The sequence below is a fragment of the Thermobia domestica genome, chromosome 7, assembly GCF_964235325.1.
Source record: "Thermobia domestica chromosome 7, izTheDome1.hap1.1, whole genome shotgun sequence".
Lineage (NCBI taxonomy): Eukaryota > Metazoa > Arthropoda > Insecta > Zygentoma > Lepismatidae > Thermobia > Thermobia domestica.
This window is the reverse complement of record NC_137460.1, coordinates 263,905,780-264,049,958: the sequence shown is the minus strand read 5'-3', so window position 1 is coordinate 264,049,958 and position 144,179 is coordinate 263,905,780. Positions and strand designations below refer to the sequence as shown.

The 144,179-nt window shown below is 35.6% G+C and overlaps 1 protein-coding gene across 4 annotated transcripts; it reads right to left on the bottom strand.

Annotated features, from left to right (window-relative positions):
* Nucleotides 1–39,333: 39,333 nt before the first annotated feature.
* LOC145690881 (uncharacterized) lies at nt 39,334–132,384 on the bottom strand. 4 transcript variants are annotated; one of them, XM_081766284.1, is made up of 2 exons: nt 74,431–75,339; nt 39,334–45,525 (listed from the first exon to the last, which is right to left on the bottom strand). In XM_081766284.1, exons 1-2 carry the CDS (start codon nt 74,757–74,759, stop codon nt 44,457–44,459), a joined length of 1,398 nt encoding a protein of 465 aa, XP_081622410.1. In that variant the 5' UTR covers nt 74,760–75,339; the 3' UTR covers nt 39,334–44,456. The 4 variants fall into 4 exon arrangements, with proteins under 4 accessions (XP_081622410.1, XP_081622408.1, XP_081622411.1 ...); XM_081766282.1 differs by lacking the exon at nt 74,431–75,339 and adding an exon at nt 131,825–132,384 and having other exon boundaries at nt 39,337–45,525; XM_081766285.1 differs by lacking the exons at nt 39,334–45,525; nt 74,431–75,339 and adding exons at nt 88,742–90,940; nt 131,825–132,381.
* Nucleotides 132,385–144,179: the final 11,795 nt, after the last annotated feature.

Here is a 144,179-nt window from a genome sequence, read left to right as displayed (position 1 = left end):
AGTGATTAAGTGAAATAAGCGTAGTATTAACATTGGGTTAAAAGACTGACGCAAATATGGGCATCTATTTAAGTGACATTAGCAAATCGATTTACAACAAATTTTTATTATGTTCATGAAGAACAAATCTAAACATGAATGGAATGGAAGATATGTAAATACATAGTTCATAGTAGATCACGTAGCAGATCAACCTTATGATGTCATTTACAAAGGTGAGGAGTGGATAATCACAAATTAGTCACCCCAAGTGAGTAGTTATTAACATCAACAATTAATGGTTTAAATAGAGATATCTGTGGTTACATATAGACTCGAGATAACTAAGAGGGCTATTATTGATTGCCATTGATTTGTTAATTTATTATAATAAAATTCCAATATTTAAGTTCATGAAGAATCAAGGTGGACTACCGACACACTGTCGTCTGGATTTTGCAAACCTTTAATACTACAATTTGGAAATCTAAGTTACTACGTTATTGTAGGTTATATTAATTTATGCATGACAAAAAATAAACAAAACGAACAGAAGTTTAATATTGTGTTGATCTGTAGTCGCTGCCTTGAGTCTACATGACATGAAGTTAAAATTACTTTGGAACCCTTTTTCGTCTTAAGTAATCCTCCAAAATAATGAGTAATCCTCTCTCTTTTCTCCAATTATTTGCTTTGTGTACCCAATGGAGCGAAGAAAGAGGATTTGAGATTATTGGCCTGTAACCAAAGGGAATTGAACCGGCGATTACTTGCATTCGAGAATCTGACCGTATTCGTAATACAGATTTTGAATCAACGTATCGAGTGGTTCGCAAATTCACTAGGGTCACGGCGGCTGAACAGGTACATGAAATCTTGGGAAAGAAAAAAAGCAATGCAGTTTTCATTGTGATATTTTTGTATAGCTGGTTTATAGCAGAGAAAAGATTAGTTTAACTAGTAATCGCGTCTTGGATAGACCGCAGTGAGTTGATATAGGCTTCCTGTTTACGCATTAAAATGATATTACAGGAAACTCGTGTTAATGCAACGAAGAAGGCAGAACAATACTTCCATCCGTAAGTGTGAATTTTAAACCAAGGGAGGGTGTTAAGTAAATCTACAACTTATATTCCTCCAATCCTTTTATGTGTGTTGTCGGTATACTAGAGGAAAAATGCTGAGGTGGAAATTCTTAATTCTGACGAATGTTAGCAAGTGAAACCATTTCGCCTAATATGGACTGAAAATGTATTATCTGTCATTCTATTGGTTGGTGCAATTTGTGGAATGTATTAGTGGAAACCCGGACGGGCGTTGTCTGGATGGGCGTTTGATTTTTATAGAAATATAATATTGTTCTTCAAGTATTCCAACAGTGGCCATCATGAAGTACACCACGTATGTATTGAGCAGCGTAAAGTTTGGGCAGTGTTACAAGGATAATTCGGATGCATACTGAAATTAGGAGTGAATTTTGGAGTGAATTAGGAGTGCATACTGAAATTGGGAGGAATACCATGATTATTGACGGGTGAAATTATCCTCGTGAAGACAAAGTCATCCAGATTTCTAATAACGGTTCAGAGTATCTGAGATTTTAATCATTTTAGACGTATCTCCTTCCAGTGCGTTTTGTTGTTTTTAAACGATGCAACTCACATGCAGTAGGCAAAGCTAATCATGAAAAAGACAATTGTAAAATGAATATTAATTCATAATCTTGTAAGCTCTAAATAACAACTAATAAGGTCTAAATAACAAATCGGATGATTAATAACTATTAATCACCATTAATGATATTTAATAATTAATAATGAATGACAGCACAATGCTAATACAAGGTTAGAAAGATAATAAAGAAGGACAATTATTTTATTATTGTATGAGTATAAGAACGTTAGTATTGCATATCTAAATAATTGCAATTTGTGTGTGTCCTTGCGCAGCTGATAGTTGGAACTTGTGATGATAATGCCTTCCGGTCTTTCAACTCTGCATGATAAATTGTTACATAGAATTATATAATAGTTGAGGTTGAAGAAAACAGTGTCTCTAGGTCACTCTATATTAGAATGTTTGCATGTAGTAACCAAATATTATCCTAATGGTACAGTGGTACAGCGTATACATATAGTAGTATTTAATTCTGCATATTCCGTCTTAGGCTTAATAGTAGACCTTAAGTTTTCCTTATATATATATATACACTTGTGTTTTATATAGCATACACTTGTGTTTGCTTTACTTATGCTTTTTCCTTATCCTTTACCGTTCCTTGGGTGTGGATCTGTTCCAGTCGCAACATTAACAGGGAAGTAATAGCCAGATTAGTCTCTTTTGCGATAAAGGATCTTCGCTCTGGTACCTGGTATGCAACGCACCGCTTTGGCGGCTTATGCTTATTTGTTTGTTACATGTATTCCCTACCTATACTATTGTTCTCAAACGGGTCGGGTTACGGGTCGGGTCGGGTCAGGTCAACTCGGGTCGGGTTGTCAGGTCAGTCGGATCAGCTCGGGTCGGGTTGTCGGGTCAGGCTACTCGGGTCGGGTTGTCAGGTCGGGTCAGTCGGGTCAGCTCGGGTCGGGTTATTCGGGTCGGGTCAATCGGGTCAGCTCGGGTCGGGTCAATCGGGTCGAGTTGTCGGGTCGGGTTATCAGGTCGGGTCACTCGGGTCAGCTCACTTTGGTCAACTGAGTTGGAGTCGAAACCTGCTGTTTTTCACTAGCTGCCTATTAAAAAATAGCAATTTTCAATTGATTTTATAGAAGCCATAAATCTATTTTGAACACTTCCAGCTAGTGTTTTTATGGTAAATGCTTATTTTTGTACTTGTGTGTACTTTAATTTGTAAATGTGGAAGATTGATTTTACCAATCGACTGTAATATTAATATCTACGCCAATATGGAATCTGGATTTAGAACAAAACTAGAAGTTGTTTAACACGTTAGCTACCAAGGGTGAATTTTGTTGTTCACCGGTAGAGTGCCAAGCGTACTTACTTACATTATTCTTGTTTTGTTCATATTTTTTAAACATAATATTAATATTGAAACATAATCTAAGGCATGGTAGTGAATCCGCGTGCATAAAAGTTGGGGGTCCGATCGGACCTACGTGTGTATATTTTGTTTATGGGCAAGGGGATAAATTACAGTTGAACTGGCAACTCTGTTAGAAAGTTATTTGTTTATTACTACATGTGCAGAAGTGAGAAATGTGGATATATTCATCTTGCTTTTAGTGCTAATAAGTAATATCTTTGTGCAATGAAAAACGAAGAAATATGCGCAGAACTCGATTTTATTAGTAATAGCAGTGTAGTGATCTAGACTTTTCTGAAAATTCAGCAAATGACAAGGACACTGATATCTTGTGAAAATAAATTAGAATAAATAATGAATCCATTGTTAAACTTTTTAACATGTCACTGAAAAAGCAAAACATAGCTCCGATCGGGTCTACAAAAGCAACAAATGCTTGTTACTTGATATTTAGCGCCCCTAGCGGCGTTAATAATCAATATCAAAGACCAAAACCTACATGTGTAATGAAAACACTACAGTTCAATAACAATAGAGACAGGATTTATCAATACAAGTACTCTAGCGTCAATTCGACGAATTAGAAATTGTGGGTCCGATCGGAAATACAAGAACATTTTCTTAGATCACTCCAGTAGGTCCGATCGGACCCACATGGCAGATAACGTGTTAAGCAAGGCTAAAATAATGATTGGATATGGACGACCAAGCCCAAGCAGGGCTGCGGTGGCTCAGTGGTAGAGAGTTCATCTCTGGTGCATGGTGTCCATTGTTCGATCCCAGCTTGTGCTAAGTAGGCTTTGTGGTGAAGAAACGCCGTGTAGTGGGTTTTCTTGGGGTTCTGTTTCCTCCCACTTCATTCCACCATTTCATTCATTTCTCATGGTCACCGTATCCCTTAGCCTCGGTGCAGAATCAAGGGACCTTAAACTGAATATTTCATTTTATTTTACCAAGCCCAAGGACATCGATACAAGAACAAGATAAAGATTGGATATGCAATACGAAGTGCATAGTAATCTTGCTCTTGGCCTTGTTTTCGTAATCACCAAATAGCGATGAGCATATTTTCTTGCTTTCCGTATAGTATGAAAGACCATAATCAAAATCACACTTGGTCTTCATTTGTACCGATGAGGCGAGCATTCTTGGCTCTTGTATAGCATGAAAGACCACCAAAACTACGAAATACAGGACCAAGACTTGACTGCAAGACAAAGTATAAGACGCAGTATTGATGACCAAGACCCAGGGAGCGAATTGTTTGAATTTCATTTGTTGGGCTGAAAGTGATGAAATAAAATTAGTACTTTGTAATTAAATATCATACTGTATTTTAAATTTTAAATTACAAAATTCATATTATGTATCTTCTTACGTACAACTATATATACTGTAAAATACGTTTTAATTACCAAGAAAGAAAAATCAAAGTGGCACGGGTCCCGGAATCATAAGAACCTATTTTGGAATGAAAGTTGAAGGCTTGGAAAAAATCACAGGTGTTTTTCTGTTTCCTCAACCCTTATCATTGTAGTTAAACGATTTCCTTTTGTCTCCGCCAAGAGACTCTTGCTATTACCTTCCGAGAAGACCCCCTGCCGTCCAAGTAGTCGAGAACACTGACCTTGAATAAAAATTTCGTCACATAGAACTAAAGCAAGAAAAAAAAATAAACTTCTCCCACGTCGGACATTGGTATCAGTTATAAAAGGAAATAACCAAACCTCAAAAGTGCCAAATATTCATTAAGATGCATATACAAATCTACCGCTTGATCTAGCTAGTGGTTAACGTGTAAGACTTCGGTGCACGTGGTCCGGGTTTAATTCCCAACAGGAGTGCATTTTGGCGTTCACCCAGTGTCGTGGCCATAGTGCTCTCAAACGGATCGGGTTGACCCGACCCGACTCGAATCGGGTCAGCTCGGGTCGGATCGGTTCAACTCGGGTCGGGTTGTCGGGTCAGGTCAATGAGGTCGGATCACGGTTCCGGTCAGTCGGGTCGGGTCGGGTCATCGGGTCGGGTCAGTCAATTCGGGTCGGGTCGGTCTTCAACCCGACCCGACCCGACCCGTTGAGAGCACTAACCTATACCATTCCTTGGGCGTTAATCTGTCCCAGTCGGAAAATAGCAGGGAAGTAATAGCCCGATTAGTCTATTTTGCGATAAAGGATTTTCGCTCTGGTATGCGGTAAGCAATGCAATACCTAAGAACATTAAGCTATGATTATCTAATTGACCGCTTATGCACAGAGACGTGTAGAATTAAAAAAAAATAATTTTACAAATTAGTTTTAATCTTCGTAGTATTTAGTTATATATGGTATTATATTATTACATGTGTACAAGTACATAGCATACTTATCAATTCACATTATGCAAGGTCTGCATGGATGGTTTACTACCAGAGTGTCGCGGCTTTATTTGTGCCTTTAGTCATAAAAATGGTATTAAGAAATAATAGGGAATTTTCATCTGCTGGAAGTGAGAATAACATATTAGATAAAATTTATTATACTTATAAACTATGGCAAAATAATGATTTTATCTGCAAGCAAAAGAATTAGATTAGAACGAAACCATTTCATTTTACAAAAAAAATACTTTTCCATATAATAAGAATTAATGTAATAAAATTATTAAGATAAGAACACTAATAGGTAAGATCTCAGTACGCAAAATTAGAATGAAACAACAGCAACTTAGAAAAGGAAAAATGCATTCACAAACTGTCATTGGCATTAAAGAGGACACAAGAATGTTTGAACTTCTGACCACTCCAGACACTGGTGGTACAAGTAGGAATAGTAACACCGACTTGAACACGAGTGTCGGTAGCGGAAGGTATGAAACTTCATCACATAGATGCAGCATGAGCTAAAGGACTGCTTGGTTTGTGGAACCTGACAATTTGCATATTTACTAGTGACCTCCGTTAGGCACTACCCTGACCCAAACAAGATTTTTCATTCACACCGCTTGGCAGCGAAGTCCTTAGGAGAATGTTATTGATTAATCTCGCATGCAAGTGGATGAAGAGAGAGTTGAAGATTTTCACCGATTAACACCTACACAACACGGGAGCATGACTTAAATGCATGGAGCATGTATAGGGTATATGTAAAATTAGTAATTAGAGGGAAATCGAGCATGAAGTAATGACATGTAACATGTAGTATAGACATGATGATTCTATTATCAAATTTCCTTTCACTATTATTATTATCAAATATGTTTTATTATCAGTTATATATGATGTAACGTAAAAGGTTTATGCATGATGCATATACAAGGTGCATGTGGTATTGAGTTTTGTTTTGTTTTTCATAAACTTATATTCCTAACTAGTATATTTACCATTCAAAGAAACTATATCAATATAGGTGCTATATATATAATACGAATTAAATAGTAAGCTTCTATAGAATATTAAATCTAGTGTTTCTATATGAATATGTCAATGTAAATGAATACTTTATATTGCACATAAGTAATAATAATGACTGAACTTTACTAAGGAAATCATAAGGTAATTAATATGAATTGTGTAAGAATATATAGCAAGAATTCTAACAATGGCAATGCCACTAAAACTACTACGTAAGTTTTCTAATAATAATAGGATGTACGGAAACATTCTAGCAATTATGCAACTTCATGAAAACTTATTCAAGACTATATGAATCTAATGATGACTAGTTACTAAACTATTGCATATATATAATATAATATACTCAAACAATTCTAGCGATAATACAACTTGGTATATTAATGCAAAAATATATGAAGCTAATATTGAGGATGTTATAATGACAATAAACAAGTTACTGCAAGCCTAGATATAGATTAGGATATACACAAACAATTCTGATTCTAGAATTCTAATAATATCTAATATCTAAAATACTAAAATTAAGGTAACATTAACCTGAACATAGCTATTTTATTCATTCAAGAGGAATACGCATATATGTACTTACTAATAAAATTCATTATAACTACACTATCATCTATAATCAAAGCATTACTAATATAACGTTCTTAATATTTACATTAATAAAGAGTATTAAAACGAGTATAAAAGCGAGTAGATAGTTTGATAGATGCAAATAAACAGAACTTAGCATGGTAATAGTCAATCCTTATGAGAAAGGAAGTCGCTTGCTAGGGCTGACGCTTCACCCAGTTCAAAGCACTCGTACGCAGAATTGCTTTCTTGGGAGAAGCTACAATGAGGGCACGTTGGTCATAAAATTTCAGACTGTACAGCACATGGTCCTTATTAGCTAGTGGAATAAAATGTTTTAGTGCCAATTTTCTCCTAAGGTGATTAAGACGGTACTGAAATTCATCATAATTAAATTCACTAAAAACAACAAAAGCCAATTTATAGGATAAGGTTTTACTGAAAATAAGATAACAAATGAAGGTCATGAATAAAAGGGAACATTTAAACAGAGTTGTAATCCGAGATAGAGAAACCTGTCTGAGTTCAAAAATAAAGAGATCATGTTTGTCTACCTGTAAATGTTTAAGCTCAAAGAAAAAGCAGAATTTGGAGGAAGATGTGATATCCTTGGTTTGAGAAAAGTCGGTTGAGCTATAACAAGGTATTTCGGGTAATAACTTACAATGTTCAGCATAAAATACATACTTAAAATGATTGTCCAATGAAATGGCCATTTCCGAGAGTTGTAAAGAGTCAACTTCTGATCGTTTTCTTCGCTGTACGGCCTCGCTACGTCGCTGATCACGTCTTTCACTCATTTTATGTCTGGAGATATGTAAACAGTAACAATTAATGTCTGAATTTAACGAATAACGAATAATAGTACAATTTCGTTCCAATATATTCTTCTACATCCTGTTAAAGGATGTCTACATATAATACAATGATTCACCGAGGCAGCGCAAGAGGTACACAATGCGAGGTGATTACAAGGCAATGCCAACACATTGAGGTCATTTTGGTAACATACCTTGCATTTAAACTTATATAAAAGATCATTAAACGAATTTTGATTTGTGTTGTTCCTATATGGATCCCTTCTTTCACTAGTTAACACGTTGGTTGCTGAGCTTGGTCTCATAGGTCGTGGGATATGCTAAAAAATGTTATTGTTGGATATTGTTGCTTTTGCATTGTTTTACAAGAATATAACAGTTTTACTTCAAATATATATGTTTCTTGCGCAATTATTGTAAGGACGCCAAAGGGCGTCCTCAGCATATGCCATCAACTTTCCATCCCATGTGCTGCGGACGCCGATAGGCGTTCTTCATCATTTTCAATTTTATAACCTGAAAGAAATATAATATATAAGAATTTTCACATATATAGTTCACAACAGCTTCTACAATTCTTATTTAGTAATGGTAATCATTAAAGCACAGCTTCAAACACAATCCAGGCAGACCAGGACACTACGCGCAGTGGTAGATGCTATCTTATCTAATGTTCTTCTCTTTGCAGTTCCTGCATTTCTCAATCTTCGTCCTTTTGATCCAACAGGGCATTCTCATTCGTCTTCGTTGGCAGGTGACTCTCTTCCATTCGTCTTTTCTTTGGTACATCCAATGGCGGCGTTACTTGTGCTTTTGGTTTCACTTCCCAAAGGTCGCGAATAATTTCTAGACGAAAATCATAGGGCTACATTTCGTTCATCGAATTGTATTTGTTGTAAAGGAACCTAGAATTCAAATACAGCAACTATAAAAAGCGTAAAAATAATTTCTTGTATCATTTGATGGGTTTACGTTCGCATGGATAATAGGCAAAAATTTGGTCTTGCCGATCAGCACCATTCATGTGAGTTTTTTATTGTGGAACTGGCAGAATTTTTGTTTTGGTTTGTCGCTTTTTGTTGTCGAAAGAGACAATGTCGTTTGGAAATTCGGTCGAAATATAGAAATTCAGTCGATCCTCCAGAAAAGAATCATCCAATAACAATTGCAAGTAATCATGTGGTTCGTTGTTACCTGGTAGAGGCAATAAAAGTGGATTTATTTTATCGAAAGAAAACGATTTCAGAAGCTAAGAATTATCTTGCGAGGTAGGCTGCTAAACATCATGTGTATCGCTTTCTGAATTGCGGTCAGATTCTGATTCTTCAGCTGAGCTAATATATATATATATATATATATATATATATATATATATATTTTAGTTTTCAGAGAGTTCTCTTTCATCACTTGAATTTGAACTGCAAGATATGTTGTCTAATTCGCTCACTGTCAATGTATCAGCGTTAATATAATGTGGATTTGGCTTTCCGTTCGATACCCCACTCATGGTGTAGGCATAAAGAACGAAATACTGAATAAAAAATCAGTACAATATATATTTCACTGGCACAAACACATAAATCAGTATTAAAAAGTTGAAGAACAGATATTATTTTGTTCAGCAATGCCTATATAAACATAGAGCTGTAGACCGAAACGAAGCACATTGCAAGGTACCTTCACTCCTTGGTTGTCACTGTACAAAGTGTGAGTGCACTAGTGTGCACATGCAGGTATTGGCGGGAAAGTGAATCAGCTGCAGTGACAAGCGCTGATGCAAAATACAGTAGTGGACGCCAATGGGCGTCCTGAGCAGCCAACGTGTTAATTCCTTTGGACAAGTTTTAATTGGAGGGTATGACAGCACCTGTTTATGAGCCAAAATAATTAGACCTTGGGTGAGAATCCAATTCCTGATGGACCTGTGGAACAAACTCGGCTCCTTTGAGTAGCAATAAGTAATAACAGGTAGGGGAGTATTTCGAATGTTCGACACAGGAATTATCCATAGATTTCCAGTTAAGGTGGATTACCACCCGGAAGTCAATTCATATTTTAGCTCATTATCTTAACTACTGCGCAATGAAACGTTATATACTATAAATATTGTACTATAAGATAGAGTAATGTTTCAGCTACAGCACAAGAAACTGGTTCATTTGGTTGTGTCTCCTAATATCGAAAAATGGAACAAATAAGAGAAAATATTTGATTCGTTTTACAATGAGCACACAAGATGGCACTTGCTGTAAAATCTTACTAGAAGTGCTCAGTTTTGCGAAATATTTCTTTGTATGTGTAAAGTATTTTAAAGTAACAATCTTATTACGAAATAGATATATTGTTTGACCGATTTTCGTGTTATGTTTCATATTTTAATTAAACATTAATTTACGTTTAAGGAAATAGATTTTGTGACGAAACTTGCGCAGAACGCCATAATACGTTGTTGCCAAATTTGTACCTTTACTGTAGTAGTCACAATAAGAAAATTCCTGGGTTCTAGCGTTGCAGTTCGAGAAGCGGAATTGCGTTAAGGGTCGAAAACTAATTTCTCTAATATGTATCCAAGCAGAATTCCATGATTACTTCCTTTATTATCTGGCATCAGTAAACACTCGACACTATCTGGCAACGCCACATTATTCAAGCAACGTTTAGCATAGCACTGGGAACACCTAGTGATCCACCTTAAATAATCCCAGTCCACAGTAACAACATAAGACCAAATCATGATTTCCGGTATACTATTATCCAGCTCGATCGAGTTCTTTAGGAATTTTGTCCAGTTTCCTTAGGCCATGTAGCGAATGTTTCCAATCGTGATCCTGCTATTACATATTTGGGAAGTAAAGGGGAGTTACATAAATAACTCTGTGTATTATGCAAGTCAATAACATACAAAGGATCTAAATGAACTGTAGGAGGAATAGGTTAGGACCTATTTGGAATGGCGCAGTGGTCGAACAAGGATCATCCTCTATGGGAATATTCTGGGTGTTGAGACGTAATATCAAAGGGCAATTTGGGTGGCATGTAGTATAATCGGCAGTAAGAATTCACCGGGACGGAAGTTGCCGATTATTACCTGACAAAATATACATCTTACAAAATCCGGGGATGAGAAAAATAAAAGCCGTATTTTGCCAGAAAATTAGAATTTAGAGAAACATGAGGCCAATTACAAAAGGTTTTCCTCCTATCCGCTTCCTTGCGGAGATTTAAAGAAGGCTGCATATAGTAGGGAGAGCCTCCGGGTTTGGATTCCTTAATTTTCTGAAAAAAATTAGTTCACTGTATAATGAAATTGTAAGTGTACCTTTTTTAAAACACATTTCCTACATCTTAGCATAAATGAGGTATATTTAGACCTAGCTTTCAAATAAATTCGAACTTTATGTAGACCTAGCTTTACGTTCGAATGTTGCACTAAATCACTTATTCCACCAGTCAAAATATATTGGGTTTATCTATTCCCAATCATGTGAGGGAGTTATTTCCATAACAAACCACTCAGTAGATGTTCTCTCAGAGAGGCGGTTTCACTTTTCTGTTCACTTTCTAATTTTTGATGAGCATACCAATCACACAAAGCTTTGCTTTGGATTAAAGCACATCGAGAGGAGTTTACTCGTACATGAGAATTACAATATTTGCGTGAGCGAGGAAGGCTTTCTAAACTAGGGCATCCTAAATTTTCAAAATCTTCAGCTTTGAGATTGAATAGCTGTAGAAGCCATTTAATTTTGTTGTTTCCTTTGCAGAATAAGTTGCTGTTTGGCGTGATTAAGGTGGAAACCATTTCCTAACTGCTGAAATAGAGATTCCATCAGATCGGGACCATTCCAGACTATGAATATGCTTGGTCTGAAAATGGAAACGTTTTCGTTCGGTTTCTGGTAGCGTTTCTAAGGGATAAGGTAAGTTAATCAGACAATGAAATAAAAAGGTGTTATTTGGGGTGGCTGTCCAAAATTCTCGCACATAGTATGATTTTCCCAACAGAAATCCTTGTATATCTATTATAAATATTGGATGATTTGGAGAGATTCTCAGAGGAAAAGAAAGTGATGACAGAGAAGCGAGTAAGGGGCGATCCTTATGGATCCCTTGATATGTAGTCAGCAAAAAGGAAGATGTAAAAGCGTGAGAGTGTCGGTTTAAAAATACTTCCTTCCATTTATTGAATACGTCCCTGTTCTGTAGATTTTCATCTAACTGCTGTGCTATAGGGTACTGGGGACACACTCCGACCTCAGTAAGACATTCTTTACTTGAGGCATATACACATGTGTCCTTTATATAACCTTCATGACATATCATGCAGTTTTCCTTCCCAGCCATGTTTTTTTTGTTTATGGTAAGTATCGTTAAGAAATAAAAAAAAAGTATTTATAGAACTACTGCTTTTTATGTAGCAATGATGAATTAACTACGCCTATTAATTAATGTAATTAATGCAATGATCTAATTATTATTATATTTCAGTTCACGGAATACTTACACTTATTTATTTGTTCTAATGTTACTAAGAGTACCCATGTATGCTTACAGAGTTTATATTATTATTATTATTATTATTATTATTATTATTATTACGGCGGCAATATCTCGCTATACTCAGGTCTCGCCTGAAGAGTAAGAGGTATTCATATCCGTCGGCTACATTTTGAGGTCGAGGGAGAGTTTTAGGGGGTCGAGGGAGTTTTCTCAATTTTCGATAATATATGGCAGATACAATTAAAAGACAACCTAATATAATATTAATGATCAATCCCACGACTAATGTTATGATGCATCCCAAGCTTTCATTATTCATATCGCTGCAACCGCTATCCTTTCTGATTCTTCAGATACTTCATAATTTGTTATTAGGGTTGGAACTTTATTCGGTTTATACTTTAACCAGGATGATGAAACTATATGCGACAGTTTAGCCATTAATGTTTGCAAGGAGAGACACGGAAATTTAGAAGTCAGGGTTGTGTTTTTAAACATTAATTTGCAATCACAGCCTAAGTGTAGAAATACTGCGCCTACCTTAGGGGTGGAATGCAATGGGATATCCACCGTTGGACATGAAATGGTAAAATCTTGTTCTTCAACTATCAATAGAGATATTGTGGTAAAGTTTATATATGATATATATGAAATTGACATATCCTTTGAATGATTAAAGCAGTTCCTTTTACAAAATTGATCAATATCTTTAGTTCTTCCACTTAATTGGGCTTTAATACACTCCATATATTGTAACATATGAACAGATAGAGTGGTTAGGAGACATAATAAGTCAGTATGGACATTGCAAGGAGTATTAAGGATTTGATTAGTTAACTGTCGATAAACTATGAACAATGGCGGTACATCTAAATGACAAATTTGATAATGTCGCCTGAAAGCAAGAGGGGAAATGATGTATGCACTGTCGTTAGCACATAAGTCAGTAACCGGGAGCTTTATTCCTAACATAGCATACTGAGGTGATATAAGACATTCAGCCAATGGGTAGTTATAATTACAAGACGGGACTGATTGTATTATCTTTAGTGTTTTTCCTTTTTGTTGTAAACGAAATTGAATATCCTTTACTACATAAGACAATTCGGTTACCTTAATCAATTGCGGATGGATCATTCTTCGCTGACAGCCAATCAATAATTTCTCAAATTCAATTTCAGATTTCAACTGCCGATAGGGTAATTGAAAAAAACCATGGTTAATCCGAATATTGGAATATCCTGTTATAAATATAATCCAAATTATCCTTTGTCAAAAGCAGTCGCTTAGTGTGCAATCTTGTAATTGTATGAAAGAATGATCCCGTATTGGGGTCATCGGCTGATATAGTTTCAGATAAGATATTTTGATCAAAATTTTCAAGTTCATATTGTTCCGTGATGGCTGGTGGATAGGTACATTTTGTGAGAATTACTACCGCTGATTCATAGAGGATAGGTAAATCAAATGGAACAATAGACAATCTGCCATGCGCTAACGTGGGAATAGATAATGATTGTATAGAATGATTAAGAACACGAAGCACCGTTACTAGTCATATCACTGTTGTAGCCATACTGGCTGATGGGTTAATTCCTCGCCTCCCAGTTCTAGGGGTAGCTAATGGTCTTACTGAAAATGTGTCTCCTACGTTTTCTAATTCTTTATTATTTTATGACTTCATTTGAGCAAGGGGGAACACAGATGTTTACAATAACAATTATACAGTACATAAAGGCATAGTGCAAATATGACGACTGACAAAAGAGTATATGAAACTACTTCTGCTATGTCGTGCAACAATGTTGCTTCTGTCGGGGTTGGTACCAAAACGAGGGTGGCTATACCCAAATGATTCCTTAGCTTATACCCAATCCATAAGAGTAGCAAAGATATTGTGACATTCCATACATACAATATTGTTAAAGTATGGTCTAGTAGATTGAATTTTTCAAAGGGTATGATTTAAGCATTCAGAGGCTTAACTGAAGATAAGGTTGTTGAAATTTTGAAATGTGGCACCCTTGCTGTCCAGTTTGTATCTAAACACTGATCTAGATGTGTGAATTCAGAATTTTCAAAAGTTGATCCTTTCAATTTCAAGGTTGAGACGAGTCCAAGAAGCGGGTATTATGATTTTCATTTCTAAGTCCTTGTCGTTAATTTCTGGACAGGGGAAAGATGTAGATATTACATGGGTCTCTGTAATAATTGCCTTACATTAACAGGGTAATGGTAATTGATAAGCTCCAGGCATAGTAGAATCGAGTTGCATTGTTCGTTTAAATTTGGGGCATTCTATATAAATTTCAGTAGGGGGGTTGGTTAAAGCAAATAATCCAGGTCTTACTTCAGTGATCAATAACCCATTTGTCTCTTCACATCGAAAGACACAATATTTACTGATCTCTGCTACGGAGGCAGAATGAAAAAGTGTTCTTGCACAACATGGTGAAAGCAAATTATCCGCGGGATAACTCGGAATATAACATAATTTACTACTCTTAGGATCACATGCAGATAATCGATCTGTTGCAAACAATGAAATATCATTAGCTCGTTTTACAACAATTGATGGTTGATGCGAAATTAAACAAGTAGCATTCCCGAACTTATAGGGTACTGTTATCAATTCGTATACTTCGATATTGCCTGGGTTTCGAGTAATAGGCACTTTAATTATTACACTTAAATCATTATTCCTATGGTGGCAAGAGGCAATAGGTAATGTGTAATACTTCATCAGATCTGTTAAAGGTACAACTAATATGTACGAGTAGCGTCTCAATTTAACTTGCAATTTTGTCAAATTTGCTTTTAATTGATCAGGGGCTAATATTGCTTGATCTTCACTTCCCTTAATGACTCGTATTAAGGATCTATGTAAGCCAGCAACTTGCAAAGTTAACAACAATTGTTTTTCTGGAATACCTTCTTCTAACTCACAATTTAATGCTCTCTGAGTCAACTTAATTTGAGTTTCTAATTTAGATATCGTAGCCTTTAACTGCGAATTGAAATTTTGACCCGTTTTACGAACTATACTATGTTTCTATGTTCTTGATATATCTCGGTCTTAATTCCTTCAATAACTTGTTCCATTTCAGTGGTACGAATAGCCACTTTGTCTACCAACGACACTGTAGCTACTGAACACCACTACGAAAGAGCAGATCTTATAAAATCAATCCCACGTTTCACTCTTTGTCCTAAAATGTTGTAATCAAGATGCATTGCATCATGTTCATCAATTAGCAGAGCAAGTTCATTTATGTGTTGAACTACGGAACAATAGGAGAATGTTACATTTTCTGATTGGGAGCATACTTCCTGAGTTAACCCATGTATTAGAGCCAATTGACCTTCATCAGTTGGTATAGTGGTTACCTGCTGATGGTAAATTAAGGGAACTGTAGCCTCTTAGGGAATTACCTTTGACATTCTATTCCAATATGCACCAGTTGTAATGGAGACAGTAAATTGGTTACCTGATTATGGTGATGAAACATCTAGTAAAAACCCTAAGATGATCAGTATACACCCTATTACAAGAAATCCCATCTGCAAAGAACAGAGTTAGTTGGCAATTAAAAATTCATGCCATGTTATTTTTCGTGGCACTACTAACAACATTACTTGCTGAGTTTTTCTATCCACTCTGAATATTAATTTGAAGGCAATTCCATACCTTTTCCGAAGTTTACGAACTATGGAAACTAATCGTCTTTTTGATTTATATAGCCAAAATCTAAATAAACACCCGGAACGTAGTGTGTATATCTTAAATGAGCTTCGGTGGCTAATACTGTTGAGAATTCAAGGGGTATTCTGAGTTTAAAATACCTTTCAGGGATATTTTCAAAACATAACCTTAAGATTTTCTTTACCTAATGCTCGACCAACGATCTTATTGAATTTGGAAACGTACGCAATTCTGCTATACGAGGATGAATCATATAGTAGTTCACAGTTGGTTATCCTACAATATAAGGGTATATAAATTATTGTATTATACTCTAATCAGTGTAATTTTATTTCCTTAGTTAACTCTTCTAATTACTTGTGCATTATAAAATTTTAATGATAAAAGAAAGAAAAAGAAAACAAATAAAAAGGAATTACAAATACATGCTAATTTTTGAGTGTTATTCGAGGTTTCTACAGTTTGAGTTCTATCATTGTTAATCTGTCTTCCTCTATTTGGGCGTCTTCCAAAAGATTGTCCTCTATTAATTGGCTGACCTCTGTTTGAGTACTGATTTCCGTGGCGGGATCTATTTGATTGATTCCAATACTGATTTTGATTTTGTCGAGTTCGGCACTCGCGGGCAAAGTGCCCATATTTACCACAAGCGTAGTATTGTATATCATTAATATTTATATTCTGAAACCTTCGAATCAGATTAGGCGTGGGCCTCTTCTACCACGAACTCTATTATTATAAAATCGTTGTTCTCCCCGATTTATTGATGCTCTCTGTCGATTTGACTCTAGCTTCGGTTGACTAAATTCTACATTGGGGAGCTCCAGGGGAGCATCAGAGAGGGCACGTAAACCTGATTGAACCATAGCAGATTGATACAATTTAAACAGTCTATCGACTTCGTCCACACTATCCGGCTCACGAGTAATGACAAATTCCAATGCAGGGGGTCCCATCCTTTTAATATGTGTCGTTTGCGTTCAGTTTCACTCATGTTAGGATCTACTTTGTTACACAGTCTCAAAACTGCATAAATGTATTCGGAAAAACTTTCATGAGGGATTTTACTCGGTCTTGCCAATAATGCGAATAGTTCACCAAGCTCAGCTGAGGCTGCGAAGGCCTTTCTTAATTGGCCCTCTAAATCTTCAAATTTTGCCAGAGGCACTAATGGTTCTTTTTCCATATGGTACCAGTCAGAAGCACTCCCTTGCAAGTACGCAGGTAAATACTTCCGTTGCTCGGTGTCTGACTGGTAATATAGATTTAAGCATGTTTAGTACGCATCAAGAATTTGAGATATGTCCTCATTTAATTTTCCAAAAAAGGGAGGAATTGTGATGGAAGGTAATTTATTATTTACAGTTATACCAGCCATTTTGTAAGTGTTTCTACTTTTGTTTCTAATGCGCTTTCTTTCACGGGAGAACTAGAAGGAAATTGAGTTTCTACACACTTGTTACCACACTTACTTCTCGTCCTGATTGGACTTCTAACGAATGAAGAATCCTTCTTTGACATCCGTATTGGAGTAGCCGGATGTTAATATTGACTCTAACTGGACCTACAAAATACGAAAGGCGTATGCTATTTTAAGTGTATTCTTTCATTATATTCTTTTATCGTTGATTTTATTTCATAAACATAGTTTTAATCTCTCTAACGGATGGAGTTAAATCCGAGGCTATATGAAAGTCATGTATTTAGTGCTTTTTGGATGCAATTTTATCTGAAAATACGATTGCGAAATGTCCAAGGTTAAAATTAGGTTTTTCCCTTTTTAAAACCTGCAAAACGACCTCTGTATTTTGAAACGGTATGCTTAAATATTTGGTATAGCTATTACATGCCTGTAGATTCAACACAAGCCTGAAATCTGTACTGTTTGGTTTCTTGATCGCAATTAAAGGCGACGAGAAATTACTAGTCTGTGTCTTCGTTATGATTTTGGCATCTAACAGCTGTTGTATCTGCTTATCAATTTGATCTCTTATCCCTAATGGAATTGGTGGGGAACGGTGATGGAATGACGCACTTTTATCTATACGAATTTTGTGTTCTTATCCTCTAAAATAACCTATATCCTCTGGGCTGTATGAAAACACATCCCTGTATTTGTACAATAAGTTGGTTACAGCTATTCGCTGGTATTCCGGTAAATCCGGATTTATATCAAAAAGGTTAATGTTAAAAGTTTTAGCGGTTTGTCTGAATCTTTCCTTTATCTCTTCTTGAGTACGAAATTGATGAGTTTTCTTTTCGTCTTCTTCTATCCTAAATGAAATTTCTTCCACGTCCTCCTCCGTATACGAGACTGGTGTACCTTTATTTAGCGTTATTATTCGTGCCGTAGGATTGGAAATTAGTAACATAAGGCCGTTACTCGGTACTCTCATGGTCATTGCCTGTAAGCCGTATCGGTCTAATAGTGATTGTAGTCGAGTAATATAAAATGCAGCGTCATGAATTGTTTCTCTTTGAATCGATAGAGGGAAGTAGAAATGTGATTTCGCCGGAATCGTAACTTTACTTGCTATGATGACGTTTGCATTCCTTTGCAAGTGCAAACAGTGAGTAATGTTTCGAATATTTCTTCCGATTCTTGTTTCTCCACTGGAAACGTAGGTTTTCTAGGTTTTCTATATAATGGTATGAATTTATTCTCCAAGTCTATTTGAGAGAAAAGTCTTGTGAGAATGTCATTTCCAAAAATTGGATTAAAGTCAGCATCTATGATGCGGATGTAATGTGGGAAGGTGGTGTTGCCAATTTTAAATTTAATTAAAGCTATTTCTTTTAAAGTTAGAACTTTGTTGGCAATGCCCTTGATACGAGTTTGAAATGGTATTAGCGTACATTTCGGGGGTACGTCCCGTCTTGACCATAGACTAAGACTAGAACCCGTATCTATTATAGCTGGTAGATTGCTTGAATTTACATTCATATTGAGCAATAATTTATTATTTTCTATTCCCAGCTTAACATGTTCTCGGTGTTCATTATAGGTCGTCTGGGTGAAAAAATTGGCGTCCGTGTCCTTAAAAGTTTCCGCTGTTGCCTGCTCTTCTTGAATGGCATTCCATTTTAATTGTGGTGGTGTGTGTGTGGCCCGCGCCGACTTTTCTGAAAGGGCCCGCGAGGCTTGACTTTGGCTTGCGAGCCCTATATGCGTTTCCCTGGTTGGAATTTTTTGGATAAATTCCAACACGTTGATGTTTCTTGGTTCTTGTAACAAATTGAGCAGAGTGATATTTTATCGCCTTTTACAAAATTGTTCTTTTTCTACCACCGTTATTTCCTTTATTGGTATTCTTCGCATCCACTTTTTGTCCGTTTTCTTTACGATTTTGTTGCGCCTATAATTGTCTTCATGGCGTTCTGTGCCAGCATTAACGATAACTCGGCCATTTGATTAGCTAATTGGGTAACGTCCGTGTGAGGAGTGAGAAGGTTGTGAGGGCGCGTTTTGACTTCGGTAGGGGCGTGGATTCGAAACTTCAGGGACAGAGGAAGTTGTCTGTGGAGGGGAATATTCTGTAATGGAGGTGCGGAAGGCAACGATTGGGAAGTTGCCTGTTGCATATAGGTTGGCAAGTTTGAATTAGGATTCGTTTGGCTATAATGGTCGTACAAAGGGTGTGATGAGGGGCGGTTAGGTTGGCCAATTGAAGGATGAATTGCCTTTGACAATTCTACATAACTCTTCTTTTGCACGAGATCCTGAGCTTTGTCCAATTCATGAAGTCGATCCTGCATTTGCTGGATTGTTGGAAAGGATTCTAACACTATCTTTTGCACCAAATTTCTTTGTAGTCCAAATGAAAGAAAATGAGTTTTCTGTTCCTCTGAAGCTTTTGGCATTAGCTGTCTGATGGCCGTTAATTTCCTTAAGAAATATTCCTTGAGAAATATTAATTTCGACCGATTCATTTTCGTTTTGATGAATTTGGAAAATTTCAAATTCCGCCTTATACGCTGGTAAATTTGGGCGGGAAAGAGAAATTAATTTGGTTTTCAGTTGTTCGTAACCTAGTGTGTCGAATTGGTTCTGATTTTGCAATTGTAAAACAAAGTCGAGAGCTACGTTTTGCAGACACATTGGAAGAATTTCTTTCTTCTTTTCGGGGGTCCAAGCCTGAAGTAAAGCTAAATGATCAAACAGCATGAAAAATCGATCCGGGTCGTCTGTACTATAACCAGAATATCTAGTTAAATGAAGAATATTAACAGGTATACGGGAACCTGATTCTGCCATATTGTTATCACCTTCTTTATATGTATTTTTTCCCGATCTAGTTATCGGCATAAATACCTGCCAGCCTAAAGCAAATCAATCTACCGTTAAGGGTAATGAAAGTATTTTATGACATTTCGGATACTATTTGCTTTTAATAACACACTGTATTGTGAAAACGTTTTTAAGTCCGTTTCTTCGTTAAGAAAGATAGCCCCCTAGGAAAGTGCTTTGAATGTCTGTAAATAGAATCCGACGCATCTACCATGTAAAATTTCTTGGGTAGAGCAATAAAATGTACTCGGGATTGGAACTTTTCCATTCACTTTTTTATTAAAAAAGTTTATGTACACAAATTATAATAAGAAATTCCACTAATATTTAGGTAAGATTAGATAGGAGCCCGGTGGCCAAGCGTCGTGGGCTTTGAGGTGAGGTACTCTCGGTGACCAAGTGTCGTGAGAGGGATGTTGATAGGTATCACTCTCTCGGTGATAGTGCGTCGTGAGAAAGAGGAAAGGAACCCGGTGACCAAGCGTCGTGGGTATAAGGATGGATACCTCTCGGTGACGAAGCGTCGTGAGAGGGGTTTAAGGTGTTTCGATCAATCCGGGAAGATTGATGTTAGTCGAGGCGTGCAGGTCCCTTTTATCCTGTATTGTCGTCTTCCTTCGTTGATTCTCGTCTTTCCGACTGCTGGCGATGGTGATCGACTCCTCTTCGGGACCGTCGTCTTTTTGTTTTTATTTATTACTAACACATGTAGTTCACACGTGGTTATTCCATGACGTGTAGACAATATAGAGACAAGGACATTATTATCAAATTACATAGAGTATGTAAGCTTGTCATTGAATCCCACTCACTAGTAAGTTTTTGTGACAGAAAGTGGCAAAAGGCTAAGAATGAGCCTTTTTTCTCATTCGATAGAAATATATGGAAATCTGCTGAGCGTCCTACAAATATCACCTCAAGAATATTTAGGAAAAAAAATCGTCCAGGAATAGGGATAGTGTCGTCCATTCAAAGGCTCCGGAGATGAGAGGAATGCTTGCACGTTTGATAACGCATTCTGTAAGTACTGCAGAAAATACTTACAGATTGGCAGCACAAGCAGAAGAATGCGCAAGATCTTCTATTGCGCTCACGGACTTACTGAGAGAACGAAGTAATAGTAGGGATGAAATAATGGAAACGTCTACATCCTGTTTAGTTAACGCTGTACCGGTAACGACCTTTACTGGTAACACAATACAAGAAGTTTGCGGAAGAAAATGCAGGTCTTCCTTCACTGATAGTGAAAGGGAAGTGCTATCAGAGATATTTCATGTTTTCCTAGAGAAAGAAATAACGACTAAAATAATTGATGTGAAGACTTATGTTGATAAAATGAAAGATTAAAGAAATTAGGACAAGATATATGCAGTTGACAACTAGTATGTTTCAAAGGAAAGTGTGGGCCATTGTCGTGGGACTAGTCGGAAAACAGAAAAGACAAAGAAAACCCTAAGGATTGTTTAGTTGATAAGCTAAACAATAAGCTATTAGTAGGGAAAATACATGCATATAACGGTACGATTAAAACAAAAGATGAATTAAATCATTTTTATAATATTATTTCACTGCATATGATTCTTTGTAAACAGTATCTATTTCACATGTGATTATATTTGCAACATTTGTCTTATGTTAATATTGTAAAAACTGAGCAATAAGAAGTGTTTTATCTGGAAATATTAAATCGAAAGTGAATTAAAAGGAATAAACTTAAAATTGATAATAAGTAAGAAACACAAACCGATTATTTACTTTTAAAGTTTTATGTGAATGGATGATGCACTTTTTGTAAAAAAAAAAAAAAAAAAAAAAAAACTTTGTTCTTTTTATGTATCAGTTATTTATATCTTGACATTTCTGATGTAATGTTTCTAAGTAGCTCTATATGGTTCCAGTATTACAGTGCATAAAATAACACAACGAAACAAAGTACCATAAGACTTTTATTGACGGACGTAATTGAAAAACAAATAAGTAAACAAAAGGTTAAGTTCAATGGTGTATGTGCCAAACACCGTGTGCGTGGGTTTCCTCGTGGTACTCCCATTTTCTCGCACTTTCTTTATTCCACCATTTCATTCATTATTCATCATCACCGTCTTCTTTAGCCTAACCGGCATAACCGTGAGACATAAAACTCAAAGATTTCATTTCATTTTTCAATGGTGTAAGTATTTTTCCTAATTTCCTGGTGCAGTTCAATGTAGCTGTTGGTAACATTGGAAGAAAATTACATTAAGAATGAATTTGATGTTACAACTTGTAATTAAGAATATGAAAAATATAATACACATACATTGTAACGTATTTTTATATCTTATTTGTCTATTGTATACATTTTATTTTTTGTTTATTTCATATTGTGGAATATACCTAGGAAGTTTACGCAAAAGTGATTTTTTCTTGAATGTACTTAATACCAAATTGAAATATAATCAATAAAATTTATTAGTATTATTCGGAGTATAAGTTCATAATAATTTATGGCTTACACATGTACATTTTAAGAAATGAACCTAAAGTTAAAGTAGTTTATTATGTTTCATTACGTTTCATAACTAATCATTCATCCATTATCTGTATTACAACTCCTGTTATAAATATAAAAAAAATGTTACATACCTATTTGTCAGACTTTTTGTTTACTTTGTGTATATATTATGCATTTTATTTCGGTTATTTCATTTTATTTAATGTAACTTGCGCAAAAATGTTTTTTTTTTTTAATTTTCAAGTTTTTAGTTGTGAAAGTGAAATATCACCAAAAATAAGTTATTAGAATTCCCCAAATAATTCACAAGAATTTATCACTTACACACTTACATCATAAGAAATAAAGCTATAGTTACTGAAATCTATGTTTAATTGAGTTTCACAACTATCTATTCCATTAACTATAACTAATTCTTTATTATTTATTAATCTATTTATTTTTTTGTGAATTGTATAAGTTATTTACAGACAAATAACTGATCTGTAGACACAACGGATTCTGGTAGATTTCTATATTTGTAAAACGTCGTCACTGCTTCAGCTACCATGGCATAAACGTCGGACATTACTCAAACAAGCAAGCGAAAAAATCGTATATGGAGTTCATATAAATGTTTATTTCGTTATTAACATTTATTTGAATTCCATATACGATTTATTTTAATGTTTACGTTGGTGGCACTAATACTTTAAACGGATGATATGTTTATTATTAAAACCTCAGTGCCACCAAGTGAACTCCGGGATAGTAACTTCTGTAAGACCAGGGCCGCTGCCTTTCCTCATCCTTACTCCTCCGCTATCACGATATGGGCTTTAGGTGTCCAAAAGCCTAAATAAATTAAATTCCATTCATAACAGAACAACCTTTAGGCGCCAGTCCATGCACTGTGGTCTTCCATGCGGTTTTTGTGGGACTACGTGGTCAGGGCACCGCTGTTCTCTGCCGATTTGAGTAGAATTCCCGACCAGGTTTACTCCCGGTCTCATCTCAGAGGGCGAGTCGACCTCTGGCACTTTTGGCATAGCTTTACCTACTGGCAATCGAACCCGATCATTGGATTGTCAGTCGGTCACTACTGACTGTACTACAGGCCAACTCTACATTCAATTCATATTTCTTGTTACAATAACATATCCGAACTAGTGATGGGTAAATTCTCGGGAAGATATTTTTCGGGAATATTCCCTGGGAATATTCCCGGGAAGATTCCCGAAATGGGGATTTATCCTTGAATTTATGTACAATAAGAAAGAAAATTGCATTCTATTATGATTTCAAAGTTGAATTAGTTTTTATATCACAGCATATTATTACTGTTGTCCACAGAGGATTCTTTAAAATGTATATTCTGAACAGTACTATGTTACTTTATTAACACTTTATGATATTTAGAGAGTACGCATAAATGTATATTTATTTACAATATGTTCTATCAATTAAATATGTGTGAAAAAATTATATACTAACAGTTTAAATTTATATGTAAGTGGATTTGCTCAACTTGACTCTATTACTGATATTATAAACACATTAAATTTATAAATGTTATAAAAAAATTAGATTGGATAAATGCTAGAAGATACTTGTCTCAACAATTTATCAACATTTGCGCATACATATTTATGTTCACAAAATTTGCCAAATACTTACTTATCTTTATATTTTAGCACGTAACATTGCCATACAGGACCTTTCATTCTACCTATTTCTCGAAATTCTATACGTTATTTCACATGTAAAAGAAGTCCAAGTACGTCTTCAGAAATTCGAGTCAGAGAAAGGAGGCAGAGCGAAGGCTATTACTAATTGTGGTTCAGGTTTTTTTTAAATAGCATTTCATCTCTATTTCTACATAATTCTAAATTACTTTACAAAATGGTTCCTTTTCATCATTTGTAAATTAGTACTTTGCTAGTTTTGGCTGTTCTTTAGCATTGAAGGCCAGTTTTTGCACCTACATTTTGCGATATTCTATTCCGGTGCGGTTGTTTTATGGTTTCATACGTTAAATTACGTTACAAATATTAAATTCAGATAGCATTGCAGAGCGAGCGTTAGCGAATGAAGGCGGGTTAGAGCCCACCATGGCACGTTGTTTTTTATCTTCGTTACCAACAATTCACTTTCTTTTCTCACATAAATAACAGCCACTTACCTTTCCGTTTTGTATAAATCTCCTACTGCCCTAAAAAAATGTGTTCGATACTTTCTCGACTACTTGAACATCACTATCAACTCATTTCTTCCATAAATCATCCTACTTTTTGCTAGTTTTGGTCCTCCAATACTAAACAATTACCTTACTTTTTAGTGCAAATGGAAATGGAACTATAAAAATCATATTATTAGCTATATAAAGTACCGTCAAATAATTTTAAATTTTTTAATCACCAAATTCTTTAAAAGCTACAAGTAAATCATAATATATTAAAATAAAGTAATTAGTCATATGTATCTTATAATTTGGAAGATAAAGTAAAGAAATTTATTTATTTTTTACTTATTTATTTAGAAAACAACACAACAGGCTTAATGCCTAATTAAAGTGTCGTATAATACATAGGGGTCTACATATACATATATACTTTTACCCGTACAATTAATCAATGCACTTCGAGTGTCAGGTACTCGGTAATAATCCTGTTTTTAAATACATATTCTGACATACTGAATATATCTAATACATCAGTTTTATGACTTAATTCATTGTAGGAGTCACACATTCTCCACAGCGGAGATTTACTGAGAATATTTGTTCGTGCCCTTTCACAGAAAAATATAGCAGTATTCCCTGGTCTTGTTCTGCCTGTTGGAACGCTCAGATATATTTTCGTGAGTAGCTCTGGACAGTCAATTTTATTATTCAATACTTTATATAAAAATAGTAAATCAAACATCTTTCGTCGATTCGTCAACGTTAGGAAATTCAAACTTCTTACTAAGTCCACGTAGGGAATCTGTTTGGGATAGAAAGCTGTTTTCTTGTACGTAAGCATTTTTAGAAATTTAAATTGTATGTTTTCTATTGCTTGTAAGTATTTCTTTACATTCGGTGTCCAAATAACGCACGCATATTCTAATCGGGACCTTACGTATACATTATAAAGTTTAATGAATGTTGACTCGTTTCAAAAACTCTTTACCCATTCTATAGATAAAACCGAGGTTTCTGAATGCAGCGTTAGAGATTGCATCGATGGGACGAGAGAAGATCAATTTTGAATTAAAAATTACTCCTAAATCTTTAACTGAATTTGGTTTATACAGAGATATGCCATTAATTATATACAGATGATTGATGGGATTTTCTTTCCTTGAGAAAGATAAAGACTTGCATTTAGAGATATTCAATGAAAGTTTGTTTTTGTCACACCATTGCCCAACACCCTGTAAATCCTGCTCGAGTTGTGTGCAGTCATCTATTGTGCTTATTTTTGAATATAATTTGAGATCATCGGCAAACAACAGAAAGTGAGACTTTTTAACATAGGTTGAAATATCATTAATTGAAATATCAAGAAGAAATAATAGCGGACCTAAATGGGATCCTTGAGGAACACCTGATAATGTGGCAAATTTCGTGGTAATATATCCCTTGTAAGAGACAGCTTGCTCTCGACTGCACAAGTAGGAAGCGAAGTACTCTATTGCTCGTTTAGAAAAATTAAAAACACCAATTTCTGTAGTAGCACGTCATGGTCAACTCTGTCGAAAGCCTTACTGAAATCCGTATAAATGACGTCCACTTGACCGCCTTTGTCTAACTCTCTTGCTATGTAATCCGTTATTATTGCTAGATTGGTTGTTGTAGATTTATTCCTTAAAAATCGGTGTTGATGTTCAGATGTGACAGGCTTTACATGGTTTAAAATTCTGTTGTATAATATGGTTTCAAGAACTTTTGCAATGGGAGATAGGATGGCTACGGGTCTAAAGTTCTCTATCTCATTCCTGTTTCCAGATTTAGGAATAGGGCAAATGAGACTTTCTTTCCATTTATTCGGAAATATATTGGTTTTAATGGACATATTAAAGATAATGTGGAGTAGATGCTTGAATATATCCAAACAGCCCTTCACCACATACGGTGGAATGTCATCTATACTACAAGACGTTTTGGGTTTCAGCGCTTTAATAGCCTGCTGAATTTCTTCTTATTCTATTTCCTTTATATGAAAGGTGTCTAATATACTACATTCCGAATTATTTATTATTAGATAATCCGTGTAGTATTTAGCGGGTGCACAACTATATACTGACTGAAAATAATGCGCGAATGCCTGAGAAATTTCTTTGTTATGTTTTAGCTCGTTACCATTATATGTTAGAGAATCTGACGAAAGATGGTTGGTTTTACTTTTAATAAAATACCAGGACTGCCGTGGGTCTTTTTCTACAGTAAATTCAGAATGTGAGATAAATGCCTTGTACGCTCTCGAAATTTCTGATTTAATTTCTTTTCGTAGTTCCAGGAACTGTTCACGATGGTATGCAATATTATTTAACCCCTCTTTCCACTTTTTACGATGGTAAGATTTCCGTTTGATTTTTTTGATTATATACCTTTGATTTTTTTTTATTATATCATAGGTAAACCAGCACGGTTAACTGGCATTGACGTGCTTTTTAGGAGGGACGCATCAGCTGAATACGTTATAAATCATTTCGTAGAATTTTGAAACTGCAAAATTAACATCATCATTTTGAGAAAGGCAATCCCAAGATAAGTTTGACAATTCTATATATATTTTGTGAAATCAGCCCTTTTAATGTTGAAACCAGTTACTTTAGGAACTTGCCTTAATTTAGTAATATGATTAAGCGTTAAAGACACTAGAATTGCTGGGTGATGTCTATCCTCTTGAACAAGTGGATACTCTTTAGAAACAACTACATCTTTGATATTAGAAAGTACTAGGTCTAGTGTGCGGCCATTTGTGTTTTGTATGTCGTTGAATGATGATAAATTGTATAAGGACATAAAGTTATACACATCTTTACACTTGGTTGTTGAGGACATAAGATCAAAACAAGAATATAGGCCAGGGAAAGAGGAGGAAAGAGATGGAAATAAATTCCTTCCCGGGAATCTATAGGCCAGGGAAAAAACCGGGAATATTCCAATTTTTAAATTCCTTCCCATCGGGAATATTCCCACTGCCCATCACTAATCCAAACATTCAATTAACCGGAGTAAAATAAGTAAACTCAAGGACCCAATCTCTCACGCAGATTCTGGAACTGGTATGGGTATAAGAATTACATTGAAATGCGAGTAAGAAACGAAAACTCGACATTCTTTGGTTTCTGATAGTATTTGTGCCAGCCAAAATATTTAGTTGTCTATCTTGCAGGCTGTCCGATTTTTTTTTCTCATTTTGCACAAAGAAGTAGTGCGGATATCAAACCATGTTTAACCAGTGACGACGCCAGCTTTAATTTTCTAGGGGGCAAAGAAGGGGCAGGGAGTTTTTTGGGCGCGGCTATTTTTTGCACATAAAAATGATACTTTTATGATGTTCTTGTACTTATATTACAGTACGTGTATTACGTCGTTGTTTTCATATTATAAAATTATAAATTAAATTAATTGCAAGTCAAATTTGCAACTAACAAATAAGGTAACACAGAAGGGGGAATGTTGATATTTGAACCTGTTACAGTAGTTTAAATTCCACGTTAAATTGTATGTCTGGAATTCATATAGCCCGGGTGCTGATAAAGACACTAAACTCTTATCTAACTAACCAAAATTAAGATATCTTAATGAAACTAGAGTTAACAGATTACATCACTACCAAAAAGGTTCTAAAAATGTTTCGAATAAAATTTTCATGTTTCCCCCTAGAAACCGATCTGCAATTAAACTGACGGGGTTCCCATATACTATTTTTCAGTATTCCCCATCGCACCCCTAAATAAGGAACGGGGATTCTAATTTTAGCATAGATAAAAATCTCTCTTTTAAGCATTAACTTTTTTGTTTCCTACATTTTTCCGTTCGATGCTTGTTTCTCAAGATATTTTGCAGTATGTAGTAAGAAAATTCACCCTATCCATAAAGTTATACTCTCATCACTCCTATAAGCGTATTTCTAAGTCGGATAAAAAAAGCGCAAGAGAGGTCAAATGTATTCGATTGTCCGTAAGTCCCTGCAGTAGTGTAGCAACCACTGCAAAAGGCTGCAGAGGCTAATACTTTCAATTACATTCCGAGAGAAGATTGAATAATACAGTACATGCACTTTTAATCAAGCACAATAGGTCAAGCTATGAGGTGGTATTTTCTTCAGGAAGAAATTCTTGAACCGTACTCTCGAATATAGAAAAACTGGAGGAACGCTATTCCTAACTGCCTAGAAGGTACATAGCACTGTCATTTGTTCAGCACGGTCCGCTCAAGTTACCAGTACCTCGTGAAGCTATCACACGTGGCGTTGTGTGTACGGTACTAAATCCAGTTGGATCAGTTAAAAGTACGCTTCAGAGTGAACTTACATTTCTCATATGCTAACTTCAAATTGTTCAAAAAGTCGTTCACGTTATGTTTATTGAAGCTGGTACTTCTTGATAAACTTTTGATTCCAGAGATCGCAGTGATAACTGAAAAGGATGCTCCTTAAAACCATTAAGCCAGCCATATCCCGCACTTTTGTGCACAGTTTAAGATTCCGGCATATTCTTCTTCAAGGCATTTTCATATGCGCAAGCCAAAGTTCGTCCGTGCCTCGTTCTAAGCACATAGATCATCTTACTTGTGCTAAGGAGAGCTTACCACAAAAAAGATTTCCTTCATATATTACAGTATCTCTATTTGAGTCCTCCTCGTACTTTTTGATATGTCTAGCAAATGCTGATTTTGATACGTAGTTTTCTCTTGCTACCTTTCGTATACTCTTCTTTTTCTCTCTTACTATGTTTACGGCTTGCAGAATATTACTGTTTGCTGCTTGTATGCAGTCTAGGTTTATCTTCTTCCACTTTGTCACAATTATCGCTATCACACTTTACTAGAACCATAATTCGCAATAAAGCAAAAAAGATTTTCTTTGGTCGGATTATTTAAAGTGCGAGTGACTTCAGTCGAAGCAGTACCTCTCACCTGTACCTGTAAACCCCCACAAAAATAAACTTTTTCACCTCTTCCAATTAACATTACCCGCTTCAATTAAACTGATTGAATTATTCAGGTAGAAATAAAATTTAATTTTCAATTCAAGACTTTCAATAATTATTGTGACTTCTATATACAAAAATCAAAATTAACTAAATGTATCTCTTGAATTTAATAATTTAAGGTAATGAGCACAGATTAAAAAAATGAAAAATGGTCGTAACTCTGGATTAAAGCAAGCTTAATCTCACCAAATCTTTAATTATAGTAGCTCCTTGAGAAACAATACAGACCTGTCTAGAAGGAATAAAGTATAATTATTTCGAGTCTAATTTTAATTCTTCCGTAATCTATAATTCAAATCACCCGGAATAAGTTTGATAATTTTACTTTAATCGGTTTTATTTTAATTTATTTTTTACTTGTTTAAATCTATTACATTAATGCAATTTATTACATTTAGTTTTACGAATACTATTAACGCAATTGGGTAATGAGTGAGATGAAATTCTACCAGTACTTACTCTACCACTACTCTACTCAACCGTAACCAGTAATATTAAATACTCTGCAATACTCACCAGAATCAAGTATCTACTATAGTAACATTCTTACGCTTTTATCCAGAGACTCCACATCACCACCATTGATTGGAATTTGACTTTCTCCACTTAAATACCAATTGCCATGCAAAAATGAATGAGTCCCAATTTTCTCCAACAGAATATTAATTGCAAAATTTCACGATTTAATTTCAAGTTCATTCTAGAGACAAGAAGTTAATTGGATTTTATATATATATATATATATATATATATATATATATATATATATATATATATATATATGTGTGTGTGAAATTTTAAGCAAGGAAGTATAACTACAGTTCAAAGCTCTGCCTTTATAATTTCCTTCAAACTTCTGGATTTTAATTACCGAATTTTACTGCAATAGAATATTAGACACTTTAAAAATAGTTATTAATTCTAACCATTTTATCACGATCAATTACTTCTTGAAATTGTAAGTTTTATATTCGGCATAAATTTTTAAAAAAATATGTGAACAATTAGATTGGGTATTACTACAATAGTTCAACGCAATAACTTTATCGATTCTAAACAAAATTACCACTGTTTTAAGTTAAATTTATGATAGTCAAACAGGTTACTTACTGTAATTATTTAAATGACAAAGCGACGTAACTATCTGCTTTAACCGAATTTTACAAACTAGCTTTAGTTTGGTCAAAGGGTCTGGACTCCTTTTCCGAGAGTACTCCAATTAGGCACAATTCACATACAAAAATTAACATACCCAGCTAATTTTAGTGTGTTTATTTCATATATTAAACGGATATTCACCACTAAATATTAATTCCTATTCATTTTTTTTATCCCGACTAATGTAGTAACAACATTGAATCACAGCCTTTTTTATATACCTTGTCACGAATTATTTAACCTTGGATTATTTAACCCATCTGATTTAAACATATTAAAGAAAAACAATTAAGCTCCCATTTACTCTCAAAATTAACAAAATTTTACTTTCGGTCTCACAGCGACTTCGGTGTTAAGATAAAGGTATAAAACAAAGAACTCTACGTTGCTTCAAAACAAATTACCTATGAAACAACCAAAGAAATAACATCATAAGTGAAATTTTAACGTAAAGGTATGGCGCGTGTTTGTTTTAGTTAACCACCCGCTCGAGGGTTATGCCCTCCATGGGGGAAAGAGAAGTCAATGGTACTGCAAGAAAGGAGTTATACATGGTCTAAGGGATTTTCAACGTTTTATAATAACTTTATGTCATAAACAACGTAAGTAAATAGGACATTACGGTTTTTACAATCGTAATCATAATGACGGTGGAGAAAGGAAACTGTACAATGAATTATAGACATCATGATGAAAGTATTTGGATTTACATTTCATCATATTGCGTTGATGAGTGAAATATCTGAGATGAAGTGCATTTATACGAGACAAACTAAAAGATATTGTAAAATGACGGATATAGGTTATACTTCTGCCTTGGGGGCTGCTTGAATCATTAATCAAACGGAATGGGAAACTCTGTTAGTGACCAAGGAATTATTGTATAGAATACGAGTGTATGATATTGTGCGGAGGGTGATAGAGAAGAAAGTTTCTGATGAGCGGAAGAACTTGATGATTCGGTGGTAAGGAATAATGATACATTGTAAAGAGGAGAAGAGGTAGAATGGCTGATGCTGTGAACGATTAGAAAATAGATATGGGCGTTGATGGAATTGGAGAGGAGTGAATGAGGATTGAGCGTTCCAGAAGTATTTGAGGCGAAGTTTTTCTACATGGAACCAAAGGTATGGAAAAGTCACGCGAGCATAGAGCTCTGGAGCAGAGCTCGGGAGTTTGATGTGGAATAGAATTCTGAGTGTGTGATGTTCGAGAACCTTAAGTTTTTGATAAAAGGGGGTTAATGCCGAGACCTAACGGTATGGCCGTAACTAATCACAGGTCGAAGGAAGACTATAAAAGTGTTTAATAGTAGCTTTGCAGAAATACTCCAGGTTGTGCCAGAATGTCGTTTCAATAGATTGAGTCGATTATACGCCTTTTTGTTGATGTCCTGGACATAAGTCTTCCATCTGAGGTATCTGTCTATGGTGAGTCTTAAGTATTAACGGTTTTGGAGATTCTAAAACGGTTGTCGTTAACAGTAATGGAAGTAATTTGAATTACTGTGAAATCTGAAACGTTTGTTAGGAGGCAGAAATACTGTACTTTGGATTTTTGCAGCATTGGATTTCAGTCGCTGTTTATTGCACCACAAAACAAAAGTGTGTATTATTGGTTGTAAGGCGTTGTTTACTTAGTGTATAATACGGCAAGTTGCAAGAAAAGCTGTATCATCAGTGTATGGAAATAACTAAATATTTTGTGCAAGAAGAGGCATGTCAACAACATAAAGTATATATAATAAGGGTGAAAGTGAAGAGCCTTAGATACGACTGAGTACATAAATATGGTTTGATATGACTGCTGATTAATGTATTCGTAAGTACGGTGGCCAAACAAGAATTTGTAAATAAAACGAATATATATGCGATAAGAAGGCGAAAATGTAGCAGTTTTGAAAGCAAACCCTAACGCTACCCCTCATTAAATGCCTTCTCTAAATTAAAGAGTACCAGAAAGGATGACTTGATTGTATTATACTGCTTATGGATGCAGCTGGGGAGACTCAGAAGCTGAAAGTTGATGCTAATTTGTGGGCGGGAGTCTGCTTGATAGTGTGGTAAAGATGGTAATGAGAAAGATGAACATGAAATCATTTTACGATATTTTTTTTTCCTAGGATTTTGGTGAAGATTGTGTTGAGCTGTATCGGACGGTATTCTTGATTAAAAAAAAAAAGAGAAAGCTGGATGATTTCTAAGATTGAGCAGTATTGGTAGACTTTGTCTTACATGTCGATAGATGTTATTGATTTCAGGGTCATTATAACATTTCTGATAGATGACATTAGTGATTTGAGTGACAGAAACGAATGTAGTGAGTGCTTTGTAAGTAGATATGTTGGGTTGAAGATGAATATGTATTGAATTGAAGTTGAAATGGTCTACAAGATGATAATTAAAATGCTAAATGAATTATAGAGGTGTGAAAATCTCCTATAATTAGGAAGCAAATGTTTAGGTTTTTTTGGTCTCTGTGCAATTCCTGATCATGATGTAAGAGAGGATAAGCGATGTGGGTAAATTTACCAGCTAATGCGTTGAAACACATCTCATATTGTGTTTCAGATTTTAATCCACTGTCGTAATTTGTATACTTTAAAATAATTAAACACTGTTCGGTGGAGGACTCTATGATGCTGAAGAGCTTCGTGGTTGCCAGTGCAAACATATTCTGTATAGATTTGACGTGAGTGTTTAACTGGACGAAAGCAGCGCGGGGGAATTATAGGATGATGAGGTGATATATATGCGGTTTGAGGGATGAACTCCTCAATTGCGAGTTCAATAATTGGTGGTAAAAGTTAGAGTGGATTAAATTCATTTTCAGTAAAAGGATAGGTCGCTGATGGTGCATGAGTTTAGTAAGTTTAGTAGCGAAGTATTAGCGGAATGGGTGCTGAGACGGATAAGGAAGTAGAGGAAACTTTTTGAGTGAGTGTAATGGGCACACTTCATTACCCAGATCTAGAATGCAGATGAAAATTCTGTGGGCGAATGATGAAGTGACCACTATGTCAGGAGTAGTGTTAGATCAGGAACGGATTGGTATTGGTAATGGTTGAATGAAGCCTGTAGTCTAGGCAGTGATAAAATTGTTACAAGCTGTTTCTCTCAGTCTGAGTAGCTATGGATGTTAATATTGGAAGAGATCAAGCAATGTCGGAAATTATGAGAAATATAGGGGAATAGGATGACCTGGTCGAACATAGATGACTGTGAAACATAAAATTTGTAATAGTTATAATTAGATATTCTGGAATGTTAGATGCACGGTCAATGCTATACCATGTGTAGGGATAAATTACTATTGTCACGCCGGAAGCTTCTTATCGTGTCGAATGAGTTGATAGCCGGTAAGTTTGCAATTAAGTTTGGGACTGAGACGCGTTTTACTGATAGCTAATGTGTGAAATTTTTCTTCGTGTAATAGTTGTTCAAATATGAGTATATGAGTTAAGTACAAGAGAATGTTGAGAAATAGTAATAAAAGTCATAGTCTAATGCCTAGGTACATGATCACAATGAAGTTAAATAGTTGTTTCGAGTGGAAATACGTGAAAGTGCACGTACGAAATATTGTAAGTGGCATAAAATTTGAGGTTAAGAAAGTTGCGAGCTGCGTGCTGAACGTGTTGTAATATTAATGGTTGTGCAAAAGATGAACGTTTTAAAGAGTGCAGGTGACAAATGCTAATAATTTATGAATATAAAGAAATGGATTAGTCTCTCGTGAAGTCTTACCTTTTCGATTTTGAACATAATGAGTCAATAGTGGTACTACAAGTTTCGGCTTCATTCCCTCTGGAGCAAGCCGACACTTACATTTCTAGCTGTATGTCGGAGGCGGGAATTGATACCAAGTATTGTAGATTGGAACTTGCTGCACATTCGGGCAGCGTTTCACAGGAAGAGGAAAAGTATGCACCTCTTTGTAGGATAACAGGTTCATAGGATGCACCTGTTAAAACCGCATCCGTATTCGGAACAATCAGGGACCAACGTACATAGTTCGAATTCTGAAAACATCACAGGATACTATCAACGACCTTTTGCATAAACAAATCTTCATTTTCAAGAAAAGACCCCGATTTGAACAATCCTACTCATTACGACCAATTCCTCTCCAAGGTAAACGCTGTCAAGAATACAAAGAACATCCTATTAAAACTGTATCCCACTTCAGGAAGTTCAGCTTATGTATCAAGTGTTATAGATGGAGGGACACCTCGTACTAATATTGACATGGTATGTGGTTGAGGTTGCTAGTGTCGAATGTTGTTGAGAGAAGTTAAAGTTGCTGTTTTCCTGAACATTTCAAAACTGGATTGTCACGAATTATTTTGCGAAGTTAGCCGACTGTGATTTAATGATGATTCCATTTTTTTTTGTTTCTACCAGTTGCGAAATATCTTTGCGTTGCCGATACTGTAGAAGTTACAGAAGTAAAACCTTCGAACTAAAGTACTTTGGATTGTAGTTTTGCTGTAGCAAGCTGTAGACAGGCGGCAGAGGAGGATAAGCCGGCTGGAGTCTGAGTCGGAGCTCGAGATGCTATGTGCATTTGTATACTTTTTAAATGGTGGTGAACTCGTTGACGATGCTTGAGATGAGATGAGATCAGGATAAGAGTGAAAATGATCATAATGATGATAAAAAATTATACTACTTGTGTACTTCAGCCAGCTTTCGCTCGTGAAAACTCTCAATTTCTTGCAACCAGTCGCCTGTTAATGAATTAGATCACTGTGCGCCCACACGAGTGCTATAAACACAGCCTAGTCTTGGCAGCTACGCCTCACTTCATGTGCGCCAGCTGGGAAAGTATGGAAATGCACTTTTTCCGGCCAGCCAAAGTGGCTAGCAACTTATGAGAAGGTTACGCCCTCTGTAACGTGAGTGATGGAAAGGAATTTACGTACAAAATGTAAGAGATGATCTGTGCTCTACCGAAATTTTACAATTATACGGTATAACAACTAACAAAAAATCAAAAAGAAAAAGAAAAAATGGGCGTATGGAACTTTGATCCTTAGCATTATGAAGCAAGTAAATATATATAACACACAACTTAATAGAGACAGATTAATTCAATATAAATACAATACAATTAGAGAAAATGAAAAATTTGTAAAGTTACATCGAGGATGGAGAATGAAGGAAGGTGCGAAGCACAAGTTAACGCATGGGTATTGTTAATCAGACAAATGATTGCGTATTCTGCGTAGGGTCATCTCTATGTGATGATGGGAACCGGGGAAGCCAAACCGAGCAGAAAGTGATTACTGTCTGGATATGGTAGATGAAAGAGTGGAAGATGCTAATGAATAACATAATCAGATATAACCTTCAGCCCCAGATTAGCCCCAATTCGTAACTTCTTTGAATTATTTGTAAACAACTGCAACAAGAATTTTCTTAATTGGTATGTTAGCAACTTTGGATGAGACACTTGTGGGTTTCCGGGGAAGATGTGGATTTCGTATTTATATGCCTGAAAGACCTCCAAAATATGGAATTAAAATTTTTAGTCTTGTTGGTGAAATATTATATTACACAACAAATATGGACGCACAACCAGAAAGTCCGTTCCAGATAGATAACAAATATGGAAGTAGTGAAGAGATTGTGTCAACCAATTTACGGTTCATCTCGCAAAGTGAACTTTGATAATAATCGGTTTACAAGCTGCAATTTGGTTAAATCAATGGAATAGGACAATAAGTTAAGAATTATAAGGACAATTCGTAAAAACAAGAAACAGTAGCCCACTCGTTTGTGAATGCCAAAAGGAGGAAAGAATAAATTAGTGTATTTTGTTTTCATTAGAACTGCTGCATTGCCTCCTACACATTTAAGAAAAATCGGTGTTTAGTGCTGATCTCAAGTATGCATAATCACATCAAATTAGATGAGAGTACCGGAGATAACAGGAAGCCAGAAATCGTCACATTTTACAATGATACTAAAGGTGGTGTGGACACAGTAGACCAGATACGTACTGAATATGACAAAGACAGAAACACAACACGATGGCCAATGGCGTTACTTTATCACTTCTAAAATGTAAAACGGATCAATGGTAATGTTATACATTCAGCAAACACAGGGACTAAATTCCAACAGCGAAACTACATAAAGCAACTGGGAAAAGTTTAATTGAAACAGAGAGCACTGAATAAACTAGATCCCACAGAGCTTCGAAAACCGGAGGCAAAGTTGTTCGGATTGACTCTAGAAGAAGATGCTCCTGTACCTCCTCAGCTAGGAAAACGAGGACGATGTTACATGTGTAAACACAATAAGAGCAGATACTTTTGCCAGAAGTGCTGTAAGTGGATTTTCCAAATTCACGCAAAAATGATGTGTGGAGACTGCTACAGAATTGAAACGTGAAATTCCCTATGTGTAATATACCGCTATTAAGAGAAATACTTGTTTACTTCTTTCTAGTTATTAAATATTTTATTTTGAGTGCCGGTATTTAAGCAATAAAATAGTCACACAGGTATCGAACTTAATTATAACAAGAAAGAGATTGCTTCTATAAAAATGAATGTACAGTTTCTTTTAAAGCGTATCCACTATCTGGTGTTTGTATTTAATATTGTAAATATAATAAAAATTTAAATCCTGGTTCACATCTTATCAGTGAAAAATCTTCCTGGGTCCAGGAGGCAAAATTTTACCATTCATGAAATTTTCTTTCACGTTACCATTGTAGGGTTCAGAACGATGAATCTCACGAGGGTAAAGTGTGCTGACAGAGCGTAAACAATAGGCACAAAGGGTATGCTGATAGCGATTTGGTGTGGGGTCTAAAGTGAGGTACTATTTATTGCATTAATAAAGAGTGCTGAGTTTGGAAGCGTTTGTTGATATAGGTGAGATTTAGTTTTTCGATATAGTACTGTAATATGGGGAAAGTTAAGCGTTGGTATAGATCCACATTAGGCTAGGTAACCTGACAATGAAAGCTATGTGGAAATCTTTTGGTTAGAGGATCGAAAGTTTTTGATAGATTTTGGATGATGCGGCTATCCAAATCTGTATGTTAAGTTTGGCAATAAGCAATCTTTGTATGTACTTAGGATCGTTTTTGCATAAAGTTCAAAAAGATGGCATCAAACCGTAGAAAAGTTAAAGTTTGTGCTCCTGCTTCGGGAAAAATAATTGTGCTATCTCTGTGCTTTATCATTTCCATTGTGAACCCAGTTGTAAGGTTACGGCTAGAGTCTGCGTTCGACAGTATCTACAGTTGGAAATGCAGTGAAAAATCGTTATCATTTATTGCTAGAGAACACTAAATTAATATAATTTACAATGTTCTACACAGATGGCAAGAAAAGAGTGAGAGTGACTTGGACAACGTGATCCCACGCTAGAGAAGTGTGCAAAATCAGGTGCTCCATATTCTGCATTTAATGCAGTGACGTACAGAAGAATGCTGCTCAAAAGTACAGTAAACAGAAAACCACCTTTAAAGTATACTATCAAAATATACAAAGCATTAAAAACAATTTTATGGACTGTGCCGTAAGTATGGATGTTTAGTTGTGAGTGAAACATGTCCGAAAGTATCGGTAAGGAACAGCGGATTGCCGTTTCTTAAGCAATTCTCTACATAAAATAAACGACCGAAAGACCATAGAGGCGAATTGTTTGTAGTATAAAAATAAATGGGGCAGGAGAGCACAGAATGATCTCGTACGTGAGTTTGAAACTATTTGAGCAGAGGTAAGTCTGTCCAAAAACAAGCTTCGTTGGGTGTTTCTGCAGATCATATAGGAACATTCCTCAAAGTTTACTTGAAACATGCCACGAATCATTTCCAGATGTTGTCACAAGGTGACCAATTGCTCATTTTGGTGACTATAACTTGGACTGAAATATGGATCTACAGTAAACATGGGATAACATCAGACAGAAATGACATCCGTTAGTCGACTATTCTACTCAAGCACTCGATTTGGGTTAGTACAATTTTCATAATGCGCGTAAAAATAATAGCCTAGATTATGTCATCTCTATTTTTTTGAGTGTGGTGGACAAACACCGTGTGCGTGGGTTTTCTCGGGGTTCTCCCGTTTCCTCCCACTTTCTTCATTCCACCATTTCCTTCATTACTCATCATCACCGTCTCCTTTAGCCTAACCGGCATGACCGTGGGACGTAAAACTCAAAGATTTCATTTCATTTTTTCTATTTTTTTGAGAGAATGTGTCATCTCATATAAAGAGTTCCTTCTCCCAGGCAGCGAGTTCCGCGTTCCTCATCTTACTCCCAACCCTAGAAGCCAGCAATGCAACTCAAAAAGGAAGTTTGTACCTGACTGAAGGAAGTCCCCTTTGGGTAAAATTTGTAAAGTACAACAGGTGTTACAGTGGACACCTTTACTAGATGGAAAAGTAAACGAGGCACTAGATTCTTTCGCTCATGTTTTTAATGGAACAATAAATACTTTGTGCTGTTCAAAAAAGTAAAATCAATGACATTTCCAACAAGGCACGGCGAACAGTCTCCACACATTACGAAATAAAAAAAGAAAATTGGGAACTGTGGTGTGGATTTCCAAATTAATATATATCTTAAAAAGAATTTCTGATATAGGACTTAATATAAAAATGCTATTGAGGTGCAGCAAATGCCTAGATTATATTTCAAAAAAATCAGACACCAGCATCAACAAAAATAAACGATTTTGCAATCTTATCAAATCTAGGTCCAAAACTTCTAGCATACCTCTTGTAAAGTACAATGATGTATCAGGTACATAAGTTGAGGGAAGAACAGAAAATTTTAATGATTTTTTTAATAAAATCTCAACTACATAATCAACGTACTTCCCTGTTCAATCCGTTTACTCGCCCACTTTATCTCATTTATCTGTCACTCCTCCAAAGGATGAGTTAGTCTTATTTTCTCTCAGCCTCTCGTCAGGACAATATAAGCTAGACTTTTCTGCGTTCGACATAATCTATTATTTCTCTTCCACTTTCGCTCATTTTTAATAGATGTTTCAGGAAAACCTGTTTTCCCTAGTCTTGGAAAAGAGCCCGTTTCTCTCCCAGTTATAAATGTGGATTAGAAAGTTCTGTGTCATCCAATATCTCGCTACTATGAAAGATATCAATCCTCTGCTTCAAAATATCAAAGACATTACTTCCCGTTCAGTACAATCCCAAAGTTGGTAGTGGAGGGTGGACGGCCAATTTGCCGACACACGGAGCCAAAACGTGATTTTTTTTTGTTTCGCCTTTACATAAAAATATAAATAAAAATTTCATTATTTTTCAGCCGCTGTTTCATTTTTAGCAGCCCTAACATCAAAAATAATACAAGAAGACCATATCTGTATGAGTTAGCATTAGAACTAATAAATGAAATCCTAAAAGCTCGTTCTGAAAACTCAACTTTGCAAGAAAAAAAAAAGTTGCTTGTTGTTTTTGGCACAATACAGAAAACAAACTAGCCATGATCAACCAGTCTAACCAATCCAAGGAGATATATGCTACATCTGCGGGTCAAGGGAAAACAACAGAACTCGCCTTGAATGTAATGATTGTGTGAAAAACATGTTCAGAAGGCAGTCAACAATTACTACTGCTTGCAATACATGCCAGCAATCCCAGAAAGAAGGCAGTGACGTGGATGTTGACTAACTTTGAACTCGCCTTGAATCTACATATTGTGGAAAGACATGTGCGAAAAGCACTCAATCATTACTGGTCCCTGCAATAAATATCAGCATTATCACAACAAGCTCAGTGACATGGATGTTGATTAGTTTAGATGCTGTTCTTTTGTGTTTTGTTCAGTGTGTTCACTCATATTTAGCAGTGTTGTAAATTAATTTAAACGCATACTTTTGGTCAACAATGATTTGTCTTAATTTACTAAACCTAAATGCTCCAAAACATACACTTTGCATCATGCACAATACAGAAAAATGTGAATAATCGATCACGGGAAAATTGCCGTCATCGTGAGCGGAAACGTGAGATTGATAGAACATATTGAACGAATTATATCGCACTTTTCACAAGTAAGATGTTTAGCATTTGTATATTTTATTACGAGTGTTACTTGAATATAAGTTTTGATGTACAAACATGATTTTTCAGTAACTAGTTCATATATATTACGTCTTTCCACTAACAAAATATGGACTTCATGTAAACTCTTTTCACAATTATGCACAGCCATCTTTTACCTGTGTGAGATAGCATGTTTCCCCAAATTGAACTTCGATGCCTTTCTTCATAGTCTTGACACGAGCACTTCCTCCGCATGTGTATTAGTATATCTGTTGCGAAATATAAACTTTAATTAAGTCCTTTCTACACACTTAGAACGCTATAGTTTATTCCTTAGTATTTAATAATATATTTTCTCCTATGTTTTTTAACATGTGCATTGTAAAATGTGGGCTGCATATAAATCTTCCTTTCACCTGTGTGTTGTCATGTGTGTGAGAGTTTCATCTGTGTATTGAAATGTCCTGCCAAACTTGAATATAGACCAAATACTTTTCCACACTCGTCATATGTGTGAAGTTATGCATTTGTGTATATTTAAATTTGTCTTGCCAAGCTTGAACGCGTATCAAAACAAGACGCATTAGAACCAGAAGTTGCTAACTCATCATTCCTAGATTTTACAGGATCGCGCTTTAAATTTTTTTTAGAAATGTGTTGAAATACCGATATATTAATGCAATGGTCTAAAATTTTGAATGCTGGTTCGTTACAACAGATGTGACGTTGTCTTAGAGTATCTTATAACGTAAAGAGAACGTTTTTGAATAAAACTTAAAACCTGATTTTACAACTTTTCTTATAAAACGAGTGAAAAGTTGGTAAGTCAGTATATTCAAGAACTTCTGAGTTCACAATAAAGAATAGGTAAGGAATAAGAAACATAAGTACTAACTTTATTTTTAACCCACATGCATATTCCCTTTACATCATGATCTCGCGCTTCAGAAACGACTGTGAACGAAAAAGAATAGAAGATACTGTGTGACGAACTTTTGGTACACACCCTCTTTCCGAACATACTGCACGAATTCCGGTAAAGTCAGTAAAACTTTGGATAAGAGTGCCATTAATGTCGCTTTGAAATCAAAGACATCAACAACTGGAGTGCAATAAAGTTCTCTTTTATCAGTGAGTCATTTTCTGACACACAACCTTAATACAAATTTATCTGATCAGTTTAACAGATTTGGAAGGGACGAGGACTTAATTTTTTGACAGCTTCTTATCTTCAATTTGTCCACTTTCTGTCAATGAGCATGAAGAAATGTGCTGGAAACGGAAAATATACATATATACGGTGAAAAAGGAACTGCGCAACTATATATCGGCCAGCATGAGGCAGCCAAAACGCCGATGGTCCAGAAAGTCCTAGTTTTGCAATAGACATGGAACAAGTATTTCCGCTGGATTTACACTTGTAGCTGATGAGGAAGGTGCACTGTCATTATCGGTGTCCCTAACTCCCTTACATATAAGAAGTCTCAAGAAGAGGTTTATTTGAATTCTTATCTTTAGATAAACATTCACTTGTGAAATCATCACTCGAATCTTCCTGGGCGTGAGCCATGTTTTCACTATGCAGCAAACCCTGTTGCGGCAAAGCAGAAGCGCCGTTCGTAAAGTAGATGCGGAACCAAATTTCCCGTAACATCTGCCCCCAAACTTGTATCCAAAGCCCATATTCCATTACAAAAGGCAGGTAGGACGTTTCAAGGGTTTAAAGTGGTCTGGTTCCTTTAATATCTAATTTGATTGTAGACCTCTTCAGCACGGTATTTATCGTGCACTTAACATTTCTTCCAAAAATTGAATTAACAATATAAGAGTGCGTCAATTTTTTTTTCTATATGCTATGTCAAGTTAGGTGTCTTGGCAGGTAAGCTAAGCTGGTTGAAAACTAAATCCTATCGAACACCTTTCGCTTGTGTTTGGTTACTGAACTGTGCGATTTAACATGCGGTTTGCCAAATGTGAACTGCCAATAAATGTTTTTCTACACTCTCCGCGCGTGTGAGATTTTTGTCTTGTGAAGATTAACATTTAATTTGCTATATGTGAACCTTCAGTAAATGTCGTGCAACGCTCTTTACATCTCTTTGGTTTCTCACTTGTATATTGAAATGCCTTGCGAAATTTGAGCGTAGATTATATCCTTTTCCATATATTTCACGTGTGAGGTTTTGGTCCTGTGTGGCTGATCACGTATGAACGTTGAACAAATCCTATTCCGGGATCTTAAGCACGAGTGAGCTTTTACCCCTGTGTGGATTAACATGTGTGTAGCCAAATGTAAACGCTGAATAACTGCCTGACCATATTCTCTGCAAACGTGAGCTTTTTCTCCTGTGTGAATTAACGTGTTTAGCCAATCTAGAACGCTGATTAAATGCCTTACCACATTCTTGGCGTATGTGATCTTTTTCTTCTTTGTGAATTAACAAGTGTAGCCAAAATTGACCGTTGATTAAATGCCTTAAAACACTCTTGGCATGTGTGAATATTTTCTTGTGTGGATTAACATGTGTCTAGCCAAATAACAACGTAGACTAAATCCTTTACCACATACTTGGCAAATCTAGGGTTTCTCTCCAGAGTGAATTAAGATGTGTGTAGTCAAACTTGAACGTTGATTAAATGCCTTACCACACTCTTGGCATGTGTGAGGTTTCTCTCCTGAGTGGATTAACATGTGTCTAGTCAAAATTGAACGTTGACTAAACGCCTTACCACACTCGTGGCATGTGTGAGGTTTCTCTTCTGAGTGGATTAACATGTGTCTAGCCAAATTTGAACGTCGATTAAATGCCTTACCACACTCCTGGCATGTTTGATTATTTTCTCCTGTGTGGATTAACATGTGTTTACTCAAATAACGACGTAGACTAAATCCTTTACCACACTCTTGGCATGTGTGAGCTTTTTCTCTTGTGTGGATTAACATATGCGTAGCCAAATTTGAACGTCGATTAAATACCCTACCACAGTGATGGCATAAGTAAGCTTCTTCTCCTGTGTGGACTAACATGTGTGTAGCCAAATTTGAACGTCGATTAAAAACCTTACCACATTCTTGGCATGTGTGATTATTTTCTCCTCTGTGGATTAACATGTGTGTAGCCAAATAACGAGGAAGATTAAATCCTTTACCACACTCTTGGCATTTGTGAGGTGTTTCTCTTGTGTGGATTAACATATGCGTAGCCAAAGTTGAACGTCGATTAAATACCCTACCACAGTGTTGGCATAAGTGAGCTCCTTCTCCTGTGTGGATTAACATGTGTGTAGCCAAATTTGAGCGTCGATTAAATGAATTACCACACTCTTGGCATGTGTGTTTTTTTCTCCTAAGTGGACTAACATGTGTGCAGCCAAATACCGACGAAGACTAAATTCTTTGCCACACTCTTGGCATGTGTAAGCTTTTTCTCCTGTGTGGGTTAACATGTGCGTAGCCAAGGTTGAACGTTGATTAAATACCCTACCACAGTGTTGGCATAAGTGAGCTCCTTCTCCTGTGTGGGTTAGCATGTGTGTAGCCAAATTTGAGCGTCGATTAAATGCCTTACCACACTCTTGGCATGTATGAAAATTTTTTTCTGTGTGGATTATCATGTGTCTAGCCAAATAACAACGCATACTAAATCCTTTACCACATACTTGGCAAATGTAGGGTTTTTCGCCAGAGTGAATTAAGATGTGTGTAGTCAAACTTGAACGTTGATTAAATGCCTTACCACACTCTTGGCATGTGTGAGGTTTCTCTCCTGAGTGGATTAACATGTGTCTAGTCAAAATTGAACGTTGACTAAACGCCTTACCACACTCGTGGCATGTGTGAGGTTTCTCTTCTGAGTGGATTAACATGTGTCTAGCCAAATTTGAACGTCGATTAAATGCCTTACCACACTCCTGGCATGTTTGATTATTTTCTCCTGTGTGGATTAACATGTGTAGCGCCAAGTAACGACGTAGACTAAATCCTTTACCACACTCTTTGCATGTGTGAGGTTTTTCTAATTTATGAATTAACATGTGCGTAGCCAAACTTGTACATACACTAAATTCCATTCCACATACTCCGCAGATGTGGGACTTTTCACCTGTATCCACTAACTTACCGCTTGACAAAGTTGAAAATTGACTAAACCGTTTATCACTCTTTTGGTACTTATCACGCTTTTCACTTTCCTGTGTCAGCATATGTCTTGACAAACGTGATCGATGAAAACTTTCGCCAAACTGCAGGGAAGTATGCGATTTCTCACAAGAATGAGAAATGGCTTCCTCTAACGTAGTAAACGCATCCTCTTCTCCCTGGAAAGCTAATACGTTATCGCTCCTGTAATAAATTCAACAAACAAGCAACTGTGAATGGAGATACTGATTAAGTAGCAACAAAAAAAAAATGTAATCATTCGCTATATTTCATGAAAAAATTACACTTTATTTGATTTGTTACCTGAAATATTGTACAAATATTAAGTGGAGTATCAAAAGGAAATCTCCATATCTCTCTGTTCTCAAAATAAGAGGCTGTAGTTTGTTTCACTATATCAAATTGAACCATCGTTTATATCGTGGCGGTCTTTGACCAGGTAATGGCAGCTGCTTTGAAACAAATGCACAGTATGAGAATTAAACCTGTCTTATCTGTAGTTTCGTGTGGAGAAAAAAAAAAACTTGCGATCCAAAGGTTTAAGAACGACTCAATTTATTAATATAAACTGTACCGAAAATCATTCACGTATATCATCATAAGAGGAACACGAAAAGCTTTTTGAAAAAAAAAAAAAAAAATAACATACAACTTTGCAAGCTGAGGCAGAGAAACTTCACATAACCAGACTAAACACGAATCATTTACAGCGTACTGATCGTGGTTTAGTGGTCTAGGCGCTTGACTAGTGATCTGGAGGTTCATTGATCGAACACACGTCGAGCATTTTTTTTTTTTTACTTTAGGAATTTTGATGGCGATTCATCGGCGATAACACACGGTTTAATCATTCAAATATTTGATACTCGTTTGTTTCAACACTTGAACAATCAATAATACTAGTAATAATAACAATTATCTCGAAGAATATATAAAAATTAAAAAAAAAACTAATTATCGATCAGGGCATACCATTACAAGCAGAAACGTGATATTAGGCTACAAATATTTCGGTTTTGTATAATGTTGCCCATGAAAAGACTATTTCCTCATCTCGATTCTAGAACAAATCAAACAAAATCGGTATGAGACTTAACATTATAATGCTAAACGGGACATGGTTAACTCACACTATCGTCATGTTTGGATATGAGGATCGAGACGAGACGAAAGGTATCGTAAACATTTCTCGTCTTATATCGTTTTTCGAAATAGTGTATGAAACTCTTTAAGCAACAAGTGCTCTGTAGAATGAATCTTACACATTATTTTGTTACTTTGTATTTCACAGCTCACTGAATTATGGTCTGTCTATATATTTTAGTAGCAAATTTTATAATTACATCTGCAAACTCCACAAGTTAGTTTATTACAAGCTTTAGTGTTCAATTATATTCAGTTCTTTTTATTACAGTTATTTTCCTGAAAACGTAAAGTAGAATATTTTCTACACAAAATATTAGCGGAAAGTTTTCGTTTAAATTTGAGTACCTGTAGAGGTGTCTCACGAAAGTACGGAAGCCCTTACTCGAAACCGTTATTACTGGTATGTTGTAAATTTAATGAAACAACCTGTTCCAACCACGTCCCGCGTAGTAGGCATTGTGCTGAACAAACGTGTTCATAGGTTTTCTCCGTGTTCTGCCTCCTCCCACTTTCTTTATTCCAATATTTTTATCACTCTCATCATTGACGTCTTCTGTAGCTTAGCCGGCATAACCATTACTTAAAAACAAATTTTCTTACGGCTCCCTTGAGTTCAGAATAACTACTTTTCACACGAAATTTGCTTCGAAGCTTTCCGTTATAACATTTAACTAGTTGTAGGGAAACTTTTCGTAATAACATTTAGCTAGTTGTAGGGAAACTTTCCTTTATAAGATTTAGCTAGTTGTAGGAACGTATGGAGAGAGTATGTCGTGTTGGTACTGACACTACTCTCCAATCCCGACTATTTTGTAACTTCTCTCCTACGCTACGGGCGATTTTACAGGCTTTAATACAATATGTCCTCATACGGAATTTGTTATCTATATTATTATTATTATTATTATTATTATTATTATTATTATTATTATTATTATTATTATTATCGCTGAATATTTGAGACTTCAATATTACATTCTACTGCAATGCCAATAAACATACTAATGTTACGAAAATGAAAATAAATTCTTTGGACCCTATATAAGGAAGAATTGAGTAATGAGAGATACTTTGCAAAGAAAAGATAGGAAAAGGTGTCAGCTAGTGGATAATGTGAAAAATGAACCTTCGGATGCCTTAACAGAAGCTAAGTAGGATTTTTCGTCATCACAATACCTTTCCGAAGTAACACCCTTTCTTTGGGTAAAACACATTGGACTACGTATGCGTTATATTGATATATTATCAAAATATACAAAATGTAGTTATTATTTATCAATTTTTCTTGAACGAATATATGGAACTTGTTGTAAACGCCGAACCAAAGCACTATTATTATTTCTAGTAAGACTGGAAGAACACTTAGTAACAATTACACTATGACGTTTCAGTCAAATTTATGACTTATATTAGGCCTGAAGAATGACCCGTTTGTATTTATGAATTGCCTGCGAAACAAGCGAAGTTATGAGACGTTAATAATCGAGATTGTAGACTGTGTAGTCATGTAATTACTTTTTGAAGTCGTTAAAACTCTAACTAGTACGAACGAGAGAAATTGACATTTATCATTTTATTGTGCATCAGAAATATGAAAATTCTAAATTATAAATTTTGTTCTTAATATCCTCGGAGAATCGAACCGCGGATCAATAACACACAAAGAGAATGTTCAAGCCACTACCCTAAGACCACTCTGTAAAATAAGAGTTAAGAATCACTCGTATATATAGGAAATTGCAAACGTTTAAGATTCCAATGCCTTATTAATCATTAATCACTGATTTTGGTCATGATAAAATAGTGCAGTCCAGAAAATTCAATATTAAATTTTAAAAGACGGAAATTTGTAACTGTACCAAATTTTTGCTTGATATATATTTTGCTTAAACGCAAATTCTGCGTTATTGCATTATGTGACAGTCATCTGAATTCGTACACTTTGTGTGGTGTATGCTTCCCGTTAATTGTGCTACCACCTGGTGGTACTGAAAGAAAGAGAGTAGAGGAAGAGGAAGAAGAAAACGAAAAGAACTGTTGACTTGTAAACCCTTGATGGTGTAAGTGTGTGTGTGGAGCATGATTCAGCAAGTTTCGCTGATCATAATATTATCTTAACGCCAAAATTCTTTTTAATGATTTAAATTACGTTATGTCTTAGAAAAACTAGAACTGTCTTCGAAATTCCATAAATGATCTCTGAGAATAGTAATGCTGATACTAGTGTTCTTCGCAAGTGTTGTGTAAGTCGTTATTAAAGTAAATCAGCCCCAAGTAGTACTTTATAACAAAAGGGGGTTGTGAACAAGACAATAAGAAAAAAAAGGACTTGGCAAGAGGTACCTGAAGGAAATGGACATCTAATTACCGACTAACACGAAAAATGTCTGAATAAGTCATTTTCTTAAATAGAAATTGCACATTATGCGGTCATCACGTTCACCAGGGAAGTCAGTTTAGTAAATTCTTTAAATTGGAAGAATGGACAATTTCTGCAAGAAGATTCGCCGGATTCATCGTGTATTGACTTAGAAATGTGATCACGAACAAAAGCGCGCCATCATGGACTAAGACTGTTATTGTGAGTAATTTTAAAGCATATCTTCGAACTTGCTACGTAATTGGGGCAATAAAATGTAAAATACTTACTATGTTACAGGTACGTTCATCTATTTATAATAAACGGTACTGAAACATTTAGTTCTGTTTGTTCTCTCTATTTTCAGATTGCATAACGAGGTGAGAACGTGGTTATTATATTACTTGTGATCAATCTATGAAAGTAGGTGATGCTCTCATCTATTTTCTATAACGCGCCTTAGGTCTCCTCTCAGGTGATTCCGTCCGAATCTGGACAATTACGGTAAGGTGTATTGTGCCTTCCTTGGACGATTGTCGCGGGGACGAACTTTCTGAACCCACAAGTAATATAGTGCAAAGCTATATTATTTGGGGGCAAAGAATAGAGAGTTCTCTACGGTAGCCGACTAAGGATGGTGCGTACCGAGCTGCGCAAATCTGTACCGTAATAGAATGGCGCCCGAACAGGGACAGGAATTCTTCACCGTAATAGAATGGCGCCCGAACAGGGACAAATCAATTAATAATAATTCACGTTTTTATTAACTGATTTGTAACGGATGTAGCATCTGGGAGAGGACCTAGGTGTTGTAATATTCGACAGGTTTCATTTCTCATGATATACTATATGCGCTAACGTGATGGTGTTTACTGTGTTTGTGTATTTGTAACGTGTAGTCATGGTAGAAAGTGAAAATTTAAGTTTGCAAACTTTGATTGAAGCTATTAATAAACTTAACGATGTTGTCAGTGACACTAAGGGACAAATGCAATCACTTAATGGTGCTGTTAACAGTACTAAAAATGAAATGCAATCACTTAATGGTACTGTTAATGATACTAAGCAACAACTCAATGATGTTATTAACGAGTCGAAAACTGAAACACAAGATCGGATAAAAAAATTTTCTAACGAACTTACAGGCAAATTAGAAACGTTAGAACGTAAGATGGATGGGAAAATTCAGACACTGTCGACCGAGTTAGTACAAATGAGAAATGAAATAGACAGGGTTAGTGGTACTTGCACGGATAACTTTGAAAAACTGTCAGCAGTTTCAAGAGAGATTAAATGTACAAGAAACAAAAGTTGATGTGGTTAAGCTCGCCGTGAAATACAACGAAGACAAAATACGTCTAACTAATGCTAAAGCTAATAAGTTAGGAGATCAAGTTAGGGACACCGAGGAACGTACTATAATGATTGGAAATAAAGTTAAGGATTTAAGTTTCGATGTATATTTAGTTAATGATAAAGTTGAGCGAGCGCAGGAGAAAGTAAAAGAACACCAAAACAAAATCATGAAATTAGATCGAAATGTTCGCGAGGTTTATGAAGTTAGTATAGCAACCCGTGAAATAGCTCACCATACTCAAACAATGATAGATGATGTAAAGGGTGACGTGGAAAGTAAGTTCGATATAGTAAATCAAGAGGTCAGAAACTTGCGAGTAAGAATGATTGAAAGCCAAATTAGGTCATCAACGTTTGTGGGAAATGTAAAACCCGAGGTAGAAATTAAAGAAGAAAAAGTTGAATCCAGTGTACGCAAAAACACCAACCCTTTTCTTGACTATGATGTTAGTTCTGTGTTGAGTGAAAATTATTCTTCGGATTCTCATAGTGATAATAGCTTCGTTGGGGTAAAAACAACCAAACGGAGGAAAAAACGAGAAAGAAAGGTAGCTATAAAGTTACGAGATTTAGAATCTTTTGAGAAATTCTCTGGTCACGAAAATGAATTGACTGCCACTGCATTCTTACATAAGCTTCAAGCTTCGCTTATGTCAATTTCTAGTAGTCAGTATTTAGATATTATCAAATTTTTGTTGACTGGTTCTGCGCAAAATTGGTACATAAACAATTGTGTTTTTTTCACTTTTTACGATCGTTTAGCCGAATTGTTCAAATTAGAGTTTGAGAACGAACAGGTAAGTGCTAATAAATTAATAGTACTGCAGTACAAACCATATGATGCAAAAGTCGACGGAAGTGTATATAATTTCGTGTCATATAGATGTAATAAGATTCAAGAAATCAATCCCGACATCAAACAATCGTCAGCTATCAGTATGATTCTCAACTTGATTCCACCTTACTACCGACGTCAATTAACAACTTTGTCCACCATGAATCTGTCTTCTGTACTGTCTGTCATACAAAGATTAGAAGCAATTCCCAGGTCTGATAACCGTAACAACAGTAACAATCATAGGTTTCCGAAAGTTAATCAGGTGTCTGTTAACAAGAACGGTAAGCACAAAAATAATCAGAATGGTGTTAATGATTGTGATGAGTCAGATCAGGTACAATCGAACGAAAATTCACACAACAGAGGTAATAGGAAAAGAAAAAATTCCTTTCGTAGAAACGAAAAGAAAAAATGGAACAATAATGGTAGTTCTGAAAGACACGAAGAAAGTGTATGTTTTTGTAATCATGATTCAGTTGTAGATAATAATAACTCTAACGTAAATCAAGGTGAAGTCACTAGTGGTGTGACTAATAGGCCAGCGAATGGTAATTCTCAAACGAGGAATTCACCTCAGACCGGTTACAGTAATGGAAATTTTCTAAATCCTTCGAATATTGGTAATCCTACTGGGTTTAGGCCACCGAGACCGAATTTTATGAATGTCACTGCAGGTAATTTTGGGTTTCAAAATAGATTTCCTCCCCCAAACTAGAAACGCCCTGCCTGAAGAGTGCTCATAGCAGGAAATTAATTCAAACGTGTAGTAATGAGTTAAATAATGCATTCCTTCCAAATGGTCAGACTGTTTTTGTAAAGCTCGATAAAAATTTAATAAATTTAGTACAGTGGGATGATGTTTTCTCATCTGACGAAGAGGAAACTAAAGAGTCTTGTAAAAGTAATGTAATTTTATATGCCACTGCTGAAATTCTTGTCAAAATTATGAACGAAAATCTTCATGCTCTGTGCGACTCAGATGCTTCGGCTAGCTTGTTAAGTTACAATACGTGGAAGAAAATATCTAACATAGTGTCAAACGCTGTATTACAGCCCGCTCCCCAAATTGTTCTAGTAGATTATAGTGGAAAAAGAACAAAATCTGTTAAGGATGAGGTTACCCTCTGTGTAGAAATTGGACCTGTAACTTATGATGTTTGATTTATTGTTGTCAGTGATCTTAATTGTAATTGTCTGCTAGGCAGAGATTTCTTATCGCTAGCTAATGCGAAATTAGACTTTGGCGAGAAATCTGTTACTGTAGGTTACGACCCTAACACTTATAAGGTACCAATGAAAGAGTATGAGCACAGATCTGGCTGTGACCGCCTTTTAAGTAACGAAAATAAAGGTAAAGTGAAAATACTTACTAGAGAGAGTGTTAATAAGGTTAGTTTTCACGTAAAGATGTGAATTGTGTTGACACTGATTCTGCTATTGAAAGCGAGAACGAAGATGTAGTCGAACCTGTGCTAGAGTGTCCAATAGTTAAAAATTTAAAAATTCATAAGAAACAGCTGACGCAGGAATGGATGGATAGTTTGTTAGAAAACAGTAAAGCATTTGAACATGTAAAAAAGTATACTATCAATAATGATTTGAATGTAGAGCAAATAAAACAAGCACGTTTGAACGAAGGTGCTGAAGTAAATTTTTTGTATCATTTCTACGGGGAACAAATTCATAAATTGGATGAGGAAACTCAGAAATCTCATAATAATGTAAAAGTATATCAGGATATTTGTAATTTAAGTAAAACTACTTGTAGTACCAAAAGTCATTTTCCTCCTGTTAATGAAATCAGAACAAAAGTTCTTGAAATTGAAAATGTATATAATGTTCAAAAACAGCAATTATATGATTTGTTATTGAAACACAGATGGGTCTTTAGCGATTTGCCAGGTAAATGTAATAAATTTAAATATGCTACTGAAGTTGAAACTGACCAACGAATTGTAAAACGCCAGTACCCATTACCCTTTAAGTATAAAGAAAATATTGAACAACAAATAGCTGAATGGCTAGAATGTGGCGTAGTTAAAGAATCTGTCTCCGTGCATTGTCATCCTTTGTTGTGTGTAGCCAAGGAAAATACTAGTAAGCTTCGTAGTGTTGTAGATTTAAGTCAGTTGAATAAATTTGTCAAATTAAAGCAGTTAAAAGTCAATAAGATTGATGATCTCCTCATCAAATTCCAAGGAATTAAATTCGTATATTGTCTAGATTTTGTAGGAAGTTATTTGCAAGTATGTTTCAGTGAAGAAAGTAAACAATACACAGCCTTTTGTTGGAATGGTAAAATGTATCAATATACTCGAGTTCCGTTTGGTTATATAAATGGAGGAGCTGCTTTTATGTTGTCTTTGCAAACTGTCCTTGGGGAAGTTTCCATGACTTTGGAAGAACAGTTACAATTTTTGGATTAAATATTTCAGAAAGTTTACCAGGCTGGTATGATTTTAAATCTACAAAAGTGTACTTTTTGTAACACGAAATTTAGCTTTTTAGGGTTTGACATTTAGTCCGCAAGGCATTACAAAGAATTCCTCTTATGTACAATATATCAAAGACCTTCCAAGACCTAGAAATTTGAAATAATTACAAAGAGTTTTAGGTTTATTCCAGTGGCGTGCTAAATTTGAAGAAAGTTTCGCTCAAAAATCTGAACCTTTATTTGGTTTACTTAAGAAAAATAAAAAGTGGATTTGGGATCCATCTTGTGAAGATAGTTTCAATCAATTGAAAAATGATTTAGTTCAAGAGGTGATGCTTGCACATCCTTTGTTAGATCACGATTTTTTTTAATTACTGACTGCAGTTCAGTTGCTTTGGGAAATATTATTTTTCATGAAGTAGATGGTAAAAAACATATTTTAGGGTTTTATAGTAGAACGTTAAAGCCTGCAGAGAAAAATTACACAGTGACTGAACGTGAATGTCTTTAAATTGTACTCGCGCTTAAACGTTGGTCTCAATTGTTGTATGGAAGACATGTAAAATTTTATACGGATCACAATTCGTTGGTACATTTACACAAAATGAGACAGTGGAATTCTAGGCTTGCTCGTTGGAGCATGCAAATTCAGGGATTTGATGTACAAATTGTGTATATTAAAGGCCGAGATAATCAAGCTAGCGATGCGTTGTCACGTATCATTTTGTTTCCTGAGGTTGAAAAGTATGAAGTTAATAACTACGAAGTATTGCCTTCTTGTTTTAAACTTTTGTCTGTTCAAGATTTAATCAGTAAAAAAAGAGTATGAAAATATCATGAAGTATTTAGAGAATCCCAATGATCCTTATGTTAAAGTTAAGAATCATAATATTGGTGAGTTTTAAAAAATTGAAAATGGAATTTTGTTGAGACGCAGTTACCATTTTAATAATCAATGGAAAATTTGTATTCCTTTTTCACTTGTGAAAGATGTAATTCAAAATTATCATGAACAAGGGCATTTTGCTTTCGAAAAGGTTTTAGGTTTTATAAGTGAATGTTGTTATTGGAAATCTATGCGTATGGATATTAGCAATTATTTGCGTGACTGTGTTGTGTGTAAACGTGCGAAAATTGAAACTTCGTCACCAGCTAGACCTTTACAAACTGTAGCCGTAAAGAATGTAAGAGACATGGTCTCAATTGATTTGTTAGGACATTATCCACCTTCTCATACTGGAAATAAATTTGCATTATCAATTTTAGATGTATTTAGCAGATATTACACAATGTTCCCAATCAGAAACGCAACGACCAAATGAGTTTTAAGATGTTTAGAATATTGCTATTTTGTAACCATGGGAATTCCAAAATCCATATTTGTGGATAATGGTGGATGTTTTGTATCGGCAAAATTTAAATCTAAAATGGAAGAATATGGTATTAAAGTTCACTATTTAACTCCATAACATTATAAGAGCTCAATTGTAGAAAGAATCCATAGGTAGACAAATAGGTTGTTCAAATTACTGTGTAACGAAGAACATACTTCTTGGGAGAGATACATCCCTCGAATTGTCATTTTGTTGAATTATTCTGTGCGTAGTAGTTTAGGTGTCAGCCCTGCTAGCCTTCATTTAAATGTAAAACCAAATTATTCTGTGTTGAAGCATTTTGGCATTGTAACAAACGAAAGCTACTATGAAAATGAACCTGTAAATTAGGAAAATCAACTCATAATGGCTGACTATCGCAGAAGTGAAAAAGTTAGAAAAAAAGAGAAATATAATGCATCCCAAGAAAGAAAATATAAAATAAAAAAAACGATTTGATATTCTTGTTGCAATCACATTTACTTCAGCAGTAGACAAAAAGATTCGTAAGTTTTTCATGCTTTACAAAGGTACCCTGTTTTGTAAAAGTAAAATTTCAGACAAGGTATTTGAACTTGTAGATCCTTTAACCGGAGAATCTTGTGGTGTACATTCTATCGATCGTAAGAGTGTGGATACCCACTCAGGAAACTAGAAACATCTGGTTAGAATTAGCTAAGAAACATATTCATGAAAAATAATTTGATTCTGTAAATGAAAGTAGTGAAAAAATTGATTCTTGTGAACCTGAAACTTTAGTTAATGTGAATTCCTTAAATGTAACGAAAGCTATCTTGTCTGTTTGCAACACGAGTGAAAGTAATAAGTTCAATGTTCAGTCGTTGTTGAAAAAGCTATTAAAATGTGACACATATTTGCAGTACTTAAATGATAAGCTAGATTGTCGGTATCGTACTCTTATATTAGCTTTAAATCAGTTGCTCAATCCTAAGCTAAACAGACGTGACGATTTAAAAAAAAAAAATTCACGGACATGACTGTTTTACGAATATTAGTATGTATGAAAATGTTAAAAAAAAAACTCTCGTTTATGTGAATTATCGTATTGTTTTATTGATGCTATGCGACAAGTTATCGAAACTAACAATAAGATCTTAAACCACCAATTGTAAAAGGTGAGTTGTTTAGCATTCATGTACTATTATTGATGTAAACGATAATAAACTCTAATTCTATTAGAGTGAGAGTAAGTTTTTGTGTGTCAATGGAATACTGTAACAAGAGTATTGAATTATGAATGGCAACTCCCCCCCCCCCTCTCATTATTTTTAACCTTTGAGTTCATTTTTCTATGTTGTTTTATATTCCTATCTCACTAGAAGGTCTTGTTGCCATTCCAAAGGGGTGGGATGAAACTATGAATGTATAATGTGGATGGGAGACTTATAAATTTAAGTGGATACGCGCTAATTAGCGTAAAAGTGTGGCAGAATTACTTCTATCCGGCCTCACTTTTATTGTAACAGTACAAAAGAGTAGTAATAAATTTATTTCATATATTTATTATATTTAAATGATGTGTAATCTTTATATTTGTGAATAACGATTTTGCTTTCCCTAACTTCTTTGTTAAAATAGCGTTAGAAGTGTAAGTATGCTTCGTCATTTATGCAATTTTATGTATAATATGTGTAGAATAAATTTGTTTATTTCCTTTTGTGGAATATTAAAAATATGATTCTAATTAATATCTGATAAGCGAAGTAATTTATAATGATTATTTGTTCATGTCTTGTAATTTTTGCATAGTATCGTAAAGTCAGCAATGTAAAAATTTTATGCTTAAATAATGCCACAATTTCGTATAATGTTTGAGTTATTTTTAATAATAAGAGCGCATATAGCATTATTGTAGGTTTAATATCAAAAGTATATCATTAGAATTATTTGTATATCAATTGAGAGTCATGCATGTATAACTTAGTGACAGTACCGAATGTAAAAAAGGAGACTACATATAAAAGCTCTATAAACTTTTATGTATGCGTATAAATGCCCCATGAGTTCGTCATTTTTCTACGTTAAAATAAGACATTTTTATCTGATGAAGTGTAACCCAACGAAAGTTCTTATAAAATTCCCAGTGAACTAATATTCATATTGACATTGGAAGGGTGATGATTATTGAAGTGAAACTACAGTCCAGAGTTCTTGAACGTTTACCATTATTCAATGGTGCACGTACATTCTTTCGACCGCCAATGTAACTGTACCAAATTTTTGCTTGATATATTTTTCGCTTAAACGCAAATTCTGCGTTACTGTATTATGTGACGTTCATCTGAATTCGTACACTTTGTGTGGTGTATGCTTCCCGTTGATTGTGCTACCACCTGGTGGTACTGAAAGAAAGAGAGTAGAGGAAGAGGAAGAAGAAAACGAAAAGACCTGTTGACTTGTAACCCATGTTGGTGTAAGTGTGTGTGTGGAGCATGATTCAGCAAGTTTCGCTGATCATAATATTATCTTAACGCCAAAATTCTTTTTAATGATTTAAATTACGTTATGTCTTAGAAAAACTAGAACTGTCTTCGAAATTCCATAAATGATCTCTGAGAATAGTAATGCAGATACTAGTGTTTTTCGCAAGTGTTGTGTAAGTCGTTATTAAAGTAAATCAGCCCCAAGTAGTACTTTATAACAAAAGGGGGTTGTGAACAAGACAATAAGAAAAAAAAGGACTTGGCAAGAGGTACCTGAAGGAAATGGACATCTAATTACCGACTAACACGAAAAATGTCTGAATAAGTCATTTTCTTAAATAGAAATTGCACATTATGCGGTCATCACGTTCACCAGGGAAGTCAGTTTAGTAAATTCTTTAAATTGGAAGAAGGGACAATTTCTGCAAGAAGAATCGCCGGATTCATCGTGTATTGACTTAGAAATGTGATCACGAACAAAAGCGCGCCATCATGGACTAAGACTGTTCTTGTGAGTAATTTTAAAGCATATCTTCGAACTTGCTACGTAATTGGGGCAATAAAATGTAAAATACTTACTATGTTACAGGTACGTTCATCTATTTATAATGAACGGCACTGAAGCATTTAGTTCTGTTTGTTCTCTCTATTTTCAGATTGCATAACGAGGTGAGAACGTGGTTATTATATTACTTGTGATCAATCTATGAAAGTAGGTGATGCTCTCATCTATTTTCTATAACGCGCCTTAGGTCTCCTCTCAGTTGATTCCGTCCGAATCTGGACCATTACAGTAAGGTGTATCGTGCCTTTCTTGGACGATTGTCGCGGGGACGAACTTTCTGAACCCACAAGTTTTATAGTGCAAAGCTATATTATTTGGGGGCAAAGAATAGAGAGTTCTCTACGGTAGTCGACTAAGGATGGTGCGTACCGGGCTGCGCAAAGCTGTACCGTAATAAAGTGTCTCTGTAACTTATCTCTATTATATTCGGTTATTCTTGTTTTACAGGTAATTTCAACAACCTCGAACAACAGGGGCACGGACACAGATACATCGAGGGCATTTTATATTTCAAAGGCATTCCCATATGGAATCGAAAGTGAGATCCGCCTACTAAACAATCAGATGGGTGGGGTACCTGTTTCGTTACCATGGAAAGTAAGGTTGAGATGGACAACATAGTGCTCGTGGGTTTTCTCGGGACACTCCCAATTCCTCGTTCCACCAATTCGTCCATCATAACTCACTTGCTTGAAAATAGAGACCGACTTTTTGTGTCAGAGAATTTAAAAATCGGAAGAGATTTTTCCAATTGCAGCTACAAGAAACTGTCACTATGATTACAAAGAAACAAAGGAACGATATAATAACTTTTAAAATTTTGTACAAGATACGTGATTTAATTAAGTATACCAATTTCTAGTTGCGTTTTATATAGTCTGATACCTTGAGATAGTAAAATTTGCGTATATTGGTATGTAGCTACGCAGTTACAGCTCATATACTCTAATAAAATAAATACTTTTGAGAAGCATAGAGTTTTCAATTTCTTGTAATCTTTATGTACTTATTTAAAATACATGATATAATGATTCCGGAATTTCACGTTAAGGTAATATGGACAACCATTAGCACCTTACTTTTGGATTATTACTAGTGCTTTTATGTTTGTGCTCTCAACATAGAATTTATCATAACCTGCTGTAATGCTATTCGCAGAAATCGAAATATATACTAGGTTTGGAATCCTGCTATTACAGGATTTTTGCAAACAATGCCTCTCGAGTTTTATTACCATCATGAAACAATCTAGGCATTATGGTTTTTACCCTAAAAGTAAAAAAGGGCGTGCGAAATTAAATGCTACACTCTGAAAACCGAAAAACTGAAGAAATATGTTATGCATCATATTATAAAATACAGGGAGCTGAACTGTTTGAAATATATAACTGAATATGTTGAGCGTGTTCATTTAATTGGCATTTTGTTACGTTATGCTCATTCAAATGGGTACCATAAAGACGGGAAGAGGATTAAAATTGTACGTCAAATATTATGTGAGTGGTCTCTCTTGTTAGAGAAAGGGAACTGGACTAGCTTTTTAACTTTAAAAAAAGTGTCGCGTGAACAATTTTCGGAAATAAACATTCAAGAGAAAGAATTAGCCAGACATGTATCTCATTAAGAAAACTTTTTATTTTTTCTTACGTTACTGTCACTAGAATGAAGATCCTACGAGTAAGAGAATAGATTTAAATTTAAAGCTAAAGGTTGTGAGTGGATTATTCTTAGGAGGTTTCTTTACGCTATACCAATGACCAAGTGATCTACTACTTACGAGATGAAAACGGGCAATTTCCGCAGATTTCATAATACATAAATTTAAAATATGATATAAAATTAATATCCAATGTTTGGCTGATGCACACAAGTGACCACAATTTTGCTAGCATAAAAAGAGTTATAGAAAACTACGTTTTCAAGGGGATATAGTGAAATTCAGCTGTAAACTTCAAATCAACTTATAGATTTCTTTAGATGTTTTAACAAGAGCTACGTCATAAACAGCAAAAAAGCTTGTAGTATAAGACTTAAAAAATTATTTACTGGGAAACAAAATATTTTCATCATTTCTCTTTCAAACAACGCCTTTATCCTTCCTGAACGTGCTTTTTTAATTATATGGAGAAGTATATCTCTGTACTTCTTTGGAAAAAATACCGAAGAATCACTATTTCTTCCTCCGTAATTCACATTAATATTACCTGTTTCTTTCCCGCGTTACTACAGTACAATACTCACGGAAGAACACTTACGGACACTCTTCACTATGTATATCTACGTACCTTTAACGGCGTCATACATAATATACCATCTTTAAACACAAACTCGGAGGAATAAAATAACGTAATACTATGCCTAATGTTGTAATGAACACGAGACGCTTATGAACACTTACAACATAAAAAATACATAATAATAATAATAATAATAACATTTTAAATAAATTTTCAAGACAATTTTTTTCCTATTTAACCATAGCATTTCGAAGAAAATATAAATTTTATTTATACTATTTCAGACAAACAGTATTTTCTTCGCATAAATGCGTCTTGAAATTAGTCCACATTTCATTAAAGTACGATCAAGATCCTGCACAAATCCTGAACCAGGAACAATAAGCATAAGCTTGGTCCTGGTTGTATTTACTGTACCATCTGTGAAATTTAAATGTTGAAGTTAAGCATTGGTTTTCTGCACATTCATTTGCAGAGGTAGCACATTCCTGATCAGATGTTTGTTTGATCAGACAACATACTGTGCATACGTTCGCGAAATTGTGAATGGAGGCCGAAAGAGTCAATTAATTGCAAGAAACCTGACCTTCATTTGTAGTTTTCAAAGTAATTTTCACTGTGTAATTTTAGCACCAAATATTAAATGCTTAAAAAGTAAAACATATATACTTCACCTAAACTTTAGTATACATTCAAGAATATACCGAATTCATTCATCCAGTGATTAACCAAACCAGAAGTCCCACACCTTATAAATTTAACTTCTGAACTGGATATCATCCTACACTAAACGATGCAAACTTGGATTATTATAGCGCATTCTTATAGTATCGTATTGTACAATATTATCTTATCGCTTTTGACACACCAACATTTCACAAAAGTTTTACAGTTCACGTGCATATTACTGACGCAAGCGACGTGACCCGCCTATTTTAGATATATCGATTTCATTATTAGTGTAAAAATATGTGATGTCTTCCTACTGTAAATGTTAACTATATATATAACACGTAAACTTTCTTTCGTTCATCTCACGGCAAGTAAGTTATTCAAAATTTATCGTATTTTTGCTGATTATTAATAAGCATTTTGAACGCTTTCAGCCGTGACCTATAAAATTGTGCAGGTAGATAGCATCACCAATATATATAAAGCCGGCCGAACATGCACAACTGTGCAGGTTAATTTTTCCGAAAGCTAATAGTTAAAAAAATAGATCATGTTTTTGAAGATTAGTCGATCAAACTAGATTATGGAAACCACCATTCTTTCTTTCTATTTTTTGAGATAAAAGAGAGGAACCATCATATCGCTCTACAATCAGGTACGTTCACTTAGATGTCATGTTTTATGGTCTTCTTACAGCTTTTGGAGATAAAAGATGAATGTGGAAAGCAGAGGAAGGACAGCATTGGAAATTTTAAACAGGTAATTTATTTAGAAAGCGATTTCGGACTTTGAAATTGTAATAATATAACAACACTTTTAAAAAGTATGGCTATACCGTTTTGGATGCGAAGTTTCAGTATCGAGATCTTGTCAGGATGATCAAGTTCTGTATGTTTTTTTTTTTTTTTTTTCAGGTGTTTCCAGTTTTGGGAACCAGACTTCATAATAGAATTTTATTATCAAATCTTGAAATGAAATTAAATGAAATCTTTCAGTTTTACGTCCCGCGGATATGCCGGTTAGGCTAAAGGAGACGGAGATGGTGAGTAATGAATGAAATGGTGGAATCAAAAAAGTGCGAGGAAACGGAAGCACGACGAGAAAACCCACGCACACGGTGTTTGTCTACCACAAAGTTCAATTGGCAGGGCTGGGATCGAACCCGGGACCCCAAGCACCAGAGGTAAACACTACCACTGAGCCACCGCGGCCCCTTATCAAATCTTGTTTTGAGTTTTTATTCATTCTTTTTCTTATGTTTATATTAACATCTACCTGTCCCTATACAATTAAGCATTTAGAGAAACGTTAGGCAATTACAGATATTTACAAACAAATTAAAGAAGCACTAGCAATAACTACAATTAATCATACAGTTAAAATTTTGGGTAATTAAAAAACTGTGCTCTTCAGATAATGAATTTTTTTCATTTGACGTTGTGATTCTATAATGTGAAAATATGCCAAATTTGTAATGTAAGATTAAGTCGCTGTCAAAATTCTGTAAATTAAACACAATTTAGTATAATATTGAAAGTAATTGACAATAACGTTGAATTCGATAAAGCTGTTTGTTGATTTGTTCGTCGTTCGATATATATATATGACGTATATTATGAAAAGTGAATGTGCATCCATTGTGACTAAAGAGACCTGAAGTTAATTGAGTTCGGAGAAAGCGATATTAAAAGCTAAGAAGAGTTGAAAGTTAAATATAATCCATCACTACTTTCGTTACAAAATTAAAGTGAGGAAACCAATGCGGCGCCTGGTTGGGTTACAGCTAATGTGTAGATTCGGCAATTGCCTACACATTTCAAAATTTTGTTCTAACTTTTAATGTTTGGCATATGGAGAGAAAAGTATAATAGTAATAAAGTTGGTGTTCGGATTCTAGATTTTGATATAATACTTAGTTTTGGTTTGGATTTAGAGAAAGTAAATTAGATGTTATTCTTTTTAATTTTTTAAAATAACTCTTTGTTTTCTTGTGCCGGGAATCATAAACCGATCTGGAGAAAAAGAAAAAGGGACATCCGCTTACGATTCCACGGTACACTTTAATACGATAAACACCGGATATTACGATTCATCGATAGTACGGTGTGCCTACGTCAGGTAGGCAGTATATTGTAAAATTAAGCGTTATGTTATGAGAACATATTAAGATTGCTACGTACGAGTAGGCCCTCAACAACATTAATGTTTAATGAAAAATTTAATATTACTGTTATCTTGTATTTCACGACAGTGACAAATGTTCTCGGATGTGACTTTATTCTCGATAAACATAAATTCAATTGCTAGTATGACACACATAAGTATTGGCTAGCACTCTTTAAAAGGTTACGTTTGTAAACCTAACAATCTTGTAGGTAGGAGCGGGCCTGAAGTAATACTAATGATTAAATGATTTATGGATTGAAATGCGGAGCTGTAGCATTAAATCTTCTCCCAGGGTATATCCCTGAATGTTAACAGCCCAATTAAGGCTGGGAAATTAATCCGGAGGTGTCATGATTTGAATGCAGAAGGCATGCAACCAGGGTGGTATGTAAGGTCTTAGTGTAGAAGCGATTCATTCCAATCGTCAGGGGCACTGCGAGCTTCAAGTGTAGGAGACTAAGAAAGCGCCATTGGCTTTAGGAACCAATTCATTAACCTATCTCTTTTTATGAACGACTTACAACCTGAGTTGTCAATTAATGGCGCTCCGTAGGCTTAACCGAGGTTTAACTCATTTATTGTTTTAAAATATTCAAACGCTTATTAGCTACGTTGTATAATGTAAGTATATAGATAGATATTTTAATTATTTTGTAGTGATATGTATATAGATTTTCTTTAGTTTTGAATTCTACTAATTCCATGAATAGATTTTATAGATTTAGTGATGAAAACATAATTAGTATCTAATTTTTGCTTGTATATTACTTTTAAATATACGTATTTACGTATTATGTTAGAACATTTTAATTATTTTTTAAAAAAATGAATGTTGAAAACGAAACTAGTAATTTTAGTGCGGAAAACGTATTAAAAATGTTGTTTTCGTTATTTTCTTGGATTTATCTATTGCTCAACGACTCACCCAAAGGAAAGAATATTTAAATTTTTTGTTTCCTTCTGTGTTAAGTATTTATATAGTTGGAATAATTTGGTTAATTCACTTTACTGAAGTTTTTATTCAGTTCAAAACAAATGAAGCAATATATAAAACTTTCGCTATAAGATTAATATGAATACAATAGTCATAGCTAACGAATTATTTTAATGTTTAACTGATTGTTTTTGTGTTAATTAGTTTAAAGAAGTGAAAATATTGCTTTAAACTAGCACTTGTCAATAAACTCACACAATAGTAATACTATGTAACGAAATTTAAATTGAATTTGAGTATTATGGTGTTAAAAAAAACGATATAAGAATTTTTTTTGATTCGTTGCGTAATCTAGCGATGGGTAGGTCCCATTGTTCATGGTGTGTTAAGGGAGTAAGGCATGAGCCAACTAGGCACGTGAAAATTGATGACGTTCATAAAGCGAACAAAATGATTGCGTATCAAGTATTTTGGAGCTGTGTACGTTTGAGTTCAACTAAATGGCAATTGAGCATTATAAATGATTTAGGGCTATTTTTAAGATGCCGAAAGGCTGTTGTAGAGTTGCATCCTTACATGAATTTACTGTTATAATGTATGCGTATTTTAACGTGATGCCAAAGGCTGTCAGAGGGCGGCTTACTCCGTAATAGTTAGTCCTTCTTGCTTCGCGAATGCGTAGTTTGTGCATGCTAGATGAGTAGGAAGCATTTGTTGTGCATCTTTAATATTTTGAAGGTGTATAGAACATCCCTCTTGTGATGCATGTTTGTGAAGAATGCCCATAAATGTGTTATTAGAGTTTTATTTTGCCATTGCCAGTGAAATGTTTGTTGAAAATAAGATTAAGTAATGATTGTATCAGCCAAAAATCGCGTGTTCTCTAATATTGTAAAGATCCGTGCATTAGTGTTGATGCCCATGTACCTGTTATAGTTGATGGTTTGGTAAAACAAAGTTTGTTTGCGAGTACTACTGATAATTAAAAAAAAGTAAGTTTTGGTATACTGGTTTAAATAACAGCAAGACAAGAGAGATCGTTTCGTGAGTTGGCCTGTGATTCCCAATTTATTTGAAACATTTTAATGAAACTTTCGTTTCGTCGTATGAGCATTATTATTATTGAAACTTGAGACTTTAAATGATTTTGTATTCCTTTAGAATTTTTGATATTTAGTAAGATGTAATACAATATTTTAAATAATCAGTATACAAGTAATGTTATAACTATTTTACGAAATGCTTGTTTTGAAAATTACCTTGTTTTATTAATGTTTTTGCAAAATGTTTGTTTTTAAAATTTTCTTGCTTTATTAATGTTTCTATGTGTATGAATATATATATATATATATATATATATATATATATATATAACTTATATAATAGTTTTAATGCAACATTGTATGTTGCATTAAAATTAGTAATTGAATATTACAAAATATTTTTGAATAAATAGGTTTGGGTATTGAATAAGTTTGTTGTAAAAAAAAGTTGCATATACAAAGATTACACTACACTAGATACACATATTAGGAATTTCGGCTTTACCGTTCACACCGTCAATTAGGCAACATTCCAAAAATTTACACATTTTCTATTATTGTTTAGTAATTAAGTATTTTTGTGTTAATGTCTACCTGTATATTCATTTAGTTTCAACTGTTTACTATGATTCCACATATGTTATATGTTCAGTGAAAAGGATTGGAAAATCAATTGAGACATCCATTCACGGTAAGAAACTCATAGTTGAAAGAAAAATAAATAAATAAGTGAATGAAAGAAAAGGACTTATAAACTGCAAATTTAATTGAATGAAAAAATAGGAACATTTTTATTAATGGTGGCTTAAATGAGGGATTATATATATAGCAGGTGGCTTTAACAACAGGTGGGATATCGTCATACAGGTTGATAACCTTATAGCTAACAAGTGAGAAGTGATTTATTATGTACAATGAAGTCCCAATATACATTTTTTCCATGTTGAACTTCCAGTGAATTGAACCTATATACAGGATGTTTCAAAATATAGTGTTTTCTTTAGTGATACATAACAGAAACCATTAACCCTCTGATGCCCACGGTAATCCTCACAATTGAATCAATTTGTTCACTCCCTTGTTCGGAAACAATAGGATATCACCGACCAGAGGCTCACTTTTTAGAATTTTAAAGAAATAAAACAATGTTAATTTTTAAACTTTATAAACCATATCTCGTATATAAAGAACCAATCTTGAATCTTTTTCCAGCAGTCTGCTATTTTGTACGTTTGTGTTAGTAACACTAGCTCCGGTCTTACGGCCATATATGGTCAAGAAACAGGAACCCTAATCATGTGAGCACGTGCTAACCGAACAAACGTCAATTTCATTTGAAACGTAAAATCAAACTCTAATTTTTAAGGCTTAACTCGTGAACTTCCTGATTTTATTTGGAATACCTCAGCGTTTACAGCTTCAAGTACAAAACTATGGACTTGTCCGAAAAGGTAGTATGAAGTGTGGTAAAAGCTATCAATACACACAAGTACTGACAAAATGATACAAAACTCATATGTTGGTGGAATTCAATCGAAAATAGTGTTAAAAAATATAAAAAAATGAGAAAAGGTGCAAATGAAATAAAGGAAAAAATACATAGAAACACAAAATATATCAAAAAACTGATACACAAGTAAAATATAAACCATTAGCTCTATAACCTTCTCGCCAGTCTTGGTTCCTTGTACTCTCACGTTCCTGCACTTTCGATTGGATCATAGAACATATTCCCCCGTGTAAGAAATATAATAAAAATGGACAATAGTTTTCGTTAAAGCAGTTTATATCTTTCTCTGCTAAAACCTTGGATTCATAGTCATCAACATGCTTTCCTAATGGAAACCTGCATTCAAGAATGAAATGCAGCTTAGACGGTATAGTTTTCCATGCTACTAACAAATTTTGTTCGAAAGGCGGGATGTACTTAATAGTATCGTATTTACGATAATATTCTTAATCTGGACTGTACAGGGCTAATTTATAAATAGCTAAATAACGCTATAAATATAGAAATAAATAATTAACCCACAAAGAAATTTGACTTAACATCGCTCTGAAATGAACTTAATTAATAATGATGATGTCAGCCTACAGGAGTTGTATATCATCATCATCATAGGTATTCTGCCTTAATTGGCAGGTCACTTGCCGCAGCTGAGAAGCTTCCATGCTCCACGGTCCTCCGCTAACCTTTTCGTCTTCACGTATGATCTTTCTGTTTTTATATCATCCATTAATTGTAGTCTCCTTCGCCCCCTCCCTCTTTTTCCCGCCACCATACCCTCGAGGACGTCCCTCATGATACAATCTCTTCTTAGGCAATGTCCCAACCAGTTTCTCTTCCTCTTCCTAATAATATCTAAAAGTGTTTTTTTCTCACCCACCATTTCTAACACTCACTCATTCGTTTTCCGCTCGACCCAACTAACTCTTTCCATTCTTCTCCACACCCACATTTCGAAGGCTTCCAGTCGATTTTCGTCACCCTTACGCAATGTCCACGTTTCCGCCCCATACAGCACAACACTCCACACGAAGCATTTTATGAGTCTTTTTCTCAACTGTTTGTTCAAGGTCCCACAAAACAGACTTTTCTTTCTTTTAAAGGCTTCTTTCGCCATTCCTATCCTTGCTTTTATTTCACGTTCACATTTCATGTCATTACTAAGAGTATATAGAGTATAGGAGTTGTATATAGAAGAACGAGAAACGTTTATAAAATACCCTTTTCAAAGGTACAACGAGAATATTATCTGATAAAATGCTGCTGCCCCATAACAAAAATTGAAAGTAACGTTACTTAGAAATCGATTCGTAGTCATAATGACCAACCTAATTTAAAGGAAACCGAAAAAGAAGAAACCGACGTCGGGCACATTTTTGAAAATATTAAGATTCTAATTTGTAAAAAAAAAAAAAAAAAAAAAAGATATTTTGCATAGTTCTTTTGTATTGATAAATCTATTCTTAATCTTCAAATCCAAAGTTTTTCTTAAATAAAAATACAAAATCCTGCGGGACTTGAATCTATGGCTGTCCTCACTTCTGTCTAAAATCTAAAAGCAGAGTAACAAAATTTATTTCAGTCACGTAATAAGAAAGACGTGATCTCATATTACATTCTCTGCAGTTAAAAGCAAAATAACTGGCGATAGCTCTTAAAATTCCAAACATGTTTCAAATAGAATGGTTGGGAATTTTTTTTATGGTTTGTACCTGGGATATTCTTGTATTCCTTTATATTCTCAAATAACATCTCAATTCATTTCACTCGCCTAAAGAAATGAAACGATCTCAAATTATGCCATCCGCAGAGTTAGTGCCGTTCTGATCACCAAGTTTGAAACAAGCTTAATGCTACGATCAAAATTTCTTTTATTGCTTGTCAGAATAAATTACATCTCACCAAGAGAATGGAACCACCAGCAGCAAAACAAATACTTTGCCGATACTAAAAGGCAAAGCAAATCAAGAATAAAAATAATATCAATTAAAAATGGAAAGCACTCACCGTTTCGCTATACTAGAACACTCGTGAATAATGAACTCATAATTGATGATTCACAGAAAAATAAGATAGCAAGAAGACATGTGCAATACTCAAGTTCACATTACTGAAAAATATTCCTTTCCGCAAAGGCGTCGATTTATTATAGCGAGCAAACTTTTGGTTATAATATACGTAAAGCTGCATCAGTTCCCGAAGGAGCTAGACGCTCATACTTTTAGGGATTATGCATTGAGTATCTACGAACTTAAAAAGGGGGTAACAAAGCAACTTTCATTTACTTACCGACTGATACGAAAATAAAAAAGAACGTAGTTGTCTTACACTTTGTTGTTCTTCCTCAGTCGTGTTTACCTTCACGACTGCTGATGTGCAAATGTCTTGACGTAAGCAGCGGTACCTTTTCTTCCGGTAGGTGGCAGTAGGGTACGAGAAAGGACTGATCAAGATGGCTGGAGGGATTGTGATAATTATGCCATGCTGCGATAATTGCTCGTTAACGGAATATGAAGTAGTAGAGATAACGATAAAGAAGAATAGTGAGGAAGCAGTTCGTGAACTACAGGAACACGGGTTACTGCCAGTGGGTAAGTTATGTTCTACATGTGGTAGTGATGCTGTTTTTTTGTAGGGAAAGGAACGTGTTTCGCTGTCGGAAAACACGTTTCATTGGAAATTCGAGGAGGAAGACGAGGTACAGTTTTTCCTCCTCCTTTTCAATGGAACGTTCTTTTCTAGAGCTAAACTCCATTTTTTAACGGTGATGCGCCTTATGGGTTACTGGTGTTTGAATAGTCGTCCAAACGTCAGTAATGCTATTATGAATCTGAAGATCAGCAGAAAAACATGTGTCGATTGGTTTAGTTTCTGCCGTGAGGTTTGCGTGTGCTGGGCTATGGATTCTTCTACTAAACTTGGGGGTCCAGGAATAACAGTTCAGATAGATGAATCCAAGCTCGGGAGACGGAAAAATCACTGCGGTCGTGTGATCGATAGCACCTGGGTTTTTAAAGGTTATGATGTTGGTTCAGGCAATGTATTCGTGTGTGTCGTGAAGAACAGAAGTGCTGAAGAGTTGTTGAGTGTTCTTCAGCAGTGGGTGAAACCTGGTACAATCATTCATAGCGACTGCTGGAAGTCATATGATAGGTTGTCTGAGGTGGGATTTCAGCACTTCAGTGTGAATCATAACCTGAATTTCGTACATCCCGTTACTGGTTGTGGCGAGACGCGAAGGACAGCATTCCGAGATATTGAAACAAAACACACCATTTCGTCGGACACTGGCCTCCTTTCTCTTCAGGAAAAAGTATCCCCTAGAAACGCGGTTTCACAACTTTCTCCTGGAAGTAGCCCGAATATATCCCTCCACTATTTAATGGTGAGTCGAAATTAATGCTTTGTTATTTTTGGCCCTTGTACTCTATATCTGCATGTGTAGTGGCCTTGTACTTTATCTATAGCCCTTGTACTCTATATCTGCATGTGTAGTGCCCTTGTACTTTATCTATAGCCCTTGTACTCTAAATCTGCATGTGTAGTGCCCTTGTACTCTATATCTGCATGTGTAGTGCCCTTGTACTTTATCTATGCTACATGTGTGTGCGGGGGGGGATTATCGCATGTTTTGTGCACATGGATACTTCTTACTGTTGCACTACGTAGAAAATTGATGGTATTTCATGTTGAAGTGGTAATAGAACACAGAAAAACTCGGATCAGACTGTATTCACACTTTATACTGGAGTGTGAATACAACATGATCTGGGTTTCCTCTGTGTTCTATTACCACTTCAACATGAAATAACATCATTTCCCTACGTAGTGCAACAGTAAGAAGTATCCTCGGGCACGGAACACAAGGAGGTTCTGATGTAAACTATTACCAACTTTTTATTATTACAAACAAGACTAACCAATAAACGCCCTCTTTCAACATACGTCGGAAATATCTTCAGCCTTCGAGCATAACCATGACAGGCTTTCTCTAACTGAAATAAACCACACAATGCTGCAAAGCGATACGAGTTAATATTTGAATCTAATGCATACTTATTTAAAAACGACAAGTTCAAATTCATTGTATTAAATTCATGTTACGGTTTTTTAATCGCACTTGCTAACTCGATCGTCGCCATGAAACGAAAATTCAATTATTCACTCACTGCGTTCCACACATACAAGCAGACAGAACATGTGACATCACATTAAAAAACTACCATATGACTGTCCAGAGACACCTAGTGAGAAAAATATGAACTACCACCAATTTTTCAAAGAGGACGTCACACAAAAGGCACGAACAATTCCAACAAGTGACTCAGGCGGAAACAGTTCAAGCAAGTTAGTGAACCGATTAAAGTCACTGTTTGAGTCTAATTAAGTACTCACCTTTAAAAAAAAAAGAAAAAAGAAATCGTGCAATTTTGGATGGGCTTCAGCCTCAAAGTTACAAACCCCGTAAATCTTCCACTGATTACGGTTCGAATGATAATCTTGGACAAAAGGAATAACCAAATCAAATCAGTTCATGAGGATCATTTTTTCTGTTCGTCAGTTGGCACTTTTGTGGGACATATGCTAAATTATTAGAATGTGGTTCCTGAATCGGTACCAGAAATTACATAATTTTCTTTACAAATATCGATAACTCAAACTAAGTACAGATACCGGTACCATCATTCTAATACCAATCTTAATAAAATGCAGTTTTTTGTAGAAAGTAAAATGTTTAAATACTGAAGGGAAACATTGCATAGAAACATCTATTCAACATAATTTTTGTATGTTGTGCAAAGTAACCCCACCTATGACACGTTTCACATTTCAATTTCAACAATAACATCAAAGTTCCATTATACACACTAAAATTCTACGAAACTGACTTACCATTGACGGAAATTCTTGTAAAATTTAGCGCTCTTTACATGACTGATTTTCATACAAGTACAACAACAAACCCTCCCGGTAATTAGAACTGATGCTCGTCCCCAACATTATCGCCAAAATACAGTCACATGTTCTGTCTTACAGGGTAGTTGAACCTTCATGTTTACAGTTCATCGTTCTACCGACAGAGGACTGTGAAACTCTTCTCATATTTTGTGGGAAGTAATGCCCGATGTGCAAAGTAACCCCTTGTTACGGTACCTAGTAACCACTGTAAGCGAAATGACGCATCAAAACTCAAGGTGGCAAATCTTAACACGGATCTGGAAAAATGTTTGGAAATGAAGGAATCCATATAATTGGGAAGTTACGCTCCTAATATATTGTTACTTTAGAACACAATTATACAACCAAAGAAAATATTTCAGGATGTTACCTATAAAATACTTAGGAACGTACAAGAACACATTCAACATGTAAGTCATAAGTTACCCTAAATACAGAATTTTGCGCTATCCTCGGTTACGCACATTCTGCGTAATGACGTAATCTGCATAGCAATCTTATTTTTGTCGGCCATCTAGCACATGCGGGTTAGCGTTGTTTTTACAATAATTCATATATAATGTACGTTCACTAATTCCCTAAAGTGATCCTATATTGAGAAATGGAGGTTCATGCTCAAGAAATGATCTCTGGGAATGTAAAAAGTCGACTTCCTTGAAAGAAATAAGTGCAGCTCTGAAATGAATTAATATATGGACCTCTACAATTAATCAACATCCATTTGTTGGTTAAAATCAGGGTGCGAATTACCGGGGGGAGGAGGGGAATTTTCCCCCTCTATCGCATTTTGTTCCCCCCCAAAGAAGTCTGCTGAAGTATCCCCACCGGGGATGCTCGCTTTCCCCCTCAAACTATGCTTAGTATAATGCCAAATTTCACTGATTTTTGTTATTTCTTGTAAATTTAATCTTCTAGCTGTATTTCGAAATGATCGATGTAAACTGTTCAGTTTTGGTCATTTCTACTTAGGCCTACCACCTAATTACCCACTATTTTCAATGTTGTTTAGTAGAACTATATTATTATGACTACGGTTGTTACTTGCAACTGTACCTTCGTACCCTTCAGTTCGTCATCGTTTGTGAATTTGAATGTACTAATTGCGTATAACAAAGCCACATATAGATTTATAAATGTTCTTAGCGGTTGGCCAAGAGGAAGTAAACAAATAGCTTCTTCTACCATACTTGGCGAAGTTCGGATATATCATATTCATCCTCTATATTTGTATCGATTATCATCTTATTTTAATTTTTGTTATAACATGTTATTTCATTTTCCAGTGTACTCTTTGTTAGCACATGGTCTTCATTCCCTAGTAGGTTGTGTGTATGCAACTCAAAAGTTGCATTTAATTTGTGAAAATTAGCATAGTAATGACTGCTTTTACAGTTTACGGAAATGAACTTTTGAAACTGTACTCAAAATCTGAGATATAGGTATTCTCTCGTAAGTATATGTTAACGTACACGCTGGGGGATACGCTCCTAGTGAGCAGACATGTTAATGAAGGTGATTTTTAGGTGAATAAGCGAATAATTCAAGAGTTGTTTCAGCATTTGTTAATACGGCTGGTTCTCCGTGTCATTGTCCGTGTCTGTATAAGCATTTCAACTGGAGCGGGTTTTTTTAAAGTTAACCCTTCATTTTTCCATCTTTTCGCTGTACAGTTTGCTGTCCACGCAATTAATGTTGTCTGAAAAACTTCAGTGTAATATTTTACTTTATTTGAATAACGTAGCCCATAGTGAATCAACTCATCTTCAACCTAACAGTAAAGTAATTTTTAAGTGTTGACTTTCTGTGCCCATCACGGAATCGATATTTGGAGAAAAAAAGTCGTGATGAGCACAGCTTTAGCGGGAAGTAGAAGCACAAGCTCGAAATTTGAATTGAGAGATTTTAAATATTTGGCCTTCGATTTGACCTTGATGTGAGAAATCGGGACCAGCAACAATCCATTTCTTATTTGGTAGGCTAATAGATTTTCTTTTTTTTTTTTAAGAAAAATGTCCGGTTTAACTGATAATTTTAGTGGTTTTCACAAGACTGAAGTAGGTTTCTCTACGCAACCTGTATGTATTAATGCAAACTGTAAGCTTTCAATATGAGTGGAAAAATTAACATATGCTTGTGATCATGGCTATCGCTCGAGCCGAATTATTAACTAAATAAACCTTAGAGAGCTACGGGGACAAGAGTGAGTACAACATTAAAACACGTTCAGAAAGGTTTAGTGGGGTGTGTGTATGTCAGACAATATATATGTCATAGTTATTGTCGGTAGATTTATTAAATTAATAAATCTCTTATTTACTACAGATGTCACACACACACACACACACACACACACACACACATATATATATATATATATATATATATATATATATATATATATATATATATATATAAGGCATTTATTGTCTCATTTTGAAATTTGAACCTTCAGACTATGTCCTTTGGCCTAATTTTATCCCCCCCAATATAGATTATCTAATTCGCACACTGGTTAAAATATTGTTTATCTTGTATTTTGCTTATATCTTTCGAAGCCCTCCTGAAAAATGAGGCTAGACCCATTTGAGCTAAATCCTAAATAAAAACACAAACGCCCATAGTTTTTGTTCTAATATAATAAATTCCATGTTTAAATTTGGAAAATTTTAGGATAATTACCATTCTCACGATTTATTTTACATAAGTCTCTCTATAAATAAAACAATATCGTCGAGCACCAATATTTTAAATATGTTCAACAATTAGTGAGAAATCTGTAATCAATAATACTGAAATAATTATTTTATCAAAGTATGAACTACATATGATTTGTATGAGTGGTATCGATCTTATTATTATTTTTAAATGGTATACAGCTAGTCTATGTGCGCCATGCAATTTCCAAATTGTAGGTAACTAACTTACGTTCGAGATATCGCCCATATCTAAATATTTCTCGTGAAGTATTGCTTTTAACCAACGAAGTTTCCGAACGCATTTAACCGTATTAGCAATCTGAGCAAGTTAGTACGGTATATGTAAAATTGAACATTACCTTTCCGGCCGAACTGAATTTAAACTTTTTGTTGTTAATTGTTGGGAGTCATTAAAGTACGACACGCAAGTCTCCTGAACCACTATTTTTCTTAGCATTTCTATATTTTCAAATGCAGAATCATCTTCTACTGCTAATTCTAATTTCACCCTATCAACGTGTAGTTTCACATCCAAAGAACACATAGTTGTATCCTTGTCCATTGTTTCCTTTCCTTCCGTTGTAGGTAATATTAACTCTTTGTTGTCAGTCATCAGTTCGTATGTCCACTCTTTCCCTTCGAGTGGATCTTCCTGAGGTAAGTCAAAGGCAAATTCTTCTTTGCACATCAATTCAAACTTAACAGACGTCTCACCACCCAATGTGAATTTAAATGTAATAAGAATTTAACACTGTTCTTATACTTCCCTTATTGAGCTGAGCGAAGCGAAACTCTTATACTCGGGTTAGCCGTTTGGTTGTCCGCGAACTCCTCCTAGACCGTTTGGCCGATCTCAACCAAACTTAGCACGCTGATAGAGTATGTCGTGCTGAGTGACAACATAGTTCGAAATCAAAAATCCGATGTACCATCGAGGAATAATCACCGAAAAACGCTTCCTCCTAGACCGTTTGGCCGATCTCAACCAAACTTAGCACGCTGATAGAGTATGTCGTGCTGAGTAACAACATAGGTCGAAATCAAAAATCCGATGTACCATCGAGGAATAATCACCGAAAAACGCTTCCTGATTACGTAGTATAAGCTCGCTCAGCTCATTTCATTGCAATCGGGTATATCGATTGCATTCCTAGTATTTTATGTTGCCAATGTTAATGAAATGATTTACAAGAATGTTCACAAAAGCAACTTTATATTTCCAATCTTCTTCTTCTGAAGTTGCTTATTTCCTTAGCCACAACACTCTCTCGGCAGCATATTTGCGGATCCCAAACGTTTCAGCATATGAGATTGGTATCCTATAATCTTATTGGACAAGTATATACCGACGTCATGAATAAGAATCCTTGGCTGAATCATGAATCACAAAACGATTATGTTTTGTTTTTTCTCTGGACCCATGTGCTACGACATAGATATATCTGGTCGAGGGCGATTTTTTCGTATTTGTATAATATATTTATGGGCCATTCCACGCGAAAGTGAACCTGAACCAATATTTTCGAAAACTGTCAAAACCAATGAATTTTTACGTATATATGAAGTAAATGGAACGAAATTTACTTTTTCACAAAGAAAAACTTATTTATACTTAGAATTCACGTAAAATTTTAAACCTAAGTTGTGAATTTGTAACATGTCAGCTGCGAGGATTTTTTTTTATTATTATTGTTATCGGCAACATTTTACGGTATATTGTGCATGTTTGGCTGAAGTAACTTCGAGCTACTCAAGATGCTTCTTTTTGCTACAAGCTGCAGTTGAAAAAATGTTTACAGAATAAAAATTGTTTATAATATCATTAAAGATATAAACGTCAACTTGAGTGTCCTGCCCGTGACAGAAAACCACCAAAAGTTATTCTTCTGAATTACTAAATTTGAGAATGTGGTTCGTACTTAGCAGAAGTAACAATTTGCACGTGTACTTCACATTTACCAAATCTTCGATTAAATAATTTCGCTAATAATATATTTCGATTTATTTCAATTTGAAAACTTCTCCTGCCCGTGACAGTGGGCATGCCACTGGCGGGATAGTTTGTGTAGATTGCTTATTCATGATAGAAAATGATTCCATGCGTACTAAAATAAAGTTTTCTAAGCATGAACATTATTTACTTAAATAGAGGATTATCTATTACTGTCAGTATGATGTTTTACCTTAAAATAAATGTCATATAAATATTATCATTAGCGTCACCTCTCTGTTCGTTTCAAGGGAGCACTGGGCGGGATTGTAGTACGTACAGAAAGGCCAGTATGGAACTTAGTGAAACAAAAGAAAGTAATTGTAGAATGTGCTGCTGATTTCGTAGCAGCTTTAAGCTCTTCGTTTCAAAATATATCTGTTTTACCACTATCATCATCAGAAATTGAAAAAAAAAAAAAAGACCCTTTGAATAAAAGACGGGAAAATGCTCTTGTCAATTGAATTTCTCCAATCAAAACAGTTTTTCCCTGCAATTTAACAGCGAAAATTTGGTAGGTTGTCGAACTTTTAAATCAGAACTTCATCCGTGTAAAATCTTTAAATTTCTAGCAGACTTTTATTCAGATTCTGAAAATGATGATTCCGAATGCCATGAAGCTATCCTGATAGACGACTGATGAAGTCGTCGTCCTCTTCCACTGGGCTTGTGTTAGACCAGCTGTTGAAAATATAACACAAGGAACATTTTTGTTGGTGAAATTTTTAACTAGTGGACAGAAAAAGAAAACATAAACATGGTACTTTCGCACAAAGCCCAGTGGAAGAGGACGAAGAAGTCAAGGAAATTCGTATGAAGACCGTAAGCAATTGCGGTAAAATTTTCAAGACTGTTGGAGATGTGTCTTACGTGCATTTCGATCAAATAATACCTGTGATACCAGCAATGCCGTGCCGTGGTGGAAAGGGGACAGCGGAGTGACGGACCCGGGCGTCAAAGTAAGTAGGCGCAAAATTTAGGAGGAAAAAATAAAAGATATATATAAAATGGAAGGAAAAAAGTATTAAAAAGTGCTCAGAATCAAGGAAAAGCAGGGTTTATTTTTGAAAATGTTCTTACGCGTCGCACCAAGCATGGTGACGCTTTGCGGCTGGTCTGTCGATCTCATTCATATTTACGGGGGCGCCGTCGCGACGTGTCGTATACTCTTGACCGGGGGGCACGGGCACTGGATACCAGCACATATTTTATATACTGTTAGACAGTGTTTTGTACGAATTTCCCAACAAGGTGAGTGTAAATGGGCAAATAGAACCATTTCCTAAGGTGTAGGTGGGGAGAAATAAGTGTACGACATATTATTTTTATATGATAAATGCGAGCCTCAAGTAAAGTAAATAGAATTATTTGTGTACAATGCTATAGCAGGACAGCAGAAATTGGCTTATTTTCGATTTTATTTCATTTTTGAAATCATTCTTATTGAGATTTTGTGTCTTGATTCACACGGTGTCCTGCCCGTGACAACCATGTGTCCTGCCCGTGACACAGTAGAAGTTTAGTTTATTTATTAATATAAATATTTGGCAAATTTCTCTTATGTGAAGTTTGTTAAAAAAATTTATCATTTATACATTTCCGATTAAATAAAAACATTTTGAACTAAGAATTCACAGAGTTTTGTAACATTTATTTGGTGTGTCAAAAGTCATTTCTCTTTTTTGTCCCCGTTCGTGACAGACGTATAGGGATTAATATTTTCTACTCTAAACAGAAGAAAATACTGAAAACATATTGAAAATCAGCTACATATACTTCTAAGTCTCTACTGCTCATATATCATACAATTAGCAGAATTTATGTTGTACTTTTAGAAATATACAACATTAAAGCATCAAAAATGTAGTGTAATTGTCCAGCCCGTGACGATGGAATGGCCCTTATTGTTTCATTTTCGCTTTCTTATTTCTGAAGAATATTTTAGTAGAATGTGTGAGAACGTATCCGAGCTTGTAGAAGAAGCTAATCTTCCGAGAAACTACACATACTTAACCCTACAACCACACCGTGCTTTTATTAGGACATGTATCACATTTTTTATTAGGATATGTTTTAATACTGGAAATAACTTTAAGATTAGACCATATGGAAGGTCACCCTTTAAATATTGAAAGGCAGAACTTAAATTATTTTAAGTCCTCGTTGAAAAACCTACAATTAGGCAAACGAGTAAAGAAAATGAAAACGGATAATACAGTACAAACAAAACCCGTAGTAGTAAATATAATGTATGGGAGAGGTAGTTTTATAATAGTAATAATGGAAATTTTAGACCAAATAGAATGTATTGGTCTAATATTTCAAGTTGTAGAAACTGGAACTCGAATGGTAGATCAGTAATCCTCGCCAAAACCAAAATCCTGGCTCCAGTGGTGGATCGACTCCAGGATATGTAATAGATTACAGTACGATTCCTCCACCGTACTTACCTATTAATATCTATGTGTTTAAACCACCTTTTAGTCAGTTTCCGACGGTAACTATGTTTAATCCATCGTTGTCAGTTCCTATAATTACCGCAGTAAATTTGGCATAAAATTCTCTATATCCTACGGTTGGTTTGAATTCTGCAAGTTTGCATTGCTCGTCGGCTGGAAGTCTTCCTAGATGGGACAGCATAGTGTGCAGCCGCCCTAAGAGGAGGATGGAGTCTGCTTGCTGAGACTTCTCTCCCCACAAGAACCCAATTTAGATATAAAAGATCTGAAATCTGAATCACAGCCTTTAATGTTTATTGCGAGTTTTGTATTGAAGGATAGTGGCAATTAAGATAAAGTAAACGTGGAAGTTTTCCCATCACCAGTAGTCAACTGTGATATAAGGGAGGATGTATTTCAATTGTCTTTAGGTATGGACGCGAAATTAAACCTCCTAAATTATAATATATGGTTAGCTTTTTAGAATCAGTAACCTTTGGCTAATTTGAAACCGGTAACAAAAGTGCAATTGAGCACATTTGAGGGTAAAAAAGCTTTGTAGTAAAAGGATCAATAGAATTGACTCTTTATATACAATAAAATTTATTTAATGTTCCCGTGTTCGTAGTAAAAGATTTGAAAGCCAATCTATTACTCGGATACCCCTTTCTTTACTAAATTTAATGCAATAGTAGATACTAAAAACAAACAATTAACATTGAAATCCCATAAATAGAAAAAAAAATAGCATTAGAGTTTTGTGTCCGAAAATGTTACTGGTACATTTGAAACGTGAATATCAGAAAACTTTGGGCGAACAAAAATTATCCTCTTTAGAAAGGAAAAATAATCCGTTGGGTGAACACAATTCTATCTTATCAAAAATTAATGATTATAGTGAAATTTCCGAGAAAAAACTGAACAATTATATTCGAGGTCTTCACGATTTAGTTGACAATACAATATAACAACTGTACAAATTGTTACAGTTATTTGTTAAATATAAATTTCTATTTTGCGAAAGCCTATTCGGTGTAAACCGTACAAATTTGAGTTAATGGATCAGGAGCCAGTTATTGGAAAGATATATCTAATATCGCAGTTGATGCGAACGGCATTTGAAGGTGAAATATGAAAATGGATAGATTTAAGTATTGTCGAAGAAAGTCCAGCCAGTTATCGTAACTTGATACATTGTTTAAAAAATATCAGAAGGTGTTAGGTATGTAATCGATTTTCGGCAATAATAAATAATAAATTTCAATAACAAATTTCACCTGAAATCCAAGTAGAACCTATTAATGAAATTCATGCTCGAATTGCATGTGAAAAATCTTTAGACCAATGGATGCCACAATAGGATATTATGGGACATGGACTTCCTACAATTCATGTTGTCGCTAACTTGATCTTCAATATGTCAAATCGGTAAACAAATTAAAACAATTTTTATTTCGCTGTTCTGTGTATATTTCCTTACTGGATATTTAATATTGGACTTCTGAGAGAAATCTAGTCGAATTTATTGACCGCGTCTACAGCGACATCCCCCAGTCTCAATTTAGTTTAAGTTCTATCTTAAAATAGGAAGAGATTGAGAAATATATACATTAAAGTCAAGAGGAAGGTAGAGGAGGGAGAGAGAAAAGAAGGAGCATAGAAGGAAGAAAAAGGTTTAGAAAGGTATTCTGAAGGAATCTATTACGTTGGCGATAGAGAGAAACCAGAAGAAAATGTTGCAGGAAAGGAATGTTCGATAGTCTATTGTTAATACAGAAGAAGATAAAAAGGTAGAGAAAGAAGAAAATAGAAATGAATTATGGGATATTTTTTTAAATATAGTAAAGAAACTTAAATATATATTAAAAGATACTTCATATCCAAATTTTATTATCCAAGAATCCATTTTAAACTGATCCTGATGAGGGACATGTTCCTCTATACAACTCTGACTCTGACATAACTAGTTATTATTTATTCAGACACACACAAACAAATCGGACAATGTATCAGTACAGGTAAATATATTAAACATATTTGGAAGGAATCTATAACCTAGCTACAATTTTGAAATATTTATTACATATACTAACTGTAAAAAACACAAGGAAAGATATTAAATACATGCGTACACACACGTGCATAGATATATAGGTATATTAGTATATATGGAATGTTAAATTATATCTGTTGATATTCAGAAGTGAAGAACAAAATTTATAAATTTAACTTTATAACAATAAATCGTATATTATATGCTGAAAGTTTAAATAAGAGAAATTGTTAAATGAGTCCTTTCTTCGTTAACTTGGATAATGTTACTTGCTTATTTAAAGTGTTCATATTTCACTCACGTATTGTTCAGGCACGTTATCTTCTTTATTTAACATACACATATCCTGATTCGTATTTATTTCGAACTGACACATATTCGGTATATACAGTTATCAATGTATCCGTCTCTCAAGATACGAAATTTCTATTATCCAATTAAGTTAAACTGAATCGTTAGTTTCGTCATTTTGTTGCGTATTTAGTCAAAATCAGTATCACTTACAGGTTCTACAATAAAGCCATATTCATATAATTTAGGAGCACAACGAGTTAATATGGTTCTTTATTATGGTAGTTGCCAAGTGTGGACTTGTCATAGAACACTTGGAATTATATTGGCGACATTACTTATCACTTTCAAAGTATTAGCACAATCACTAAGATGAAACGCTATTGTTTTTTTTTAATTCTGTTGTAACGAAGAAGATAGGGATATATTTACATGGTAAGAATTACAAAATTAAGGATATGCTTGATATGAATTTCTAGTGCCTTCTTCTACATACATTATGCAATTAATAAGCTCATACATAGTTGTTAGTTACACATAGGTTGGACTACAGTCTAAGGACAAGGATCATATTTAAGTGCAAGGCGGTATATTATAAATCTACAGTTCATATATGTCGTGTTTCCGAAATTAATGCAAAGAACGTAAATTTCACCGCAACCGATCGCGGAAAGTAAGGAAACCCTTTACCAACATCAGACAAAGTATTTTAGGATTATAATATACTCCTCAATATAACAGGTACATTCATTACATATCTGTAACTCCATATACATATATTTACTCGTTTTTTACATTTTTTTTAATTTCCCCGCTTAATATAATTTAAAGGCTGCATAGCTACATCACATACAACGAAAAACACGACATCCGAGATGAGTTACCGCATGACCCGCAAAAACATGTTTACACCTTTCTTAATCCTTAGTAATTCGAAAATAGTACGTATTAAGAGTAGCAGACAGCCATGTAAATTAATTTATTGAAAATTTTTGCAGTTTACAATACCAATTATAAACTAGAGGGAGTCAACAATAAACTCATGGACCAATATATTACACAGGAAATTCATCTCTATAACACGGCATTGCAAAAACAAAAATGTACATAATGAGCACTACAGTGGTATTTAAAATATTTAATGTTATTTCACTCAGAAGAAGGTGAAAGCAAAGTTAAATCATCTACCGGACTATATAACAAACGTAAATAACCCCAAGAATTATATCATGCAACATCCCAAAGAAACGTTTACTTTCAAATCAGATATGCTAAATGCTTACATGAATTTATAAGTTCAAAATGGGGCGCAGGTTAAAAATCACAGAGAACAGAATACAGACGGTTAGAAAAGAGATAGAAGTGCACAGAAGAAGGTAAGATAGATGCTAGATACTTCAAGGAAAGTCTGTGCCCAGTATATAATTTTCACAAAGGCAAAGGCATTGTGGAAATCCTACTGCTTACTGTGTCCGGTCTAACTATTTTTGATCTCGGAAATACTTGAAGGTAAATATGGTTTCTTAATTTGGAAATTTCTATTACAAAAAAGATTCCACCCCTCAGAAAACAGTAAAGTCCATACTATAGTATATAGAAAATAGTGTAGAAGTCAGCAAGAGAAAAAGAGATACTAAATCGGATTAGCCAGAAATTAAAAAAAATAAGTAAATAATATTGTCCTAGCAAGTTGTTTGCCAAATTCTTGCTAGATATTCCAATTCTGCAAGGTCACTAACATTGTACTTCTGCTTCCAAGGAATGTCTAAAAATGGAAACAATAATAGTTATATAATAAAGGGGGGACTAGAGTCTGATACGTAAATTATGAATCTTTACTGCATGATACTATTCACTCTCATTCATCCTGTTACCTCTATGAACAGTGACGAAGTTAACTTAGTAATGTAACGTTGAAAAAAATATCTGAAAAGCAACCAAGTATTAACCCACAAAGCAATGAAATATTTTCAAAACGTTTCTAAAACCTGCCATAATTTTCCCTCAGAAAATTTATCTTACTTCAGGTAAGGAAATATATTCCGTATATTGTTGAAAACTTTTTCCAAATAATACTGAAAATATTCTCTGAAAACACTCAAAAACATTGTAGAAATATGTTATACGCCGTTAGAAAAGTTTTCCAGAAAATGTTTTCTATACGATTTCCAAATATTACTGAAAATATATTTGAAATATTTTATACAATGTTAACAAAATATTTTTTTAATGTTTCGCACGGAATATTTTAATATTACTTACCACTAACAGTAAATAATTTGTTAAGAATAAATATATTTATTAAATATTTACATTGAATGGATAGACTAGCTGAAATGTTTTTTGAAGATTTGTAATCCATTTTTAAGAAGTTGTATAAAATAATTTTAAAATATTTTCCATACGTGACAAAAAATATTTTCTGTACATGACAGAAAGTATTTAGATAATATTTTCCTCCATATGACAAAATATTTTTCTTATATGAGAAAAATATTTTGCGAGTATGCTTTGTACATCACACAAAATATGTAGAGAATACTTTCTGTACATGATAAAACCCAAAGCCCATAGGTCAATTTGGTTACTATTTCAAATATGAAAACAAGGCAACGAAAAGTACAACGCTGCCACTGTTGGACAGCATTGAATGAAAGAAAGTGTGGTTCGAAATTATTTGGACCAAAGAGAAGGGAAAGAAAGATATAATTCAGGACTCAATTTGCCGTATTTTGTATCTGCTCTCTTCTCCAAACCTGTGGTTGCTACGCACTGGCGTGGATATTGAAGTCGTATGTTTATACTAGATTGTGTCTCCTTTATATTCTTCTCAGTGTAGCTATTTTCAGGCCACACATTCTCTCATTAGTGTGGTCCAACATGGCTTAAGGCAACGTATTTTCCTTATTGGGCGGTACACTAGTACAGAAACAAAATTGTTGCTGGAATTTAAAAATATCCTTTCATATTTTCCCTTGTTTTCATATCTGCAAAAGTAACGGAGTTGGCCTATGGGCTCCGGATTTTTGCGTCACTGTGTGTATATACCGCTTCTTTGCTGGGAACAAATAGTGGGTAGAAAACAAGCCGCCCAGGCTGCTACATAGCAGTTGGAAGAAAAGATAAGATCCTTCTCTAAAGTTTCACCTGCTTAGACGCCTTTGTCTCCCTCTGTCTTCATCACGAGGAACCATTGCGGTCCACAGAATCTAAATAATAAAAAAGGGAGTGACAATACTGGTGACTTGCGCTTGGAGTGTATTATGGAAGGAACATCTGCATATAACAGTTCAGTGACGACATCTTAGATTCTCAAAATCGTATTAAAAATTCGATGAAATCAAATATTTTGCTTAATTATTTCTCAATTTCCTGAGACCAGCTTGTTTAGAAAGAAAGGCTATTGCTTAGAAAAGAAGGAAAATGCCTGGTACAAATTCCACGCGACATAAATGTGGCATCTTTGCGATCTCCAAATGTCCGCTCTGTTTACATTTCATGCGATTTTGCTGGGTACTCCAAATATTCGTTTTGGTTACACCCTTGGTATATCCCACGGATGTCCAAGTGCTATCCACGTCATCTCATTGGAACATAAATTGTGGCATGTTCCAATGATGTTGCGCGGTTACTAGTGGTGCGCATGTATGTTGGAGTGTCTTATGTGACGTTACGAGATTCAAAGTGCATATCAGTGTATTCACAATCGTCGCCTGTCAGTTTTCAAAGTGGCCATATTGGATTATTTTTTTAAAAATAGGAAAAGGATTGAAGTTTAGACATCAAATTCAAGAAACAGATGTTAGGAATCCCTTTTCTATTTTAAAAATAATAAATCAAATACAGCCGCTTTCAAAACTGGCAGGCGATGATTGAGAATACACTAATACGCAGTTTGAACCTCGTAAGATCACACAAGACAACCCAACATACATGCATGGCTTGGCTACAAACCATTAGTAGCAGTGGGGCACCAGAAACATTGTGTATATAAATAACATTGAGTAAAAACATTATGTAGTCATAATTTACACTCTCCACCATAATATATATACATATATATATATCAGTTTATCTCGGTTAGGAGTAAAAAAAAATATAAATGTACATTATTCTGGTTTTATTTCTTTATATTCTCTTCAGCAGCAGCTCCATGCTGCTCGCAGTATTTATTTCTCTACATTAAGGGGATCTGATACCTCTTCGCTTAGGTTTCTAACTCTCCATTTGATAACATGTAAAATTTAATATGGTAATTTTTAACCAAGTATTGCAGGTAATGACTTGCAATTTTTAATAGAAATACACAAGACCCATATAAATCCAACCACGGTCTCCAATTTACGTTACATGCGTTGGATTAATTGCAATACATTCTTCAGTAAGTTTGGCAACAGAGAATAAAAAGTATGTTGTATACAGTATATGGATAGATCTTTTTCCAGGAATTGAGAGCCTCCTGAAACTGTAGCCCCTACTACTCTTCGCGACACGTGGTAGTGATTTATGAGCGCTCCTGGCTAAAAACCAATGTTGTCTCTGTTACTTTCCTTCTAATTTTCTGTCTTTATTTCTTTTTCAAAAACTTGTTTTGGGCAGTTTCGCCTTTTGTCGGTTGTCTCTATAGAAATAACAGTGATACTCCCTGAAATTGTTGATTCTTGGTTGGAACGATCACTTCCTCTCCGTGACCCTCAGTGTTAGAATCGAGAAACAAAAATAAACTCGAAGACAGTAAATGTAAAAAGACAACAGCTGCAGTAGTTTGTATTAAAAAATTGGAACGAACAAAAATATTGTATCTAAATAACGTATTTGTGTTAAATGTACTTTATCATGATAAAACTTCTATATTCTTCTCGTATAAGATGCTATAAGTGCTCTACTTTGTAACAAAACTAAAAGTGACGTCTTTGAAAGATGGTATTAGACTTGGCAAAAAATGGTTTTGTGGGGTCAATTTAATAATTCATACATACAATACTTTTAATCAATTTTCAGAAATTAGTGTATTGGTAATATACAAATTATACAGTACATGTAATCAGTGTACAATATTAAGATATTTTATTGATAATTGCTTTTTCGATGAGTTAACTTCAGGCATATAATCATTCTATTCTTTCTATAATGTACTTAATATAAATGTGTACGTAAGTATAAATGTTGTTTGACAATAGTAAGGTATTTCGTTGAAAAAAAATGCTTTTTTTTTTGGATCATTTTAGTTTCAGATATATAGTCATTCTACTCGTTTTCATAAAGTAATTAATATAAACATATCAACAGTATAAATGCCATTAGTGTTAGAAATGTAATGAGACATTTCGTTGATAATTGTTTTTTGTAGAATCATATAAATTTTAAGCTTATAGTCATTCAAAGGGGTTCCATAGTCTAGTGGTTAGAGCGTTCGACTCCTGATCGCCTGGTTCTAGATTCGATTCCCTGCTAGAATACTCAAATTATTGGCCTCTGCCCATCGTCGTGAGGCAAGCTGGGTAGCCATGTGATTAAAAGACATGACAGTCTATATAATTTATATAAATATATACACAGTACAAATGTTGTTTGATTGTAGTGAGGTATTTCGTTGATAATTTCTTTTTGTAAGATGTATACTATTTTTATAATGGTAGAATGTGTGTATACTAGTTATAAGATGTAGAACTATACATTTCTTTGTATAGACTTTTATAATGTATAATGTATTTTTATAATCAAGAACGAACGTTTAAAATCTTAGAATGGGCAAATCTTGCCACAACAGCGAGATGTACCCGTAGAAAGATTAATAATAATGATGATAAGGGAAAAGAATGAAGACGTACTAAAGGAAACTAGTGAAGGACGACAGATCATGAAGATAATAGGAAAAAGAAGAATCAGCATGCTTTAATTTATTCGACACTCCGATTGGATCACCGTGTTGATAGAGGGAAAGGAAGAAGAAAAAACAGGAAGTGAAAGACCAAGGAGAGAAAAATCTACGTCCCACAGTTATGCCTGGTAGGTTAGAGGAGCTGGTGGTGTTGAGAAATGAAGGAAATAGTGGAATACAGAAAGTGGAAGGAGACGGGAGAACCCCGAGAAAACCCCCACATATTGTGCTCGTCCTCCACAAAGTTCACTTGGTGCGAGAGCTAAGATAGAACCAAGAACGCCATGCGTTAGTGATGAACGCTCTACCACTCAGCCACCGCGGCCCGACCAAGGATAGAATATCAAGATGCAGTTACTAAGAAGAGACCTTATCAAATTATAAAACAGCTCTCCCAAGGGAGAGAAAAGTTTTAGAATTTCCTTCTTGCCCACCAATCTATGATTGAAGTGAGGAAGATTATTTATTATAATAATAATAATAATAATAATAATAATTATTATTATTATTATTATTATTATTATTATTATTATTATTATTATTATTATTATCAGTAGTAGTAGTAGTAGGAGTAGTATTACCGAGAATGTCATTCTGGGTTTCCTCCTATAAAAATATACACACTGTTTCCAACTATGGTTATCTTACTTTTACAAATTGGTCTAATTTAATATTGGCAGTAGTAGTCTTTAACACTACACTGCTCGCGCGGATTACTATTATAGTCCAGTGGGTTTAAGTTTTCTACTATCTGAGGGTTGGCGACACTTGTGACCTTGAGCGGTCGTCTACCTTCCACCCCTATTTCTACAACACCATTAGTCGAGTGATAGCACCTAAAGACAACGCACTGATGTTATACGCATTATTTTTTTTCGCATGGACTACTATTGTAATCCATGCGAGTACTGACGTGATAGTTTGTTTTCTGTCTAACGTTTTAACTTTTCTTGTTTTGAATGTATTATTTCATATTATTCGCTCGAATATGTAATATATATGTTTAAAATGCCAGAGCACGAACAGATACGACAGTAGCTAACAAACTGAAAGTGACGACGAAAGTGTTTTGAGTGTAGAAGACTAGGATGAAATAGAGGAAGATGTTGTCGAGTAGTGACTCTGAAGAAAGTGGTAGTGACGATTTGGAAGAAATAGAAGATGAAGAAAGGAACGGTGTTATCCAGGAAGACGGGTTTCATGGCAAATTTTACATTGGAAAGGACAAAATTACCAGATGATATATTGATCCAGTGCACCCAAGAAATACGCGAACACAACGTCATAACACCATACCTACACTGCATAGTTATTACTTCATAGAACAACACTAAATTTGGAGTTGACATATTGGACAAATTGTGTCGCTAGTGTGATACAACCAGGAATTCGCAAAGATGGCCACCCACTCTCTTTTTCCGCGTGTTAAATGTTGCTGGAGTAAACGTTCTCATTGTTTTCAAAGTAAATAACAATGATGCTATGATCAACCGTAGATACTTCCTGAAATCTGTGGCTATGGAACTTATCAAACTTCTTTGTGGAAGATGAAGAAACAAGAGTACTCGAAAAAGATGTTTCCGGTGCAGTAAGTGGATCTGCTCTGACCACAAGTACACTCTTTGCACTGACTCTTATGACTGAAACACCCAAAATGTTGCATACTTTTGACCCTGTTTCCAAGTGTAAAAGTTATACTTGCAAACAATTTAACAACTTTTTTTTTATTTTATATAGCAGTTTTTGACATTTTAAATGCAAATGTCCTTTTATTTCAATTCTTAATCAAATATTAAGAAAATAAACGAACATTTACAAAAATATAGTAAATTGCATACGCATTGTAAAGTTTTGGCTTCTAATTCTTTTTGTACATTAAAAAACAAAATGTTTGCATTGAAATGTGTTCTTTATTGCTTGTGAAAACCACAATAATAATTTAAAAATTTCCAATTGAATAACCACTAAGATATATATATATATATTTATCAAATGGACTACAATCGTAATCCGCGCGAGCACTAATGTTTCAACAATTTCATGCGAGTACTGTAGTGTTAAGCTACGGCTCACACGCCACTATTCAACATTAAATTTAAGATGCCTCGATATATTTGCATAAGTTTATCATTTCCAAAAGAAACATTACGTAAAAGGTCTATTCAAATAAATATCAAGTTTTACTGACGTTTGTATGTTACGCATATCTTTCTTAATTTGCATTACTCACATTACCCCAGAGAACGAACAAATTTTAGAGTTCTCGTTTGAACATCTCTTACAATAATAAGCAAATATACGGGGAACAAATTTACCATTATTGACGATGCGGAAGGGAGGAGATTTTCTGGAGTAGGAAGGAATATGTGCGGGTGCAGAGTAGAGGTCTTCACGGGCCGGAATTATTAGCCCGGGCCCGGCCCGGCCCGTGGATTTACAATGTGAGACCCGAGTCCGAAATATGTCTTAGCATTTAGGCCTGAGCTCGGACTGAGCTCAGCGATAATCAAATTAGCCCGAATCAATTAAAATAATTAATTCAAAATTGTATTTTTATTTACAGCAATTCGAAGTTAAATTTTGCAGTTGTGTTTTAAAAGTTCTCCAGAAAGAACGGTGCAATTTGTATCGTTTTACAGTATATTTACAAAGTTAGGCTGGAAAAAGCCCGGGAAACATGTTTGTATATTTAAAAATTCAGAAACCGAGCCCGATCCGGGCCCGAAGTGATAGATGCTTTGTAGGCCCGAGCGCTGTCTGCGGGCCGGGTCGTGCTTAAGCCCTCGGGCTTGGTCCGAGCTCGTGTAGACCTCTAGTGCAGAGGCGTTTGTCGATGCAATAATAGAAACAAATATGAATTCGGATAAAAAAAATACACAAGGCTTCAAACTAACTTTTAATTTATTCGTAGATATTAGATCGCTAGCATAGGCGACAGGCGGCAAGTGTATTTTAAGATTGCAATAATGAATGTTTTCGATAGCATTGAGATGAATTGTTTTCGATAAATTTTATTATAATTAGCAATTTTTAAAAAGGGGGGCAGGAAAGACTCGTAAACCTTACTCGCCTTGCTGTGCAGATGATATGGTCAAAATCAATACTGGATAGCGAAAATGTAAGTGTAAAGGCTAATATGGAGCAGAGAACTTCTTCAGAAGGGAATTGGGAGGGGAGGAGAGTACAATACTGTAACACTTGAAATGCATCTTGATCTGTATACTTCAACAAACTTTTCTTATTAGATTACGCAATTTCTAGTTTCTTACTCCGATTATTCAAAGTATTCAAATGTTCTCGGAGGGAGTGACCGCCCCTCCCTTTAATTCGTCCGTGGTGTCATTCTGATCTTACTTTTTTTTTATTTTCGCCACTAATTCAAAATGCTTACGGAAACAAGTCTTTTTCTTGTGACTGTAGGGGGTGGAAGAAACAAACAAACTGTGAAAGGAAGAAAGAAGTAGTTTAGGGCTCTTCTAGTCCAGACCATTCTAACCACTGAGAAATGATAATTACAACATGATGTTTCTAGTAATAGATTCCTTTTAAAAACAGCTAACAAGCAAACAGATGGTCAACCTTCTCCCCTAACAAACCCTCGCCCCTCTGCAGCATAATTTTTATTTTCTGTGGCCAATTTTACTGAAGATTATATTGCAATTAATCTAACGCTTGTAACGAAAATTGGAGAACGTGGCTGGATTTATATGGGTCTTGTGTATTTCAATTAAAGATTTCAAGCCATTACCTGCAATGCTTTGCTAGAAGTTAGCATATCAAAAGTTACATGTTATCAAATGGAGAGTTAGAAACCTATGCGAAGAGGTATAAGATCACCCTAAGAACAATCTTCTCAAATATAAGAAATTTGCCTTCTAACTTGCAAACACTTGTTCTAGAAAATTATGTCACTGACCACTAGTTACATTAAAAAGACAATATTTACGTACTTTGCTGAAAATAAGTTCTATGCCACTCTTTATCACTTTCAAGAAATATCACAAAGGTGAATAACCAGAATATTTGCTCCTTTATAATGTTACTTTTTATTACTAACTCTAATTTCGAATCAAACTCGAATTTCGACGCTGTGATTTGTCAGTTAAATTTCTGTGGAACTGCAGCTGAAATCTTAACTGATTTTGTTGTTCGGCATGTTGAAGCCAATTCTCAATAATCTCGTTAGTTGCATTTCTCTTGTGTTGGGGCACAGTTTCTAAAAATAGAAATCGGCAATATTTAATAAAATAAAACAGTAGAGTATGATTAAGGATCAATCATTACATCTAAAAATTACAAAAACATTTAAAATGTTTGCGTGGGAGCTGCATCAGCTTGTGAAAACAATATTGTCTTACAAACGTAACACCCTGAAGAAAATGAAAAGGGCAAGGAATACAACATCTACAGCTGAAAATGACACAACTCAGAGTGTATCTTATTTACGGAAGTTGTAAATTGTTCAAGCAGTCACAATTTTATTTTAAAAAAGTAAATTTTCTTGTAAATTTTACACTTACATAATACATTTAGTTAACACTGTGCTGTAACTAAACTCGTTCACTCTCTCAATCTTACTAGGTAAATCGAAAATGAGAGTGTTACTACTGAGGCAAATTATAATCTCAATTACCTGCATAGAATAGGAAAAAATCATTGAAAATATTTTTAAAAAAATAAAAATAATTTGAAAACATGTGGCAGCATTTTAGTTAATTATGAACTAGCGTCCCATTCCGAAGGCTCGGATCTCAAAACCTTTTTCCTGAGTCGCACCAGGTGAATGCCGAGATGGTTTACTAAGGCATTAATGACTGCTAAATTCTTCGATTTCTTTCCCATGAAGCAGACCTTACATACTAATTTGCCTTATACAAATGAATAATTTTCATAACGTTGCATAGCAGAGAATACAAGAAATCGCGAATGTAGGAATCAAGTCATGAAATGCTCAAGAAATATACCAACGTTGCAGAACAGTTCACAAAAAGGCTGAAATGTACTTTAGGCCTGGGCGAATGTTCCACAACCTGAAAATCATCTGTCCAATGCCATAAAAGTACTACAGTTTGAACACAAACAAAACATTTTTTCTCTAAGATTAACATTTAGAAGTAACTTTTTTTTTAACGGAAAGAGCAAATCAATGTACTTCTGTCTGCTGGTGACAATCGCAGTTAGCTTACAGTTGTAACGATGGCAAAAGATTTAACATTAACTGTAAGAATGTACCATTCACGCCCATTTGATTGTTTTACTGCTAGTAAAGAAAGTTGGTTTACTTTATATATGTTTTCATTTCATGTTATCAACTGCACAGCTCAATGATTACCAGGTAAATCCTTTAGGCATCCAGTGACAGAGGGATCTTCGAAACAGTTCTAATTTGAGCTTTTCAATGTTCAAATACACAACAGGTATAACATAAACGATATTTCGGAAACATGGCTGTAAGTCCTGAATAATTGTGGGATGAAAGAACATGACAAACTGGCAATAGCATTGAAGTTTTCGCCAACATACATATTTAGGTCTCTCTTCCACGGATGCTTATATTTAACCTGTCACTTGAAGATGGGAAAATTGCACGTTTTGCCAAAATGAGGACTTCCAACGTCTTTTAAATGCTATAACAGCGGTTGTAGTACATGCTTTTGGGAAATAAAGTTTACAGGAAGATGGTTTGGGCAAGTATTCATGGCAGAATGGTATATATTTAAAGGGAAAAATGGGCAACTGAAAGATATTTTTGACAAACATTTAAACATAGAGTATTCCTCTTCAAATGCCAAGTTCTACAATTTTCCTCTGTGGAAATGAGATTAAAGAACAATAGGGAGAGTTTATTACCTATTATTGTGTTAATGATTAATGAGCGAAAACTCTCTCTCCTTTCGCCGTAACAAATTAATTGCTCAGCTACTCCATTTGTTATTTTTTTCTTTTATATAATGTTTGTTGTGATGGCTTCTAAGCTGTGACCTCCAAGTCTTTGATTTCTTAGATCTGTAACGAAATGCACACTAAGCACTCAATGGTAATGGAAATTTAGAACATACAACTGATGCCCTTAAACAAATTACATTGATTTTAGAATATATTTTCACGGAGTCAGTTGCAATTGGAGTATCCCCAAAATTGATATTTGTACTGACGTTTCGGTTGTTTTTTTTTAAATAAAAGAGAGATTACATGTTAATTCTCAAGCAATTGTAAATCATCAATTGGTGAAAGCAACGTATCTATAAAAATATTACGAAATCTACAGGAATACAAGGAATAATTCAACTCTTTTTGTTGTCAATATAGAGAATGGTTGTAAAGTCAATACCTATTTTTAATTTAGATTGTCCTGGAAACCAGTATCAGTTCTTGCTGGCGTGTAACACTATTAACGTTTTAGAACTTTGTGGAAAATGCGGGTGCATACGTTGAAGTGGAACTTAATAATCAAGTGGTATACTCTAATAATGTATTCCTTGGAAACAAAACTGATAGGTTGTTTACTTTTAGAAATATTCATTTTTACAAATGACAACTGACTTTACACCTACGCTGTATTCAGGGAGTAGTAATACAGAAAACAAACTACTAGCTAATTTAAAAAAGAATGTTTTCAGTATGCATTGAATAGCAAGTCACGTCTTTTCAAATTACTTCCGAAGCAAAGCCTACACGAAGTTGTTCTATCAAATTTCATAAATGTCAAATTCTTCGGAGAATTGTAGGCACTAAAACTTCAGCAACCTATATTAATACACTAGTTTCCAACCTATATTAATACACTATAGCATTGTTCACAGATTTAAAATATTACATATCTCGAACTCAAGAAATAGTGGAATAAAGTAAGTGGGAGGAAACGGGAGAGCCCGCAGATGATTTGTCCACCACAAAGTCCACTTGGCGCGAGCTGGGATCGAACCAACAAGACCATGCATCAACGACGAACGGTCTACTACTGAGCCACCGTGGCCCCTGTAAGGATTTCTAAAAACAAATATAGTTTAACTAAAATTTATTGTTCTTTGGTATAACTTGGTAAAATTTTCTTTTATGTCGAACTTCAGTGAAACCTCCCTTAACGGACACCACTATAATACGGACAGGTGTTTTGACTCGGCAAAAATAAGTTCTACGGAACAAAACCATCCATTTTACGGACAATGTTTCAGGTACGCAGGGACTTTTTTAAACGTTACAATAACTTCTTCATAACATACAAAAATTATTCTCTGTTCTGCGACATATTACAGTTTACAAAAAAGTGTTTTCCCCATAAGTGTATATGAGTCTAGACCTGGAAAACCATCAAACAGAACAGCTTCGAACTGAAATTGAAAATCTTTCTTTTCTCACCAATAAACAGCCTTCTCGTGAAAACCTTAACAAAACTTCAATAAGCAATAACACTCATGCAGGGTCAATCGTATGGACAAGAATTCTATGCGAAGGATCTTTCACTCCCTAACAAGTTTAGTCCTTTTTCCTCTGGACTTTGAATCTTTCCCGATAGTTTCATAGATAACAAAACATTCTTCGTTTTACAACAACATTTTCAACGAGCAATATTTCCTCTCCTACTTTCTTGGAAAAGCAAACTTTTACTTATGATACTGGAACAAGTCTGGGAAATGAAAATGAAAAGCAATTTGTAAGTTTTACGTCCCACGCTTATGCCGGTTAAGCTAAAGGAGGCGTAGATGATGACAAAGGAATGGAATGGTGAAATGAAAAAAAGTGGGAGGAAACGGGAGAACACCGAGAAAACCCATGAGCACGGTGTTTGTCCACCGCAAAGTCCAACGGAGGGAGCTGTAATCGAATCAGGACTCCAAGCACCGGAGGTGAACGCTATACCACTGAACCACCGAGGCCCCTTGGAACAAGTCTGTTAGAGTTTTCCGGGCTACATTTTTCACTTTCTCTAAGTCTATTCTTTGTGACTGGGGCTGGGTCAATAAACATGTACACTCCCAATAAATTGTCTTTTTATCCATTCCGCCAAGGAAGATACAACTTCAATACACAAATATACACATACACATATTTCTTCCGCAACCGTACTCAGGATTATCAGAATATACTTCCTAATGAATTTTATTACGATTTAGAGGAGAAAGCATGCCTTTTTCACTAAACAAGGGCGTTTAGCCTGTTAGTTAGTTCCTAACGCAACTTTTGAGAATTTGAAATAAATGAAAAACACTTCAACTTTCCCCTCGCATATTGGAAAATATCCAAATATCTTTGGTATATTACTCTTCATCAGTTGATAGGCAACGTGTGAACAAATTTACACCTCATTAAATGCCTTCTCTAAATCAAAGAGTACCAGACAGGATGGCTTGGTGGTATTATACTGCTTACGGATGCAGTTGAGGAGACGCAGAAGCTGATCGTTGATGCTAATTTGTGGGCGGGAGCCTGCTTGATGGTGTAGTAAAGATGGTAATGAGAAAGATGAGCATAAAGTCATTTGACGATATTTTTTCCTAGGATTTTGGTGAAGATTCGGTTGAGCTGTATCAGACGGTGTTCTTGATTTTAAGGAACAAGAGAAATTTGGATGATTTCTAATGAGCTGGTACATAATTGTTCCGTGGAATAAATATGACCAAGAAAATTGAGCAGTATTGGTGGATTGTCTTACATGTCGATAGATGTTATTGATTCTAGGGGCATTATAACGTTTATGATAGATGACATTAGTGACTTGTGTGGTAGAAATGGAGGCAGAGAGTGCTTTGTGAGTAGATATGTTGTGCGCCATGTTGGGTTGAAGATAAATCTGTGCTGAATTGAAGTTGAAATGGTCTACAGGAAGATAAATAAAATGCTAAGTGAATGATAGGGGTGTGAAAATCTCCTATAATTAGGAAGCAAAGGTTTTAGCTTTTTCTTGGTCTCCGTGCAATGTGTGATCGTGGTGCAAGAGAGGATAACAGGTTTGGGTAATTTTACAAGCTAATGTGTTGAAACGCATCTAATATTGCGAAGGGTGTGATATGGCAGAAATTGTGTTTCAGGTTTTAATCCACTGTTATAATTTGTATACTCTAAGATAATTACACACTGTTCGGTGGATGGCTCTGCGATGCTGAAGAGCTTCGCGGTTGCCAGGGCAAACATATTCTGTATAGATTTGAGGAGAGTGTTTAACTAGACGAAATTAGCGCGAAGGGATTTTAGGATGATGAGGTGATACATATGCGGTTTGAGGGATGAACTGCTCGGTTGCGAGTTGAATGATTGGTGGTAGAGATTAGAGTCGATTAACCCTTAGAGTACCAAGCCTACAATGTTAGGTAAAGTACAAAGCCTGGGTTATTTTGACCCATTCATGCTTCTTGTTAAAAAATATCAAGTTTCATTTAGGAAGTTAAAATTTCTAACGTACAATGAAAAGGGCAATGTATCTGATCGTTCTTTATATTACAGTAAATTTCATACGGCCGTTGACAGTGGCAGCCGGCACCCACCCGTGGCGGCACGACGATCTACTTGTTCAAAATTGCCGACCTTTTGCCGAGGCGGCAAGCGGTCGAAAATCGCAAAAAATGCCCTTGGCCGACTGTTGCCGACCGTCAGAGTCGGCAAAACAGTCGGAAAGGCCTCTTTCCGACCCTCTGACGACTCCTTATGACGGCCTCTTTTCGACAGCGGCGCCGGCGCATTTACTGCGTCTTTACGGCTGTTGCCGACTGCCCGGCAAGGCAACTTTCTGACGGCGGCGCCGGCGCATTTAATGCTCATTTCCGGCTGTTTGCCGACTGCTCTGCAAGGCAACTTTCCGGCGGTGGCGCCGGCACATTTAATGCTCATTTCCGGCTGTTTGCCGACTGCTCGGCAAGGCAACTATTCGAGGGCGGCGCCGGCGCATTTTATGCACCTTTCCGGCTGTTTGGCGACTGCTGGAGAGGACCTCTTTTCGACGTCGGCTTCCCGATTCTCCCACAGGCGGCATCCGACCTCTTGCCGCCGTCGAAAAGTGACCTTTTGCCGACTGGAAATCAACGCTTCAGGAAGGCAAAATTTTCATCATCTTTTACATTAGTCTTGCCTAAGTCTTCCTCCATGCTATGATTTCTCGACAAGGAGCATCCTTGCAAGTTCTTGAAGTATAATACTTGCATTTTTTTGTGTGTGTCCCAGTATAAAACTTGTTTCTTTTTGCTTTTTTGCAGCACTCTCAGCCAAAAAAGAAATTGAATGGGACATGCAAGTATTATATACTTTCAGAATTAGCAATTGTGCCCTTAATGAGAAATCATAGAATGGAGGCAGACTTATGCAAAGCTACTGTAAAAGATGGTGAAAATTTTGCTTTCCTGAAGGGTTGATATCCAGTCGGCAAAGGGCCACTTTTCGACTGCGGCAAGAGGTCGGATGCCGCCTGTGGGAGAATTGAGAATCTGACATCGAAAAGAGGTCCTTTTGAGCAGTCAGCAAACATCGGGAAAGGCGCATAAAATGCACCGGTGCCACCGGTGGAAAGTAGCGTTTCCGAGCAGTCGGCAGACAGCAGAAAAGGTGCGTAGCAATGCAATGAAAATCATGGCGGATTTCCACCAGTAATGTTGTACTCGGTACATACGCAATACATTTGCACAATTCTCAGTACGATTTAAGTGCTATATAGAGGGAAAGTATCTGGGAATGAATTACAAATGCTTGAAAGCGAATTAAAAGTAACAACTGAGCAGCTAATAATGATCGTTAAAAATAATTCAATTAACACATCTGCGGGCGTAATGTGAAAAACAAACAACAGTCAGTACAGTTTTCCCCTTAAAGCATATTTTTCACTATCACGACTACTAGGAACAACACTATTCTATGCATTCAAAATTTGCTAGTTGCAAACGCTTTCTTCGAAAAAAAAAACCGCAGCAATCCGTTAGAATACGGTCTTTTCAGGTTGTCGTTTTCTCATCAACTATTTGAAAAAGAATTTTAAACGTCAATGATTTTCTAAATTTTTTAAAATACACGGGTCACACTCCGAATGGAAAATGGTATTTAAAAAATTAATGAAGTAAAAATAATAAATAAAAATACTGTAATAAAAGGTATGTGGTGGCGGAGAGATTCAAGGACAACAGAAACGTGTGTCCAAGCAGCCAAGTCAACAAGGTTAACGAGAGAAGGTGACAGCAACCTTGCGTTACAGGTTAACATTTCTAGGTTACAGTGTAATAACTCACAGGGGTACGGTAACCGATCACGTAGTTACCACTATCAATCACATCCTGCAGCCGGTAACATAGTTAGTATGTTGGAATAACCGACTGCTCGGTTAATGAAACAGGGTGCATCAACTACAGTAACCGAGTATTTTGGTTAATATAACATATTCAATTAGTGAAAGTAACTCTTTGTGAGTTAATTTTCAGTTTAACGTCCCTAGCCGTAGCGAGGCTATATGAGACTGTACCTGTTGATTAACGTGGAATCCGAACCACATGAGCTCCCACCAGGAATTTAACCCAGGTCTCCCACGCCAAAGGCGCGTACGCTAACAGTTTAGCCACGAAGGAGCTCACGGATTGTTTTGAGTTTAGTGGACCTGTGTATACTGATTCCGAAAAATATAATTGTATTAGATGGGGAACTCATTCTTAAAATGAAAGAGCAAAAGGTATATCAGTGGTTGAGCCTTCAACTCTGGTCGTGGGGCCCCTTTTCGATCCCAGACCAAGTGAGCTTTGTGGTGAACAAACATCGTGCGCATAGGGTTTTCTCGGAATTCTTCTCTTTCCTTCCCCCTTTCTTCATTTCATTCATTTATCATCATCACTGTGTACATTAGCCTCAATGCGTAATTGTGAGACGTTAAACTAGATTTTTAATTTCATTCTTAAAGTGAAAGCAGTCATTCGCTTCTAAATTCCCAGTGTTATGCTCTAATAAAAATATTGGCTATTGAAAGTAGCTAATTTTAGTGGATAGTACAAAAATGTTTACAAAGCAGCTTTACTATGACAGTGATACGCGAAGAACACGGAGAACCGAATACACTGATAAGTTACTTTGATACAAATCAACATTTAAAAATTTATAAGAAAACCTGTAAGAGCAATCAAAACTATATAGGCACTGATGAAGAATTCAATTAACAGTTGAAACAGTTAACTTTTACTTAATCTTTATTACAACAGTACGGTCGCCACACCAAAGGAGAATCAGAAAAGAAAAGAAATCCTGCCATGTATCCAATGGTAGGAATCGGAGTTTCTTGCAAAATCTTCGAAACATTACTTTGAAGCTGCAAGTTAAACAATAAATTCTTAAGTCCCTCACCAGACAAAGAGATGTATTAAAATAGAATATTATATTTAGTGAAAATAGCATTTTATTACTTTGAAATAGAACTTCGATACACATCAGGGTTTTGCGACACTATTGTATTGGCAATTGAGAATTTTGTATTCGGATGAATACAAAATATTACACCTTAAAAGAAAACTTTGTTAGTGGAACAAATAAAATGCACATATACTTAAATAAACTACAGGTAAAATCGATCAGGTGGGCAAAAATGATAAAAGTTTTAAAACAAATACATTTTATTTTTCCCTAGGAGTCAATCTGAGTAACGTATCTAAAACAGAAACAAATTTGTAATAAGAATTCAATCAAATCAGCAAATAACTTTGAGAAACCAGAAAAAAAAAAAAACACCGTCGACGGCGGCAATCCCGGCGGTAAATTTCATACGGAGATCACAAAGCTATAACTCGGCAGCAGAAACTCTAACATTTAAAGAATATGTCATAATACATAAACCTTGTTACGTTATTAAAAGAACATATTTAATATACAGCAAACAATTTATATACAGCAAATTATTTTATTATTACATATGCTTGAGTTTAAACGAAGTTTTATTTATTATTTTTATTTTTATGTTTTAGTCTTTGTTCGAATTGAAATAGTCTTAAGTTTCCAGTTAAATAGGTACTTGTAATAAGTTTATTGAAGCTAAGCCGAATAAATTGAAGCATATTTGAACAAAGTACAGTTCTAGTAGTATTTTAGATTACTCGTAAATCGTTATCAAAGTCAACTCTTCACTCTCGTTTCCGCCATGATTGTTGACTCGAAACATTGTTATCTTTGTGGCACGGAGCGGGCAGAGTAGGTGTGGCGAAACTGTAACGTATGGCTTCATGATTTTGTTGTATGGGCAGATCCTCAATTTTATAACATCCTTGACCATGACATTGACGGCAAACGGCGCAGCAACTTTGTTCGTGAGTGCAGGGAGTTTCCCTCGTGGATTTATGGTTGTTACGGGATTCGGATATGAGGGTGCGTTGATGATACGCAAGGTCAAAGAAAACCTGAAGGTGGATGCCAAATACTTCCAAGAATCCATTCTGATATTCACCTACTGCAGAGATATCCTACAATTGTATCTATGAGACGCGAACTAAGTGATGATCCATATGGATACGGCTTTGACTTAAACCGCCAAAACATCACTAGGTTTTAATGAGGAAGTGGCAGGCGAATTAGGAATTCGTGTCATTCTGTTTGAAGACATTTGCTTTATTCTCTTTGAGAAGTATTTTGGTGCGACTTTTTTTTCTTAGAAATTATATAAAATCAAAATTAAAAAAATCTATGACTTTCACCTCCCACGTTTATGCTGGCTAGGCTAAAGGAGACGGCGAAAATGAGAGATGAATGAAATGGTGGAATGAAGAAAGTGGGAGGAAACGGAAGAGCCCCGAGGAAACGCACGCACATGTTGTTTGTCTACCACAAGTTCACTTGGCAGGAGTAGGGTTTGAACCCGGAAACCCATGCACCAGAGGTGAACGCTCCACCACTGAGCCACTGGTGCCCGCAAAAAGTCAAAATAAGACAGTCTGGTGCAGGTGTAGTTTTCGTGCACTACATGTTGTAAGATTTACAGGTAAAATTCAATACTTTCCATGAAAAGACATATTTATAACGAGAATTTACTTTTCCTATGCTACCCATAGCATCGCTATTTCTGTCTTACTTTCAAAGTTACTGCCTACGTCTTTATCAACTATTTCGCAAATCTTAGTACTTAATTTATCCTTACCCTTTTGATTGAGATGCATACCGTGCTGCGTGTACACTTCTCTACCTAACTTACTGATATGCACAATTACAACATTCTTAAAGTGATTGCACATTGTTTTTAATTTTAAGTTAATGCTTCAGTCTTCACACACACGAGTCTTCAGTAAGATCATGGCGATAAGGGATATTTACCACAATTGTTTTACAGTTATTCAACATAGAGGGTTGATTTGCAATTCTCACTACCTCAACCGCCTCACTACCTTCATTCTTGGTCACATCATTTGTTCCACTTAATATTACTACACAATTATCTTCCTTATTTACAATGTTGGGATTAATACCAGACAACACAACAACGCTTTTAACTCCAGGCTTGATATTTCCTTGCACTACCAACTTGTGTTTAGAATTACTATTCACTTTCTCGACAGTCCACGAGCGTGACTATCACCATATATGTGTGTACACTTGTGCGTCTTTCTTAGTCTTTCTTCTTGCATTAGTTTCATTGTTTGTAACTTTCGGAACGTTTGGTTGCGTAATAGTTTTTCCCTTTTACATCCTTGCACTATTCTTCTTTTGTGAGTTTCTTACCGGTTTTACTTTTGAATTCACGTCTCCTTCACTTCCGATGTTTTCAAACACACTGTATCTGTTTTCGCATATAATTGTTTTACCTGATCCACATTAGAACATTTGGGTCTGAGCCTACTGTAACTTATTTTTGTCCACTGGTTGGAGATGTTTTGAGTTTCAACAAATGATTCTACTGACTTCACTTTTTGTTTGAATACTTCATTTTCTGATTTTAGTGTCCTCATGTCCTCCTGTAACATATTTATTATTTGTAAAACGCTGTCAATGTCTTCGTTAATATCACAATGGTTTACGTTTACCATGTTTTACCATGTTTGTCCCTTGCACTTCATTGCTATTAATCACGCTGCCTTGTGCTATTAATCAACTTAGAACAAATGGAGCACCGACTATTTAACTTATTTTCTTACATTAACTGATGATTTCAAGGTTGTGGAGGCACTGTCGCAAATCCTAGGGGAACGAGGGGCACATGACACCCCAATCTTGAACATGGGGGACTGTCCCCCCAATAATCTGACGTGAAAAGTGCTTTTTGGGATAAAAGTGATGATTCTTATTGCTACAAAGGAAAGTGAGATGAAATTGATTTCTCTTGGTTTTTTTCATTTTAAAAAAAAGAATCGTATTCTGTAGTATTTCAAACTGAACTTCGTGCTGTAGTGCGTTTAGTAGTCTCATCAATATGTCTTAATTCCACTTCCGCTACTTGGGCACAAATAGCAATAAATGCCAGAGGAAGATATGCCCCTCTCCTAATGCTGGAAAGTTGTCTGAGCTATAGGTACGGGCACAAATTCCGGGGAAATGGGGCAGCATCTGCTCCAACGGTTGGAATTGGAGGCTCTCCCAATAATCCTTTCTGAAAAGTACTTTTTGCAGATAAGTGTGATTATTTGTGCCCGACTGCAACAAAGGAAAGTAAGATGAAATTGGTTTATCTTAGCTTTTCCGTTTTTAATGAAAATCATGGTGTCTCTCTCTGAATGACGTAATCTGATGCGAAATATTACCTCCTCATCTCCCTAGGCCCTAGCACACGAAGAGTATATAGACTACCCAATGTCAGTAGAACCCATCTTTTCAGTAAATGCGTATTTCATCTATTTGTTGTATCAGCCTAGACATCTACACATGCTTCGTAAGCTAACTAACTCTATGGCCTATGGAACCAGGAGGTTCAATGCCGCGTTCACAAAAGCTCTTCACTGACTTCTATCTTTAGTGAAGTGGATTAAGTTTCTACTTTGTATTCCTATTTCTGCGAGATCCGTCTTAATATTGTTCTCCCATCTGTGTCTTGGTCTCCCTAATGGTCGTTTTCCGATATGTCTTCCAGTCACGACTTTGAAGGCGTTTCTACTTTTTTCCATCCTAGCTACATTACCTGCCCACCTAAGCCTCGTAGACTTGTTTATCCTAACAATGTTTGGTAATCCGTATAAATTATGTAGTTCCTCGTTATGAAGTTTCTGCCATTAACCATTCCCGTTCCTCTTGGCTCCGAATATTCGTCTCAGGATCTTGTTCTCAAATACTTTCAGTCTATGTTCTTTCCTCATAGTAAGCGACCATGTTTCGAAACCATACTGAACAATAGGCATGCATATCGTTTTATATATTTTAAGCTTCAAATTCCTCGGCAGAATTCGCGACGACAAGAGATTTTGAACTGAATAATAATACGAATTCTCTGTTTTTAATCGGCGTTTAATTTCTCCTTGAATGTGATTTTTGTTTGTTAATATTGAAAGTATCTACTTTATCAAAAATATTATTTAATATTTTAACGCATTCATAATTTGCCGTATTACAGTCCCGACGCACTTCCATGCATTTAGTTTTCTTTGCATTTACTTCTAAACCTATGTCCCTGCAATAAGACCTCTGCATTTCTTTCTATTGTTCTGCTATCATCCCCTATTAAATTTGCATCAGCGTACGCCATAAACTGGTGAACACAGTTTAACTCTAGGCCCTGTTTGCTATCTTTGATTTTCCTTATAGCGTATTCAAGGACAAAGTTGTATAATAATGACGACAACGCATCTCCTTGTTTCGTGAAAGCTCGTGGACAAAAATTCTCTTACCCGGATTTTACTTTGGGATTCATTTAAACATGCTTTAATTAATCTAATTAGCTTTTCCGATATTCCAAATTATGTAAGAACGTTGTACAATGTTTCTCTCCTAACTGACTCGTAAGCTTTTCTAAAATCAATAAAGAGTTGATGTACCGGGGTATTGTATTCCCATTCCTTTTCGCGCCAATGGTCGATAGTTGGTCGATTTCGTCTAAATCTGCACTGATGATCCAGAATAATTTCATCTGTGTATGGGGTCAATCTTGCTAATAGAACGTTTGAAAGGATTTTATTTGAAGTTGACAGAAGAGAGATGCCTCGATAGTTATCACAGTCAGTATTGTCGCCTTTCTTGTGGATTGGAACAATTGTTGATTCTTTCCACTCTTATGGCAATTCTTCCTTGTTCCAGATAAGGAGAACCTTGTGTATTTTGTTCCACAATTTTTCGCCTCCAGCTAAAATTAACAGCCGGAATTTCGTCTACACCCGGATATTTGTGTTTCTTTATAGCGATTTCTACTTCTATTCGGTTAGGTTCTGGAATATACGGTTCTGCGGTGTGTATTTCTCTTTCTGCACGCACGTTTGTTTTTGGCTGCGTGTTAAACAAATCGTCAAAGAAATCTTTCCATCTATTTAAGATTCTCTCTGTGTCAGTGAGAACTATTTTGTCAGATTTCTTTAATATGTAAGCACGAGGTTGATAGCCTTTCTTAAATTTATTGATCCTCTTATACATGTCCGGAATATTTTCATTTTTTCTATTATCTTAAAGTTCCTTTTTTAGCTCCAAAAATCGCGTTTCTTTGTTCTAAAAGTTTTCGAAGTTTCCCGCCTGATGTCAACGAAATTTTGTGTAGTTATTTCTTTCAAATTTTGTAGCCACCGTAATTTTGCCTGTTTTCTTTTCTCTTCTAGTTTAATGTATTCCTGGTCGAACCATTTTTTTTCTCCTACGTATTTCCCCGTGTCCCTATTTCTTATTGAGAGAGACCATGCTTCGCAAGCAAAGAAAAGAATTAAACTACTGGAATATTTTTCTCCATAATCTTAAGGTTACGTCTGTTAAATAAAGAGAATATGATATGCGTCATATTTTTTGTAACGATTCCTGTAATGCTATTGAGATTATCATCATTATGCTCAAATAAAAGGATTGTTGCGTCATACATCATTGATATTCTTTCTTTATAGTTTTGGTGAAGTCATTATTTATATTATTATATTATTATAAAACAATTTTAACGTGGATTAACATACCAATTATAAGTATTGATGTATTCAGAGTTCAGAATGTGTTCATAGCAGTGATTTGTAATACTGATATGTACTACTACTTCATCTACATCGCCTGACGCCGTGTGGACTTTGTGGTGGACAAACACCGCGCTTGTGGGTTTTCTCGGGGTTCTCCCGTTTCCTCCCATTTTCTTCTTCCACCATTTCATTAATTTCTCAACATCACCGTCTCCTTTAGCCTAACTGGCAAAAGCGTGTGACGTAAAAATATAAATTTCATTTCATTTTCATCTACATCGCCTAATATATAATATACTCTACAACAGGTTCACCTCAGAAATCAGATTCATTTACCGTAGTATGAGTTTGATCTGCCTTCCCTAGAATAAGCCTCAAATCTGCTCACTTCCCAATATTGAAGACAGCCAATGGCGTACTTAGGATTTTGTTTCGAGGGGCTATGCCCAACACAGGGAAGGATGTTGCCTACCCGAGTTTGAGAATCCCATATAATATGATACAAAAATTTAGGAGTGAATCAAACCCTTTATTCTATTCATACAAGAAAAAGAAAGCATCCTCTTGGCCTACCTAATTTCCCGGGCTAATTATTCCCCCGTTTTGATTTTCTTTAATTCAAACATTTCCTTCTTTCAAAAATAACTAAACGATATAATTTTACCTTTGTTATAATAGCTAAAGTCCCATTATGTTGATATTAGCACATCACTTATCAACTTCTCTTAGTTTTGGTGTTACTGATGACGGTCGACTTGAATCACAACTGACAACGGTCGATAAAGTATGATAGGCGAAACGAAAGAAAGTAACATCAAGAAAAATACAGAAAATAGAAAGAACGAAAGAAAGAGCAAAAGGACGCTGTTCTTATATGGAATGAAATTTGACAAATACAGTATTATTCCTGAACAAAAAGCATAAGAAAATGGAAAATTAATAACATTCTTAGAAATGGTAAGAAGGATTATTGTTGTACGGGAAATGCGAAAACCTGACAAATTTATTTCAGGGGGAGCTTGAGCCCCCCTATAAATACGCCACTGAAGACAATTCTACTCCCTTGATCCTCCACAGCATTGTTTTTCAACTTCCTAAATATTTTAAACATCGGTTACATATAAGAACGGTTTTACCCGTCCCCCACAATGTTGAAGACAGATTTGCGCCGGTGTGTGGTGGCCAAGTCGACGTTATGTAGCCCCACCACAATTATTTTCTTTTATTTTTGAAACGGTTAAAGAACAAACTTTGATAGTCTAGAACAAATTAGAACTAATGATTAAATCTTTATAAACGAAATATATATACCGTTGATTTCAAGGATGCGGGTGGGCAGGGCGCCCTCTTTCTAGCGCCATCACAATTATGTTTCTTAAATTTTCTGAAACAGTTAAATAACAAACGTTGGAAGTGTAGAACAAATTAGACCAAATGGAGCACAAACGATTTAACCTGCTTTCTTACATTAACTGATGATTTCAAAGTTGTGGATGGCCAGGACGAAGTCGTTGTAGCCCCACCACTATTGATTGTCAATTTACTTGGAGAGTATAACAGAACTAATTCAGTTGCTTTGGAACAAATTAGAACAGATGTAGTACAAACGAAATAATATGTTTTCTTTCCTTGTGGCAGATGGGTTAGGGGGAGGAGGACACAAATGCAGGGTGCCTTTCTTTGGAGTGTTTTCTGTAGGTGGGCGAAGGGCCATATGCATAGTTATTCTGTGGGCTACTTAAGGGTCACGTACAAGACACTTGATAATTTTCGTTGCAGAGTTCTCCCACAGGATCAAACTAGCCCGCAAACCTCCCCGTAAATCAAGGGAAAGGCTACGAGAGATTGAAAGCACCCCTTGGTAGCCAGTAGCAGTCTGTTTTGCTATAGAAGATGGATATGCTTGGTGTAAAAGATATATTTTATAATAATTTTGAAGATTGAACAAGTGGGTGAAGGGAATAATTTAGTTTCCGGGGGTGGGGTATAATCAGAACGAAACATATACAATCTATATATCAATCGATTCAGCTTGATAAAACAAATCGATCGATAACAATTTCAACTACTTCCGGTTTAATTAGCCTAATTTAGTTTCAGGGGGTGGAGTATAATCAGCAACCAAACATATGCAAATTATAGCTATATCAATCGATTCAGCTTGACAAAACAAATCGATCGATACCAAATTCAACTACTTCCTGTTAACCACTTCCGGTTTACTGTACTTAATTTAGTTTCTGGGGGTGGGGTATAATCAGCAACGAAACATATACAATCTATATATCAATCTATTCAGCTTGACAAAGCAAATCGATCGATACAAAATTCAACTACTTCCGGTTAACCACTTTCGGTTTACTGAACTTAATTTAGTTTCCGGGGGTGGGGTATAATCAGCAACGAAACATATACAATCTATATATCAACCGATTCAGCTGGACAAAACAAATCGATCGATACCAAATTTAACTACTTCCGGTTAACCGCTTCCGGCTTACTGAACCTAAATTAGTTTCCGTGGGTGGGGTATAATCAGCAACGAAACACATACAATCTATATATCAATCGATTCAGCTTGACAAAACAAATCGATCGAGAACAATTTCAACTACTTCAGGTTTAATTAGCCCAATTTAGTTTCTTGGGGTGGGGTATAATCAGCAACCAAACATATGCAAATTATATATCAATCGATTCAGCTTGACAAAACAAATCAATCGATACCAATTTTTACTACTTCCGGTTAACCACTTCCGGTTTACTGACCCTAATTTTGTTTCCGGGAATGGCGCGTAATCGGAAACGAAACAAATAAATCTATATATTAATCGATTCAGCTTGACGAAACAAATCGATCGATACCAATTCCGGTTAACCAGTTTCCGTTTACTAAGCCTTATTTTGTTTCCGGGTTCGGGTTATGGAAGTGTCAAAATTCAAAAATTCTTTCAATAAAGTGGATACCTTGAAATATCTACCATAACAGCACAAGATATGCTAGGCATGTGCCATTTAGGTTTCTCAGCTAGATTTTAGGTACCCGACACTTGGTACAATCCGCGGCAAAAAACCTGCAACATGAGGATGTAAGTTTATTGTGAAACTACGCCTAACAGCACAGGGAATGAACATAACGTCTAAGTAGAACGAATCACTCCAGGATAAACCTCGGCCTCCTCCCGTGCACACTTATTTTGGAGCAAAAGACTTAGTCATTTCGCAATAAACTTATATGCTCATGTTGCAGGTTTTTTGCCGCGGATTGTACATATGGTATCAGGGACGGCGCCAGAAACGCGTCATGGGGTGGGCGGAAAGAAGCGGACCTAGTTGCCGGGTGGGCGGACAATGGAAATGAGAACTTGGCAATGTAGACATGTTTTTGACAATAACTAAATTTCATTTTTATACTCTTTAGTTAGCTAAAGCTCAGACGGAAATAGGGGAGGAACAAGAATTTGGATAACAGCTGTTTTGATCTTATAGAAGGTACAATTCCGGCATTCACCTGGTGGGACTGAAGAAATGCAGGACTTAGGTGGGACTGCGGGAGTTCGTGGCTATATGCTCGACCTACCGCATTCCGCGTGGCAGACACACTACCTCTATTTACAGTTTAAAAAAAACAATAATAACGGTATGTATTATCTGTCAGGAAAGTAAATGTACACCTATTTTTCGAGTCTGGCATTCCTGCGCTCCAGCCGTGGAGAGTATGAGAATTAAATCAATCAAATGTTTACTGAGGGGCAAAAAGAAAAGTTTATTCTGAATAAGACATTGCAGAGGGCACAAGCTGTGAATACGAATAGTGCATAGTGTAAATAAAGGACGACACCGAAAGAGAAAGCCAGAAACAGCTGTTACATTTAGAAAAAAGAGTAAAAATTGTCGAAGTGGGAACATAAAACACAAATACAACAAATACACCGACAACTAAACATTCACCGCGTCATGATCTTGGTGTAGTGGTTAAGGTGCTGGCTTACAAATGCAAAGGACGCCAGTTCGAATCACCGTCAAAGACGTTTTTAGAAAATTTTGTTAATAATACATACAGCTCATGAGAGATGGTAAAAGAGGTTGTATTTAGTCTTTCGTAGCAATTATTATTGGTAATGTTTAGTACTGATAATACTTTTTGTCTTTGCGTATTCCTTTTATTCTTGTCTTCATTTTGAAAGAGAAGAATATCCGAACAAATGCCACCAAAATTCCTCCTATTTTGAATGTAAACGCCATTTGCAATTAGTAAAGAATAAAAATTGAACGTTCCGATGTAGCTCCAAAAAGTAAGAAAAAAAAACATGGAAGTGGAGTGTTCGAATCCATACTCATGGTTATTAAAAATACAATTTCTACATGCCATACACCTCCCGACCACGTTTCTACGTTAGCAAGTAAGAGGTTTCTGTTTAGGTTAGGCTGGTCAATACGTTTTGCGAGGGGCCTGGTTTAGCTCTGACGCACCACAGGTGCGAGAAGGGAGCAAAACACTTTTTCTCTCTCCCTTTGTGTGTCTATTTATCTATCTATCTGTATATATATAACGCTATTTGTGAGTGCCATAACCACTCTAATTTTCAGCGGATTGAGACGAAACTTGGTACAAACATTAATTGTTGAAATATCTTGATGAGTTCGTTACCCAGAATAATCAGGTGAAAATGTTCAAAATAGCGGCCCTTCAAACTCTTAAAAACTTCCAAAGGAACAAAATTTCGCCCATAAATTTCGAAACAAATTTCGCCCACGGTCAGGCTTTTTTTGTCTTTTCAGGAGGGGGTTATTTTCGTATTGGAAAAGATGATTGTTAGTGATGATATGAAATTACACATTGAAAGTGAAGTAACTTGTAAAACGTGTTATTTGAAAGAATAATGTAATAGATGCGCTTTCCCCTAACACAGAGAACTGTAAATCATGTATTTCGAGTTCGGGAGCGTGAATGGCGAGTCGTGTTATTTGATTTGCTTTTTAGTAACACATTGCATTGCAAATAAAGGTAAGAAACATCAGTGGTAATAATAATAATAATAATAATAATAATAATAATAATAATAATAATAATAATAATAATAATAATAATAGGTGTTGTTTGTGGCAAGGCAATATCTTCTTCAATTCTTCTTCAAACGTAATGATTGTAACAAGATATCTCCCTTACAAAAAAAATATTAGCAACTTTTATCGAGAGAACGGGAAATTGTAGACTGATGGGAGCAACGCTGGACAGTATGCACTCATAGTACTCAGAAAAATAAGCGATTTGAATGCAAAATGAACGAAGAGTCATTGTCATGGGTAGTCAAGGAGCCCTCTTTAGACAAAATGTCAATAACTTATATCGAGAGAACAGGAGGTGATAGTGAGATGGGACCAACGTTGGACACCGTGGACCCATAAGGCGCATAGAAAAAATTAGGGGGGCGGGCGCAAGCCAGCCTTACTTATTTCCACATAATAATATAAAATTATACTGTCGAAATACACGAGTTAGCTACTAGTATTTCATATTATTATTATTATTATTATTATTATTATTATTATTATTATTATTATTATTATTATTATCGACAGCGTCTTTTCATTACGTGTGCATGTTTGACATGAAGCCAAAGAGAAGATCCATCATTCGTAGAAAGAATAAGAATACCAGTTACTTTCACTGTGAACGACGGCGAAAAATACGAAAAGAGTGTCTACCTGTAGCGAAAAGAAACAATACTTTCTCTCAAATGGATAAAAAATCAAGCCGAGATAGATTCGAACTCACATGGACGGCGCGAAAAGCCAGTTCATTGTCCACTTTTTTTTAACTGACTCACCGAAGGTGTTTCAGTAACTTACTTATTGCTAATTTTACTTGCTTCACTCGTTTAACTTGCTTTTTCTAATAACTTATAACGACAGGGACACGAACACAGAAACATAGAGAACAGTTAAAAATCATAGATGCTCTCCCGCCAGGAATCGAACCCGGGACTCTATACACGAAAGGCGCACGTGCTAGCCACTAGACCAACGGGAAGGGCACTGCTCACTCCCTGTGTCGTTAGAGATTACGACCACTGTATTGCCAGCTATCACTTCTGTGGGTTGTATACTATGATCACATGTTTCTTCTTTGCTGGAAGAGTTAAACCTACATTCTATGTAATACATGAGGTATTTAGACCTACATGCTCTTCATATAATGTAATAAATGGGTCATGCTGGGAATAAGAAAAAGAACATTCCTTGGACAAAACGGAAACTATTGGCATCAGAAGTATTTATCTACGAGGCATGCGCAGTAGTATATTTCAGAATAGTTACTGTTTAGTTCAGTAAACGAAGAAAGGGGTATAAAAAGCAAATATGTTGCGTCAACGAGATTGACCAGAGTTGACAGAGGCGGAAACAGATGTGTAGTAATACAACAACTTATAATTGGTTAAATTGATAGTTGGTTCTTTTTTCTGTAGTAGATCGTATCACAATTTTACGGGAGAGCAGAGAAAGACTTACTAACGCTGTCATAATGTAAGTTTTAGTAACAAGATCATATAGACACAAATGGATGTAACTGTCAGTGCTGCAACTTGGATTTAACGAAAGCCGTTTAGATATTCAGTGGTTTGCAGGGCTGTATAAGACACGAAAAAATTAGACACAATACAATTCTTCATACCTCAGCTTCCAGTAGCTAGATACATGCAATTTCTGGATAGTTACTGAAACTGCTGTCGAATTTTAATACATGACGTATTGCAGGATACAAAATGCTTTGCACTAGCTTAGTGTTCTGAAAGGTTGTGTATAAACTAGGGATAGCCAATTCCGTAATTACTACTTTTCAGACTCCCGAAAGTAAAACCGGAGAAATTCCGGAATTCAGAAAATTCCGATTTTGGAATAATTCCGGAATTCGGAAAAATACGGAATTTAAAAATTTGTTTTCGTTAACATTCCGGAATTCGGAAAAATCCGATTTTTTTGAAATCCGGAGTTTTTCTCAATTACGGAATTTTCTAAATCCTCGATTTTTTCCGAGTTCCGAAATTCTTTTGAATTTCGGATTTTAACTGAATTCCATAATTTTCCGAAATCCGGAAAGTGAAAGTTCTGCTTCCGAAAAATGATTTTTTTTGGTTAATATGGATCGTGGCGGAAATAAGTCTTTGACCAGGTAATGGCGACTGCTTTGAAAGAAATGGGGTGTATGAGAATTCAATCTGTCATATTTGTAGTTTCGTGTGGAGAAAAAAGAAACTTGTGAACCAGCGGTTTAAGAACAACTCAAGTTATTAATGTAAACTTTTCCGACTTCATAAAAGAAATACGAAAGACATTTTGAATTGAAGAAATATAACATACAAGTTTGCAAGCGGAGACAAAGAAATCTAACGTAACCAGACTAAAAACGAATCTTTTACAGCGTAGCGATCGCGGTTCAGTGGTCAAGGTGCTTGTGCGAATACACAATGTACTTTTTTTTTACTTTAGGATTTTTGATGGCGATTGATCGGCGATAACATACGTTTTATTATATTCTGATATTTGAATATTCGGATGTTTCAATACTTGAACTATTAAATCTTCAGGAATAATAATAGTAATAATAATAAACTAATAATAATTATTATTATCTCGTAGAAGATTAAAAGCTAGGAGCTAATTATCGCTAAGGTCATACCATTACAAGCAGAAACGTGACATTTGGAAAGAATATTTCGGTTTGGTTTAATGTTGCCCACGAGAAGAGGAATTTCTCATCTCGTTTCTAAAACAAATAAAATAACATGAGAATTAACATTTTACATTCGAGACGGGTTAAGGCTAACTCAAACTTTTCTTCTCTCTTTGGAGATGAGAATCGAGACGAGACGAAAAGTATCGTAAACATTTCCCGTCTTGTCTCGATTCTCGAAATAGTGTATGTCCATTCTTTAAGTAACAGTTGCTCTGTAGACTGAATCTCATAGGCTATTTCGTTACATTATATTTCAAAGCTCATTGAATTATGCTCTGTGTAGGTGTTTTGTAGCAAAGTTTTTATATTTACCTCTGCATATCCTAAAAATTAGTTTATTATATGCCTTACTGTTGCGTGATATTCAGTTATATTTATTATAGTTATTTTCCTTAAAACATACAGTAGAATACTTTCTACATGAAACTTCAATGGAACATTGTAGTGGAACTCACAACAATGGAAATAATTAAGAAATCAAAATTTTGCACGGATAACGCACTAGATGACGTATTAGTGCATATGTCTGCGTGATTTGAGATCCATTGGTGAATTACTGACCGAGATATCGTGCCCAGCGTTTGCAACAATGGAGTGCTCACAACAATGGAAATAATTAGGAAATTAAAATTTTGCAGGGATAATGCACTAGATGATGTATTAGTGCATACGTCTGCGTGATTTGAGCTCCAATGGTGATTTACTGACCGAGGTATCGTGCCCAGCGTTTTCAACAATGGAGTGCTCACAACAATGGAAATAATGACTAAATCAAAATTTTGCAAGGATAATGCACTAGAACATATGTCTGCGTGATTTGAGATCCATTGGTAAATTACTGACTGAGATGTCGTGTTCCGCGTTTTCAACAATGAATGGTTGTAACAATGGAAATAATGCCTAAATCAAAATTTTGCACGGATAGTGCACTAAATAATGTTGAGGTACGATAATGTTTTAAGTTTGGTTTTATTATTGCTTGAAATAAAGTAGTTGTCTTTCAATCCTTTTTTTTCAATTTTCTAATACACTTGTATTGGCCGAGGGTTGCGCCATCTAATGGCTCAGCTTCAAACTACTTAGAGATATTGAAGAACCTTAAAATTTTGGTAGATGCAAAGATGTATCTTGAACGTACGGAACCCTTTCCCCGAAATCTCTACTTTTAAGTAAGTTTTGCCAAATTTCAATGGCAAGTTTAAAACTTCTATTATTATTATTATTATTATTATTATTATTATTATTATTATTATTATATCAGCACCGTGTATAATCTTTAAAAGATATACGGTTTGTATCTGAATAGTAAAACCTACTTGACTGCCGATCTCGGTCGTCGAGAAGTCTTCAGGAGGGAAAGACATCGGTCACGTTCTGGGTTTAAGTTCCAAAGGGGCAAGTATTCGGGCTCGAGTCAAAAATTGTTAAAAGTTATAGGCTTCAGCCAAACATGTTCAAAACAGCTGGGACCGGGTTTAGGCATGTCATCGGCTCGAGCGGCTCGGCTTACAGCTCATTCACTATCGAACCGAACCAAGAAGTGAGCCGAGCCAACAGGTCACACAACCGAGCCGATTTGAGCCATCGGCTTAGTTGAGCTGAATCGAAACGTGCCGATGGATTAGTTTCAACTTAGCTGGCTTGAACCGGTTCACATGAGCCGAGTAGGGGACCCATCCCAACGGAGAAAGCTCGAGTCATCGGCTGAATTGAGCTGAGTCGATGCCTCGTTACAACTGAGCAGGCTCGGGTCATCGGCTCATCCCAACCGAGCCGACTCGAGCTGTTCGCTCAGTTGATACGAGCCGAGCCGGTTGATATCACTACCCGAGTTAGTCTTCTGCTTGGGCTCAAGAATTCGACTGTGCAGGTCTTAGCCTTGATTTTAAGAACTACAGTATATACTTATATTGGTGATTACGACACTTGAGGCTGTCTCGTAATAATAATAATAATAATAATAATAATAAAAACTCTTGTCTTCTCGTTATCTAGACGAGACAAGATACACTAAAATTGCCCCACGAGATGCACTAAAATTACGAGACGAAACGCACCCCTGTCGTGAGCAACACTAAAAGTATTCCACATTATTGCTTACATTTCTCATGGCTTTCGCTTTCGAGCCTAATCAGGCCATTATTTCAAAACGAGTTAAAACGAGCTGAACGAGCGAGCGAGCCATTATCAAACTCGACTCAACTCGAAACTCGACCTCGAAAACAGCTTGACCTTGATCGCTACGCGGTAAACGATTCGTCTTTAGTCTGGTTACGTTAGGTTTCTTTGTCTCCGCTTGCAAATTTGTATGTTATATTTATTCGATTCAAAGTGTCTTTCGCATTTCTTTTATGATGTCGGCAAAGTTTACATTAATAACTTGAGTTTTTCTTAAACTGTTGGTTCACAAGTTTTTTTTCCTCCACGCGAGACTACAAATATGACAGATTGAATTCTCATACTCTCTATTTCTTTCAAAGCAGTCGCCATTACCTGGTCAAAGACTTATTTCCGCCACGATTCATATTAACCAAAATAAATTCATTTTTTTGGAAGCGGAACTTTCACTTTCCAGATTTCGGAAAATTATGGAATTCAGTTAAACTCCCTAATTTAGAAGAATTCCGGAAATCGGGAAGAATCCGGAATTTAGAAAATTCCGAAATTGAGAAAAACTCAGGATTTCGAAAAAATCCGGATTGTTCCGAATTCCGGAATGTTAACGAAATCAAAAATTTCAAAATTCCGGATTTTTCCGAATTCCGGAATTATTCCAAAATCGGAATTTTCCGAATTCCGGAATTTGTCCGGTTTTACTTTCGGGATTCCTAGATTATACACAACCTTTCAGAACACTAAGCTAGTAGCTGTCTACAAACAAACAAGTAATGCAAAGCATTTTGTATCCTGCAATACGTCATGTATTAAAATCCGACAGCAGTTTCAGTATCTAACCAGAAATTGCATGTATCTAGTTACTGGAAGCTGAGGTATGAAGAATTGTATTGTGTCTTATCTTTTTGTGTCTTATACAACCCTGCAAACCACTGAATATCTAAACGGTTTCGTTAAATCCAAGTTGTAGAACTCACAGTTACATCCATTTGTGTCTGTATGATCGTGTTACCAAAGCTTACTATATGACAGCGTTAGTAAGTCTTTCTCTGCTCTTCCGTAAAGTTGTGATACGATCTACTACAGAATAAAGAACCAACTATCAATTTAACCAAGTTGTTGTATTACTACACATCTGCTTCCGCCACTGTCAACTCTGGTCAATCTCGTTGGCGCGACATATTTGCTTTTTATACCCCTTTCTTCGTTTACTGAACTAAACAGTAACTATTCTGAAATATAATACTGCGCATGCCTCGTAGATAAATATTTCTGATGCCAATAGTTTCCGCTTTGTCCAAGGAATGTTCTTTTTCTTATTCCCAGCATGACCCTTTTATTACATTATATGAAGAGCATGTAGCTCTAAATACCTCATGTATTACATAGAATATATGTTTAACTCTTCCAGCAAAGAACAAACACGTGACCATAGTATACAACCCACAGAACTGATAGCTGCCAATACACTGGTCGTAATCTCTAATGACACAGGGAGTTGGTCTAGTGGCTAGCACGTGCGCCTTTGGTGAATGGTGTCCCGGTTTCGATTCCTGGCGGGAGAGCATCTATGATTTTTAACTGTTCTCGATGTTTCTGTGTTCGTGTCCCTGTCGTTATAAGTTATTAGAAAAAGCAAGTTAAACGAGTGAAGCAAGTAAAATTAGCAATAAGTAAGTTACTGAAACACCTTCGGTGAGTCAGTTAAAAAAAAGTGGACAATGAACTGGCTGTTTGCACCGTCCATGCGAGTTCGAATCTATCTCGGCTTGATTTTTTATCCATTTGAGAGAAAGTATTGTTTCTTTTTGCTACAGGTAGACACTCTTTTCGTATTTTTCGCCGTCGTTCATAGTTAAAGTAACTGGCTATTCTTATTCTTTCTACGAATGAGGGATCTTCTCTTTGGCTTCATGTCAAACATGCACACGTAATGAAAAGACGCTGTCGATAATAATAATAATAATAATAATAATAATAATAATAATAATAATAATAATAAATATTACTAGCTAACTCGTGTGTGTATTTCGACAATATAATTTTATATTATTATGTGGATATAAGTAAGGCTGGCTGGTGCCCGCCCCCTAGTTTTTTCGATGCGCTTTATGGGTCCACGGTGTCCAACGTTGGTCCCATCTCACTATCACCTCCTGTTCTCTCGATATAAGTTATTGACATTTTGCCTAAAGAGAGCTCTGCCGTGGCTCCATGACTACCCACGACAATGACTCTTCGTTCATTTTGCATTCAAATCGCTTATTTTTCTGAGTACTATGAGTGCATACTGTCCAACGTTGCTCCCATCCCTCAACAGTTTCTCGTTCTCTCGATATAAATTGGTAATATTTTGAGTGTAAGGGAGATATGGCGTTACAATCATTACGTTTGAAAAAGATTTGAGGAAGATATTGCCTTGCCACAAACAACACCTATTATTATTATTATTATTATTATTATTATTATTATTATTATTATTATTATTATTATTTTACTTACCACTAATGTTGCCTACCTTAATTTGCAAAGCAATGTGTTACTAAAAAGCAAATCAAATAACACTACTCGCCATTCACGCTCCCGAACTCGAAATACATGATTTACAGTTCTCTGTGTTAGAGGAAAGCACATTTATTATATTCTTCTTTCAAATAAGATGTTTCACAAGTTACTTCACTTTCAATATGTAATTTCATATCATCACTAACAATCATCTTGTTCCGATACAAAAATAACCTTCTACAAAAAAAAAAAGAGCCTGACCGTAGCGAAAGGGCGTGAACCTTCTTTATGTGATTAACCGAGTCCAATACTTCAATAAGTCTCTGCACACAAATATTTCAGTAAAAGCAGAAAAGTTATTCAAACTTTCTTAATAACTATTTATGGGCGAAATTTGGTCCCCTTCGAAGTTTTTAAGAGTTTGAAGGGCCGATATTTTGAACATTTTCTTTGGATTATTCTGGTTGGCGAACTCATCAAGATATTTCAACAATTAATGTTTGTGCCAAGTTTCGCCTCAATCCGCTGAAAATTAAGGTGGTTATGGCATTCACAAATAGCGTTAATAATATACAGATAAATAGACAAATAGACACACAATGGGGGGGAAAAAAGTGTTTTGCTCCCTTCTCGCACCTGTGGTGCGTCAGAGCTAAACCGAGCCCCTTTGCAAAACGTATTGACCAGCCTAACCTAAACAGAAATCTCTTAATTGCTAACGTATAAACGTGGTCGGGAGGTGTATGGCATGTAGAAATTGTATTTTTAATAACCATGAGTATGGATTCGAACACTCCACTTCCATGTTTTTCTTTTTACATTTTGCAGCTGCATCGGAACGTTCAATTTTTATTCTTTACTAATTGCAAATGGCGTTTACATTCAAAATATGAGGAATTTTGGTGGCATTTGTTCGGATATTCTTCTCTTTCAAAATGAAGACAAGAATAAAAGGAATACGCAAAGACAAAAAGTATTATCAGTACTAAACATTACCAATAATAATTGCTAGGAAAAACTAAATACGACCTCTTTTAGCATCTCTCATGAGCTGCATGTATTATTACAAAAATTTTTAAAAATGTCCTCGCCGAAGATTCGAACTGGCGTCCTTTGCATTTGTAAGCCAGCACCTTAACCACTACACCAAGATCATGGCCTGGTAAATGTTTACTTGTCGGTGTATTTGTTGTTTTTGTTTTTTATGTTCCCACTTCAACAATTTTTACTCTTGTTTCTAAGTTTAACAGCTGTTTCTGGCTTTCTCTTTCGGTGTCGTCCTTTATTTACACTATGCACTATTCGTATTTACAGCTTGTGCCCTCTGCAATGTCTTATTAAGATTAAACTTTTCTTTTTGCCCCTCAGTAAACATTTGATTGATTTAATTCTCATACCCTCCACGGCTGGAGCGCAGGAATGCCAGACTCGAAAAATAGGTGTACATTTACTTTCCTGACAGATAATACTGTATAGTTGATGAAGTTCAAGACAGCTCTCCCTCCAAGAATGCTCATTAATGCATAGAAATAAAAGAAGGTTCAAAAAACACAAACAGATAATACTCTTCCTTTCATTAATAACATAAAATACACAATAAGTAATTAAAGTAAAACAAGAGTTTTTTTTTACGTTACCTCTATATGCAACAGCAAAGACCTATGTTACTTAAAAAATAGGGAAATTCGACAGCATGGTTGTTTGAACATAGCTTACAGAGATATCTTTGACACTGAAACTCGAGTTAGCAATAAATAAATAAATAAATAAAACTATTATAATTTGGATAAAGAAGTAATTAGCAATTAACAAAACTTCATCATTATCCACAGAAAGAACAATATATTTTTAACTATGAAGGGCTGGTCACATGGTACGAAGAAGCTTACAATAAACTTTTATACTTGCACTTTAATGAAGAGCAATGCGTCGATTTTTATGTCCAGCATCGAATGCGTTTACATCCTCTACATTTATTACAAGTTTTCATTCTACTGAGAGGAAACAAAAATCGCTTAGAAGACTGTCAGTGGCGGATCTAGCCCGGGGATGTAGAGACCTAGTCCCGCCAGTTTTCTAAATAAAAAAATAATTTAAGGTCCCGATATATATCTTTTGATGCTTATAGTAAGCTCATGATACACCTATCAAAGTTTGGGGTTTGGCTGCCCCCACTTTTTACCTTCTAGATCCGAATCTAGCGACCGTTTGCCATTCGATTTCTTAGATATGTTTTAACCCGTCTAAGACACTAGAAAGAACGCTCACATGGTGAACTAGATACAGGAATGGTGACAACAATTACGGCTTATTTGTGAATTTCATGAAAGCAATTTTGAAACTATCCCTTATTTCAGTAAACTGAGAAATGGAGGAACTTTTGCATTGCTTTTCCTTCTCATAACGTTTCAAAATTTTCGGAAGACGCTTCAGTTCCACCTCTACACTATCGACACTATCCATAATGACGTGCAAGTAAGAGGAAGTGTTCACTTTTAGGGTGAAAACTGCTTATCCCACATAGAATACCTGTATTTTCTGTAAAACGCCTATTCATTTCTGCAAGTATTCTGTCAAGTACAGGAAGAAATATCTTAAGTCTGTAGTCTTCTTGGGATTAGATATTTTCTTCCTCAACCGATATTTGCTCAGTCATAATATACAGACGTAAATGGTGGGGCAGTGATCGTGTTCTGGACATTAGACCCGTTAGAAATATACCGTTATTTTAAGTAAGACTCAAGGACTCACTGAAGATTTTTTCGAACTCCTCGACTGTGTTTCAAATTTCAGTAAAGTAATCATTTACACCCTTCGTAACTAAAACAGCATCAGCTAGTGTGCTCTCCTTATTTTGTAGATAATCTGACAATCTTTTCAACTTTCCAAGGAAAAGTGTGAACAAGTTGAGTTGGAACACAAACTGAAAAATAACTTCACTCAATAGACGTCTTGCTTCAGAAGAGCGACTGCGATTTTCATTGCTTATCTCAGCAAGTGTTAGAACAACTGCCCTAAACGTTCTCCTCATAGCCACATAAGCTGCAACCTTAAGAGGGAGAAGGAGTGAACCACAGTGGCCAGAATATTGGTGTTCAATTTAACATGGGATCTCAAATATTTTTTAGGCAAATCATGGTTTCATTTCGTTCTTTCGCAAAAGTGTCTCAATAGCTCACTAAATATGATGCATCTCATTTTAAAGGTACAATTTGAACACTTTACGTTGTATTTTCTTCTTATAAATACGGATAATTATAATCCAAATTCCCATAAGAAAATGATCAAAATTAGAGGGAAAAATCTTCTGTTTTTTATAGTAAGGAAAAGAGCTAAAAACTTCGAACTTTTTTGAGAATGGAGTACTATCTTTGTATTTGTGCGCTACTGTACTATTTTTTCGCTGTTTCCAAAGACATCCATTCCACAATCGATGAGAAATTATATCCTTAATCATTGAATCTACAGAAATCAGAAATCAGATTTTTTCGTGTTCACGTACTTGGCCGTCTAACTGCTAGATGGCACTATAGTCATTTCTCATCCCGCCTTCCTTCTCAGCGGGAGCCAGTCCTTTTGGAAACACACTTTGAACTTCTTAACAGGAGGGGGGAGGAAGGAAATCATTGTAAAGAACGGAACCTAAAACACAAGGAATGGCAAAATTTATGACCTCTTTTGGATTAGTATCAAGTTGGCCCCACCACTTTTGGACGGAGAAAAATAAATAATGCTATTCGTTTGTGCTACGTTAGTGCTGGTTAGTGCCCAAATTTCAGCGTTTGTGCAATCAAAATAAAGTTATGAACAATTTAAATATCGGAGCCAACTTGACGTCAAGTTGGCCCCGCTCTTTTCCCTAACTGAGATAGAATGGATTTTCTAACGTCAAATGTTTGTGCTACGTTAGTGCTGGTTAGTGCCCAAATTTCATCGTTAGTGCTCTTCAAATAACGCAGTTATAACGAATTAATTAGCGCCAATTTGGCCCCGCCTTCTTTTCCTAATTGAGATAGAATGGACTTTCTAATGCCAAACGTTAGTGCTACGTTAGTGCTGGTTAGTGCCCAAATTTCACCGTTATTCCTCTTTAAATAACGCCGTTATAACGAATTAATTAGCGTCAAGTTGGCCCCGCGTTTTTTCCCTAATTTAGATAGAATGGGTTTTCTAATGCCAAACGTTAGTGCTACGTTACTGCTGGTTACTGCCCAATTTTCACCGTTAGTGCTGTTCAAATAACGCCTTTATAATGAATTATTTAGCGTCAAGTTGGCCCCGTCTTTTTTCCCTAATTGAGATAGAATGGATTTTCTAATGCCAAACGGTAGTGTTACGTTAGTGCTGGTTAGTGCCCAATTTTCACCGTTAGTGCTCTTCAAATAACGCCGTTATAACAAATTATTTAGCGTGAAGTTGGCCCCGCCTTTTTTCCCTAATTTAGATAGAATGGGTTTTCTAATGCCAAACGTTAGTGCTACGTTAGTGCTGGTTACTGCCTAAATTTAATCGTTAGTGCTGTTCAAATAACGCCGTTATAACGAATTAATTAGCGACAAGTTGGCCCCGCCTTTTTTCCTTAATTGAGATAGAATGGATTTTCTAATGCCAAACGTTAGTGCTACGTTAGTGCTGGTTAGTGCCCAAATTTCACCGTTAGTGCTGTTCAAATAACCCCGTTATAACGAATTAATTAGCGTCAAGTTGGCCCCGCCTTTTTTTCCTAATTGAGATAGAATGGACTTTCTAATGCCAAACGTTAGTGCTACGTTAGTGCTGGTTAGTGCCCAAATTTCACCGTTAGTGCTGTTCAAATAACGCCGTTATAACGAATTAATTAGCGTCAAGTTGGCCCCGCGTTTTTTCCCTAATTTAGATAGAATGGGTTTTCTAATGCCAAACGTTAGTGCTACGTTAGTGCTGGTTAGTGCCCAATTTTCACCGTTAGTGCTGTTCAAATAACGCCGTTATAACGAATTAATTAGCGTCAAGTTGGCTCCGCCTTTTTTCCCTAATTGGGATAGAATGCATTTTCTAGTGCCAAACGTTAGTGCTGGTTAGTGCCCAATTTTCACTGTTAGTGCTGTTCAATTAACGCCGTTATAACAAATTATTTACCGTCAAGTTGGCCCCGCCTTTTTTCCCTAATTGAGATAGAATGCATTTTCTAATGCCAAACGTTAGTGCAACGTTAGTGCTGGTTAGTGCCCAAATTTCACCGTTAGTGCTGTTCAAATAACGCCGTTATAACGAATTAATTAGCGTCAAGTTGGCCCCGCCTTTTTTCCCTAATTGAGATAGAATGGATTTTCTAATGCCAAACGTTAGTGCTACGTTAGTGCTGGTTAGTGCCCAAATTTCACCGTTAGTGCTGTTCAAATAACGCCGTTATAACGAATTAATTAGCGTCAAGTTGGCCCCGCCTTTTTTCCCTAATTGGGATAGAATGCATTTTCTAATGCCAAACGTTAGTGCTACGTTAGTGCTGGTTAGTGCCCAATTTTCACCGTTAGTGCTGTTCAAATAACGCCGTTATAACGAATTAATTAGCGTCAAGTTGGCTCCGCCTTTTTTCCCTAATTGGGATAGAATGCATTTTCTAGTGCCGAACGTTAGTGCTACGTTAGTGCTGGTTAGTGCCCAATTTTCACCGTTAGTGCTGTTCAAATAACGCCGTTATAACGAATTTATTAGCGTCAAGTTGGCCTCGACTCTCTTCACTAATATAGATAGAATGGATTTTCTAATGCCAAACGTTAGTGTTACGTTAGTGCTGGTTAGTGCCCAATTTTCACCGTTAGTGCTCTTCAAATAACGCCGTTATAACGAATTAATTAGCGTGAAGTTGGCCCCGCCTTTTTTCGCTAATTTAGATAGAATGGGTTTTCTAATGCCAAACGTTAGTGCTACGTTAGTGCTGGTTACTGCCTAAATTTAATCGTTAGTGCTGTTCAAATAACGCCGTTATAACGAATTAATTAGCGTCAAGTTGGCCCCGCCTTTTTTCCCTAACTGAGATAGAATGGATTTTCTTACGTCAAATGTTTGTGCTACGTTAGTGCTGGTTACTGCCCAAATTTAATCGTTAGTGCTGTTCAAATAACCCCGTTATAACGAATTAATTAGCGTCAAAATGGCCCCGCCTTTTTTCTTTAATTGAGATAGGATGGATTTTCTAATGCCAAACGTTTCTAATGCCAAAAAGCACATCAGCACCTGAAATGTTATGATGGTAGAAGACAATATAAAAAAATTGCATAATAATACTTTGCTTTAATGCTTTGTGCACCGCATTCTTTTCTTTTCTTTGTTAAAGGAAATTTGCTAAGGCAATAAATCGTTTTCAAGGTGTAAAATTATTCGTGTAGAGAAATAATATTAAACGGAAAATTTTGCGTCTCATAGCTTCTTTCGCCTTTCCTATTTGCACTGTTTATTTTGTGTTGTCCACTTCATTGCATCTTTTTTCATCAAGAGCTCGAGATCATATATATGATTGTATCCCTCTTTCTCTCTCTCTCTCTCTTTGCAGCTGAAATGGTCTCAATTTGTTATGGTTCCTTCTATGAAGCTATTATTATTATTATTATTATTATTATTATTATTATTATTATTATTATTATTATTATTTTGTTTTTTTGAACAACGGTACATACATATGAACAGACATACTACTACCTTTCGCATTACGATTTATTATTATTATTATTATTATTATTATTATTATTATTATTATTATTATTATTATTATTTTGATTTTTTGAACTACGGTACATACATATGCACAGACGTACTACTACCTTTCGCATTACGATTTATTTTATTATTATTATTATTATTATTATTATTATTATTATTATTTATCTTGAACAAGGAACTGGAAAGTTGACTAATACTACGCCACGATCGGTGGTGCAACTTTGATGTAACTTTGATGTAAGTTTGATGGTTTTGACAGTGGCCGTTACGGCGAGTGCCTCGTGTGCTGGGGATGCTCTGTGGGGAAGAGAGTTGAGTGGGACTTCTTATACAACTACACTACACTCACACTTTTCTTTTACATACACACGTACATACATTCCTTTCTTCTCTTACTCTTTTCCTTTTTCATCTTACACTTCCCACTTTTCTCTAAATTTTCACCCCTCCCTGGGTAGTTAGACCTCTTTCACTGTCTCAACTCCCTTCCCGACTTTGACCCTTTTCTTTTCCAAATTTTGACTTTCCTTTCCCGATTGTGACATTTACTTGTTACCGTTTTACTATAAACACTTTATTACTTTGTCATTAACAATTACCTTTTATTCTTTCTATTTTTACCTTTTTACTACTCTATCTTTACCTGACAACATTTATTACAAACCTTGTTCAAAGGCTTTAGTGCGGGAACATATAAAGGGGGAACATTTTATCCTCCAGATGAAGTGAAGTGAAGTGAAGTGATGTAAGTTTAGCATAACCCAGATGGGAAAACACATGTTGGATTGCTTTCTTTTTTGAAGTGTTAAGATATTGCAAGAAGTTTGAAGAAGTTCTGAAATGTAAGACAAAGTTGCTCATTTTTGTGACTATAACTTAGGCTTAGATATGGATCGACAGTAAACATGGGATAACATCACACCCTTTGTCGACAATTTTATTCAAGGACTCGATTTGGGATAGTACAATATTCATAACGCGCGTAAAACTAACAGCTTAGGTTATGTCATCTCTATTTTTCCAACAGAATGTGTCATCTCATATAAAGTGTTGTTTCTCCCAGACCGCGAATTCCCCGTTCCATATGTTACTCCCGAACCCAGAAGCCAGCAATCAGACTCAAAAAGAAAGATTGTGCCTGACAGAAGGAAGGCCCCTTTGGGTGAAATTTGTAAAAAAAAAAACTACAGGTTTTACAGTGGACACTTTTACTAGATGGAACAATAGACGAGACAGTGGGTTATTTCTCCGATGTTTTTAATGCAACAATAATACATATTTTGTACGGTTCAAAAAAGTAAAAACAATGAAATTTCCAACAAGGCACGGCGAACAGAGTTGCCACACATTCCGAAATAAGATAAAGCTTTGGGAATTGTGGCGTGCCATTTCCAAATGAACACATATTCTTAAAAGAATTTCTGATATAGGAAAAAAGCTATTGAGATGCAGCGAATACCTAAACTATATTTAAAAAAAAATGAAAGATCAGACACCAGCATCAACAACAGTAAACGATTTTGGTCTTAGGTCTAAAACTTCTAGCATACATCTAGTAAGGTACAATGATGCATCAGGTGCAGAAGTTGAGGGAAAAACAGAAAATTTTAATGAGTTATTTTGTAATAAATTCTAAACTACATAATCAACGTACTTCGCTGTTCAATCCGTTTGCTCGTCCATTTTATCTCATTTGTCTATCACTTCTGCGCTTTTATTTTCTCTCCTGCTTGAGAGCCTCTGGCCAGGACAACATAAGCAAAACCTTTCTGCGTTCGACATCATCTATTATTTCTATTCCGCTTTCGCTCATTTTTCATTGATCCGTCAGGGAAAGCTGTTTCCCTGTTCTTGGAAAACAGCCCGTTTCTCTCCCATTTATAAATCTGGATTAGAAAGTTATGTCTCATCCTGAAGTAATATCTCGCTTCCCTGAAACATATGAATCCTCTACGAGAAAATTATTGAAGACATTACATCCGGTTCAGTACAATGTCAAAGGTGGTATTGGAGGTTGGATGGCCCATCTGCCATCAGAAGTAGCCAAAACGTGATTTTTTTGGTTCACATTTACATACAATGTAAGTAAATCTTTCATTAGGTTTCAGTCGCTGTTTCATTTTTAACATCCCTAACATCAAAAATAATACAAGAAGACCACATCTGTATCAGTTAGCATTAGAACTAATAAATGGAAACCTGAAAGCTCGTTCTGAAATCTCAACTTTGAAAAAAAAAAATTGCTGCTGTTCTTGGCACAATACAGAAAGCAAAATACCGATGATGAACCAGTCTAACATATTCGAAGAGATACCTGCTGCATCTCCTGGTCAAGACAAAATAGAACTCGCCTTGAATGCAATGATTGTGGAAAAAACGTGTTCAGAAGGCAGTCAAAAATTACTACTACTTGCAATACATGCCAGCAAACTCAGAAAGAGGGCAGTGACATGGAGGTTGATTTATTTTGAACTCGCCTGGCATCTACATATTGTGGAAAAACATGTGGAAAAAGCACTCAATGATTACTGCTCCCTGCAATAAATATCAACATTATTACAGCTAGCTCAGTGACATGGATGTTGATTAGGTTAGATTCTGTTCTTTTGTGTTTTGTTCAGTGTGTTCACTCATACAGTGTTGTAATTTAATTTAAAGCAAAAGTATACTTTTGGTCAACAATGATTTGTTTTAATTTACTAAACCTAAATGCTCCAAAACATACACTTTGCGTCATGCACAATGCTGAAATATGTGATTAATCGATGGCGGCTGAATTGACGTCGTCGCGAGTGGAAACGTGAATTGGCAGTACGTGAGCGCAGGAACGGATGATATTTAACGAATTTTTTCGCAAACTTTTTACAACAAAGATGTTTCGCATTTGTATATTTATCACGTGTATAACTTGACTATACCATTTTATATACAAACTTTATTTTTCAGTAAATCGTTTCACATATCTTCCTATATCTTATCACTAACAAAATATGGACTTCATGTAAACGGTTTTCACAATTATGCGTAGCCATCTTTTACCTGTATGAAATAGCATGTTTCCCCAAAACTGAACTTCGACTATAGCAATCTTCATAATCTTGACGCGAGCAGTTCCTCCCCATGTGTATTAATATATCTGTTGCAAAATATAAACTTATTCAGTCATTTGTACACACTTAGAACGCTTTCGTTTTTAATGTTTTCTCCTGCGTGTTTTAACATATGCATTGCAAAATGTGAGCTCCATTTAAATCTTCTTTTCAACTGTGTGTATTCATGTGTGAGAGATTTTCTACTGTGTATTAAAATGTCCTGCCAAACTTAAAAATACACAAAATACTTTTCTAAACTCGTCGTATGTGTGGTTTACTAAATTGCCTAAACTTGTCTGATCAGTTCATCCCATGTGGAAGAGAGGACGACTTGATTTTTTGATCCCTTCTTTTCTTTAATTTGCCATAGTTTCCGTCAATCAGTATGAAAAAATGTCTTGGGAAATATAAATGTATGCGGTAAAAACGGGTTTGCGCAACCAGGTATCAACCAGCAAGATGCAGCCGAATCGCAGATGATCCAGAAGACCCTAGTGTTGGAACAGACATGGAACATGTTTGTTCCGCTGGTCCTACACTTGTAGCTGATGCGGAAGGTGCACTTTGATTATCGATGTCGCTTAAACTTGTTACAGTTATCTCCATTATATATATGTAGACTCAAGAATAGGTATATTTGGAGTCATTATTTTCAGATAAACATTTACTTGAGGAACCATCATTCGAATCTTCCTCGGCGTCAGCCATTTTTCACTATGCTACAATCCCTGTGACGGTAAGGCAGAAGTGCAGCTCGTAGAGTAGATGCGGGACCAATTTCCAGTAATATCTGCCAAATTACGAACTTAGACCATGTCTTCCAGAACACATTCCGTCACAAAGTGGAGGTATGTCATTTGAAGGACTTAATGTTTCCTTTAATAATATTGTAAACCTATTTCGTAGAATATTTGTCGTGAACTTATCATTTTTCTCAGAACTTAACATCTCGTGAGTGCGTCAAATCTTTCTATATCCTATGTATAGTTACATGTCTTGCCAAAGCTGATACCAAACTACATCCTATTCAACACCATTTGCATGTTTGCTGATTGAAATGTTTTAATATTGCCATTTGCCAAATGTCAACTGCCTGTAAATATTTTTCTACACCCTCGTTACGCGTGATTATTGTCCTGTGTGAATTAACATGATTTACTATGTGTGAACCTTGACTAAAAGCAATCTACGCTCTTCGCATCTCTGTGGTTTTTTACTTTGTTATTGAAATGTCTTCTAAGTTTGAGCGTAGACTCTAAATTTTTTCACATTTTTCGCGTATGACGTTTTCTTCCTGTGCGTCAAAACGTATGAACGTTAAATAAATTCCATTCTAGTGTCTTTTCTCGTGTGATATTTTTCTCCTGTGTGGATTGACATGTGTGTAGCCAAATGTGAACGTTGATTAAATGCCTTGCCACACTCTTGGCAGGTGTGTTTTTTTTCACCCGTGGATTAACAAGTGCCTAACCAAATGTGAGCGTCGATAAAATGACTTACCGCACTCTTGGCATGTGTGATACTTTTCTCCTGTGTGGATTAACATGTGTCTAATCAAATCTGAACGTCGATTAAATGATTTTCCGCACACATGGCAAGTGTGATTTTTTTCTCCTGTGTGGATTAACATGTGCGTAACCAAATGTGAACGTCGATTAAATGACTTACCGCACTCTTGGCATGTGTGAAGCTTTTCTCGTGCGTGGATTAACATGTGTGTAGCCAATCTTGAACGTAGATTAAATGCCTTACCACACTCTCGGCATGTCTGACGCTTTTCTCCTGTGTGGGTTAACAAGTGTGCAACCATACTTGAACGTCGATTAAATGATTTTCCGCACACTTGGCAAGTGTGTTTTCTTTCTCCTGTGTGGATTAACATGTGCGTAACCAAACTTGAACGATATTTAAATCCCTTACCACACTCTTGACATGTGTAATGTTTTTCTCCTGTGTGGATTAACATGTGTGTAGCCAAGGTTGAACTTTGATTAAATGCCTTACCACACTCATGGCACGTGTGAGGTTTTTTTCCAGTGTGGATTAACATATGTGTAGTCAAATTTGAACGTTGATTAAATGCCCGACCACACTCTCGGCATGTGTGATGCTTTTCTCCTGTGTGGATTAACATGTGTCTAGCCAAATCCGAACGTCGATTAAATGATAAGCTGCACACTTGGCAAGTGTGATGCTTTTCTCCTGTGTGGATTAACATGTGTGTAGCCAAATTTGAACGTTGATTAAATGCTTTACCACACTCTTGGCACGTGTGATGTTTTTCTCCTGTATGGATTAACATGTGCCTAGCCAAACTTGAATATACACGAAATTTCTTTTCACATACTCCACAGATGAGGGATTTCTCACTTGCATGCAGTAACTTACCGCTTGACATATTTGAGCTTTGACTAAAGCGTTCATCAGTGTCTTGGTACATATGACGCTTTCCACTTTCCTGCGTCAGCATATGTCTTGACAAACGCGATCGATGAAATCCTCTGCCAAACTGCATCGAAGTATGAGATTCCTGATCTGAATGAGAAATAGCTTTCTTTAATATAATAAACGTATTCTCTTCTCCGTGGGAAGCACATACGTTATCGGGCCTGTAACATATTCAACAAACAACGAAATGTGATTGGAGATAATGATTAAGTAGCAACAAAAAAATTGTCATCATTGGCTATATTTAATGATAAAATTACGCTTAATTTGTTTTATTACATGAAATATTGTAGAAATATGAACTGGAGTACCACTGAGAAGTCTCCATATCTTTCTACTTTCAAAATAAGAGCCTGTAGCTTTTTCAATATATCAAATTGAACAATCATTTGTATCGCGGCGGTCATAAGTCATTGACCATGTAATGGTGACTGCTTTGGAACAAGTGGAGAGTATGAGAAGTAAATCTGTCATATCTGTAGCTTCGTGTGGAGAAAGAACAAATTTGCGAACCAAAGGTTTAAGAACAACTCAACTTATTAATATAAACTCTACCGAAGATTATTCACTTATATCATCATAAGTGGAACTCGAAAATCGTTTTGAAAAAAAGAAAAAGTAACATGCAACTTTCCAAGCTGAGGAGAGAAACTTAACGTAACCAGACTAAAGATGAATCGTTTAAGCGTAGTGATCGTGGTTCAGTGGTCCAGACGCTTGACCAGTAAACTGGAGGTTCTTCCACCGAATACACGTCGAGCAACCTTTTTTCTCTACTTTAGGAATTTTGATTGCGATTGATCGGCGGACAGACTTCTATTACATTCAAATATTTGAATACTCGTTTGATTCAATACTTGAACTATCAAATTTTCAGGAATAATACTAGTAATAATAATAATTATCTTGTGAAATATTTAAACAATAAAAACTTATTATCGCACAGGTCATACCATTACAAACAGAAACGTGATATTACAAAAAAATATTTCGGTTTTCTGTAATGTTGCCCATGAAAAGACGAATTTCTCATCTCCATTCTAAAACAAACCGAACAAAATTGGGATGAGGCTTAACATTTTAATTCGAGATGGGACAAGGGACAAGGTTAACTAAATATCGTCACGCTGTAGAGATGAGAAACGAGACAAGACGAAAAGCATCGTAAACATTGAAAGGCGATATGTGTTAATATTCGAATCTAATACAAACTTATTTAAAAACGACAAGTTCAAATTCTTTGTATTAAATTCATGTTACGGTGTCTCAATCGCACTTGCTAACTAGATCGTCGCCATGAAACGAAAATTCAATTACCCGGTCACCGCATTCCACCAGCAACAGCACATACATACAAGCGGACAGAACATGTGACGTCACAGTACCAAACTCCCATATGACTGTACAGAGACACTTAATGGGAAAAATATGAACTACCACCAATCACTGAACTAAGACGTTACACCAAAAACACGAACAATTCCAAGTGACTCACGCAGAAACAGTGCCAGGAAGTGACTAAACCCGTAAGAATCGATTAAAGTCACTGTTTGAGGTCTAATTGCAGACTTGCCAGTAAAAAAAAAAAAAAAAATCTTGCCATTTTCGGTGGGTTTCAGCCTGAAAAGTACAAACCTCGTAAATCTTAAACTGATAAGTGTTCGGATCATATTCTTGGACAAAGGACCAAATCAAATCATTTTACAAAAATGATTTTTTTTTCTCGTCAGTTGGCACTTTTGTGGGACATATTTTGAACTATTAGAATCTGGTTCCATAGTCGGTACCAGAAAATACATAACTTCCTTTACAAATATCTATAACTAAAGTAAGTACTGATACCGGTACCATCATTATACTATCAATTAGGGTGGGAAAAAATCATGATTTTTTTTAAAATCATTTTTGTTGGTTTTGTTGATTTAAATCGATTTTTTTTTGTTTTAATTCAAATCTTTCTCCTCGTATAATACAGGTCGCGAACTGAAGAAAAAACAATAGGAATTAGTTTTAAGTATTAATTATGCCATTTAAGTGATAGTATTGGGGTTGAATTTTGAATTAATCCCCGATTGTTAACCTATTTCAATCCCAAACAATGTTTCTTCAACATTAAGGAAAAAGTAAACCAACATTCATCAACATGACACTTTTCTTTTCACGAAAGTTACTGATATTTCGCAGGGGCATATTTAAAAACCGGAACTAGCTAGCGGCACGAAATACATATAAAACACATAAATTTCGCCTAAAATTAAATAATGTCCTATGGAACCCGGAGTTTCAATGCCACGTTTACAAAAGCTGTTCATTGACTTCTAGCCTTAGCCAATTGGATCCAGTTTCTATTTCGTATTCCTATTTCTGCGAGATGCATCTTAATATTGTCCATATATAAATACTTCTTGTGAAGCATTTGTTTTAACCAACAATTTTCCGAACCGATGTAACCGTATTATCAATCTGAGCCAATTAGTATATGAAAAAATGAACATTACCTTTCTGGCCGAACTGAATTTAAATTGTTTGTGGTTAATTGTTGGGAGTCATTAGAGTACGACGCGCAAGTCTCCTGAACCACTTTTTTTCGTAGCGTTTCTATATTCCTTTCAAATGCAGGATCATCATCTTCTGTTAATTCTGATTTCACCCTATCAACGTTTAGTTTCACATCCAAAGAACACATAGCTGTATCCTTGTCCATTGTTTGCTCTCCTTCCGTTGTACACAATATTAACTCTTTGTTGTCAGTCATCAGTTCGTATGTCCACCCTTTCCCTTCGAGTGGATCTTCCTGAGACACAATTTCTTCTTTGCACATCAATTCCAACTTAACAGACGCCTCACCAGCCATTGTGAATTGAAATATAATAAGAATTTAACACTGGTCTTATACTTCCCTTATATTTTTTTGCCAGTTAATGAAATGATTTACGAGAACTTTCAGAAAAGTAACTTTATTTGTCCAATCTTCTTCTGCGGTAGCGTATTTCTTTCGTAGAGTGATTCTGGGTTACTAGAATTAATAAGGTTTGGTTATATCGGTAAAGGGACGCTGATTGGCTGGTGACACGACGTCACTGCAAGAGCAGCCAGGAGGACGACAAAGTGTAGAGGATCGAATGTGGCGTAGTGTGCTATGAGACACTGAGACACTGTCTACCCTTTCAAATTAAAAGAAGATTGTTTTATAATTTCTTAATTAATAAGAATCAATATACATTTCATGTTGTAGAAAAATATAGAAATAATAGAGTCCGTGATAGGTTGGTTAATAGCAATAGTGGTAGAATCTAATTTGTAAATAATTTTAATTGTCAAAACTGGGAAATTAAAGTTCTGTCGCCGTCAAACAGGCCACAGAGAGACATCACGAAATCTGTCTCAACGCGGCTGAACAAGTCAGCGGAGCTCCTACTTAAAAGTGGCGCGCGCATGTTGCTGTGTGGGGTTCTCGCTCGCTGAAAGAACCTGGTAATGAGACATGTTTCAGCTGCAGCTTCTTTTTAGATATTCAATCATATTTCAGAGAAAATTTCAAGAAATAGAAGAAAAAAAAACAAATTAATAACTACCGGAACAATTGCTGAAAGTTTTATGAATACCAGTAATTCATATAAATCTTCCACGATTTAGCTTCGGCTTCTTTTTAATCGCAATATCAGTGTATCAACACTGCGAAAGGCAAAAGCGAGCGCAAGATGTTTTATAGTGTGTTATTCTGTTGTTGCTTTTAAAATCGTAAGCCAACTTTGTGTGAATTTGGATACGTGTGTCAATAATGTATTATGTGAAAACTAAATGATTAGATATAGATTTATTGCACCAGTTGTTAGTAAATGTCATGCTAAGTTGTCGTATGAAAATTAGTATTAAGTTTAAAACATAGCCAATTTCTGAGCTTACTTTTTGAATCAGAGATCACACTTTACAAAGGATAAGCAAATAACAAGATATTACATAAGAAGTAAATTATTAATTCAATTTAACGTATCCAGTGTATATACTGAGATTCTTCAGAATGAATTAATATCGGTATGGTTGTTTGATTTAAACGTTGAGGGCTTTGTTGATCAAAATTAAGTCTCCATATGTTATATACAGTAGTGCAACCTCGCAAAAATCAGTTTATAACGAAATTTGATTAGGAGTTTCATATTCCTTTCTATCACCGAAGCTGTATGAGACATGGCCCTACAACTTAATGTTGTTTCGAACTCGAGAAGAAATAATAATAATATCTACCGGGCACGCACACAATTTTTTGTTGGGAGGGCGGGGTTGCACCCAAATTTTTGACAAAAAATAAAATGCCACCTATATGCTAACTCCACGTTTGTGTAGAATGTGTTCCACAGGTCCGACACTGACCAGAAGGTCTTCCCGTGCAGACAATTCCTAACTCCATTCATGACGGAGGGGTGCAGGGTTTGGGAGGATCCAAGCAGCGCCTCCCTAACTTAGATTTTTCTGGGGGGCAAGCATTAATACGCGTATTTGGGTCCGCTAGAAAAGTTGTTTTTCTAATTCTTGGGCCCCTTCTTTTCATCTTTCTCTTACTCTTTATGACCACCCTGGACCCTGTGGGACTCAAGTACGACAAGGTCTGCGGGGACGTTAGTCACACCTCTGGGCTTGTTACATACATGACAAATTAATTAAGGGGACAATATTGACAAATCTCAAAACCATACGAATAAATATTATCTCTAGGGCCCCTAATAGCAGACATATTTTTACTAAAATGGGCCCACGACTCTTGTTTTATTTCCTTTTGTGTGCTGTTTTATTTATGTAATTTAGTGAATCTGTTTGATACTTCATTTACAATTTCATGTTCGTATCGTATATGTAGTAAGAAAATTTTGTTTTAAAATGGGTCCCCCTCGAACGGCGGGGAGCTTCTCTGGGGAGCAATTGCCCCCTGCCCCCACAAGTTACGGCCATGGATCCAAGCCACTAAGTCTATGTATTGAATGGATATTATTCTGCACTCGACAAGACAAGTAACTGTAAAGTACTTTCATCTATATTTTCAGAAAAAAATATGAAACTTCATTGTTTTTTAAGAGAAATAGTACAGATGATATGTAAGATCAAATTTTCATTCTACATCAATAATTTCTTTACTAAACAAGCATAGTTTTATTAAGAAAATTAATAAAAGTATATTGACTTAAGAAGTTTTGGGAATGTCGGAACCCGGTTAATTGCCCCCCGGGTTCTGTCACCCCTTTGGGAAAGTTAACGCTACGCTACTGGGAACAGACAAGCGAAGCGCGCAGCCACAAGCAACACAAGACAAGGTTTGCACAGGAAACAAACAATAATAAATAATATTAAATAACAATACTACGTACCTTTTGCTGCTTAGTTTTTTGTTGTAGGCCTCACTGTGGCTGAGGCATGCCTAGTCATGATTTTCTTTTATGGACATTTGTTGATTTTAGAATTTTATTTCTATTACTTTTGTATCTTATGCGAATGATCATCCTAGTTCTTACATATATCTCAATTAAATGTTTATTCACATCAGGATACTTTTCACTTATTTTCGCGGTTAGTCTTTTTACAATGTTTTTCTTTCACCGGACATTGTGCGGTACCATTAATGTCATTGAAAATAAGTTCAAAACCCTTCATTTTTGACATCCATTCTTCTGATGGAACGAGGAGACAGAAACTCGATCCAGCCTTCAGATGCTGTACCGGGAATGGGAAGAAGTGCATCTCTAATATCCATTTCATAAAGATAGGCCCCTGACTTCGTGGTGCTGCCGTGACGTTCAGTCAAAACTTATATTGCATTGTCGTACCTCGTTGGAATTGCTGAAATGTTGTCTTTTTAATATTTAAGACATAAACATTTTCTTTGTACTATGCAGTGAGAAAAAAATAAAGATTAATGAAAAAGTGCGTATTTTTCGTAGTTTTTGGTAGATCAATGTTTATAGGACTATATCTCAGAAAAAAAAAAAACGTGAAATAATTTCCTGTGTACAATATGTAGATGCATCCATTAGCTGTAAGTTGTGAAAAGTTCAATTTTCATCACTTGATATTTTTTGTGTAATTAAAACAAATGTACGACGCTCTGATCTACTTTACCATGGTAGGTAGAGAAACGTACAAACACTGTTCGAAAATTTGGAAGTCAAGTGCTCCAAATATTTGAAACTATTAACAAAGAAAGGTTTAGTTGGTAGAGTATTTTTTATTTATTTTTTTTTACTTCAACATTTTCTCTGCGTTAAGCGGTGAGCCGTGTTGCAGCCCAGTCTTTAAATTCCCCGCGCTTATATGAAGAAACAGCATACAGTAAGTGGAAGTGCGGCATCGCTGTCGTACAGTGTTGTCGCGTTCAGGAAGCTTGTAGCGCAAAGCTTACTTCATAAGAATGTAATAGGAAAAAGTATTTATTATAACCTTTCACAACATCATAAAAATAATAATAATGCATTACACATCTCAATTTAATCGAAATAAAACGTTGAAGTAAAACATCCAAAAACTCATCTCTTAATCTATTTACTTCATTCACTTTCCTAATGGGCTTGTTGACTTATCGCTGCTCCTGTTATCTTCCTGTATACTTATTAGCAATGGCTCCATTTCTACATCAAGATCTATCAGCATACACACTTTCCAGCTTACGAACATGTTAAAGGGTAAAAAGAAATGTATCCTTGGCAACTGTGATCAATTCCCTTGCCGAATGTATATACAACAACACAGAATGGGTCCTTTGTTTATTTCAACTAAAGAAAATTATGCAATGTGTAGGTGACGAGGACTGTATTTGCATCTAATCACGTTGCACTGATTACGTCTTCAACACTTCCCTTCGGTTCGTAGGAGTCAAAAACTTAGACATGCACTCACGCCATATGGGGTCATTTCAATGAGACGGACGAATGGACTTTTATATTTTCCTTAGTATATGTAGTGCTTTTTGATTTACATATATATATATATATATATATATATATATATATATATGTGTGTGTGTGTGTGTGTGTGGATATTCCTTTACGAGCGGCGGTATTACCAAAAGGAGAGGCAAAATTTTTAGCGATAATGAAATTGCAGAACTGATGAATGTCTCCGACTGACGGTTATGAGTTAGTAATGAATAGTAATGACATTGATTATTCTGTGCTCAGTGGCGTATTCGGGAGTGAACAAGATAGTAACTCTGTTTCAAGTGAACCTGAGGCTGCGCCGGGAAAGAGAGAAAAAAAGTGTCGTTCCTATTCAAAGACAGATTCTGATGTAGCTTGGACCGATAAAATGCAAGCAAAGACAAAACCCCTGTTCAGTGGTATCCCGGGAATTGATCAAAATGCTGGGCTATCTATAGAGTATTCCGCATATAAAGTGTTTCAGCTGTTTTTACCGATGAAGTTTTATAGTAAAAAAAAGTTGAATTGATTTTGAGTTGAACGTCCTGTTCAGCAGTGAGGCTATATGAGACGTCGACCTACTGATTAGCGTGGAATCCAAACTACATGAGCTCCCCCCAGGAATAGCAGTAAAAGTTATGAATCAATACGCAAAACAGCATATTGAGAAATTGAAAAAAAAATACTCAAAAACGTGTTACTTCAATTAAAAACAAGGAACTTTTTACACTAATTATTCACATAAGTAGGGATGCGCACGAGACGAGTCGAGACAGGATATTCCAGACAAAATTCGAGTTGAGACACGGCTCTTCCAATAGACAAATATACATTTTTCGAATCGACCCATCACTCTTACAGCACATTTTCGAGACGAGACAGCCACAAATCTTGTCTCGTGCCAATCCCTACACATAAGCCTTGTACGGAAGATAGCTTTACGCGAATTTTTACAAATCAACTACGCAAGAGCTATTAGTATGTCTGTCAAGTGGTGGAAGAAGTTGTTTTTTCTGCTGTTTGACTTATCACACATGTCAATGCTCACATACTGTACAGGAAGAAAGCAGGAAAACATATCGCACTTCGAACTTTTTATTCGAATGTAGCACATAAACTGCTGCACTCAGCAGGCATTGAAGTACAGGGACCTTCACCCGGTAGAAGGCTGGTAGGAAGGGGCCATTACCCATAGAGATTTTTCCCCAATATCTGCAAATCCTAACAGAGTAGGACAAAGGAGATGAAAAGTGCGTAGCGTCCGCAAGGTGAAAGGAAGTTTTTAATAAATATTAGCGTTTATTGCAGGGATGCAAATAACTACTCGCCCAGGGCATGTGGTTAATCGGTGCGGGCGAGTATTTAATTTCATACGGAAGTTAAGTAAATTATTTTTATTATGTGATGTGGGCTAGTAACTTTTGTCTTGGGCGAGTAAACTTTTGTTGCTTATTTGCATCCTTGGTTTATTGTCTGATATATAAAGTTGGACTTTGCGTGGAAAAATGCTTCGAAATGTACAACACTAAAGAGAAGTACTCCTAGATCTGAAAACAGATTTTCTGTGAAGGGTAAACTCAATATTACATATCAACTAAGGTTGTATCATATAATAAAGTTTATGCTTGTATTTGTTTCTGTGCAAGTGTATTTCGTACTGCGTGCAGTAAGTGAAAAACCGACAAAAAGCAACAAATTTTCGAAAACCATCACATGCAAATCAAACAAAATAAGAGATCGCTTTTTTAATTTTGAACATTTGGCACATTTTCTGTAAATCCTGTTAATTTCTAAGAAATTGGTTTAAAATCTGTGGAAACATAAAATTTTAAAAATATCTCTAAAAAAGTGCCGGAAGTGTGCGTGACAAGTTTAAATACCCGTCCATCTGAGAGTGTATACGCGCCAGGAAAATGTGGCAACGTAGCACTCCGTATAAACTGCGATAGGGAAGGGCGGAAAGCTGAGAAAATCATAATGTCATATTTGTGATCATTTATCTTTTAAAACAAGTCAAAACAGTTTGGTTGAAAAAGCTACTTTAAGATCTTTCTAAAAGTTTTTTTTTTTTTTTTTTAAGATTGTTAATACACCGCAGCAATTCAGAGATAATGATGTCTCACTTTTTACGGAATAACAAGAACATTACTATGTGTTGAGTAATGAAATTTTCAGAACTTACAGGTAACATATACATCTACATATGGTGCACAGGAAATCATTTCATGTTATCTCCTTTCCGAGATATAGTCCTATAAACATTGATTTACCAATAAAGTACGAAAAATACGCAGTTTTTCATTAATTTCTAAACCTCTTTGGGCTATATAGAACGGCATGGATCTCAGGACCTCTGAGGTAGGCAACAGTCACAACCCACAGCAAACCTTTTAGCGTGGCTTATGGAGCTGAATAATGCTGAATTGAACTCTGGGCCTCTCTCTTCCGAAATCGAGGCAGCCTGTTAATCAAGAACTCCTCGGAAAACGTGCAGCACCTTGGCCTATACTCCGAGAAGGACCTCCGTGACCTCAAACCCCGAAGTTTATATACTCCTTACTGTTCTTGGTTTTTCAGGTCACGAACTACTTTCTGTAACTAAATTTTACTGCGGTGCGGAATTGATTAAACGTAATGTTCTTGTATTCAATAAATTTATTTTAAATATATCTTTCTCATTAATTTCAATTAAGTGGCTTTTCAAAGATCCTCTAAAATTTCAGTGACGCACTATGGGCTATAAGCCATTAACTTCTATGGCCACCCTGCTACAAACTGCAGACTTAAATATTCGATAAAGCATTTCAGTAGTAAGTAGTTGCCACAATACCAATATGAACGTATTTAATTCCAACGGTAATAACTATCTTAGTAACACTAAAATTATTATTAATAATGAAAACGAGTAAGGAGTAGTTAATTTCGAGTATGACAATTATTTAGTACAGAAAGACTTCTGTACAAGAAATATATGTGTAAAAATAATTTACTTCAAAACAACACAAGGAAAGAAATTTTTTGCGTACATAACTAAAACAATATTATGTTACTAATATGAGGTCAATTGTGTGGAAATAGAGAAAAACAGACATTATGAAAGATCTGGGAATTACACTTGGTAGGAAGTTAAAATTTTGCCAAAATAAAAATATATCATGGAAAGAGCAAGAAAGGATAGTAGGCTTCATTTATTTATTATTTCGAAACGGTAGAATATATATTTATATAAATAACTTGTAAGAACTAAGGTTCCGTAATATGAAACAGTACGGTATATCTAAAACTTTGACTAACAAATTGACAGTATTCTTCTTACGGACGCGATGGTAGCGCCACAAGAGATTTTTAGGACTTCTGCAGTTTAGGACTTCTGTCGTTTATATCTTGTGCCTTTTTGGACTTGTGCCGCGAAATGATTTTTAGGACTTGCGCCTTTTACAACTTCTGCTATTTAGGCCTTTTGCCGCGAAATAATTTTTAGGACTTGTCCATTTTAGGTCTAATGCCGTTTAGGTCTTGTGCCGTTTAGAACTTCTGCCGCGTCCCCTTATTTGTGACAATAATGTAAGAAATGGTAGCCATTGCTGCCATTGCGTAATGAATTCGTTACAGTAGGAAATATTTTCAGAAAAAATATGCGCAGAAAACATTCATTGAATTAGACATTCTCTCCCCTCCCCCACTAGTACCAAGTCCATATGCAAATCATTTTTGCTGCACACATTATGCATACGAACAAGAATTATGCTTCTATACCACTTCAGTGAAATATATCTTGTGTCATATGGTACCGTCCCGAAAGTAAAAGTAAACTAAGCAAATTTGACCCACTCTTCCTCTATAAACAACAAGTACACATACAGGTTACTATCATGTAGGGGACTACCTCATTGCTTCACATACCAATTTTTATGGATGTACCACAAAGGGGAGAGGAATACCCGCCAAAGTTGATGAAAAATTAAAAAAACGAACTTCATCCTCTCTTTCTCGGCCGTACATACGTACCCCCTATATACATAAAATGCATATAGGGGCTTCATCCCTCAAAAATACTTTGGTACCAAATCATCTTTCTAGCCTAATTAAAGGCTGAGCTATTGATGTTTGTTGTAAAAAATAAATGTAATTTACGTCAAAAAACTTGAACTCCAAAAAATGGCTAACTTTGTCCCCTCCCTTCTCCCCCATATAAGCAAGAAGTACAAATACACGATATTACCATGTAGTGGCCTACTTCATTGCTTCACGTAACAATTTTTATGAATCTATCCCCCAAGAGGGTAAATGCTCCCCCAAAAAACTTGAAAAAACACGATATTTACCCTCCTCCCATATACATAAAATGCACACCAGCAAAGTTGCACCTTTCAGGAATAAATTGGTACCAAAACCATCTTCCAGCCTTAATTTGAGGTTTAAGACTGAGGCATTGAGGTTTAAAGCCCTGACACAGCAGTTGCGTCAATGGGCGTTTAAAGATTAAGAATGCAGACGACAGTAGTTTATATAGGAAAATATAACCAAAATTCGCCCCATGCGGTCTCCCCCAGACAATGGAGAAGGTTAGAATTCGAAAGAGAGAAGCATTATCCAACTGCCACATAAATTTGATCCTTCTAGGTTTAAAAGTGTAGAAGTTATCGACACCTGAAATTGACAGATTGCTTTGGAACAATACTGCAGTTGTTGGAAGTCAAAAGACAGCATTATGAAGGTGTCACATAATTTAGATCATTGTATTTGTAAAAGAATTAAAGTTATACACATTTGAAATGGATAAATGGAATGGAAGAATGCTGTATCTTGTGGAGGATGGATAGAGGACATAAAAGATGCCAAGTTTAAGACAAAATAGAACTCATTAATGTCACGAACTGAAATTTTTAGACTAACACCTGGCCAAAGTTAGATGTCAGTTTGAGAAAGTTATTGCAACATTTGCGGAAACCCCATACTGTTGGACACCACCTGCATGTTGGTGGACACTATTGTACAGAAGCAAACAGATTAAGATGAGAGAAAAAGGTGGCAGAAGTTAGAGGTCAGTTTGACAAAGTTATTGTGACAATTATTTTTGAGATTTCATTGGAACAATGCTGGAGACCGGAAGCCACATTCTGTTGGACAGCACTGTATACAACCGGTGAGAAAACTTATGTGACATTTATTGTTGAGGAGATAGAAAGAGAATCTTATGTGTTACTTGTGAGCACCTGTGTGTTACGATTATTGAGATGAATGCACACTTTTTTTTTTTAGAAAAGAAACATTTGAAATAGATGAGAAAGATCTTTTCACTTGTTAGACAGACAATTGTGACATTTAGCATCCTTAGCTTTGCCATGTTGACTCTCTTTTTCGCCGAGCTCCTCCGTGGCTAAGCGGTTAGCGTACGTGCCTTTGGCGCGGGAGACCCGGGTTCGATTCCCGGCGGGAGCTCATGTGGTTCGGATTCCACGTTAATCTGTAGGTCCACGTCTCATATAGCCTCGCTGCTGAACGGGACGATAAAATCAACTCAACTCAACTCTCTTTTTCGCCCTGCTGGTAGCAGAAAAGAAATAAAGACCCCTTTTATGTGGAAAGAACCTTGTTAACTTGAACAAAACCTATTGTAGTAGTTTTGTGTAAAAACGGAAGGCGGAAAACAGATGTGTACCTGTGTGAATGAAAGCACGTAGCTTAAGGTATATATACGCCTGCTTGAAATAAGATAAAATTAAATACTGTGATTTTGGTTTTGTGGAAAGTTGGGTTGTGTATTTTAGTGTGTGTAATCTTTGGCGAATAAATTTGGAATTACTGGAAGTAAAGGTAACTTAACATTTTCCGTTTATATAAACGAATAGGATAAAAATATTGAACTGCAATTTTAATGTATGTACATGAACTGAAATGGGTTGTTTTTGCTTTTATTTGTTGGAGAACTGTAGCTTGTAAACATTGTTATGAAGAAAAAGGACACTGAGATTGGCCTGCGAATAAATTAAGAATGAAGATGGGAAGAAGCGGAAATGACTGTATTTGCTGGACTTTCATAGAAATACTTGGTAAAATAAAGACTTTTGTGTGTGTGAGTTAACAGAGAGAAAGGCAGGTATATATATATATAAATAGATAGATAGATAGATAGATATACTTATTTACTAGGTGTAGAAAATGGTTTAAAATGAGTAAATAAAAGCTGATGGCTGGAAATGGCTTACCTACAATTTGAAACGAATATTGAAGTTAACAAAGAGAGAGCAAAAAAAGAAAAAAAGTTTGGTTTAAAGAACGCTGAAGGTCGCAGAGGGGGTTGTTGGGAGACAGTGGAGAGGGAGGGAATAGATTGACTTGGTACTTTTTGCACTTTCAAAGAAAGAGAGATAGGGGAGACAATGTATACCTGTATTGGTGTGTGTGTGAGAGAGAGAGAAAGCGAGCGAAGTTTATTGAATGGGTAGAATTGTTACGCGTGCTTTGAGCTGAGTTGAATGAGAGGTAAATCGGTTAGGTTTTATGACATTCCAATGCAAGGAAGAAAAGAGTAGGGGGAAAAAAACTTGTTTGGAGGGTATACTTTGCGTGTTTTCGTAAACTGAGAATGAATTTTAATACATTTTTAAAAAACGAAGAGCAAATGGTTGGATTTAATTAGTAACGAAACGATTGATTTGTTTGTATGATATGAACGATTTGTTGAGGACAGTGGCGTATGCAGAATATGATTATCTGGGTGGCTTATTGAGAGTAAACTAAAATTGAAGGATATATAGATGTTTTTCAGTGATTATTTTTGGCTATATAGCGTTACTTTAATGCTATTTGTACATTGAAAGGGGGAAAATTATGTTTTGAGTATCATTTATGTTTATATAATGCTACATTACACGCTTATGGCTACTAATGCAAAGCACATGGACGTTAAAGGTTATACAAATGTAGAAAGTTGTAACTTACCTAATACAGACTGTCCTTTTGCATGCCGGTACACTGTATGTTTGAAGGCACGTACGGGAAATGTATACGAAGAAATGAAATATGGCGGGAAAATAAAAACTTGACTAGACAACACGGGAAGCGAAAGAATATTTTTGTCGGTAAACGTATGAGGCATTGCCGTTTGCAAGAACAACAACACGCCGTAACTTACGAAGGTAGACGCACAAAGTCCAACAGAGTAGTGACAATGTTGCCTGGATAGATGGCGGTGATGGAAAAAAGATTTTTTAGCATAATGTATTTAAAATGGCCATAACACCTAACCTATTGACGGTAGAACAAAATGGACTACAGAAATCGATTTGTCGGTTCAAAAACTATATAGAATGACACATTACACGGTGAAATTGAACATTTTTCCGGAACTGTCAGTGGCGTCAGAAAAATGAGGGTTGTCACATTACATGTTTTGCTTTTTACGGCAAACTATTGGTAGTAGAAAGAAAAGAAACATATTTTCTTGAAGTTTAAGACAGAACGAATACTATTATACAAGTTAGCACATTGTAACTCTAAAATAAAAATATGATGATTTTAAGTGGACGTAACTTCTAAACTGTTCATGCTAGAACAAAATGGACTACAGAAATCGATTTGTCAGGTCAAAAATTATATAGTATGGCACCTTACATGATAAAATTGAACAATGTTTTTGGAGGTGTCAGTGGTGTCAGAAAAATGAGGGTGGTCACATTACATTTTTGATTTTACGAAAGACTATTGGTCGTAGAAAGTAAAAAAAGATGTTTTCTTGAAGCTTAGGACTTAACAAATACTATTATACAAGATAAGACATTGTAACTTTAAAATAAAATTTTAATAAATTTGCATAAACAATATGGCGTCGATTTTTTAAGCTTTGGAAATATGTTTATTAAAAGGTATATTTTTACATTAATAGGTAAAATGAATATTATTAAAATAAACACCATTTTCGCGCCTTTTACCGCTACCGCTGCGCGCC

Bases quoted from the DNA above. Each gene is read 5' to 3' on its own strand.
- LOC145690881 (XM_081766281.1), bottom strand. From the start codon at position 132,180: ATGGCTGGTGAGGCGTCTGTTAAGTTGGAATTGATGTGCAAAGAAGAA. The intron at 129,488-131,824 runs GTAATGTTCATT...AATATGTTACAG, and splicing joins AATTCAGTTCGGCCAGAAAG to GCCCGATAACGTATGTGCTT.